This window comes from Psittacula echo (assembly GCF_963264785.1).
Source record: "Psittacula echo genome assembly, chromosome: 3".
Lineage (NCBI taxonomy): Eukaryota > Metazoa > Chordata > Aves > Psittaciformes > Psittacidae > Psittacula > Psittacula echo.
This window is the reverse complement of record NC_137736.1, coordinates 57,001,647-57,132,737: the sequence shown is the minus strand read 5'-3', so window position 1 is coordinate 57,132,737 and position 131,091 is coordinate 57,001,647. Positions and strand designations below refer to the sequence as shown.

General features: G+C 42.9%; 3 protein-coding genes across 4 annotated transcripts; all 3 read left to right on the top strand.

The window, feature by feature from the left end:
* Positions 1-10,921: 10,921 nt before the first annotated feature.
* Positions 10,922-29,480, top strand: RP2 (RP2 activator of ARL3 GTPase; the record flags this gene model as incomplete). The annotated part of the gene is made up of 5 exons (XM_080612756.1): positions 10,922-11,065; positions 19,833-20,498; positions 22,096-22,210; positions 23,911-23,996; positions 27,216-29,480. The coding sequence occupies 5 exons, from the start codon at positions 10,922-10,924 to the stop codon at positions 27,297-27,299; spliced, it is 1,095 nt and encodes a 364-aa protein (XP_080468882.1). The 3' UTR covers positions 27,300-29,480.
* Positions 29,481-38,232: 8,752 nt separating this feature from the next.
* Positions 38,233-103,407, top strand: JADE3 (jade family PHD finger 3; the record flags this gene model as incomplete). Its single annotated transcript, XM_080613196.1, has 11 exons — positions 38,233-38,278; positions 72,891-72,950; positions 74,029-74,111; positions 84,241-84,398; positions 86,255-86,445; positions 88,626-88,837; positions 91,314-91,481; positions 97,150-97,266; positions 97,734-98,207; positions 100,521-100,638; positions 102,515-103,407. Exons 2-11 carry the CDS (start codon positions 72,902-72,904, stop codon positions 103,405-103,407), a joined length of 2,463 nt encoding a protein of 820 aa, XP_080469322.1. The 5' UTR covers positions 38,233-38,278; positions 72,891-72,901.
* Positions 103,408-113,814: 10,407 nt separating this feature from the next.
* LOC308218816 (regucalcin) lies at positions 113,815-127,489 on the top strand (the record flags this gene model as incomplete). Of its 2 annotated transcripts, XM_080613218.1 has the most annotated exons (6): positions 113,815-113,977; positions 117,217-117,399; positions 118,138-118,353; positions 119,861-119,992; positions 126,443-126,597; positions 127,364-127,489. In XM_080613218.1, 6 exons carry the CDS (start codon positions 113,815-113,817, stop codon positions 127,412-127,414), a joined length of 900 nt encoding a protein of 299 aa, XP_080469344.1. In that variant the 3' UTR covers positions 127,415-127,489. The 2 variants fall into 2 exon arrangements, with proteins under 2 accessions (XP_080469344.1, XP_080469345.1); XM_080613219.1 differs by lacking the exon at positions 118,138-118,353.
* Between the last annotated feature and the right edge of the window lie 3,602 nt (positions 127,490-131,091).

Genomic DNA, 131,091 nt, shown 5'->3' with positions numbered 1-131,091 from the left:
AGTAGACAGAGACAAAGAAGGCATTCAATAACTCTGCCTTCTCTGTATCTTCTGTCACCAGGGCACCCACCCCATTCATCAGTGGGCCTACATTACCTCTGGTGTTGGTTTTATCTGCCATATATTTGAAAAAACTCTTTCTGTTGTCCTTGACCCCTCTCGCCAGATTTAATTCTAAGGAGGCCTTAGCTTTCCAAGTTGCCTTCCTACATCCTCTGACAACAGCCTTATATTCTTCCCAAGTGGCCAGCCCTTCCTTCCATGATCTGTAAACTCTCCTCTTCCATTTGAGCATACCCAGCAGTTCCTTGTCTAACCACGCAGGTCTCCTGGTCCCTTCCTTGATTTCCTACATGTCGGGATGCTTTGATCTTGAGCTTGGTAGAAGCAGTCCTTGAATGCTAGCCAACTATCTTGGGCCCCTTTACCTTCAAACAGCCTTGCCCATGGGATTTCCCCCAGCAATTGTTTGAAAAGGCCAAAGTTTGCCCTGCTGAAGTCCAGGGTTGCGATTCTGCTTGCTATTCTGTTCATGCCGCACGAGATCTGAAACTCCACCATTTCATGGTCACTACAACCGAGGCAACCCTCAACCTTTACTGCTTCAACTAGACCCTCCTTGTTAGTGAGGATGAGATCCAGCAGTGCTCCTCTCCTGGTTGGCTCACCCACCGTTTGCATCAGAAAGTTACCATCAATGCACTGGAGGAACCTCCTGGACTGTGGCTGGGTTGCTGAGTAGTCCTTCCAGCAAACATCAGGGAAGTTAAAATCCCCCACGACGACCACGTCCTGTGACTGTGAGGCCTCTCTCAGCTGCCTGTAGAAGGCCTCGTCAACTTCCTCACCCTGATCTGGTGGCCTGTAACAGACACCCACAACAGTATCGCCCCTGCCAGCCTGCCCCTTAATTCTCACCCATAGACTCTCAACCTGCTCCTCATCTGTGCCAGGACAGTACTCAGTACATTGTAGATGCTCTCTCACGTAAAGAGCAACCCCACCACCCCCCCTGGCTGGCCTGTCTTTCCTGAAAAGGACATAGCCCTCCATGAGTATATTCCAGTCATGCGAGCTGTCCCACCATGTCTCTGTAATTGCCACCAGATCATAATCTACTGACAGAACACAGGTTTCTAACTCCTCCTGCTTATTCCCCATGCTGCGTGCATTGGTGTACAGGCATTTCAGGGCGCGAGCTGAGCACACCTATTTCACCCTATGGGGATGGGAGGCCTCCCGGTCCTCATCACAGTATCACAGTATCACAGTATCACAGTATGTTAGAGATTGGAAGGGACCTCAAGAGATCATCTAGTCCAATCCCCCTGCCAGAGCAGGAACACCTAGATAAGGTTACACAGGAATGTGTCCAGGCGGGTTTTGAATGTCTCCAAAGAAGGAGACTCCACAACCTCCCTGGGCAGCCTGTTCCAGTGTTCTGTCACCCTCACTGAGAAGAAGTTTCTTCTCAAGTTTAAGTGGAACCTCTTGTGTTCCAGTTTATACCCATTACCCCTTGTCTTATCATAGTTTGCCATTGAGAAGAGCCTGGCTCCATCCTCATGACACTCCCCCTTTATATATTTATATACACTAATAAGGTCCCCCCGCAGTCTCCTCTTCTCCAAACTATAGAGACCCAGCTCCCTCAGCCTTTCCTCATAAGGGAGATGCTCCACTCCCTTAATCATCTTAGTTGCCCTGCGCTGGACTCTCTCCAGCAGGTCCCTGTCCTTCTTGAACTGAGGGGCCCAGAACTGGACACAATATTCCAGATGCGGTCTCACCAGGGCAGAGTAGAGGGGAAGGAGGACCTCTCTCGACCTACTGACCACCCCCCTTCTAATACACCCCAGGATGCCATTGGCCTTCTTGGCCACAAGGGCACAGTGTTGGCTCATGGTCATCCTGCTGTCCACTAGGACCCCCAGGTCCCTCTCCCCTACACTACTCTCTAACAGGTCGTTCCCCAACCTATACTGGAACCTGGGGTTGTTCCTGCCCAGATGCAGGACTCTACACTTTCCCTTGTTATATTTCATCAAGTTTCTCCCTGCCCAACTCTCCAGCCTGTCCAGGTCTCGCTGGATGGCAGCACAGCCTTCTGGCGTGTCAGCCACTCCTCCCAGCTTAGTGTCATCAGCAAACTTGCTGACAGTACACTCAATTCCCTCATCTAAATCATTGATGAATATATTAAATAATACTGGTCCCAATACTGACCCTTGAGGCACTCCACTAGATACAGGCCTCCAACTGGACTCCGCCCCATAGACTACAACTCTCTGGCTTCTGTCCTTCAGCCAGTTCGCAGTCCATCTCACTACCTGATCATCCAGGCCACACTTCCTCAATTTAGCTGTGAGGATGCTGTGGGAGACTGTGTCAAATGCTTTGCTGAAGTCAAGGTAGACCACATCCACTGCTCTGCCATCATCCATCCACAATGTTATTTCCTCATAAAAGGCTAGGAGGTTGGTCAAGCATGACTTCCCCTTGGTAAAGCCATGTTGACTGCCCCTCATAACCCTCTTATCCTTGACATGCCTTAAGATGGCATCAAGGATAAGGTGTTCCATCACTTTCCCAGGGATGGAGGTGAGGCTGACCGGTCTATAGTTACCCGGGTCCTCCTTCTTGCCTTTTTTGAAGACTGGAGTGACATTTGCTTTCCTCCAGTCCTCAGGCACCTCTCCCGTTTCCCAAGACTTGGTAAAGATGATGGAGAGTGGTCTAGCAATGACTTCCGCCAGTTCCCTCAACACCCGCGGGTGCATCCCATCTGGACCCATGGATTTATGGATGTCCAGATTGCTCAACTGGTCCCTAACCCATTCCTCATGGACTAAGGCAAACCGCTCCAGTGACCTGACTTCATCTGAGGTCTCAGGAGTACAGGGTTCTTCAGGACTGCCTCCAACAGAGTAGACTGACACAAAGAAGGCATTCAATAACTCTGCCATCTCAGTATCTTCTGTCACCAGGGCACCCATCCCGTTCACCAGTGGGCCAACCTTGCCTCTGGTATTAGTTTTATCAGCTATGTATTTGAAAAAGCTCTTTCTGTTGTCCTTGACCCCTCTGGCCAGATTTAATTCTAAGGAGGCCTTAGCCATCCTAGCTGCCTTCCTACATCTTCTAGCAGCAGCCTTATATTCCTCCCGAGTGGCCAGCCCCTCCTTCCATGACCTATAAACTCTGCTCTTCCACTTGAGCATACCCAGCAGTTCCTTATTCAGCCACGCAGGTCTCCTGGCCCTCTTCCTTGACTTCCTACGTGTCGGGATGCTCAGCTCTTGAGCTTGGAATAAGCAATTCTTGAATGCCAACCAACTATCTTGGGCCCCTTTACCTTCAAGCAGCCTTGCCCATGGGACTTCCCCTAGCAATTCTAGAGTGCTGCCCCACTGGTGCCAGCCCAGCTACAACCCCATCCCCCTTCAAATATAGTTTAAAGCCCTCCAAACTAGCCCTGCCAATTCCTGTCCCAGCATCCTTCTACCCCTGCAAGATAAACCTTTCCCACGTATCACTGTCTGGACTGGTGTGTTATAAAACCAGTCGTTATCAAAGAATCCAGTCTTAGTGCAATGAGTCTTCCTAACATACAAGCAAGCTTTTGAGTTTATATTCTCACAAATAATAATTACTTCTTTATTATTTTCTTTCCACCTGCTGTCTCTGCAGAGTCCCTTGCTATTTTATGTTATCAACAGTTTAACTAATTGGTTCCTCAGAGTCTTACAGTGACAGCAGTATTTCCGAAACCAGTGTCTAGAATGTTTATTGCACATTCTGCTGAAAGACAGAAAGGGAAGAAAAGGTGAAACAAATGGAATCCTGTGTTTGTTTGCTTTAACAGCAAGAGGTTTTTACAGTTAGCACTGATTATTTAAATGAGTAATTTAGATATGATTTACTGGCTCATTAAGATGCTGATGAGGTTTGATTAAAATCTTGACCTGTGTGGGGATTGTTCAGTTACAATGTAATTCCCTGAAGTTAATGTAGGCAGAATCTGCTGCAGCCCTTGATTCCACCAAGGTCCAGGTAGGTGATGTCTCCTACATTTTTGTTGGAAATCCCGCTTTTCTCACTTTTTGCCAGTCTCCCTGGGAGCACCAGGAAGCTACTGTTCTCACCCACAAGGACAATGTGCATGGCAGGTTGGCACAATAGATAAAGCCACCCCATGAAATCAATGTTAAGAGCTTGAAATTGGAAGAGGACTGTGCCACAATGTAAAATAAGACTTCAGGTGACAGACAAATTCTGATGAATTGTGCAATAGCAAATTAACATGTTGCTACCTCCAACTACCTGTTTGTGATGGTCTGCTGCAGCTGAATGAAGAGGACAGTGTCTACCCCATGCCTCAGCAATTCCTCTCCCATGCCACAGCAGCTCAAACTAATGGTGAAAGAGGGTTGATGCTATGTTAGACATTAAGCAAGGTAAAAAACCAAACAAAACTTTTATCCTTCTACAGTCAAAAAGTTATCTAGGCTCTAAAATTGGTAAGGTGATAAGAGCAAACAAACTTTACTCAGTGAGTTTTTGTCTTTCCTTTTCCTTTTTCTTTGACAGATCAAAACTTTCTAAGAGCTCACCTTCGGGACAGTGCTTCACTGGGCACCCCACGTACTAGAGACCTGGATGTACTGGAAACAAATGCTGGCAGATTATTTTGTCAACTCTAACAAGGATACAAAGGGAACTGGAGTGCCTCTTTCGAAGAAAACAAGTCCTGTAAATCTAGGGAAGAAAGTAAGAGCTGCCGGGCTATGATGCAGAAAGCCATTAAAGCTCATCTCAATTTTAACTACGTGCTTAACTCTTTGCTCTTTCTTAAATCCCACTGAAATCTGTAGTGTTTAGCAAGTGCATATATGCCTTGCTGAATCAGCACTGTAGCTTGTTATCTGAATTGTTGCACTATTAAACATAAACTGCAGAACACACTCCATAAACTTCATTGTCATTACATTGCACTTTCATTTAATATTAAACTGAAGAACCTGTCTGCCTCACCTAGAGGCTCAGGTGAAACACCAGCTTTTCTGGCAAACTGGATGTTGGGCAACACCCTGGTTGCAGCAGCTGTCTTCATATCACCAAAAAGGATCTAGGATACAGACTCTTGTGTAAGATCTATGAACCTGTAATTGCTAAATAAGAATGTGCTTTATAGACAAAAACTTAATTGTTTTGAGTAAGTGCACTCACTACGCTAGCAGCCCTTAAGCAGATTGTGATCCTCTCAGCCACAGAATTTCTTCCACAGAGATGGCTTGCAGCGAATTTCAGAATTAATCTGGGGTTTATATCATACATTATGCTGTCTATTATGCTAATATTAGGATATATACTTCAATTATACAGGATAAAATGTATTATAATCTACTTTCAAATGATTCATTCATTTGGCAAAAAATATTTAATTTATGTCCTTTTAAAATTATTGAACTATTTAGATTTTCAGGAAAGAAAAAAACCCTTCTGACATGACTTGCAGTTCTGTGTAGTGTCTTTTAAGAATCATTTTAAATAGTGTGCTCTCTGTCTGCATCTCATGTACTGCATAGAACTCCGCTCATCTTTGCCCCAAGCACCAGCAACAGAAAAAGGTGTGTGGACATGATGTAACTTCTCATAGGGAAGTTGATTTATAGTGGGAATATGTGGAAAGTCATTTCTGAACAAAGCAAATGTGAACTATTCAGTTTTACTGTTTGTGCTTTTCCTTGTCATACGGTGTAAGTCCACAGTAACTTGGGGCACAGGCACACTTATCCATTGTTCCCACTTAAATAATCCCAGTGTTAAAGCTGTAGATCACAGTTAACAGACTCTATGCTGGGAACAGCTACCAAAAAAAGCATTCCCTTGCTGACCAACAGCAAGGTTGTGTGGTTCATCAAAATTAGTGGTGACCAGGGCTAAGTTCTATGTGCAAGGAGATGCTGGAAAGCCATATATTGCTTGAAAAACAGGAGGACATTAGTCCAAAATCACCAACAGCAACACAAAATAGATTTTAATACATTTTTATCACAAAATTAGCGATATTATTTGTTCTACCTGGTCTCAAGCTCCAGACTAGCTTATGTTGGCGTTCAGTCTGGCAAAACTCTTCAGCAGTAGAGAATCTGCTAGAGACATCAAAAAAAAAAAAGGCAAGCATGATCCCAGAGTGTGTGATGAGTGCAGTGTGAAAGTGCTGTTCAATATATCTATCATCTGCCTCTGCAAAAAGGGCGTCTGTATGAGACTCAAATGCGCAGATGTCTAATTGAAATGGCTGGGGTTTACATTCGTCAGTTCCCCAACACATTTTACCACGTCTCTAGTTTATGCTGTGCCACTGCATAGGTGGTTGGGGATTTAAATAAGCAGCTGGAGACAAGTGATGCTTTCTGTAACAGTTCTGTCTTAGATGTGTACCAGAACATAGTCTCAGAGAGAGAACCCAGCAACAAAGTATCCCTCCCTTCCTTTCTGTTGAATACTATGTAGGAAAGTATGCCCCAAGAAGCTGTGAATGCCCCATCCTCAGTAGTGGTCAAGGCCCAGCTGGACCAGGCTTTGAGCAACCTGGTCTAGCAGAACATGTTCCTGCTTGTAGTAGGGTTGCTGGAACTAGATAATTTCTGAGGTCCTTTCCAACCCAAATCACCCTATGATCATTCTATGATCTGTGATCAATCTGTGAATTGCCACTGTCCAGTGTAACTTGTATCATCTGTAATTCACAATTTTGCATGAGTATAGGTGAATCTAATCTTAACTAGGAATCCTTTTCAAAGCTTTATACCCGTTCTAGATAAGTTGCCAGGATCTCGAGTTCAGGATTTATAACCATTCCTGATACAAAACATGAAATGAGCTTTTAGAGAATATTTACATTCTTCTGTCGTTTTGATTTTCATGTCTTAGAAGTGATATTTTCAAGACCTTCTCTGCAAAAAAAGGATTAAAAAACTGCTTTAAACAAGACACCCTTCAGGTTTTGTCACAAATATGTGCTTTCAAAAGCTTTAAGAGACATGCACAGAAAACAATGGATCTCATTAAGAAGAAGGTTGTGAAAGTTTGGCTTTATGTGTTTTGGCAAGCACTCAGCAGCACAGAGCAAACCGGATTCTGCCCTGGTTTAGAAGTGTAGATGCACACACAGTGAGCTCTCCCTTCTTTACACTATCTGTTCAGCACTTGAGCAGACTTCCAGGTACTGATGCTTACTTAGAACATTTCCCTCCCTGTGCTTTGGGGGATTCACAAGTGTGTCAAACAAGAGAAGAAGGAAAGGGAGTTAGGACCTTCTTCCCTGAAGGGAAGGAGGCACTACAAAGCTGTGTGGGGAAAAAAGCCAGCTCATACAGTGACACAGCTCACGCACACGCTCCGCCCAAATGCCTGAGAGAGACTTTTCTCCTGCCGGAGCAGAATCACTGCCCTCCTGGGAAAGGACAGCGGAGGTCTGAAATATATATATGCCCTTGTGAGCAGCATATGACTAGAAGGTATGGATACAGCAAGCCTCTTTCACCAAATGCTTTAGAATATAACCTTTACAATGAAAACGTTTTAATTTTCAGTTACCTAGAAACTATTGTCTGAGGATCACAAAGCTCTGTGTTAGATCGTAATTAGGTATGTTTCACAACATCCCCACGAGGTAAATCACTAATTACAGCAGTTTGTTGAAATTAAAGTAAATGGTTGGTAGTGACTACGCAATCTTGTATTATTACACTTCAGGCTATGATTGTATCAAATCTCAGAAGCCAAGAGGGTTGGGTCTGGCTGGCAGAAAAATAGAGAATGGAAGATTGAACTAGGCATTTGCAATTTTTTAAGAAGTCGTGCTTACAAATCACAAGTCATGTTAATTTGGTCTGGGATAAATATCCTGGTGCTCTGGTGCCAGGAGAAACCCTGGAGCTTGAGAAGCTGTATTGTGACAGACAGATAAATCCTACAGTCTGTCCTGATCAGCTGTAGCCATATAAAAATCCTGTATTTTTATGGGACTGATCGTTTTGCAAGACAAATATATTGGTCATGGCAGCATGGAAAAATCCCAACTCAGAAATTTGCATTTGCCCTGCATCTGGTCATTAGAAATGTACAAATTACTTTATTTTCTTGCATTGAAATACCTTTGTGATGTGTTACTGACATCAATGATGAGGTATTTCCATTGTAAAGCTGGCTACATCTCAGTAGGGGAAGAAGTCCTTTTACACACATGGACTATGATGTCTCCTGTTACTACAGATAATCCATTAATGTGAGGTAACAATGTTCTGGTAGTTTTGTGGTTTGCATAGATTAAATAACTCATATGTTAGCTTTTGACAATAATGTAACAAATGTTATTTTTATTCCTTCTACCAACAAATACTATATATTTTTTAATGGATGTACAGAAAAAGAGCCTGGTTGCCAAAAGACTGCATATATTAGATTAGCAACATTGCTAGTCTAATATAATAAATAATTGTATAGATTACACAGTGGTCTGGAAGGACTGTTAGATTTAAAGAGCATGAGCTAGAAGAGGTGAGGGTGTGTCAGACTCCCTGCAGTTGCAAACTATCTCCAACTGGCCTAACTGGACACTCCATAGAAAGAGCTGGTGCACAGAGGACTCAGTGAAAGACTAGGATCCAGTCAGCCAATGCCCAAGAAACCCAGATGAGTGGCTCATAGGGTAAATCCACCTGGTAGCTGAGAAGTAAAGCTGTACTTTGTGTTGTCAGTGGTAGTGCTGGCTGAGCTGTTGACTTGAACTGTGGCGTCAAAATCTCAGAGCAAAACCTGCCCAGGCGTAGGTTTCACAGTGCAGCTGATGGCACAAAGGGTGTCAGCCACCCCCTTCCTTAGCAACTGTTTCTGGCCAATTGGTCTTGCTTCCTCCTTTCTGCTGTCCCCAGGGCAAGCCTTCCAGCCTGCTCAACCAGCAAGGCACTTCTCTACTTCTTTTCTGGTGCTTCTCCTCTCTTCTTCCGGTTCTGCTTCTACAGCAAGAGTGTCATCCTTCATCTTATGCAAAAGGCCTCCAAAGTGGTGTAAGCGGATATGTACTGGGTGCAGGTGGCTATGTGCTGAGGGCTGCAGGTGTGGCCTCTGTGAGGAGAGGCCAGGGGTTGCCACACTGGACACAGCCACTTTCAGATAGCTCCAACAGACCCACCACAGGGCACAGCTGAGCCCCTCAGTGACACCAGTGGCACTCTCTACCAAAACATGCTTAAGATAGGGCAAAACCACTACACAGCAGTGTGAGAGAGAGGAGTGAGGGGTGAAAGTGAGGAACAACAGCGTGAACACCAAGGTCAGAGAAGAAATGGAGGGTGGAGGCGCTGGAGCAAGGGTTTCCCTGCAGCCACAGAGAGAACAACAGTGGAGCGCATATCCACACTGCAGCCCGTACAGAACCCCATGATGGAGTGGGTGGATACTTTGTGATGGAACAGCAGCGTGTGGAGAGCCCATGCTGGAGTACTTCTTGAAGGACTGCAGCCCATGGAAGGACCCTTGCTGGAGCAAAGTGTGAGGAGGAAGGAGCAGCAAAGAGGAGCAGGGACAGACTGACCACAGTTCTCATTCCCCGACTTCTCTGCACTGCTTGAGGTGTACTGGTGGGAGGTAGAGGAGCTGGAAATGCAGCGGTGAAGTTGACCCAGGGAAAGTGTTGTTTTCATTTAGGCTTTGTTTCTCACCGCCAAACTATTTTTAATTGGCAAACAATTAATTTTCCCCAAGGCAAGTCTGTTTTGCCTGTGTCAGTAAACGGTAAATGATCTCCCTGTCTTTATTTCAACCCACAAGCTGTTCCATCTTTTTTCCCCTAGTCCTGTTGAGGGGGGCAGTGATCAAGTAGATAGGTGGGCAGCTGGCCAAGGTCAACCCATCACCAGACAGCAGAGCCTCAGAGGCAGTGCTGAAGTCTTTCCCCTCTACCTCAGGAATCAAATCTGTAAAATCTTAGTGGAAATGTCTTTGAAGGGTTGGACGGTCTGATAAAAACTGTGGGGTTTTTTTTTTGTTTGTTTTTGTTTTTGTTTTTGGTTTTTTTTTTGTTTAATTTGGGGAAAGATTAACCCCAAACAAAGAAGGCCCAACTACTTGCAAAGAAAGGTGCAGAGCTGTAGGACACTGTGGATTCTCATGCTGCCACTTGCTGCTGGTGCTCCGAGACACTCACAAGAAGCCAGGGAAGCTGAATCTTCTGGTGCAGTCCCCTCGGAAGCATGAGCAAGGCAGCTATAACCCCGTGTAACACATCCAGAGGGTGAGACACCTGCATACTGGATGGGTTGCAGCTGCAGAAGATGACTTGATGGGGTGGTTGGTTTGTATTTACATGCTGCACCTGACATTTTGCTTCTGGTTGGAACTAGATGATCTTTAAGATCCCTTCCAACCCAAACCGTTCAATGGTTCTGTGACGTCCACAGAGGAACCCGCGCACGGCCTCAGCTGGCACACGGACTCCCACAGGCGCAGCCGTTTCACCCATTAGGGCTAGTGGTTCATGAGCTGTTACCGACCCCTCCGACCCGGTGCCGGGGCAGCTCGGGGCCGCTCCCGCGGGACGGGTGTGAGGACACCCTCACCGCTGCGGGAGAGCGGGAAAGCAGTCACTGAAGACCCCCGTTTCCGGCGGGCCCCTCAGCACTAAGCTACCTTCCTCCTGTCAGACACGGTCGCGGCCCGCCTGGTGTCGCTTGGGGCAGGGCGGGACGAGCCGGGGAGGGGAGTGGAAGTGTTGCTGTCGCTACGGGAGACGGCGAGAAACCGGAAGCGAGCGGGGCGGGGCAGCGAGGCGCTGCGCTGGCGCGGGCTTCCCAGCTCCCAGCCTCTCCCCGCAGGCCGGCCGGGTGGTGGCGGTGCCGGTGCCGTCGCCGTCATGGGTTGCTGCTTCTCCCGCCGTGGCAAGCCGGCCCAGGAAGGCCAGCAGCAGAAGCAGCAGCAAGAGGCGCCGGGGGGAGCCGGCCAAGACGAGGCGGCTGGAGAGAAGGCGCCGCAGTACAGCTGGGACCAGCGAGCCAAGGTATCGCGCCGGCTGTTGTTCCAGCCCTGGGCGGGGGTATCGGCTGCCGGGTTGTCGGGCAGCGCCTTCGCCCCGTTCTGCCGGCTGGGGTAGCGAAGGTGTGGGGCTGGAGCCGTGTCAGGGCCCCGGCTCCGGGGGGTGACCGCTGGACACAGGGCGGGAAGGAGGAGGCGGTTAGGAAGTTCCCTTCCCCCCGGTACTGCTGTTACGGCTCGGTCCGCGCAGTTAAGTGCGTTTGTGAAGAAATTAAAAAGTATTTAGCCTAAGGATTTTACCTCCGGTTGCGCAAGCGGAGAGGGCGGTGCGCTGGCTCCTGTGGCTCGCCTGTGCGCGCGGCGGTCCCGGTCCGGCTGAGCTGACCGCGGCGGTGTCGGCGGCTGCTGCCCCGGGGTGGGACACACACCACGGTGGTGGCCGTCAGCTTGAGCTGGGACAGGCGCTGCGGATGGTGGGCCTGTGTCTGTCGGGCAGTAGCGGTCTTTGCCGGCCTGAGGTGAAGTGCCCGCTCCTGGTGCTTCAGTGGAGGTATAGAACTTGTGCCCTGGTTGTCAGTAATGTTTATTCTTCCTGCTTGGGTTGTTGGGATCTTTTTGTTTAGGTTGTGGTTTTGGGGTATTTTTGGGTGTATATTTGTTTTTGAAAGCAATTGAAACTAGAATTACCCTATCAGCCCCTGAAGTGACAGATGAAGACAAGTCCACCCCCATGCTGTTTCCTGACCTGTTGAAGGCAGCAGGAAGATTCAAGCAGGAAAGCACTGAAGTGCTGAATTAAATGCATTTTTTACCACCCCAATTTCAAGTTTCACTTCCTCATATGACATTATAGCACTGCTAGGTCTCCCTTCCTCTCCACCTGCCTTTGAGGTGGCAGGAAGGGGAAAACAGCTGTAAACTCAATTGATGCTGTTTTAACAAACAAAATCCTCAAACCTTTAGGCCTCATTTTCAAGTATAGAAAACAAAATGCATTAACTTATTTGAATGCTTAGCTTGTTTGGTTTTTTAAACATGGCTCTAGGGTGTCCCTTAAGTCTTCCAAGTAGATTAAGACAAACTGAGATTGAGAGAGCTAGAGAGCATGCACGTGACCCTGGGGAATTGGTTCCTTGAGGATAAAGATGATTGGTCTGTGTTGGGCTTGTTGCTTTGACTTGCTAGTGGATATTTGCAGTGCAGCTCTGGATAGAGAGGAGAAGCATGGCAACCTGTTACTTCTATGGAGGCTTTTCACAAGGAGAGGGCTGTATTGAAACCCTGTCTTAGAGCAGAAGAAGAAATCTTAGTCCTGTGCAGAAGTAATTTGCTAAATGAGCATTTGAAATATTATTTTTTTTATTTTAGAGCAAATTTGTCAGCTAAAGCTTGACAGATATGAGACTTTCAACCCAATCTTCTTATATGGTGCTAACTTCTGAAACTAGGAGGAAAGTCAGGGCATAGAAACACTTGATTTAGAGAACAGCCAGCCTTGTTGCTAAGGAGGTGACCATTGTTAATGTGCTAGAAGTAGGTTCAAGCTAACAGATGAGGCTATTGAAGCACCAATAATCCATTTCGGGGGGGGTGGGGTGGGTGGGAAGCAAAGCATGTAATATAATGCATGTACAACAACTTCCTCCTTTTCTGTAAAAGACTCTTAGAAACCAGAAGAATCTGTGAGCCTCGGCTATGCTACTGAACTGGGGAGGTTGACAAATTAGCTGCTTGATTTTAGTACTCTACAGCTTAAGAACGGCTGTTTTAAGCCCATTTTCTTTTGCTCTTTTCAGCTGTATCTTGCACTGGGCTTTGGGGCATATGCTTAGAACATTAAACCAGAAAAGCAGTTCTGATGCACTTGGTCTTGGGTAAAGGAATGCTGAGCACTTAGTGTGCTAAACATGTTGATCCCAGTTTGTATTAAGTGATACTATGACAGTGTTAATGTGCTAGCTTTAAGTATTGTCTCTGATACTTTTAATAATGTATTGATGCACCGTTAGGGCTGGAAGTGGGTTTCTCATTTTAGGCTCTCCTACCCAGTGATGCAGTTCTGGTTATATAGTGCAGTCCTTCAAACCGATCTGGCAACCGCCTGCTGTTATTCTAAGCTACCCTCTGTACATTCTTAACCAGTGGGTAAGTCTTGCTACTCAGACATTCCAGCTGTCTTCTTGTAAACTAGTGACCTGCTGACACTCTCGCTGTAGTGAGACTGCTAGCTGACAGCTGTGCTGGAAAAAGCTCTGAACCTGAGTAGTTCCTCCAGTGAAACTATTTCTTCTGCTTCTGAAGTAGCTTTGCTACTGTAGTCTATTTTAATCATGTTCTGCTGGCAAAAGGTTATTAATATTGGTACTGTTTGCTAGCGTAGACCTAGCCAAAGAGTAATATGATGTTATCCTAGTCATATTATGTATAATGTAATGTATAGTCTTACGTATGTGTATGTGACTATGTATCCATATATAGTCAAACAGTCTCCAGAGAATGTTGCAACTTAGTACTTAAGGGCACCAAACCCATGCAAGTATTAGAGATTGTCCAGAAGGACCTTGACACATAACTCTTGTATAATAGTCCTGAAAATGGACCATGTGGTAGAAAACTTTAAATAGAAAATATTATAAGGTGCTGATAGTTGAAATAAAGGCAAGTATATGAATTTGAATGGCCTTTTCAGATTACTACATGACCTCATTTAAGTGAGGACAGAAGCATGTGTTTTTAAAGTATACAAAAATTAATCAAATTAAGGTTGCAGTGCAAGTCTGTTGGGATCTCTGTAATGCTTGCTGACCCTTGGGTTCAGAGAACTGAGTAAAGTTTACCTGTGGTGCAGTAGAAGAACCAAAGGATCAGACTATCTCAAACAGAAGGGAAAAGGATGAATATTCAGTTTCTCTGGGATTCTTAGTCCAGGAGACTGTGTACAGCACAGTTATTAGAGTTTGTTATTACTGCATTGCATTTTGGGGACTTCTTATGTGTTGATGTCATTAGGCTGTTGTGAGAGTCTCCTTCTGACCAAGTGTGAGAGAGGAACTTGGTGGTGCTTAGCCCTCCTCAGCCTTCAGCTAGGTTTTCACCTGGAATGTAAGATTTTACTTCTGCTCCTGGACTCCTTTTTCTTTTCCTACCTGACTACCTTCTGTGTGACAAATGTTGTTTACATGTGTGACCAGAGTGATGACTACAGCAGTAACTGAATATGGGTACATAGAGATGGGAACTGGGGGTTCATGTTTTGTTATGGCAGATATACCCACGTGCTATGACCTTTTCTGCACGAGAAGAAACACAAAAAGCTTCATGGTCTTTTTTGCTGTTGTCTCATGTTCAAAGAAATAGAATCAGGATTGCAGTGGCATTTAAAGCTTAGAGGGACTTTCCTTCCCAGTTGTTTTTTTGTTTTAGAAGGAACAAGTAAGGTTTTGTTTTTTGTCAGTTGACTTGCAACTTGACTGCTTTAGTTGATAGGAAACACGCAGCTATCATTGCTGCTTGTGGTGGCTGCATTTAAGCAGTTTTAAAACCTCAGAGGTTTAACTTTCTATATAAACCATGGTCTTTTGTTATTAACCTTATGTTTGAGGACTGTGCTAAAATAGTCTGAGCTGATGTGGGCATCGTGAACTACCTAGATCTCATTTAGGTAGCTGCTTTGTGTCTTGTTTTGGAATATAAATAAAATCACTTTTTTTTTTTTTTTCCCCTGTAACTATACGACTATTTTGTCCTTAAATCCAGAGCATCTCCCTTATGCTTCACAGTGCACCAGAACTGCTGCTGTGTTTCTCAAAATGTAGACTATCAACTGAGATAGGTCAACAGGTTCATATTAAGCAATATTTCCCATGAAGTCAGATACAGATATGCGGTAGCTTCCTTTCTTCTTCCTCTTCTATTTGCTGTATTTGGCAATGGTTTGCTGCTTGGAAAAGTATGAGTACAACCAGTTTATGCTATTGCAGGTACTCTGGAAGAGAGGGAAGATTACAAAGAGTAGAATGAAATGTGCATTCAGACTGTTGTATTGGCCACGTTTGAAGTCAAGGTGTGCAGGAGATGCTCCAAGATTAAAATCTGTGTGATAGTGACTGGAACTTGCACATGCTGTCCCTCTTTCCACCTTTTCTTGTTGCATAAGAATACAGAAATCTGCGAGAGGTGAGTAACTTCAACAGTCTCCAGAGAATGTTGCAACTCAGTACTTAAGGGCACCAAACCCACACAAGTATTGCAAGAGATCATCCAGAGGGTCTTTGACTCGCTTGAGAGGTTGGCCAGTGCCAACGTCATCAAGTTCAACCAAGCCAAGTACAAGGTCCTACACTTGGGTTGGAGCAATCCCAGGCACAGCTACAGGTTGGGCAGAGAAGAGATTCAGAGCAGCCCTGCAGAGAAGGACTTGGGGGTGTTGGTCGATGAGAAAATGAACATGAGCTGGCTTCAGTGTGCGCTCGCAGCCCAGAAAGCCAACCGTATCCTGGGCTGCATCAAGAGGAGTGTGACCAGCAGGTCGAAGGAGGTGATCCTGCCCCTCTACTCTGCTCTCGTGAGACCTCACTTGGAGTATTGTGTGCAGTTCTGGTGTCCTCAACATAAAAAGGACATGGAACTGTTGGAACAAGTCCAGAGGAGGGCCACGAGGATGATCAGGGGACTGGAGCACCTCCCGTATGAAGACAGGCTGAGAAAGTTGGGGCTGTTCAGCCTGGAGAAGAGAAGGCTGCGTGGAGACCTCAGAGCAGCCTTCCAGTATCTGAAGGGGGCCTACAAGGATGTTGGGGAGGGACTCTTCATCAGGGACTGTAGTGACAGGACAAGGGCCAATGGGTTCAAACTTTAACAGGAGAGATTTAGGTTAGATATAAAGAAGAAACTTGTTACTATGAGGGTGATGAGGCACTGGAACAGGTTATCCAAAGAAGTGGTAAATGCTCCATCTTGGCAGTGTTCAAAGCCAAGCTGACAGAGCCTTGGGCAACATGATCTAGTGTGAAGCATCCCTGCCCATGTATGTTCCTGTATGTTGGGGGAGAGAGGTTTATTTACTTCATTCAAAACAGAGTACAGGAACAGTTACTTCTCTTCAGAAGAAGAAGTTCAGAGGTACCAGAACTTACAGATTTTTTTAAATTTGACACTTAAGCATGTCATTCTAAACTCCTCTGCTCTAAAATGCCTCTGAAGCAGCAGTAGCTTGTCCTATACAGTGGCCTTTATAGAGATGTTTGAAACTTCCCATCCACCTTGCAATTTTATTTAGGCCTAGGTGAAAAACACTGGTTAGTCAGCTAACCACAGCTTACAAGCAGTTTCAGATGTGAGCGCTTGAGAGAGTAGTAGTTGAGTTTAATGGTAAGAAAAATAAATCAGCTTATTGTCAGAATCAGGAGCTCAATTTTATTTCCCTGACATGAGCTGGGTCCTGCCTTGACACAACTCTTACATCTCAGTTTGTTCACCATGCTAAGGAGTTTGCTGACTACAGGGGGATGATCGCTTCCCTAGTCCTGCTGGCTATGCTATTTCCAATGCAAGCCAGGATGCCGTTTGCCTTTTTGGTTCATGCTCACCATCTCTGAAGTCTGTACTATCATCAGCAGGTTAGTATTAAATCACTGTGTCCACCTTCCTTCCCCTGACAGTCCGCACTAACTGCTTCTTAAGCTCTGTCTTTGCAACATACCAAAAAAGCAGGCTGGAAAGACCAACACCAGCAGAAGAAAGTAACCTCTGCAGCCTCTCATAACCACAGTCAGGGCTACATAGGTTTCTCTGTCCATTCATCTGGGCAACTAATGCTGTAAAATCATAAGCATGTGTCAGGTCAGCAAAAATCTACTGTTTGATAACTCATCTATTTATCCTTTGCGTTTGGATAAAGCTTCAAAGAACTTTGTCCAAATCAACCCATCCCACCCACACAGTTGCTTTACTCTCCATCCTTCAATATATTCCTATGTCTTTTCCTCAGGCTGGTATAAGTCCAAATTATGACAGTATTTAGAGGCAACTTTCAATGTTTTCAGCTGAATTTAAAGAGTTTTTAGAGTAGATATGAGTTATGCATTAATAGATATGGGCATAGTTCAAGAGTTGAAACCTTCTAACAGAAGTGCTATGTGCAGGTTCAAGAATTACTCCAGAGGGCCCTAAACTAATCAGATATGATGACAAAAAGTAATCTCTGCTTGCACAATATTCCTCCTCCTTGACAGAAGTATTCAAGTCTCATCTTGGTTATCAGCAATGACACTGATAAATGTGTTATGAAAGGCTGAAGGACTAATTGTAAGGAGCAGGGATTTTAAAGAACAAAGAAGGGAGAGAAGTGAAGACAAATAAAAATTTGTTATGATTGCTTTAAACTCTAGGAAGCTTTGCTGCAACAAGTACAAGGTGCATTAAGCAGCTTTCCTTCCTGAAAACACTTGTCTTGCAAGAAGGTCGGAGGCCAGACATGAAGGCTGTAGGTAACGTACATTTCTTCAACCACCATTATGCAGTTTCTGGCACTAAGGCTAGAGAGCTCCCATTTGGAAGATGACTCAAAAGTACTAGACCTTCACAGTTTTTAATGGCCAAGGATCCCAACAGCTTCTTGAACTCTTTCTGGTATGGCTTCATGTCTTAACAAGACTTTTTCACTGGGTCCATCAGAAAAGGAGTTTCAGTCAGCAATGATATGCTACCACAAATATGAGAAGTTACTGCTGTACTTAATGGATTATGGTTCTCCCTTAGTCATCTCAGTCTAGCTAGCTAAGCAAACAAGAATTTGCAGAATCTTTCTAAACCACTTACAGAAAGGTCTTCTCTTTTAAATATTGTTCTCAAAAAAGTAATTCCCTGTCTGTTCTAATCACAACAGATGGTGGTTCAGCTCTGGGCTTATATACAGCTGATGACGTCCAAGAGTCAGCTGCTGACCCAGTGACACTAAAAGCTGCAGCTATAGGGTAGGCACACAGACTTAAGAGGCTTTATGTGCTATTTTTGTCAGTAGGGGAATTAACAGAAAGAAAAGAAGCAAGAAAAGTGCATTCCCAGGCCTAGACACTTCTGCATGTTCATACTTCATAGAATCACAGAATGGTTTGGGCTGGAAAGGACCTTGAAGCTCATCTAATTCCTAACCCCCTGCCGTGGGCAGGAACACCTTCCACTAGACCTGGTTGCTCAAAGCCCCATCCAACCTGGCCTTGAACACTGCCAGGGATGGGACAAAACTAATACAAATATCTTATATATGAATCAAATGTAAAACATTTCATGAGACTTAAGACCTTAGAGGGTTTGAATCCTGCTACATGGCTATCCTACTATCTGTACTATGTGGCTGTCTCCGTGATGCATACCTTATCATTTGAGCCTCATAATTTTGCTTGAAATTCTTCCAACTTTCCTGGATGTGTTCTAGTGGTATTAAGTATGATTGAGGAGAGATTTCTAGGAAGCCATCTTCATTGTCTGAATTTGCATTTTATTTGGAAGATTCATCAGCTGCAAACTTACTTTCTTGTCTGGATGTCAGGTATGTTGTATATAAAGGAGTACATTTTAGAAGTTGGTGGAGCTAGTATTTTAGCTTCCATTAGCTGTTCTGGACTAAAGCTACACAGGCTGAGCTGGTTTAGTGGATGTCTGGCACTAGTCCATCCTGGTTCATGCCTTTTTTTGGTCTCAAAATCTCATGCAAATATTTTAAATGCTGGGAAGGAGGAGTTTTTTACAAGTTTGGCTATACAGAAACTTTTGTAATACATTAACACTGATTATTGTGCAGCAAACTTTAGGGCCCTCAGGCAGAAAATCAAAAGCAGGTTTGTGAATTGGTTTTGTGCTAAACTAGTTCAGGTACTTGTATACTTCTAAGTGCTATTTTAATAAGCTTTCACAAGAGGGCAGAGTAGAATTTGCTCTGGGAATTATAGTTGTCTTGAGACTTAGGTCTATCTAGAAATGAACTTGCTCAGATTCCTTTGGTGTTATGAAAACACGGGTTGTATTATTCATGCTGTCCACCTGTATTGCAAATCATCCTGGGCACCATGTAGCTCTTCAGTCCCTGCTCCCCAAAAGAGAAAGCCACAGCCTTTCTCAAGTGTCTCTCCTTGGCAGTGGGATGGTGGAGCATGGAGGAGTAGAGGTCTCTAAACATGCACCTGCACCACCACTGCCAATATTTGCCTGTTGGTCATAGCTAAACCAATCACGTAGGTGTTGTTAGCTCAGGAATCTTTTAGTTGTTAGCACAAGATAATGCTGTGGCACAGAAAAGTGAGGTCTTTGTAGTTTGCAAAAATAATAAAGAAGATACTGCTTGAAAGCAGCAGGGTTTCCTTGCAACATCTTGAGATGTGGTAAAATATCACCAAGAAAGCTACTTGAAAAGGGAATACTGTGTATCTGTATGAATCTGCAAGTTTGTTGGCCATTTCATTTATTACAGTTATTATCTTAATACCTACATTGAAGCGGTTTAGAGGCCACAGAGAAAACTAGCTGCCCCTGCCTCCCCTGTGTGTTAGTGGACAAACTGAGTTAGCTGGGTTTCTTCCTGGAGCATCTCAGAAGTATAGTTGCAATTCTTTGTTGTGCATTCCAGTAGTTTACATAAAAGATCTCCTTCTAATCTTTCATCACTCTTCAAAGAGTTTTCTGGCAGGTTATCCTGTACAATTCAGTGCTACCTCCAATAATACAAGCATTTAGCATTATAATATTCTCTGTATGGGGAAGCTTTCATGTTTTTTTTTTTTTTCTTCCTTCTTCAGATTGACCCCAAAGATTACACATTTTCTGGACTTAAAGATGAAACTGTGGGCCGGCTGCCTGGAAAAGTAGCAGGGCAACAATTCATCATTCAGGATTGTGAGAACTGTAAGATCTACATATTTGACAATTCTGCTACAATCACTATTGATGATTGTGTAAACTGCCAAATCTTTTTAGGACCAATAAAAGGCAGTGTGTTTTTCCGTGACTGCAAAGATTGTAAATGTATAGTGGCCTGTCAACAGTTTCGCACTCGGGACTGCAGAAAGCTGGAGGTATTCTTGTGCTGTGCCACCCAGCCCATTATCGAGTCCTCTACTGGTATGAAATTTGGATGTTTCCAGTACTATTATCCTGAGCTTGCTTTACAATTTAAAGATGCTGGACTGAGTATCTTCAATAACACATGGAGCAACATCCATGACTTTACCCCTGTGTCAGGAGAAAATAACTGGGGCCTTTTGCCTGAGAATGCTGTAGTCCAAGATTATGTTCCTCTGCCCAGCTCTGAGGAGCTGAAAGCTGTCAGAATTTCTACCGATGCTACAAGGAGCATAATACCAGTAACTCGAGGGCAGAGACAGAAAAACAGCGATGAATCCTGTTTGGCCGTGTTTTTCGCTGGTGACTACACAACTGCAAATGCCAGGAAGTTAATTGATGAGGTGAGCAACCTTTGTCTTCATTCAGCTGTTTGAATTTCTAACTGAACTTGCCTCTGGACAGCCTCTGGTGCTTCCTGAAGGGAGAACACAGAGGCCCTGCTTGTCTACTAACCATACTGGTCAACTGCACTGTTTAAAACCTTAAAGCAAGGTAAGACACTGGACTGTTGTTTTATATCTGACATTCTGGGACTAGCACATCCATCATGTAATAGTTCCAGTGTACTTTTCTGTTATGGCACACACTAAAGCTGTGTTCTGAAGAAAATGCTTAGTTGATTTGACAAACTTGGCCAAGTGTAGTGAGTGATAAGCAATGCCTGTGAAAGGCAAAGAGCCAATTAACTTGTTAGCTTACTGCCCTGCAAGTCGCAGCTAATGAAACAGCCTGGCCTGAAAGTTTCACCAGTACTAACAGGGACTTAAAAAAAAAACCCCAACATGTTAAATTGTATTCCCCCTGCCACCCAGTATTGGAATTTTTCTCTGGAAGAGGCAGTGAGTGTTTGTCACAGCTGATCAGCTGTCTTCCGTTACTTAAATAGCTGGTGCTGTCTCTTCCTTTTTTTTTTTAACTTTGAGGCAGCAGCTCCAAGCTTGGCAAAATTTGGGGCTTTCCTAGGGCTAAAAGCTGGGAGTGGCTGGCTGCTTTTAGCACCCTGGAGTGCTGGGGATGACAGAGCAGAGCCAGCAACCATGAGCTACAGCTTCTGACAGAAGAGGTATCTGCAAAAGCTGCTGATCCCAGTGCTGTATGATCAACAAAACAACCAATGGAGTTCCTTCCCTTGTGTTTTAACTTCAGGGAAGGAAAGCTGTGGGGTGTTTCCATGCTTCTCCTTCCCCCCACTGCTCATTTGTTTTTTTATGGAACTGAGTTACTAACAGCTACTTGAGTGAAGGGAGATAATGATACTTATGGGTATCTGGAGAAGGAATAGCTGTAGTAAAGAGGATAATAGATGTGTTTTGTGTTAGTAGTTCTTTAGAAATTAGAGTTAAGACAACACTAAAAGCCTAGTTAGTGAAATTCTGTGGAAATCTTGCAGCTCTGTAGGTTAGTGGATGCTGTGGAAGTACAAATACAGTTGCTCCTTCTCCACATGCTTTTAGTTTTGTATCAGATTTGAAGTAAAAAGCTGCATGTGTTCCAAAGTTTGTAACTATTTTTCCAAAATGGAAAACTGCAGCAATGGATAGATGAGAGTTTGAGCTAACGCTTGACTGAACTATTGCAGGCTCATGAGAACTAACTGCTTGACTCCACATGCTGAATGCTTTTAACTTCCGCTAGTTTCAACTTGTGAGAGATTGTGAGGCAAAAAACACAACCCTGAGCCATCATATAAAACAAAACCATTTGCATTTACTCCTCTAGGTGCACTAGGCCAGAGGAGAAAATATGGATGAATGGAATGAAAATAAACAGAAATCTAGAAAAAGCAATGGTTTTTGAAAAAACCAAAAAACGGACCCTTTGCTCTGTGGCTTGATGTGTGTGTGGGGAAAATAGGTCTATTCCAGTGTAATCTGGATATTTGAGCTGAACTCTCTGCCTTAAAAGTATTTTTAACATGAATTCTTTCTCTGTTAACAGATGATTGGTAAAGGCTTTCAGCTGGTACAGACTAAAGAAGTTTCTATGAAGGCAGAGGATGCTCACAGAGTTTTCCAGCAGTGTGCATCAGAATTCATTTCACTCCTTGAAAAAGGTGAGTTTGTGTTGTTTGCTTTCCCTTTATACAGGTATCTAGCTGTCACTAGAGAGTTCTGGAGAAGAAAGAGGAATGAAGGACAAATTTGTGTTTCAAGGGTGTAGCGATTTAAGCTAGTCAGCAAGTCAGCCACACAGTTTCTGCTCCCCCACCCCCCTCCCCGGAGGGATGGGGAGGAGAATCAAAAGAATGTAACTCCCACGGATTGAGGTAAAAACAGTCCAGTAACTAAGGTATAACACAAATCACTACTGCTGCCACCAATAATGATAATGATAAGAGAAATAACAAGGGAAGAGAATACGATACCGAAAACCCGCCGAAAACGAGCCCGATTGAGCAGAGTGCCCTTCCAGGTAACTCCCAGTTACATCCCCCGGCATGACGTGCTCTGGTATGGAATACCTCTTTGGCTAGTTTGGGTCAGGTGTCCTGTCCCTGCTTCCTCCCGGCTTCCCCTCCTCCCTGGCAGAGCATGAGACTCACAAAGTCCTTGGTCAGGGTACACATCCTGACCAGCAACTGAAAACATCAGCTTTATCAGTATTATTCCCAGGTCAAAAGTCAAAACCACAGCGCTGCACCAGCTACTAAGAAGGAGAAAAAGTGACTGCTACTGCTGAACCCAGGACAAATGGCATAGTGTAAAGCCAGTTGAGATGAGTTTTGGAAGCCTCAGTGAGGTCCTAAACTAGGCAAAACTCCTGAAGGCATCAGAAACGAGCTATTCTATGTGTAATTTGTGGCTGTGCCCCCCCTCTAGTGGTGCAACTGTATAGCTCAGGAGCAGTGACAAGCAGATCTGTCGGTGGTGGTCAAAGCTCACCCTTTTAGACTATTTCTAACTTCTCACCATTGCTGCTCAATACCCAGATGTTGAGTTTTTCCGTATACATATTCAAGCAAATAGGTATAGATATGTGTAAAGCAGGCAAGTGTTAAATTCCTGGTTTAACTGGTGTACTGTCAGAATATTTCAGAAGCCTTTTTATTGATCTGACTGTAATTGTTTTTGTCTCTTCCTGCAGAAGTACTGACATCTTGCCATCTGTTATATGCTAAAGCTCAATATAAGCTCCCAAACTTAGTAGCAACGTTCAGGTTTTTCATAGTAACATAAGAGGCCTATGATGCTCATTGCAAGAACAGGCCAGAAGTTATTGTACTTATCAGATGTCAGTCTAGTTTAAAGGCTATTTTGCACCCGTGTGGGAAGAAATAACGTGTTCAAAATGAAACCAGAGAAAGGGGATCTGCAAATAGTGGGTGAGAACAATTCTAAAAATCAGGCAGTTTGCTATCTTGGGACTGAGGCAAAAATGCCTGAATGACTCAGTCCTACTCCAGATGTCAGTGAAATGGCTCACTACTTGAGCAGTATAATCTGACTCACTTCCATGATGCCCTGCACTCCTTAGTGGTTTTGTGCCATTGCTGCTGTTCAAGAAGTAAAACTGGAATTCTGCCAGAATCTCTGCAAAAATGAGCATGGAATTGCAGATATTTTGTTCTCAGATAACACTGTACTTTGAAGCTATGGTTAAGTGTTTTTAATTCTTTATCTTGCATTATGGCTGCTCAAGCAAAAGCCATAAAATATCTCTTGCAAGCTTCACAATTCCCTCCAGGTTGAAAAATCTACTGTTTCAATGCCAAGCTTAAAAGTAGTATTGATTCTAGATGAAACTATCTTCTAGGTCCAGTGGTTGCTTTGGAGTTTAATGGAGACGGTGCTGTGGAAGGATGTCAAAGCATTGTGAATGATGTTTTCAGTGGGACCAAGGTAAGCTGTTATATTGCTTTATTGGCAAAAAATGTGACAGAATGTCTGGGGTACTTCATGGAAAAGCCATAGTGCTGACATACTGCATGGTCTTTTTAGGTTTCTGAATAGTAAAACCTGAATATCCTATTTTTTTGTTGGGTTTTGTGGTTTTTTTTGTACTCCAAACTCAAGTTGATTGTCAGAGACAAGAAAAATTGCCCTTGAAAGAGAGTACTAAATCCCCATCATATCAATTGAAGAACAGAAGATTTCCACTTCAAACTGTTATTTCACATAATAGTGAAAACAAGTTCTATAAATATAGTAGGGAAAAGCCCTGCTCCAGGTCTTATGTTGAAGTCTGCTTTGTGATGTTCTAGTCTATTAAATCCTGACAAAGATAATATGATGGGATTTCATTGTTTTTCAATGTTTGCTTTTGCAGTGTAGGATATTGCAGAGTGCCTTCCTTCAAAGACACCACACCTCCTCTTTGCTTGCTGTCCCCATTTCTCTGAATGGCAATGGTTTTGAGAAAGTTTCTGGAAATTATTAGAGCACTCCTGGTAACAAGAAAGTGACAAACCCTTTGCTTTCAAGCAGCTGTTCAAAGAAGACTAGAATGTCTTTGAGACATAATGTCCATACAGCAACTTGCTGTCTTTTGGTTCCTTTGAAAGACTTACTAGGAACTAGACAGCTCAGTTTCTGGAAAAGGAGTTATCTTATAATAAGTCATCTCAAATGCAGCCAATGCTTTCACTTTTTTCATGTTTGCTGTTGCACCAGCAAAAACCTGATGTGTAGCAGGCCTTGATTTGGCTGTCAGTCTGGAGAATCCTGGAACTACATTCTGGGCAATTCTTCTGACCCAAAAGTTACCACTACAAATTTTACCATAAAATGGCCTCTCTAAAACAAGAGCTTACAGTGCTGGGGTTTTTCTTGTGTGGTTAGCATTGGGGTTTTTTTCCATACAGAACAAAGCTGATACTGAGTAGGTAACTCACTGGTTCTTTTTGATCTTTTTCTCTACTTAAAGACTGAAGTGATATTGATTATTACAACAAATAAAATTTTGTATTTTCCTTATTGGAAAGACTGTTTATAACAACACTATGTCCTCATCTGAAAACCAGAAACCTCAGCCTGTAGGCTTCATGCTGTGAAGTAAGCATTGTTCTTGGAGGTGATTGGTAGTGTTTGGGTTTGGTTTCAAGTATGAAATTACTTACTGCATCTGGGTTTAAAACTTCTGTTTACAGCCTGGTTACATAGTAAAATCTGCCTCACTTATAAAATACTTGCTGCACTGAATTAAGAAGCAGAACTTTAGTCTTCCTGAGAAGTATGTATCTTTCTTTAGATAAAATGTAACTCCAAAGCTTCTGATAAAAACTAGATTTGTGCATGGATCCCTAGATAATGGAATATTATGAGTATACATTTCTTAAAAAATGCATTTCTTCTTTGGGGCACAATCTAGAAACAATTTAAGGATTAAGAAACTTCAGACTTATTGCTACCAGAAGGTTCAGGAATGCTCTGTAAAATGGTTTCACTTCATTCTTGGCTGCCCTTATCGTGTTTGAGAGTTGTTGTAGCACTCAGAAAGAATTACAGGTATCCTTGATCAAGAAACAACAACAAAAGCTCTTAGGAAGACATGTATCCTGTAAGACTTTGCAGGAGCTTAATCTGGTTTTAAGCAGGTGGCTACATTTGCATTTGAAAAACACAGTTAAAAATTATTAATTCATCTGTTAATAACCTTAATTTCACCAGGTTTTTGTTTCTGAAATAAATCCAACTTTAGGTACTCTACTAAGGGTAGAAAAGTTCTTCAGCAATACTACCACCACAGTTTTTTGAGCTGTTTGGTAGAAACAACGTGTTACAAGGAGAACTCTATGCTCTGCACTTAAGTAGACTTCCTATTTATGTGGACTGGGTGCTTCTGCACTCTTTACCTCTGACATTCTTTCTAGTGTGACTTTTTTGGCATGCTTTCTCATATTGTTCCTCCATCTCGTCAATTATTCATAAAACACTCTGCAAAATGTAAATCACAATATCCTGGTACTGAGGGGTGCTGACACAAGGTATTTAACTGTTGTGACTATGGTACTGATTGCTGTCACACCAAACAACTGCCAAATAATTAGTAGGTATTTTCAAGTCCCTTCAAATAGAAGTCTACCATGAATTCAAGCAACAGTCTAGGAAACTACTTGGTTTGTGGTGCTCTCTTTTTTTTTTTTTTTTTTGTTTGTTTGTTTGTTTGTTTGTTTCAGTTAGAAATTTACTGGGCAACAGGATATTCATCTTAAAACACAATTTAAGTATAAACAAGTTCCAGAAATTGTCATCATTTACAGTCACATGGTGTTCTGAGCTGAAGCAGAGAAGTGGTCACTGCTGTAGCAGAGTCATCTGGAATGACCTTTAGATAAAATTCCTGCAGTCCCAGAGCATTTTGGAATAGCTCACTTGGCTGTGCCAACACTAGTGTGCTCAGATAGTGATGATTTTCTCTTGAGGTATAGAAAATATAAGATAGTAAGAACTCCAGTTTTTGATTGAGGCTGTCACTTGCATGTACAGATTGAGGAACAGCCACAACACTGTCTGTTACACTGAACTATTTGGGCATTGCCTAAGGCATATGCAGTTGATAACACTGAAAGCTTTCAAAGATGACTGTCATGGAGCTTGGACTTTCACATGTTTTGATCAATTTTGCAAAATCCAAATGTAACTGAAGTTATATAAAAACAAGTCATCATCTGATAAAGAAGCAGCCAAGTTTTTGAGGGGAATAGAGTGCAAGGGAGTCTATTGCAAACTCTTTTTGTTAAAGGAAAGCTTAATGGTAGTCTAAAGGTTTTGTATGTTTGTTTTTCCCTGCTCTCTCCTAGACAGAATTTGACTTTACCGAGCAAATTACATCTAAATAGGCACTATCTGAAGCTGTGGCCCCTGAATAATCAAGCCTGAATTTTCTAATTCTCATCATTGGAAGGCTAGGGAAACTGCAGCTAGCATGCCAGTAGGAACAGGTGACGGTAACAGAGTTTGCATGAGGGTTGAGAGAATTCTAACACTATTCTATCACACAGTGGAACCCAGCCTCTTGAGAAATGCAAATATAAAAATAACAATTACTGGCTCCAAATGAGCAACTACTTGAATGTGTTTATTAGTGATGTGTAACTATTTCCTTGTTTAATAAAACAGGTTTTTGTATCAGAGAGCAAGGCATCAGCATCTCAAGATGTAGACAATTTCTACAACTTTGCTGACATGCAGATGGGAATGTGAAGTTTAACATGAAGGTGTTCACGTACGGTTTGTCTCAGCACTTGGATGTCACTTGGCTTGAATGTTGCAGTAGTATCTGAGAAGTTTTGTCATTTGGTTTTGTATTTCTTATATACCCTTTTATAAAGCTATTGGTGGTTTTCATACTGCATTACCTGAACCTGTAAATGGCATAGCTTCCAATGTGTGTTGTGTTTGAAACTTACATTTCAACTCCAGAAACAATGGAGGTTTTCTACTAACTTTTTACAGTGATTTCTAAACTTCTGTTGACACTTGAATACTCCTTATCAACATCTAATGGTAATACACATTTGAAAAGTGCAGTGCTCATACAAATTTGATGCAGTAGTAATTGTTACCTTTAACACAGACACGTTGTTTAGAAAGTGCATTTATGTGAAACTCACTGCTCAAAGCTCCCACATGCAAATTTGTCTTCACTGGGGGCCAGGGAGGAAGCTGTAGTCGTTGACTTTTTCTGAATGCCTAGTCTGAAATGAATTCTCCTTGTAGCATGCTTTCAGAAGCAGTGTGTGACTTATAAAATGTACATCTGGCGTATTCTGCTTCATCATCTTTTTTGAGTAGTTTGCAGCAGTATTTATGCCGAGAGCTATCATAACAGTGTTGTGGTAAGTGAGCACTTGGCAGGCTCTTCTGCTTTGAGATGAATTCTGAGCATGAGTGCTCCGCTGAAGATGCTGTAAGGTCCACTCAGGGACTCGGGTGATACAACTGCCTCTGGTGTTCCTAAGCCATGTATGGTATACACATGAGGTTCCCTGAGACTTGGAGCATTAAATTTCTGGTGCTGTTGTTTGCTAGAAAGGCCATATAGCAACCAAGAGTCAGAGAAGGGGTCTGATGGCATTAAAACAACTTTTCTTTGCTAGACTCCCAGAGGAAGGGTGTTACACTCGGTAGTAATACTGAAAATTTGGCTGCAAAGTACTGCATACTGCTGTAGGGTTTATTTTGTGTTGATTCTTAAAACAGACCCGAGAAGTGCTACTAGCATTTTAGGAGATGCATTTGTTCTGTAAGGATGCTTATTGCTGTGTAGTACATATTAGAATGCAAATCTATATGATTATTAAATACATGATTGATTTATTTTTGTACATTACATCCTTACTTTCTTTTTTCTACATGTACTTAAAGTTTATGTCAAGGTTTACAAGCCCTCCGTAATACTTGAACAGTTTGCATGTGCAGACACACAAAACGGAATTTCTTAATTAAAACAGTAGTTTGCCAGTTTATGCAGCCTTTACAATCCATTGAATGGACTGGGGCTGTGTTGAGGTGCTAAAGCAATAATTTCCTTGTTATGGTCATCTGTCACAAGGGAAGATCTTGTGCATCTTAACTGAAAATGAGTTTTGACTCATTGGTTTGTGCTCAAGCTCCAGAAATGCGTGGCTAAAAGCACGTCTCTCTTAATTTTTTAGAATTAGCACATGAAAAAGTGTGTTCTCCTGAAATCTGTGATTGTCATGCCCAGGAAATGTTTTCAGCTGTTATATTACTGCTACTAGGCAAATGCTTGCCATTAGTTTAAACTATATATCAAGAGTATGTCCTTGGGACCTCTTGTTCATGTTATCATAGATGAAATAAGGAAGAATATCTCCTGAAGTCGATAAACCATTGGTATTCTGAAGATAAGAAAGATGCTCACTTCTGGGAGATGCTTTTATTTGACAAAGCAAAATGAAATCAAACAGCCACCAGAATTTGACTGGTAGCAGAAATTACCACTTACTTGCTCTTAGCCAGCCAGGATTTAATTTTCTTTATGTATGTGTGAGGAGAGGCTGTGTAAATATGTAAAAATCTTAGATCAGTCTCTAAAGTACTAGCACAACTCAACAAACACTTGCTGGAATTAATCTAGACACATACAGTAAATGTTTTTGTTTTTTTTTTTTTTTGTATGGACAAAACATTGTGTCATGTACTTCAGAACTATCATTGTGTAAGTTGTCTAAGCAGTGCATATTGGACCATCTTGGTCTCTACATTTGTACATATAATACTTCCAAACTTATATGCTGACACATGGTTATATGTATGTTCACAGTTTATTTTTTGTATCATCAACCTGCTCTGGAAACAAAATGCCGAATTGATTTTTGTGACTACTTTGGCTGAGGGGCAGGATGATTAGTTAAAGATTAATCTAGGCTAGAATCAGTGGAAAACTTTAAAAGCTAGGAAAGAGCAGGATACTCCTTTTTTAACTTTTTTTTACCTTGATAGCCTGCTTACCAATCTGAGGAGTTTTTAATAAAAAAACCCTAAATAATGAAGGACTTTCTTAATCCAATTATTTATCTTTTGATTTCAGTTTCTTGCTAACGGGTGTAACACTTCTAGCTTAAGCATCAGGTATTGTATGCATTACAGAATGATACGTGCTCCATGTAGTCTTTGTATGTCTGTTGTATAGCTTTTTATGTAATTTGTATTGCACTGTGAATGTGATTCATAATAAACATTGTACATCTAAACTCTGGATTCTGGAAGACTTCTTAAAGTTAAAAAATATTGCAAACCATAATTACATTATATTAAGTATAAAAACTGAAATCTGTGTTTAACTGGGGACTTTAAATAGATACAGCTAATTGAAAATAAGCATTAACTCTGCAGTCAGCCATCCTCCAAAAAAGGTGAATTCTTGACAGCAGGGATTTTTCCCCAACATCACTGAGCATGTGATTACCTTTACACTGCAGTTTTTCCTAATAAAATATGGAAGAAGGGATTCAGATAGCAAGTTGTAGAGAGTCAAGTAGAGAGATTCCTGGATGGAGACTGTTAAAGTGCTTCTGCCTGATCTGTGTGTGCATGGAGTTGTTTCTTTTTGGTTTGTTTTTTAACTCGTAAAAGTCTTGTGCTTTTAATCGTGCTTACCTCTTTGGGTATTGCATGCATGTGAGTGATGTGCTCACAGCAAAAAGAGATTGTGGTGGTTATACTGGTAGAACTATTCGTTTAGAACGCAGTTTCTTTGTAAATCCCATTTAGCATCTGAAAACAGGTAAAAAGTCCTGAAAACAGGTAAGCATTAAATACATTCCCAAACTCAGCTTTAAACTGGTCAGAAATAAGAATCTTCTGTCTAGAGGTGGTCTAGGGCAATTTTATCATAGAACCATTGAATAGTTTGGACTAGAAGGGGCCTTAAGACCCAGTTCTACCCCCTCTGTTATGGGGAGAGACACCTTCTGCTAGACCAGGTTGCTCAAAGCCATGTCCAACTTAGCCTTGAACACTACCAGGAGTGGGCAGCCATGGGTTCTCTGGGCAACCTGTTCCAGTGCCTCACCACCCTCACAGTAAAGAACTTCTTTATATCTAACCTAAATCTCCCCTGTTTAAGTTTGAACCCATTACCCCTTGTCCTATCACTACAGTCCTTAATGAATAGTCCCTCCCCAGCATCCTCATAGGCCCCCTCCAGATACTGGAAGGCTGCTCTGAGGTCTCCACGCAGCCTTCTCTTCTCCAGGCTGAACAGCCCCAACTTTCTCAGGCTGTCTTCATACGGGAGGTGCTCCAGTCCCCTGATCATCCTCGTGGCCCTCCTCTGGACTTGTTGCAACAGTTCCATGTCCTTTTTATGTTGAGGACACCAGAACTGCACACAACACTCCAAATGGGGTCTCTCAAGAGCATAGTCGAGGAGCAGGATCACCTCCTTTGACCTGCTGGTCATGTTCCTTTTGATGCAGCCCCAGGATACGGTTGGCTTTCTGGGCTGCAAGCACACACTGCCGGCTCATGTTAAGTTTCTCACTGACCAACACCCCCAAGTCCTTCACTGCAGAAGTTCACGTCATGAACTTGCATGAAGTGTAAATGTTTGCTAAGAATATGAAGTACTGTGTCAATATAATTTTTTTTAGTATCTTGAGTTAAATTGTGAAGCTTTAAAGAATCAAAGTTTTTGGTTTAAACTTAACTGTTATTGATCAATTTTACAGTTTAAAAATAATCTGATACCCCAACTGGATCTGAGTTGCCTAATAATCAGGGATTTTACGTAGTGTGTAAGTAATAGCAAAGCTGCTTTAAGTTTTTTCACAATTTTTACCAATTACATCCTTAAATACTAAGATGCAGAAGCTTTATATCTGTGTTCCAAATGCTAGGAAGACACCCACTTTCTTGTATCGTACTTCATAGTCATGCATAAAATGCATGGATTTAAAAGTAAGCCACATGCCGGGCTGCACTTACATAATTGGGACAGATATTTTTTTCATTCCAAAAAGCAGCCGGAAACTTTTTATTACAAAATATGTGCTTCTGTCATTCTGACTAATTGGGGCAAAAAATGAGTTTTACTGACTTAAGTGTGAGCAAGAACTCTGTTGCACAATATCCTCTCTTAAATGTTGGCTTCTGAATGTTTAGGGTTTATTCATGCAGCAGTCAGCTTTCTGTACGTATTGAAATGAGCATTGCTGATAATACAGTCTAGAAGGTATCGATTCCCCAGGCTTTTTGCCTAAAGATTTAATAAAAGCTGCTTTGAAATGACACTTTCAAGACCTAGTAGCAGCCCCGGTGCCTACATAAGTAGCTTCTAAACAGTAGGATTTTTGCAATCAACTTCCTTGTTGATTCCTTGGGACCTTTGTGCCATTTCTTTTTTAAGTAATGAATAAGCCTTCTGCATTCATAAGGATGACAAAGGTCTTTGGAGGTTTACAGGAACAGCTCTTCCAAGGCATGTTTAAACTTGACCTAAAACGTGTACATCCTAGTCTACCAGTACTAAAAGCTGTGAGTGATGCTCATAAGTAGTATCTCTAGTAGGGATGGATCTGAGTGAGATAATGCAAGCAGGCTGCAGCACTTCATTAAGCTGCATGCTGTAGGACTGCTTTCTTGCTGCAGTATATGCTGGATGGAGGCTCTGCAGTGGTCCATCCCATTCCCTGGGCCTGTGAAGCTTGCAGTATAAATTATAGCAATTTGCTGAGGATAGCCGTTTCTGGAAAATAACAACAACTTGCTGTATTGCCAGCCTGGAAGCTTTTCTTAAAACTGTCTCTCAACACAGACACCTATGTGTGGGGAAAACCTTACAAGCATCCAATCTGGTAAAAGCAGGATGTACTGGATTTGTTACTGTGTGGTTGGGAGTCACAGTCTCTCAACAGGCCAGACATTAATGTCTTGGTGTCCAGTTTGATAGAAAAATGCTTTTTACTGCTTTCATCTCTCCAGAATGCCTGGTTGCCATAAAGCTGTTGCTGTTAATATTTGTGGTCATGCAGTCTTCCTGGTGCATATGTAGTCATCGCTGGTTCTGAGTAAGAGAGAAGAAAAGGAGGGGGAAGTGAGAGGAGCTTTTGAAAATGCTCTGAAGTTTTCTGAGTACGCAAAGAAAAATGTGCAACTGCTCATTCCTTTACTTTTTCTGCAGCTAGTGATAATCCCCAGCTATGTACAATGTCATGTCTAGAGTATCTGAGTACTGTCCCAGAATGTGTTAAGCAATGTGACCAGCATCTGTCAAGTACGAGTCATCCTCTTTCCAGTTAGACAAAGCTTTAAACTTGCCAGTGTTGTCAGAGGTCTAAGAGGTCTTCCAAATACATGTGAATTTTCCTCACATCCTTCTGTTAAATCCGCTATAAAAAGTTTGCCCTTAAAGGATCAGGTAAAGTTGATATGCAGGAAATGATGGTGAGGTTAAGAGGCTCTTGGACAGTGTTTCAGTGAGTGAGTTTCTGACATTCCCAAACTGTGAAGGCTAAAAGCAATGTGCTACTACAGATTCTACCCACATGATGAGGCTAAATTTAAGGTTAGGCACCCCTGCAGTACTGGCAGCTCAAAGGACTCTGTGTCTGCACGCCAATAATGTGTATCTTTTTGCTTTACCAACTTCATTTTATCACAAGTATTGTGGTGATGAAGTCCCAGCTCATACAGTCATGTGAGAATCTCCACTTTCATTTTAGGTACCTTTTATCCTGGTCATAGTGAAGAAAACTTACAAGCACTTTTTCACTATGAAGAAAATTTTCTGGCTGTTTGAGCCATGGAACTTTTGTGTCTCAAAATTAAAAAACCGGAAACTTTTGGAGTGGTGGGGAAGGGTGGAGCAGACATTGACTTGTGATTTCTGGGCAGTGGAGAAGCAGCCTTACTTCCCCCACCTTACATGGATGCTGGGTACTGTAGGTGGGATCTTCCCCTAAACTGCATGCATGTCACCACAGAAGCAGCTAACTCTCCAGCTCTTTTAGGCAAGGTACAAAATTGGTTCCCTCGCTAATACAGGCATAAGATGCATTCTTTGATTCTTTTTTTCGTTAGGTACTTAGCTGCGTGAGTCTAAGGTACAGAGCCATAGTACCGATAGCGTTTGAAAGCTGCTGGCAGTGCTCTCCATTCTGCATTACTATCTTCGAAGGAGAAAGATAAGTCAAAGATCTCCCTAAGCACAAAACTTTGAACTTGTCAGATCCTGGGAAGTGAAGCTGGCACATTTTGCTCTATAGAAAGTAAATGCCTCACGATTGTGGAAGTACTGGTTTTTTGTCTGAATGTGCTGATCTTTTAACGAGAGGAGTCCTTAATCCCTCCCTCCCCCCTTCCCCCACCCGTTTTTCCTGAAGTTCCTCCATGAAAACCACTTCAGGCGCTTTTTTTTTTTTTTTTTTAAGGGTTCTGGAGATTAAATGGAAGGGCTGTGCGATGACCTGAGGACATCTTTTGATAGCTGCTCCAACAGGTGCTAAAGAATTGGATTCAAGTGTTAAAGACCATCTTTTGAAGCTCTGAGCACTCTTTGCTTCTATTTCGAATAGTATCAGAAACAGTTTTAGTCATGAGAGAGTTTAAAGACAACTAGCCATTCTTAGATGAGATTCTGCTTTGCATTTTTTTCCACAGATGAATTAAAGTTACTCTTCAGTGATAATCAGCTCTCTCGTTTGCAGGTGGGGGGTTGTGCTTTATGGTAATACTTCAATAGTTTTGCTCATTGTGGAAGGAAAAGAAGGGAGTTAAGCTGTTGTGTCTCTCGCTGGTAGCTGCCAGTGCTTCTCCTGATTTTAAGGACAGTGTATCAAGATTTCACCCATGGTACCTGATCTACTTTTGAAGTGAGTTTTATGCAGTTCTGCAAGTTTCAAAGAGAGTCAGTGTATCAAGCGTTGGGATCTGTAGTCAGTGTATCAAGAGTTGGGATCTGTGTATTTTAAGAGAGTCAACTAGAGTAGATGCCCATGGAAGCCCCTATGTGCAGGCTGGATATGCTGCAAAGACTTGCAAGTAAGCAGTATGAATTAATCCTCCCAGGCCTTTCCTATTCTTATTTCTTCTCCAGGATACCGTGGCATGTTTGTTTTTTTCTTTCCCAGCCTCTGATCAGAGATAGCAGATTTAGTAAAAAAAAATGTTTTTGTTCTGAAATTCACTGCAATACTTCTAGGTATTTCAATTAGAGATGCTTCTTCCCGGGCTCCAGTCCATGTTAAACTCTGTGTGACCCTGCTTCTCAGATGTTAAACATTACTTCAGTGTATCTTTCTCAATGCCCTAATAGGCACCCTTTGCGCAGCTGAATAATGACCTGGTTCAACTTGAGTATGGTATTACATGTATACATTATTTTATCCTCACCATATCTCTTATACTTCTAGTTTCCTGAGCATTCCTCCCTTGGGAAGACTTCATGTTTGCACTATATTTTATCAATGTGTTAACATCTGGCTTTGTAAATTCCTTATATTCTCTAGGTGCATAAGAGCATCTGTAGTTCATCCTTTCCCAAGAAAATGTGGAAACTGTGTTGCATATGTATTTTAAAAGCACAACAGTGTACAATCTGCTTCCTATTTATTCATTTTGCTCCATGTTGCTTCCTATAGAAATGCATCTGAATGTAAACACAATTATGTGTAAATTCTTATCAAGTGGTAAATAGTTTACCAGGAGTTACAGAGGATGAGATTTGAAAAAAAAAAAAAATAGAAATTATTTGCACATAAAAGCATTTATTGAAATTAGAAGCCTCCCAGTCTTTCTGCCGTGAGTTTTTCCGTGTCACCTATTTTTTAGCGCTAAGCCCATCATGTACAGCTGTGGATTAGAAATAGGGATTTGGATGTCATCTTGTCATCTTCTCCTGACATATGACAGACAGTGCATGAGGAGGGGAGGAGTGGTGTGTGATTCCAGGCATGGGAGATGAAGATAGCTGTGCAACACCTTTTGTGGGCTGGGCTGCATCTGCTCCTGATAAAGTCATTCACATATAAAGTAATCTGGCAGGAAACTTCTCATTGGAATGTTTCCTTCACTGATGGGAATATACATTTGTCATTGTCCTTCAGAATGACAGATACTTTAAATGCTATAAATCTCCACTAAGCAGATTTCATGGACATACAAGAATAGAAAATACAAGTGAAGGTACAGGTACTTGAAAATAGTTTCTGTTTAAATCAGTCAGGCTTCAAATTCTTTTTATGATTAAGAAACAGATCTTTTTCTATTGCACATAGACCTGGCTTTATCACTCTGAATTCTCTTAATTTTGGACTTCAAATCTCTTGTCTCATGGCTGTATTGCCTGCCCTGCTGCCTGGACCACCTGGTTTGATAGACAGGATTCCACAAATGGTGATGACTGGGGGAGTGTTCTTGCTGTTTTACTTGAGACTATGGTTTTCAGAAGCTGCTCAGAGTGGTTTCCTGGCAAGTATATATTAATGAACAGAAGGGTGATCATCGGTGCATGAAGGAAGTCATACATGTCGGCGTCGCTATTTGGTTGCAGTCTAACTATATTTGTAGAAAGCTATGCTACATATTACACACAGAAATATTAACCAGATAGACAAGAGAAAAAAGATTATTGGGTTGTTTAGGGTTGTTTTTTTTTTGCAGCACCAGCAAAAAAAGGACTTCTTTGGAAGTCTTTGGATTAGCCAGCTGTGATTTACAATCAGAAGCCTACATGGATTCAGTGAAAGCTGACTTGGACAGGTACTTGGAGAAGTGATCTGTTGCGGGCTATTGAACAGATGTGCCACACGTCCTGCTTGGGAATCTGAGTAAGAGCTATTGGAGGTTTGCAGAGTACATGAGGGAAGATCCTTATTGTGGATGCCCACTTGGACCAGGAGAAAGTCAATGTGTGTGTGGGGGGCTGTGACTTTCTACAGCAGGTGGGAGGCTGTTGAGGTAGGTGGAACATTTGGCTTGAACATTTTGCCTTTCTTGTTATCCATTTCACCTTGTCCTTTGGCTGGCATCTGGGAACACCATAGAAGTGCAGCTCAGGCATGCCAAACCATCCCTTCCACACTTGCTGCTTGTCTCTTTATTCATAGAATCATAGAATGGTTTGGGTTGGAAAGGACCTTAAAGCTCATCCAGTTCCAACTTCCTGCCATGGGCAGGGACACCTTCCACTAGATCAGGTTGCTCAAAGCCACATCCAATCTGGCCTTGAACACTGCCAGGGATGGGGCAGCCACAGCTTCTCTGGGCAACCTGTGCCAGAGCCTCACCACCCTCACCTAATATCTGATGTTAATCTCCCGTCAGTTTAAAGCCATTCTCCCTTGTCCTGTCACTACATGCGCTTGTAAAATGTCCCTCTCCAGATTTCTTGTAAGTGCTCTACAAGAATATTTTTTCTTTGTACTCCTTGTTACTATATTTTTGTTGTTTCTTCTCTATGCTTGGCCTAGGCAGGAGGGCTGTATCCCATACTTGAGACTCCAGGTTTGATTTCCTTCTCTGCTGAGTTTCCATAGTCTTTCCATGCCTCAGTTACTATGTGCACAGACCACAGGGCCGCAGCAGCTGAAGGGTGTTCTGCAGATACATCTCTTTGAGGCAGTCCTTCTGGTAAAGAAGGCAGAAGGGTTTTGCAGTGTGTTTGACGCAAGTGACACTTGGTAACAGCAGTCTGGGAACTATGTGTGGGTGTGGGGCCTAATAATGGAGGAGGTTTGCCAAATTTTTGCTGTTGCTTCCTCTATTCTAACTGATGCCCCCTACTGTGCTTTCTATCAAATATTGTTTTGATGGCGAACTCTGTCATGGGCCAAACAATTAGCACCGATAACTGGCTAAAAGCTACCCCAAGGCTTGCTTTATGATCACCATTTTACAAGTTGTGCCACTCATATAAACTGTTCTCAATTTGGTGCAGGACCTGGTGGGGATGGGTGCGTGATGCCCTGAGAAGCTGTTGGAAGGCAGGTGGGATGTGCCGGGGTGCCTGGCCACCTCAGCCCCACCACCAGTTGCCCTGCCCAAAGCTGGGTCTCGGCAGCGGGTGGCTCTGGGGCCACGGACTTCCACTTGCTGATCACCTGCGCTGGACACCTCAAAGGGAGAAGCACCGCCTGAGTGCGACAGGAGCCAACAACCGCTCTCACCGCGCCCCGGCGCGGCATAATCCCCTCAGCCCTGCCGGCCGGCCGCCCGAGGAGCTGTTACTGAGGCCTCCCCCTCGTCCTTTCCCCTCAGTCCCCTTCCCGCTCGTTCGCCGGGGTGGGGACCGACTCAGCCGGCGCAGCTGGCAGGAAGGCCCGGCAAGGGAGGGAAGGGAAGGGGAAGAGGCGGGGCCTGCAGCCCAGCAGTGTCAATAATACAATAGGGCTCTTGTGTGGCTGCCGCCGGAGGAGGAGCGGGGCCTGGCTGCAGGCAGGCAGGCGGGCGAGCGAGCGAGCCGAGCCGAGCCGAGCCGCCGGCACGCAGGGCGGGAGCCGCCGCCGGCCACGGACCCAGGCGGGCGGAGGCGATGCGCGCCGTTGCGGGACGGCGGCATCACCAGCAGCAGGAGCAGCAGCAGCAGCCGCCGCCGTCGTCGTCGTCGCGGCGGGAGCGCCAGCCCTGACGGCCGCGGCCGCCCACGCCGGCGAGCAGAGGAGGAGCGGGAGGAGGCGGCGGCGGCGCGCCGGGCCGTGCCGCGCCGGCGGCGGGAGGTGAGCGCGGCCCGGGCTGCCCGCATGGAGGCGGGGCGGGGGGCGGGCGCCGGGCCGCCGGGGCCGCCGCGCTGGGCCTGTGCGCGGGGGAGGCGCCGGGCCTGCGGCGGGCGGGAGGCGGTGGCGGCATTTGGCGCCAAGGCCGGGCAGGAGGAGGGGGAGGAGGAAGCAGCGGCGACAAGGGGGAGGCTGCGGGTCCTGCGGGTACGTGGGGCCGGGAGCGGTGGTGGAGGCCGTGCCGGGCGGGCAGCGTCCCTGAGGTGCCGTGGCGAGCCGCGCTCCCGTCCATCTGTCCGGCGTGGGCGCTGCGGCCCCAGCCGCGTCCAGAGGGAAAAGTTGCGGCTGTTCCGCCGGGCCACCGCACCGGCCCCGCGCTCGGGGGGCCGTGCCCGCAACGGGCGGCAGCGGCTGGGCGCCCCCAGCGAAGCGCCCTTTTGTTCGCCGCAGCCCGGAGAGGCGGCGACCCGGCGGTCCCCGAGCCGGCGTGGCCCTGCGGAGCGGGGCTGGGCGTGGCGGGCAGGCGGGCCGACACAGCCGAGCGGTTGTCCGCTGGTGAGCACCGCTCCGCCGGTATGTCGAGGAACTTGCTAGAACTGAGTTTGACAATGAAGCGGTAGCGCTGCCCGGCCCGCCGCTGCCAAGGTAAGTTTTGTGATGAGCAGCAGGCGCGGGTAGCGTCCAGGAGTACCGTGCACTTGTAGGGGTAGGAACGGGAAGGGCCCGGCTTCGGCTCTTCAAATACAACCTTCCTCCCTCGCACGGTGTTTGCTGGGATGTTGCCCGTCTTTCTGCAGAGGACGCACAGCGACCAGTACGGTTAGCCTCAGGGGATGTAGCAAAAGTGGCACTTGCAAGTAATTCTGTAGTGATTGATAGGAAGAATGGGGAGCAGGCACCTCAAAATACGTCTTGACAGGAAGAATAAATGCTGCTTTTTCCTGTTTTATTTAACTACACTTTATAAAGAGCATTTATACTTATTTGAGGAGTTCAGCTATTATTCACAAATTGTTATAATGAGCAGCTACGTACTTTAAAATATCACCAAATTAGTGCAGTGCTTTAAAGGAAACGGGGATGCTGAAGACAGCATCCAGTTGTGTTTAGAAATCCTGTGATTAAAATACACTAGGAGTAACTTGGAATCTATTGCACTTTTCTGTTACTATGAAAGAGCCTTTGCACTAAAACTGAAAGATTAAGAGGGTTGTATTTTGTCTTGGTGCGCACGGAATGTTTCATCTGCAGCCAACTCTTTACGTCATGTTGGTGCTTGTTGTGGGCTGTTCTGTAGAGCATCTCGAGCACACCTGCTTATCTCTGCAAAGCAAGGCTGTATCTTGGCCACAGTTAGAGCTAACATGGAAGTGTGAGAGCTGGGTGGGTTTAGAGAGGGAAAGGCCCACCTGGATGAAGGCACGATAGTGTAACTTTCAAGCCTGCCTCAGAGTTCCTTAGCCTGGATGTCGGAAGCTTTCACCTGCACATACTAAAGGGAAAAAATGCAATTTCAGTTAAGAAAGTGCCTTTTCAAATTAAAAGCAAGTTAATGCTCTTAGATTCCAAAGTTATATTGGGTTTTGCTGTTGGTTTTGGGTTTGGCTGTTTGGTTTTTTTTTAGCTGAACTTCTAACCTCTTTCCAGACTGGACATGACATGCCCTATTCTTAATGCCAAAGAGGAGCAGGACAAAAAGCTCTCTTCTCCAAAAGTTGGGCTTGAGATGCAATAGAAGTCATCAAAATAACAAGAGCTGTTTCTATTGCCTGTCTTTCACTTAATGTTTCCTCTTTCTAGGTTCATTTTGCAGAACAGGCCTCTCTTCGCCAGCAGGAAAATTTCCCCTGAGTTGGGTCAGTCAGTGCAACTGTGGGTTTGGGTTTTTTTGTTTATTTGCATTATGTAGCAGGAACCTGCGAAGATTTACTAGAGAGCTGATGCAGGAGCATCCGCAGTGGCATTTATTGGCAAGGATGTGTGTTAATTTGGGATCTCATTAAAATCCTGAAAATCCGCTGTGAATGTAAAAGGCTTGGCTAGAGGATCTCAGTGTGTTAGAATGAACCCAGATTTTTCCTTCTCCATGGTTCTGTGGACTTCCTCCCTGTGGCAGAAAATCAGGAAGTTTCCATGTGGAATTTATTGGGATACCTGAGGTTGTTGTAGACTTTTAGTTTTCAAAATACATATAGTTTTTATAGAGTTGGGTGGCTCACTTAGGACAATTTCCAAAGGCTGCTCATTTACTTGTCCAGCTCTATGTGGGTGCACCTCAGCAGGCACGCCTACATGCGGTCGCTGTAGTAGCTACCATGTGCTGAGTGCTGTAGAGCATTTATCCCAAAGAGCTTGCTGTGGCTCACCTGTGGGGTGTCTTGACTGGTGGCCTGAACTCTTGCCTGGCATGATATGATGGCAGGTGCCCAAGGCCATGGCAGAAATGGCTGGATTTGTTAGACCTGCTGGTGAGAAGTGAAGTTAAACCCAGTACAAGCTGCCTCGAGTTTGAGTTTGAAATTGATACCCCTATGTTGCTCCCTGGGGGCTATTTAGGTAGCTTATTTCAATCTTTGAAATTGTTTTCTGACCATTATGCCCCACAGGGTAAGGAGCATGGCTTGATGTCCGTATATTTTTGTTTAGCTCAGCACAACATATCTGGACTAGGAACATAGACCCATGTTTGTAGTGCAGCTTCTGTGATCCATGGATTAAAATGTTATATAAACCTCTGTTTCTGTGGTTCATCTTTCTCCTTTAGTCCCTAGAAGTCTCCTTTAGAATTGGTTTAAGGTTTTGAGGGCTCTTACCTGAATAGGTTTGGTAGTGTAATGTTATGTACACTTCAGAATATACAGAGCAATTTAGTAACAAAGAATTTGAAAGTTAATATTTTATTAAGTGTGGGGATCATTCTCTTGATATATTTTATAACAAACTTGCTGTTCTGTCTAGGTCAGTGATGTCATTGCTTCTTGCATTATAGCCAGAAATGGACTTAGTCAAAACTTGCAGTTTAATCATGCCAGCTTAATTTCTCACCACTCCCACAACTTTTGTGGGAACCATAGCTAAGGGCTCCCAGGGGCTTCTGAATTTCTGGAGAGGGGAACCCTTCCTCTGGAATCGTGTGGTATTTCTCTGAAGATTTGAAAGTGGTTATGACACTTGAGGCTTCATGTAATTTGAGACATAAGCACAATTTTTACATACTTTACTTAAAATGGAAACTAACAAGTTAATAATAGCTCTTATCGGGGGATATTTATGTAATGGAAGCCAACAGATGCTATTTGCATCTCGAAGAGCTGATGTATAAAATGTTATGTCAGGGCCCTGGCAGGTTTTGTGCTGGCGGAGGCTGGGTCAGGTGGGAGTGGGCGATGCTGGAGATCTGTAGTGCTTGATGGCACCTCTGAGAAGTGAGATAACTATATGAAATTTTGCATTTTAGCACACAGTTGATTTTAGCTTAATGCTGCTATTTAAAATAAATAAGAGTGTGAGGTGATTTATATTTATCCATGTTAAATGATCAATTACACTGTCACTTTAAAGTGACTTTTCTTTAAAATATCTTCTAGCTACAACTGCACATCTGATGTTCAGGACCCCTAAAAAGTGTGTTTATAAATACTAATTTTACTGATGCTTCAACTTACTTCAGCTGTAAGATGATATCTGGCACAGAAGTATTAGAAGTGTGATGTGACAGCCTGGGTGTTGCCTTCTGTGGAGTGATGTCTGTGTAATTACTAACCACCTCCCTGTTTCTCTAGGCTGTTCTCTCTTTCGTATTTATTTAGTTCCCAGTCACCCTTTTCTAGATGGCATCTGAACTTTTCTAGCATTTAAGATCTTGTTTCAGTGTGTAGGAGACAAGGAATTTTGGGATTAAAGCACTCTGGGACGTGTGATCTTGGGCCTAATGAAATCTCCTGCGTTTGCAGAGCTGTAATACAAGCTTTACTGGGATTTAAAGAGATGGAAGAGACCCTGAGCTGTGAGCGTGGCTGCGGAGGCTCCGCTGGCACTTGTTAAGTCACCCTGTTCAGAGGAGCAGGAGAAGGTGGGAGTATAAGCTTATGACTGCTGCTGCTATTTGTTATAACTTTCTCCTGGATTAAACACTGGGATGCTTGCTTTAGCTTGTTAAAACTTTGCTTGAAAACTTTGGAGTGCTTTCCTTCTTTAACGTACACCTGCTATGGCATTAGATTACAGAGCTGTGTTTCTTGCTTATTGAATTGAATGCTGAACATAACATATCGTGTCATTAATGCCTCCTTGTGTTTTAATTAGAGCTGTAGGGAGATGTTAAAAAACAGGTTTATACACATGCCTGACTGGTTGCTAAATTGAATATGCTTGTCATACGGTCTTGAGGGAATTATGTACTATTTTGCTAATCTGCTGTCCAGGGCTTTCCCCACGTGCACCTTCTTTATCCCTTTTTCCCCGTTAATTCTGAAAAAAAAAAATCCCAACCAAATTCTCGAACGTTTTCTGACGGTCTCTCTTAGCTGCTAAAAGCTCCTGACTGTGTGGTTGGCTTTGCTGCAGCTCTTGTTCATGTGCTAGAGAGCAGTTTTGCACCTGCTCAAGTGGTTTGATGCACAGCAAGTCCAACAGCTTCCAAGGGTGAGTGTTGTGCAGTGGTAGAGTAGATGCTGGGATGCCAAAGGGAGGGGTGGCACCCTGCTTACCAGGCTGTGCAAAGCAAAACAACTGACCAGGAGCATTTATTACACATAGTTAATTCTGCTGCGCAACTGTGTTAACGAATTGTTTTCCAACCTGTGTTTTAAATTTACAGGTAGTTCTTGTTTTGGAACATTCTGTTGGGTAGATAAGAAGTTGGAGGAAAACTTCTGGGTAGGACATGTCTGCCTGCTAAATAGCTTTTAACTGCGATAAATTGTTTATCATGTAATACTGGATGACTGCAATTCTTTAAATGGGCAAATGACATTCTGCTACAAATGTTTGACTGAAGTCTTCTGCTAAAATTATTTCGGTTGTTAGATGCAGTTTGGTTGTTAGGTTAATACACTACTAGGTTCATAACATTGGTGTTCACAGGCACTTGAAAATCATAACCAAACTGTGAGCTTTCATTCATACTACTTTAAAAAAGTGAGTATTGGTTTAACAGACTGGACAATTTTTAACTAATGCTTGCTTTAAAGAGTGTAAGATTGAGAAAGTTATTAATTTTATCCACAAATATTTAAATCTTCCCTGTGTATCAGTTATAGGAGAATAAAATGGCAGTGTTTTCGTTCTGCTGCTAGATAGAAAATACAACATCTTGAACTGCTGGATACCAAAACATAAGCAAAAACGTGTGTCCTGTCAAGGGAAGGAAAGAGTGTCCCTAGTGGGATTACTTGCAGTTTTTAATTCTCTTTGTTGTTCTGCCTTTAACTGCTTCTATTTCTTTATTATTCTTCCAGTGTTAATTTGCAAGATTTAATATCAAAGTGGCTGTAGAGAACTCACTGTTGGAAATAGTGCCATATCTCACCCAGGTTTTGACTTTAATGAAAGAAGAAAAAAGAACAACCAACAAAAAAATCCCTGAAACACTGCGTGGAGCTGAAATACAGAGCATGTTAGCATGTTAGGGATCCACACGAGAAAATGGTAGGCTCAGCAATTATCTGGTGAGGAGGTGCCTTAGCATAAGAGGTAGCAGTAATACCTCTCCCTCTTTTATTAGTACTTGCAAGGGAAGAGGACTAACAAACTTGTACTCCTTTTCCTGCTTTCATGCAAATAGGTTCTTTTCCCAGCAGGTAGCTGACTGAAATAGTGATAACGGGTGATTACTCTGCAGTGCAAAGTAAACCTTGTTGAATGCTGTTTGATAGGAAGGAGAAGAAATGCTCATTTCAAGCACAGAAATTTTTTTTTTTTTTTTTGTCAAGAACTGCTGACGGGTGGTCTGGCAAGGGAAGGGTTACCAGTTGGTCATCAGTGTTCCTGGGCTTTGCTAGTATTAACCTTGTTGGATGGAGTTTTAGCAACTCTTCAGCTTAACTCCAGAGCAGTTGTGTTCTTTTGCAAAAATCAAACTGACTGTCATTTAAGCAACTGAAAGGCAGATACTTAAACCTGATAATGAAGTTGCAGTCTTCCTTATGTTAGCAACATAAACATTCCTAGTGTAGCATAAAATGAGCAAGCTTAAAAAGTAAGTGAAGTGTTTTGTCTGACAAATTTGAACTTGCAGTTCTGCAACAGAATGTGCTAAGAGTGAGGGAGGAGCTACAAGGTTGATCTTAATACAAGGTGCTTGTTAATGAGCAGCAATATTGGAATTTTGCTGTTGGCATACATAGGAAGTAAAGTTCACTTCTGCTTAGTGGTATTGATTCTTATATGGAATTATTTATTTACTTTTTTCCCCCCTAAATAGTTTGTCTGTGTTACAGAAACGAATTTTCTGCACTGTTCTTCCTTTGGTTTGTGCTTCTTCACTTTTGATGTCCAAGAGAAAATAAAAGGTGAAAAAACCTCTGGGATGAAATAATTCCACATTTTTGTATGAGCAAAACCAATGCAGGATGGTTTTGTGTGCTCTTTGGAACTGGTATCCATCAGCTTAGGTAGCTTTGTTTTGGGTTTTGTTGCATTGGTTGGTTTTTGTTGTTGTTTTTGTTTTGTTTTTTGTTTTTTTAATTTTTATTTTTTAAAGCTGTCATACTATAACTTCCCAGTGACATTTTGTGAAAATTTTAGAAGTTTTTCTTTATTCAGGTATTTTTCAGGTGTTTAAGTCTGTTGAAGTTGGTAGCACGCATATTTTTGATCAAAATAAATTTTTATACAGCTTAGCATACAAAGGGTTTACTTGCCCTGGCAATTGGACATCATTTTGCCAGTGACTAGCAGGTTACATGCATGTATGCTCCTGCAGTTTTGATGAAGATCTGACTTTCTGTAGTCTGATCTGTGTGCTTGTACAGAAGTGAAATAGCTGTGGTACAACTGTTATCAAATATAGAGTCTCTGGCCTGAGCTGGATGAAAGAAGAGGAGGTTAAAAATTACTTAATGTGTTGGTACTTAGTGTATTCTGTCCTTCCTCTGTTACTTAACACTGAATATATGTTTCTTTGCTAGGCATGTGGTAGTTTTGTTTTTCTTCCTCTATCAATGCCAGAAAACTTAAGAAGGTGGGACATAAGTTATTAGAGAGCTTGTGCTCTTGACAGTCTTCTCAGTATCAGTCAGAGCCCCGTGACTCCCATTACGTGGATTAATCTGGCTTAAGTGCTTTCTTAGATCTTTTGTTTGGCATCTTCTGTGTACTTGTTCTAGATTTTTGGAAGCCTCTACATGTAACAGCAAACAGGGATATGCATTAATTTACATTGCTGAAGTGGAATAGCTTTTGCAGGTGCCATTTCATTCTCTTTCTAAGATTATTGAAAAGATTATTAAGATTATTCTGCTTGTTCACTTGTGCATGCTTGACTTCCATGTTTCAAACAATCCACTTCTGAGGTACCGAGAGTGTTAAGAGCTGGAAAAAACATCTAAACTAAACTAAAAAAGGGGAAGAAAAAAAAAAAAGCCCCATGTGCACACAACAACTTGAATGTGATTTATAGTTCCTACTTATCTCTCCCAGCCATGTCTCTGATGCCTTTGTAGTCTCAGGTTGGCTGTCCCCTCTTCTTTTTGCCTTGACTTCCCAGCTTTTTCCTTGTTATTGGAGAAAACAGTGTTTCTAGTGAGTGGCTCTGGATCGTCTTGGGACCCTATAAATCAGCTAGGTCAAACTCAAATTGTCTCCTGTACCAGACTCCAGATGCTATGGGCTTCCAGATTATTTGCAGTTGGCCTGAAAATATTTTAGCAGACCTTTGGGTTTGGTTTGGTTGGTTTTGGATTTTTGTTGTTGCTGTTTTGTTGGTTATGTGATTGTTTTTAAATAAGATTTGTGTAGGTTTGCTAGGCCTGATAAAGAGCCACTTTTATGTTGTCAGGTTTTTTATGTGAGGTGTTACTTTCTGTGGCTGGTACATATGTGTGGGTTTACATATGTATAAAAGCATCATCCACTGAAAAATCAAGTGGTTTTTTTTGATATTCATATAAAATAAAGTATTCATGATGTAACACTTCTCAGTGAATGGTTGTATCGATGTGATGAGTATTTTGCTTATGTATTTAACAAAAACTTCTATCCTCTTTATGCCTGTACATATGTAAGTTGTGCTTGGTTAAGCAAGTTGAATCAATGTGATTTAAAGTAAACACAGTTGCTGATGTGTGTTTTGTACTGATATTAAGTATGTTTCAAAAGCTTTTAGGTATCAAGAGGAACTGCTGGAAAAACAAGACAGTGGTAAAGCATTGGTTTAGTGGGGTAACTTTCAAAACACTGAAAAGTAACCAGGATGCAGGTGTCAAATCCTTTCTAATAATCTCTGTTATTTTTTTTATGTCAGAGTGCTTTATTTTTTCCTTTCCTTCTTGAAGTAATTTTAGGGAGTCTATATTAAGCTCATTCTATTGGGGAAACTAGTGTTTCTAGCAATTTGAAGGCGTTGCACTAATGTAGCTGTGTTACAATCATCAGGCTAAAAGGCATTAGTTCAGCCCTTGCACAAGGCCTATAGAAGCTGAGCCTGCTTCACTCCCATACCAGACTTTGGCCATAATGAAGCATCTTTAGATCTGTGACTTAGAGGTCTTGATGCCACATTAAGGTATGCTGTACTACCTCTGCCTGTTCATAGCCTCTTACAGGCTCGTAGAGATAAAATCATTCAGAATTGTGGGTTTAACTGCATGATGGCAATTCCTGAAGGAGAAAAAGCTGAGCTCCTATGTTTACTTTCTCTGTTGAGCTTTCCAGGTCTGACAGGATTATAGCAGGATTATAGAAGTTTTTGTGTTCCAGGTGAGCAGAAGTGATGCAAAACTCTCGAGGAGCAAACCTGTTAAAGCAAGTTGTCTTTTGTTTTTATTCTTCCTCCCTCTGGAGGATCATAATGGTGTTTGGCAAGTTCACAGGGGACATTTGTGCTGTTTGCATGCCTGAAGTGCAGATATACCAGTGTGCTGTGAGGGGCCTCAGAACTGGTGGAAACCTGTTCATGCAACCCATCCATACCAGTGTGAGTGGCAGTCTCTCTATGTCTAGTTTAACCCTTTGCTAAGCAATGTCAAAAGCGTGGCCTCTGCAAACCTGATAACTTTATATAGCAGAAATCTTACCTTACTAAAGTACAAGAAATCATAAAGGTCTGTGTATTTATAGACAATTTTATTAAAGGTCACATATTTATTTTTGACAGCTCTTCTGGCAGTGGGTGCTTTTAAATGAGTAGTTCTCTTGCATTGCAACTCCATCTTGCTAACTCCCACCCTTCCCCAACATACTTGCATCAGAATACTTTGAGAAGAAATAAACTCAAGTTTTGTTGCTTGGGAGTTCTGCTCACAAATTTATCAGATAAATGCTTTGCTAATTCCTGGCTCTGTTTGGGCACTGTCCTTAATTCCTGTTGATTCCACCAAGGCCAAAATTTCCTTGCTCGTTTCTTGGAGCTTATGTGTTTTGTCTGACTGAGTGGGAATGGCTTTGGGGAAGGATTTGTAGTTGACACAGGTTTCTCTTTCATGGCAGTAAAAAAACACCAACTCTTTCTGACCATTTAGGATCATCTTCAAGGAAGGAGTCATTTTTGGTTACTGCTGTGGAATTTGCAGCCACAAAGGATGAAGTTGATGAAGTCTTGTTTACTGTGTTTTCGTGTCTGCTGCTTCATTAATTGTCATTTGATTGTGCTCCAAGTCTTGTATTTTGCGGTCCAAGTGCAAAGCTTGGGTACTTTATTTATTTATGGAGTTTCTTTGCAGGGGGAAGTGACAATCTGAGTGCTAGTGTGCTATTGTGATGATCAGCTGTCTGACCAAGAAAGAACAGGGGGCCTTTCCTTGTGAAATCTCACAAATACCAATGTACTGAGTTTGATGAAGAATGTCAAAAGTACTCTAAATGATCGTGATGAGCAAGTGAAGTTAACACTGTTATTTTTCTCTTGCCTTTAGTTTCTCTGGAAACTGACTGTCATTCAGTTGAATAGACTAAATGTTTTGATAGGAGGTGAGCTGTTTGAGGGCGACTTTTCTGTGGCCACTGAGACTGCCTTCAAGGCCAGGAATGCACAGTGTATTCACTATTTGCTTAAATTCCTTGTAGCCACAGCAGTTACAGAAACTTGAAAATGCCTGTTCTGTAGTCTGTATGAACCCTTCTGTTGTACGTTGGTGAGCATTATAACTTAATATAGCCAGAAGAGGAGGCACAGTCTTTTCTTGACTACCGTCAACCAACTGACATAGCTTTCCTCATGTAATCCAGATGTAAATTATTCTGAATCTTTTGTTTAAACTCACTGATGTCAGCCATTGTGGGTGGGTTTGGTTTTGGTGGGGTTTTTTTTCCCCCTTACTTACATTGACCACAATAGGAACAGAGGCTCAGCAGGCTCATTTGGGTTATAAAAGCTGGTGGTGGCTTCAGGCATGAGCTCCTCCGGACCAGCAGCTGGTGGCCATCCTGCCTGTAAGTGGTCAGAGCTAAATGGCGCAACATAGGTAGTAAAAGTTTGTGCGGGCTGGGCTTCCCTCAGAGCAGTGGGGAATGTCTGCAGATACTTGCATGCTCCAGGTAGCAGCAGCAGAGTCCTGCGAGAGAAAGGGGCCTGGGATCTGGTAGCTGGGCTTGGAAGGTGGGGGGCATTGAGGCTAAATCTTGGTGGACAGAGAAGGGCTGAGAAGGCAAGGTGCAGAATGTGGGATGGCCTTTGCAGGTGTGGCAATCATTGAAGCCTTATGCAACGCAGAATTGAATGTCTGAAGAGTGTGTGTGAGGAGAGGAGGAAGAAAGGTCTAAGCACTGATCTGATTCCTGAAGGTATCTGTTTACAGGGCTGCAAGTCAGCAGTTGAATCTGCAAGAGGAGAGATTTCTGGCATCCTTTCCTGTTTGGTGTGTGATCTGACTGTCCTGAATGTGCTGGGCACTCTGAGTCCCGCCTTAAAAACCTTTTCATTTGCTGCATGGGGAGTTAAAACATTACGAGGTTTGTTGTTTCTTATTGTTTCAGAGGTGTAACTTGAAGGCATTGAAATGCACAGTTTGATATTACTTCAGTCTGAAGTCTAAATCTGGCCCTTCATCTTTTATGTTGTCAGTGTGTGGCGGATCCAGCAAGAAACAGTGATGTTGCTTTTAGCATTTGTGACTCTCATGTGTGTGGTGGGGTCATGGGACTTGCTGCAGAGTGTATGAGAATGGCAAGGCTGTGCCATCAGAAACATAACATCTGTTACCATACTTCAGAGGTTCTCACACTTGGTGAATAGTTTTATTTTTTATTTTAAGATCTCCGCTAAAGATATCTGTAACTGTGCACAAATATAGTTACATTAAATTATGGAAATTCTCTGTGGGAAAAGATGCTTCTAGGTCATCTAGATCATTGCTTCAGCACAGAACATGAAGTAGCTGTCAGTCAGCTCTAGAAAATGCACATAAGTGCATCTGTTTAGGACAGGATGTACAAGTCGAATGAAGTGGGTTGACAGTTAAGATCTGACTGGCCAAAATGTGATTGTGTCTAACAGTTAGACATGTTCCCTTTCCTCAAGAACTGGCTTTATTTTTGTGGTTCCAGATCCTCCTAAATAGGCTGGTTTTGCTGGTCACGGACTTAAGGCCCTGTTCTGTAGCTTCTTGTGGTAGGTAGCACTAAACTACATTTGTTACTTCTGGATTCAAGAAACATCCTGCCAGTCCCTTATACTTGTATCCCAGTTCAGGTGTTCTACTGCAGGCTTCTGCCATGTGCATTTGTGGTCTCTTTCTGCTGCAGTCCTCTGCATTGCAATGTGACTTGCCACGGGGAATATGCACTCCTTGGAGAGATGCACTCTGCAGCAGGCTTAAGTAATACATCTCAACATTTCAACCTGAAAAAGAGGAGCACAGGCCTGACCTGGTGTGTGGACTGCGGCATTACTCACTCTATATCAAAGTATTATAGAATGGTTTGGATTGGAAGGGTCCTTAAAGATGATCTAGTTCCAGCCTCCTGCCACGGGCAGGTACCACTTCCACTAGACCAGGTTGTTGAAAGTCCCTTTCAACCTGACCCTGAACACTGCCGGGGATGGGCAGCCACAGCTTCTCTGGGCAACCTTTTCCAGTGCTTCAGCATTCTCATAGTGAAGAATTTCTTTCTAATGTTTAATCTAAATCTACCTTCTTTCAGTTTGAAACCATTACCCTCTATATCCCTCAAGTCTCTAATGTAGGGAGGAGAGACATAAGAGTGGAACAGCTACTTGGAATTGCTTTGCTCTCACCAGTGTGCAGTGATATGCACATGTGCTGTGCAGTAGCTGATGTACAGTACTTGCTGCTCCACAGTAACATGTTTGCATGGCTAGGTGCTGTCGTGGGTGCAGAAAGGCCAAACAAACCACTTTGTGCAGTCCTCTTCTTTATACTTGGTCCCATTTGTTGTTGTCTTGCCCTTGGGCTGGTTTGAGGAATGCTGAGCTGGAGCACGTTGTTTTGGCAGTGTAACTACCAGGACTCTTGTCCAATCTTTGTTTAAACGTCAAAAGCTGCAGCCTCCAATCCATCCCCTGGGGATATGGACCAGCAGTTCTGTCAGCATGTTGCCTTGATGCTAAGCCTAAAGTTTTGGGTTTCAGTTCGGTGGTTTTTTGTTTTGTTGTTTTGGTTGTTTTCTTCCCCCCATTTCTTCTCCTTAAATTTATCCCATTACCTCTGATCTTTTACAGACCCATGCCTACCATGTTTCACTAAAGTTAGTATTCTACTGAACACATGAAGACTATAAACAACTTTGTGTGAACCTTAGGTTAGGTTTAAGTTAAATCCCATGTGTATGTGGGTCTCGGTAGCTTTTCCCTGTAAGGGCAGTTGTTTCAACCCCTGACTTTTTTTGCACGCATATGTTAATTATATTGTGTAACAAGTAATTTCAAGGGAGTAATAAGTTTTGAGTATTTTGCAGAGTGGCTGGCACTACACATGCACTGAATAACTGCTGTGTTGGGTCACCATTCGGGTGCCTAGGGGCCCAGGACTTCAGAGCATTTCATAAAACGGCTTGATGTTGCTTGTTAGTTGCCTTATGAAACCTATCCTTCTAGACATCCTGCTGCATTGTTTGTCTGAAATGGGGTAAGCTGCTGTGGGAAGTTGTTTTCCCAGCAAATTTGAACTGGTTGCTGGAATTACTAAGTCACTGGCTATTATTAAAGATAGGCTTGTTGGTGTGTAAAGGTGTAATGAAATACTTTTGTGACAGTGGAAGGAAGTGAAGGTGCTAGAGAGTCACAGGCTTTTATAGCTGATTTCCGCATCTCTAACCTGCTTTAAGGTGAGATGAGCTGTCTTTATATTTTTACAATAAGATTGTGAATTTGTACTGAATTACAAGCAAAAATCAAACCCTGTTTGCTATGTAAGGATTTTAGAAGACTATTCTTAAATCTTAGTGACTTTCTCTCTTCTACTGCCTCTAGGATAAGTATTGCCTGGAAGTCTCTTTAGTTAAATACTATGGCTACTGTTTTGGTATTTGGATACTTGTTCCTGTTATGATTTTTCTAGAACTATAAGGGGAAGGAATACCATTACCTTCTTGCTTCATGCTATGATTTATTTATCTGAAGGGGGCCTACAAGGATGCTGGGGAGGGACTATTCATCAGGGACTGTAGTGACAGGACAAGGGGTAACGGGTTCAAACTGAAACAGGGGAAGTTTAGATTGGATATAAGGAAGAAATTCTTTACTGTGAGGGTGGTGAGGCACTGGAATGGGTTGCCCAGGGAGGTTGTGAATGCTCCATCCTTGGCGGTGTTCAAGGCCAGGTTGGATGAGGCCTTGGGTGAAATGTTTTAGTATGGGGTGTCCCTGCCCATGGCAGGGGGGTTGGAACTAGATGATCTTAAGGTCCTTTCCAACCCTGACTATTCTATGATTCTATGATTCTGTGATTTATAATTTCAAGCTACTGGCCTTATTTCCCATGCTGTCTTGGTAGTATTAAAATCTTCATGTGCGTTTTGTAAGAGATCTGTGTATACTGGCAGTCCATGGGGAGCCACGTACATGTGTTAGGTAGCTGAGACAGTCTGTAGAGAAAATTAGGTGATAAATAATCATAATTTTCTAATACCTTTCTCACATAAACAGTTGTTACATCTGTGGGATTATTTATCGTGAAGTAGGCATGACGCATCACAAGACCAGCTTTCTAATTCAGTCATGAGAGTTTATTTGTGAGGTAAGAATTGCACAGGAGATGATGCAAGTTATCAGACAATGAATGTTACCACGATCAAGCTAAGGAAAAATGGATTAGGTGAAATGCTCATAGAAATGTTTACAGTTGCTTAGAAAATGGAAAGGAAGTTGCTAAGCCACTGTCCATCATATTTGAAAAATCATGGCAGTCAGGTGAAGTTCCCCATGACTGGAAAAAGGGAAATATAACCTCCATTTTCAAGAGGGGGCAAATGGATGACCCGGGGTATTACAGACCAGTCAGTCTCACCTCTGTGCCTGGCAGAATCTTGGAGCAGATTCTCCTGGAAGGCATGCTAAGGCACATGAAAAACAAGGTGCTTGGTGACAGCCACCATGGCTTCACTAAGAGGGAATCCTGCCTGACCAGTTTGGTGGCCTTCTATGGTGAGGCTGCGGAACCGATGGACAGGGGCAGAGCAGTTGACGTCATCTACCTGGACTTGTGCAAAGCGTTCAACACTGTCCCACATGACATCCTTGTCTCTAAATTGAAGAGACATCAATTTGATGGGTGGACCACTCGGTGGATAAAGAACTGGCTGGATGGCCACACACAGAGAGTTGTGGTCAATGGCTCGATGTCTGGGTGGAGACCAGTAACGAGTGGTGTCCCTCAGGGACCGGTGTTGGGACCGGTCTTGTTCAACATCTTTGTCGGTGACATGGACAGTGGGATTGAGTGCGCCCTCAGCAAGTTTGCCGATGACACCAAGCTGTGTGGTCCGGTTGATACGCCGGAGGGAAGGGATGCCATCCAGAGGGACCTCGACACGCTTGTGAGGTGGGCTGATGCCAACCTTATGAAGTTCAACCATGCCAAGTGCAAGGTCCTACACCTGGGTTGGGGCTATCCTAGACGCAGCTACAGGTTGGGCAGAGAAGAGATTCAGAGCAGCCCTGCAGAGAAGGACTTGGGGGTGTTGGTTGATGAGAAAATGAGCATGAGCTGGCTTCAGTGTGTGCTTGCAGCCCAGAAAGCCAACTGTATCCTGGGCTGCATCAAGAGGAGCGTGACCAGCAGGTCAAAGGAGGTGATCCTGCCCCTCTACTCTGCTCTCGTGAGACCTCACTTGGAGTATTGTGTGCAGTTCTGGTGTCCTCAACATAAAAAGGACGTGGAACTGTTGGAACAAGTCCAGAGGAGGGCCACGAGGATGATCAGGGGACTGGAGCACCTCCTGTATGAAGACAGGCTGAGAAAGTTGGGGCTGTTCAGCCTGGAGAAGAGAAGGCTGCGTGGAGACCTCGTAGCAGTCTTCCAGTATCTGAAGGGGGCCTACAAGGATGCTGGGGAGGGACTATTCTCAGGGACTGTAGTGATAGGACAAGGGGTGATGGCTTCAAACTTAAACAAGGGAAGTTTAAATAGGATATAAGAAGGAAGTTCTTTACTGTAAGGGTGGTGAGGCAGTGGAATGGGTTGCCCAGGGAAGTTGTGAATGCTCCATCCTTGGCAGTGTTCAAGGCCAGGTTGGATGAGGCCTTGGGTGGCATGGTGTAGTGTGGGGTGTCCCTGCCCATGGCAGGGGGTTGGAACTAGATGATCTTAAGGTCCTTTCCAACCCTAACTATTCTATGTTTCTGTGGTATTTGCTAGTTAGTTTGAAACAGGACAGGTGAATGTGGTGAGATTTAAGTGGTTCTAAGGCCCAGAGTTAATATTTGGCATTGATGATGTGGGTAAAGGAAAGAAGACTGCTTATTAAATACCCAGGTGAAACTGAGTGGAGCTGTATGTCCATTTGAGAAGATGCTTTGAATGTACTGTTGATATATGGAGAAGGAGTCTAGGAGGAGGGGTTGAACAGGGCTGATCAGGGGGCTGAGGGGTAGCTCTGTGATGGGAGCGTCTGGCTGTACACTGGCAGACTGGGAGTGATGAGCCCAGTAGCAGTAATTGTTCATGGCCAGGTCATGAGGCAGCAGTTGTGTTGCTAAAGCAGCCACACTGGAGTTCACACAATAGAATTATTATATGTGACTCATAAGATTGTAAATAATGGTTTTCTGTAATAAGGGAAGAGTGTTTTACGTCTACGGAAGGGTTCAGCTGGAAGACTTCACCTAGATTTGGGCATCACAACCTTGCAGTGGTTTTGTGCACCAGCATGAGAAAGGTGGTGGAGAGCAGCAACTAGAAGGATCAGAAATGTTGAAAACATGGCCTATGAGCAGAGGGTGAAAAATGGAGTTTTATTTAGTCTGGAGAAAAGACTAGGGCATACTAATTGTTGAGCATAGTGTTCAAGCATGAAATTAACTGTGTGAAGAGGAAAGGGATGATCTCTTCAGGGTCTGGTGCAAAGAGAGACTTGATTAAAGGGCTTGAGCTCTGTCAAGGGAGATGTGTGTTATAAGCTCTGGGACATGCTTTCTGGCAGTGGAAGGGGCATGCCTGGAGAGGCTGTGGAGCCTCTGCTACACACAGTCTGAGCTCTTGGTCCCATCTTGGTGCCCTTTTCCAGCACCCAGGCTAGCCTTTTCTCCTGCGCCCATCTCTCATTGAAAATGGCAGTGCAGTGTGTGGGATGGTTAAGGAGAGAAGCATGAAGCACTGTGTTCAACCAGCACAGTTCTTGTTTTGGAGGCTTGGCTGTTGGCAAGTACTATGGTAAATTACCGAGGGGATGATAGTATAACAGTAGTGATAACTGCAAAAATAGGTCTTTGTTCCAAATGGCTTTCTGTTGTTAAAAGTTGTGTTTTAAGAAATAAATCTTCCTGATGCTTTTTTCCCCTGATGATGCTTAGTTTCCAGGCAGTATTTATGAAAAGCTACCGTGCATTTCCAGGGTCTCTTTTTTTTTTTTTCTTTTCTTTTTTTTCCTGTGTCTGCATTGTCCTTTAGTTTCTCTATGCCACAGTTTCTAGTGCTGCCTTGATGCTTTTTCAGAGGCGCACAAGGAGTAGAAATTTGGGGTCTGTTGGCACAGTGAGTGCAGAGAGGAGGGCAAGTGTCTCCTGCGCGTTCATTACCCTGCTCCTGAACTTGCTGTTGATGGGGAGGTTTGGGGGGTTGGCAGCCTTCTAGGCTGCGGAGCACTCTTCTGTTTGTTCTTTTCACCTGCTAGGGAAGAGTCCCCTGCTGGTTAACTTGAGGTGATTCAGTGTTTCAGAATCAATATGTTAAGACTGGTTTTCAAAAAAAATAAAAGGAAAAAGGGGAATGGTAATTTGTGATGTCAGCTCTATCTTTCATGCTATCTTGTATATTTATATTGTTGTTGTGAAATAAATCAAGTTGGGACTGAAGATCGTGACTGTATAGTGTAAGGGTTGGAGAAAGAAAAGATTTTTAGTTCAACCTTTTGGTATTTCAGAGTTCATCGTGGCATTTAACTGAGCGAACAAATGTGTTTTTAATGAAGAGTTCAAAAATATATTAGTTTTGTGGTTCAGCGGGGAGGCGAAAGCTGTGGTTTTGTTCACACTTAAAAGTTGTAGGCTGTGTTGCATTTTAATGATGTCATTTGGGCTGCCACGACCAGGACTTTACTTGTGTTTCTATGGAAAACTTACATTAAAGGGCTTCAGTCGGGACTCTAAAAGAATCAGCCCTTAATGAAACATCTCATAAGAAGAATTTGTTCGAAGTCATGCTTGAAAATTTGATCCAGCCACTTACTCATACTTTACTTTGTATCTTCCGTTGCTCTCCCTTCCCCAGTGCATTTTGTGGGTGAGGTTCTCGGCATTTCTTAGCCGGAGGGTAGAAGCAGCGTTAGCACCAGGGTTTTGTGGCAGAGCAGCAGTGGGCTTTTAACACAAGTCCCTCTGGTCACCACCTCTCACTGTGTTGTGTGTCAGCTCAGCAAACCATGTTTCTGCTGCACACGAGCTGAGTCCCTCTGGATAGAGACTGGAGGCTCCCATCCATGCCAAGTCCCTTTTGTCTCCTGCGCGAACCCTGTGATTGCTTCAGGCCATGCATGTGGTGGTGGCAGCAGTGGCATGTATCTGCTTATCTCCAGTTAAAAACTCGACCCACATAGTGTGATTCATGTTTTGGCAACCTTGGCTGTGGTACTGCTTTGATCTACAGATCTTCTTGCATTGCTCAAAATTAATTGCTTAATGTGGGGTATAGCCAGAGACTGTCAAGGAGATGGGAAGAGGAAACTGGGTTGATATAAAAAAAAAAAAAATGCTCAAAGATAAAAAACCTAAAGACAAAAAACCAAAAGACAAAGAACTTTGCCAAAACCTCACAATTTTGTAAGGTCAGCATGCAGGAGCTATAATATATTGTGTGTTCACCCGCAATTGTAAGGAAACGTTTTCCTTTGATGCCACAGCCGAAGTTGAGCAACAATAGTTGTACTAAGTAATAGAATCTGTGCCACTCCTCAGTGGATGGGTGATGGTATCCTTTTCTTGTGCTGCATATGGGTGGAGAAGCAGAAACGTTACAGCATGGTGCTGACACTTGGGCCAGAAACTGCCTTATTTCAATTAGAAAGACATTGCCATCCCGTCCTCCCCCTTTTATTCTTCTTCTGGCAGGGTTTGCAGTTATCAGTTCTTTGGTTTTTACTTGAATTTCTGCTTTCTAATACTTTGTTCCCCAGCTCGTAGCAGTCCTGGTTTTGTTAGCTTTTTACTCTAAAGCATGGGGTGGACTGCCTGCCAGAACAGACCCTGGTCTAACTGCTGATATCTCCGAGGAGTGCTGCAACTAAGCTGTTGGGTGTAACAACTTTAATGCTTTTGCCATGTCCATTACAATAGGACACAAACCATACATGTGCATGATGCTGCAGGAGGGGAATGTGGGCAGTTGGTGGAGAGAAAAATTCCTTCTATTCCCATATTTGCTATTGCTCAAGGCTGAGAACTAGATTAAAAAGGGCGAGTAAGCAGAATCCCTGCCAGGGAAGCTGAGCTATCCAGGATTGTCAAGGAGAGGTTTGAAGGAATGTCTTGAGGAATTAAAGCAGGAGCCACAGGGAGCTTTCCCTCTATACTTACTTTTTATTTGTACCCTCCCCCTCCCCCCCATGAATTTATAAGCATGCTCAGTTCATAGAAGGCCCTCTAGAAGGAAGAAAGCATGGGTGTATTTGGAGAAAGCAGCTCCTTAAGTCAGCTGAATAAGCATGTAGCATCTACTTGAACTTTTTTGTTATTCCCCAAATAAGATAGAGAAAATGCTAACTAAAGCTCTGTTTTGTTGGTATTGGTAAAGTTGGTTCCCATTCGTGTTAAGAGGAGGGCAAAACCAACTTTGAGATTATTGTTACGAATTTACTTTTAGTTGTATTATGTGTACATATAGCTGATGTATTTCATTTTTTCATATATTAAGTGAGAATACGGAATTTAAGAATTTAGATTATGGATGTGTCATTTGCTTGAGAAAATTACAGTAAAAATATAATACACCCTTCACTTACTTGCCAAAAATTAAGCTGTAGCTCGAACATGAAATGCCTGATGTCACTCCTACTACCTAAATAGTACTCCTTTCATTTTTTTAGGAGCTTGTGATGTCATCAGCTGAAGCGAAAACATCTACCTCATGACCTGGCATGTAAGTGAAGGAGGAACTGATACTTAAAAACCCCCTAAATATGTGTGTGTTGGTGTTTACAATGTGTAAATTGAACCTATATACCTTCAACATTCAGATACTGGCTTTTAAATGAAAGCTTTGTGGATTTTAAAGGAGTATAAAGTCTTTTAAAGGAGAGGAAGTCATAAAAGAAGCTGTTAACAATGAGGTTCCAGCCTGCAGAGCTCCTTATAATAATTTGGGTTAAAATCTATCTTTCTGTATCCTGTAATGCTTGGAAGGCTGGTAGGCATAGACAGAATAATTTTATCTTACCACAATATTTACATGTGCTGCTTCTACTCCTTTTCATTCTGTGCTGCTTTTCTGGATATAAATTTTGATAGTTGTGATGAATACATCCTGTACACAGTGATACCCTTTCTAAAATTAAAAACCGGTTGTGCACAAGGTTTAGATGCTTTTACGTGCTCAGATGCTTCACAGTAAACTTCCTGCAGCTTTGTGACACTTTTATATTTTTTTTTTTTCTCCTTAAGTAAGCAAAAATATTTCAGTCCTCTGCAAAGGCATTTTCAGAGACTTTTTTGTCTGCCTGCCCTCTGCTTTTCTTTTGTGTGGCTTAAAGGATTAAAGTGCAGTCATGGCTTTGAGGGGCTGATGTCAGCAGTGAGCTGGGTATTCCTAATTAGTGCTAACACCTGTACCTCATTATGAAGCCTCGTTCAAGCTGTCCAGTGAACCGAGGTAGCCGGTCTCTGTTGCACGTCTCTAATGTGATTATAAAGCCCTCTCTTGATGCAAGTTTTATTACTTACTCAACTTTGGGATTGATGTGGAAAGGGAAGCTAAGCTGAGCCATTTGGCTGGCTACCAAAGATCATAAGGAATGGCAAAGAGAAGGAATGCAGTCATCTCAGTTTCAAGACTTGTAGTTCAAAGCTTGCTTCTGCTTAAATTAAAAAAAAAAAATAAAAAAATAAGGGGGGGGGAAGTGTTTTTTTCTAATTTTCAGTGTCAGGTACTCTGAATTTAGAGACCAGATCTACAGACTCCAGCTGAGCTCTGAATATCTGAGTGCAGTTGCTTATTGTGCATAACCCATTGATTTTCTGCAAATAGAGCTTTGGCCTTGACTACTCTTGCACCCCATCACTTTGTCTTCTAGGGGTCAATGTTTAGAGATTCCTCTCCACACAAAACCAGCATCGGCCTCTCCTCCCACCTAATTCTGTGCTGTTAGCAGGGCTATAATACAATGTGTTGTGCCATTGCAGTTGGAAAATATGACCTCAGACAGATATGACTAATAAAATTAAAGGCTCAGGTGAAACGGATCACTCTCATGTTTGGGCTTTACAGGCAAAAGTTTAAACATGGTTATTTTTCTTTAGGTAGTTTAAGTAGATTTTTTTAAGAGTTTAGCCTGTAGAATTCAGGCATACACTGGCACAGTGCTGGCTGCAGGTTTTGGGTTATTTCCCTGTGAGGGAGGAGAGAGAGTAACTTCAGATGTGTGTCTTGGAAAGGTTTTGGGTAATAAACCTGTAAGAATTCACATGAGAACGTTGTGCTAGTTATCCTGATTTGGAAAAATGGAAGTTTAGTGAAGTCTTAAGCTTCAGACATGGAATTGAAAAAAGGGATTGAAGCCTTGCAGAGTAGAAGAGAGCCTGAAAGAAAAGCCTGAATGGATAGTGCCCTAAAGTGCATGTAGGCTGTGTTTGCACAGCATGTTTATTTCTCTTTAAGAAAAGAAAAAAAGGCAGCTACTCCAACACACTGAGAGTGAGCTAATCTTATATTTAATCATTATGACCAAAATAGCTCTCTACATTGAACAGCGATTAACAAATTCTTCAGGGCAACAGCATGTCAACTGTCAGAACCCCTGGTGGTTGTGATCATCATAATCAGAATCTTGCCTGATAAACACACTCGTTTCAGTATTTACCATGTTCCTATGGACCATCTGTCTGACCTGTAGTCCAGAGAGGTCAGGTTGGGAACTGGTAGGTTAAGGAAGTAAAATCCATTGCACAGAGGTGAATTGTCATGAGCAAGTCTGGTGTCGGATGAGCTCCTTTACTGAATTAGGCCAATTACTGTCTTTGATAATGGTCAGTAGAGGACACCTAGGGAAAGAAAGCATTAGAAAGCTCATATAGACTCTGTTTCTTGTAAAATTTTGACTTTGGGATTTCCAGCAGATTGACATGGCATATTGTGTTTAATAGCCCTTGTCCTCCATTTGCCTAATTCTCTTCAATCTGTTTACTTTTAAACCTCTGCAACATCCCATAGCATTGAGTTTCTCCAAGTAATTTTGTACTAAATGACTTTTTTCTTTTAACAGCTCTCTTTCAAAGTTTGTTCCATAACTGTGTATCCCTCGTCTTCTGCGCCATGAGCAGCAGTGAGTGTCTCCGTCCTGTTTGCTGTTTCTTACCACTTATGGCAGATCTCTCCTGTTCTGCATCTTCCTTCCTCAGCTGGGAAGTCTCAGATCATTTAATCTCTTGCCCTAAGGCCATTGCATACTTCTCTTGCAGCTGTAGTTGGAGGTTCATGTTCTGCAAATAGTTTTTCTCCAGTGGTGCCTCTCCAGAAGGTACTTCCTTGCCCTTAGCCCAAATGAATGATCTAATACTGTTGCTCATCCATAAAGCTTTCTCTGCGTGGCTCAGCAGGTGCAGCAAATGAAATCAGATAGGCTTGTATTGATGCTTGCTGCTGCTGCTCTTGCACCTCTCTTGTATAGGTGCACAGCTCTCTGTGCTGTTTGTTTCTGCTACAGCTCATCTTGGAATACCCAAGGACCTGGTTTTTAAAGGCATTCTATGAATGTGTTTGTTTTCACCACCTTAATGCCTTTCAGAAGCATCCCACAGGTGCTGTGGCACGGCTGTGCATGTGTTAACTGGGAGCCATAGTTGGTGTTGGAGTAGGCAGCTCAGTGTCACTAGCAGGGTTGTTCGAAGGAGTGGATGGACCATGCCTAGGCTGCTCCTGGGTCACAGCTTCAGTGTGAACAACTGGTCACTCTTCCTGTTGCAGAGCTGAGGAGGTGGATGAGGAGTCTCAGGTGGCTTTATTCTGCCCAAGCACAGGTTAAGACATGCCTTCTCTCAATTGCAGACCCCTGATAACAAATACAGCTGCGGCCTGCCTTGTGCCCTGCAGCTGTACAGGGTAAGAGCCTGCAAAGAAGGAGACTTCTTTACAGGTTCATAAAACCTCACTGACCAACTGGAGTTGCATATACAAAACATATTGACTGTGCAGGTTTTGCATTGTGTTGTGGAGTTTTAAGAGTGACTGCTGTAAAGGTGGTTTTGTTTTGTTAAATTTTATAGTTGCACTTTTAATTGTAACCTCTCCCTCTTTCTCAGCAGCGACTTTATTACTGCTCTTGATAGCATGTGATTCAGGTGCAGCAGTTGCAGCATGTTGTGGGCTCTTACCTATGAATAAAGATGTGGTGAAACACCTCTTTGCTTTCATGGTTTGTAGGCATTTCCATTCTTTCCAGTACAAAGGTGGAGAGTGAAAGAAGTGACCTGCTTTGGAGTCAGATTCATTATCTCACGCCCCTGCAGCTTTGGAAGGTCAGTTGTGATAGTTCCTTATCCTCATAGGATGGAAAGGATAGTATTTTCCTGTACTTTCTCACTCTCCACCTATTCAAGTATAGCTGCTGTTTGTGATCCACCCTATGGGTTGGCACCTTTTTTCCTGTGCCAAAAAAAGCCACCTCCATCCACTTGCTTGGCTTTCGCACAGCTCAAGTAAGGACATGCTTTCCACAAGAGAAGGGTGGGGGTCTAGTCTTACTCATTTTAATCTTGTTTATTTAGTCTAGAGGGTGGGAAAAGGAGGGAGGAATTTGGGGTAGTGTTAATGGTCAGTTCTGATCAGTGTGTCCTCTTATCAGAAAAAAAGAAAAGTACTTCAGCTTCAGCTTGGCTCTTTGGTAGGAAATTGAACTTTGTGTGGTCTTTAGGATGCATCACTTGACTGCTTTCTCAAACAAGATGTGGCAATTTAGAAACCTTGGGCAAATACAATCATTCTTTAGTTCCCCTTTCCCAGGGTGATGTCAGCCCCAGTGAGCAAGTTTGCTGTCTGTTTTGTCATAGCTGCATTTTGTGTTACGATGGGGGGAAAAAAGAGTAATTTTTCTTTTTGCCTCTGCTCTGTACATAAAAATGGGCAAACATTGGTTGGTCACAGTATCTTTTTCATAATGTCTTCTCCCACCTCAGTTGGGTGATTTAGAGAAACCTGGAATCTTACATACATTTTTATAAATGTATTTTAAATCTGTTGGACTAAAAGAGTCCTGAACATCATTGGTGTGTTGCAGTATTACAGATTGTAGCACATAATATGAAATTAATTGACTGGCCGTTAAAATTAATTTAAATTCATTAGTTACTAAGGCAGTTTTTTTGTCTCTTTAGAAAGTTTTTCAAACTAAAAAAGTGCTTTAACAAGTCTAGTAAATCTTTGTTCATGTTGTGATGTTTTGACACAGAGAATTAAATACTGCAATCGCATATGTGTCATGTGAAATGTGAGAAAATGTAGTAGGATGTTAGTATTCAACCAATGGTCTGGAATATTCCAAGTATTATTTTGAGTTCTGGCTGTGACAGTACTTCCCCTTTAATTGTTCTTGTCCAGTGATCCCCTCGGTGCCCTTTTTCTTACTTGAGGAAAACTTCAGCATCCAGATTGTTTATTTTCAACTTGTAAATGAAAACCATTTCTTGTCCGATGAGGAAAGAAATAATCAACTTTATGTTTCCTATAGGAAAATATTTGTGTTCGTACTTTCTGTTATCCTTTGAGTAGAACATAAAGATGCAGCTTGCTGGTTTTTGCAGTCCTTCAGGCCTTGTTAGTGATATAAAACTTTGCAGCAAAGTTGTTAGCCTCTTTGAAGTATTATAACCAAGAAATGAGTCAAAACAGGTAACATATTTAATGCACTCCGCTGCTGTTGATTCTTTTATTATTTGATACTTAGGAGAAAACAAAGAGAACGGTGAAAGCTACTTACTTTATTTGCAAGTACCAGAAAAATAACTGATTATTTTAAGCAAGTATCTTGTAGGAGATGAGAACTTCTGCTTATGCTATTAATAGAAAATTTGGTTTTTGGAATCCCAGTAATGCATCCATTTCTAGATCTTTCCTTCTCTGATAATATTTCCTGCCTATGTTCCTAGCTGTGATGCTAGTTTCTTACCTGTGTTTTGTCATGAAAGCATGCATTAATACAGCTGGAGAGCAGAGAAACAGATACAAGTGGAAAACTGCTGGCAGCATCAGGCAGATAAAGCAAAGTGGCATCTTCACTTGAACTAGTGTAATACTGGTTATTGCCTAATTTTCAATTAACGAGTGACTCTTTTGTTAGTTTCTTTCATTCTCCCCTCTGGCCGTGGAGCAATTTCATCACAGTACAACAGAAGGACAACACTTGGTGACTTAGTGCATCACAGGGATTTTTATTCTGTTTGTCTCCACGTGTGCATTAGCAGGAAGGGCAGTGAGCAGTGAGGTTGTGGGATAAGCGCTTGGGAGACCTGTATGCAGCTGCCTGCTTTGCCGGAGGCTCCCTGCATGATGTATGGCTGCTCTGTGCTGCAGCTCTGAAATGTCAGAGCTTTCAGTGCTTGCTTAACATGAGCCTATCGTGAGGGTGGATATGGTAAAGACTGCAAAACACTTAGAGCCAAGGTAATGTGAATCATACCAGTTCTTAAAATAGAAAGCCCAGCTAACTGCTCTCTGAGGCTTTTCTGCTCAGTGATACTGGAGAGGCGTGTGCATGCTGCTTCTGTTCCTCGCCAGCGCTTGATGCGCCCATGACTGCAATCTCCTTGCAGATACAGTGCATGGGGCTGCCTTTGGGTGTTGAATCCCCTGGGGGAGCCCCTGGGCAGCCATCTGCTTGTTTACCTGGCTTAGCACTGGGTGCAGTAACCTGCACCAGTCAAAAACTGTCTGGTACTGGTCAGTTTTTAGTAGCAGTATGTCCACACCAGTCTCATAGCAAAGACCTTAGCTTCATCTTTGTTTAGTAAGTACATATGGGCTTGTGGGGTTTTCTTTTTTCTTTTGCCCTTTTATTATTAGATGCTGCCTCAGTGTTAATGTCAGGTACCTGTTTTCTTCTGAGGGAGCCCTGTAAAACAGACAACAAATGATTAGTAGCTGCGTCTTCCCTGCTGAAGGCTCTTGGGAGCAGATTAAGTCCTCCACGTGTGTGTACCTGAGATCGTCACTTTTCTGTGGCATATGGTGCATGCGTGTAGTTAGAGGTCTGTATGCGAGCTAGCCGCTGCCTCCTGGGGGATTCCTTCAGGAATGAATTAGCTGCCCTGGAGTTTCCAACAGCCTGACAAGAGGTGGTTTGTTTGTGTGAGACTGGCCTGAGGAAGCAGGAACTGTGATGGCTTCCCTCTGGCAGCATGGCGCTCCTCCCTCCCCTGTGGGCCTGCCCTGCCTGCCTGCCACCTGGGCCTCAGGCACTGACCTGCCGTGTGGCAGCTGAGATAATGCCTGCTGGGAACTTGTTCCTTGTTTCTTTGCATTGGGAGCTTTGTCACTCCCTTGACCATGAGGTGGGCCCAGCTGGGTCAGGCAGAAAGAGAGGACCAGCAGGGTGTTGGTATCCTGCTGAGGACGGTGGTTCCCTTTTCCTGAGGGCTGTGCCCTCATTTTAGCCTTTTTCCTGAGTGGGAGCAATGCTGGGAGATGTTTGCGGAACTGGGAGAGGTGGGTGAGGAGTGTTCACCAGGCTGCAGCCAGGCAGACACATCTCTGGTGGTGTGATCGTAGCAATGCCAGGCAGTGCCCAGCTGGTTATGGTGTCAGGGAAGGAAGTGCTGCCTTCTGATTGTTTTTTATTTTATTTTAAAAGCAGGCTTTCATTCAAACTCAGTACGGTATTTTGAGGGAAATAATTTTGTGTGTGTGTGTGTGTTAATCTCTACTGCTCTTTTAGGAAAACGGTAGCTCTGATAAAAAACAGCTGGTATGAAAACAGCTTTGCGTTCAAGAGCAGAAAGTAATTATGAGGACTGAAGCAGAGAGGAGCAGAACCACTTATGCATTGGTGTATTTGCTCGCAAAAATGGCAGTCTGATGTTGTTTATTTTTTTAAATTTATTTTGCTCAGGTTGGTACCATCTTCAGGATGCAGTGTTTAATGGGAAGAAATACTTCCATGTCAGCCTGGCCCACCTGGCTGCTCTGTGCACAGGCCAATACATGCAGCTTGCTTCAAAGACAAAAATAAAGCTGCTCGGTCACTGCTGGGTGTCAGGGAAGCACAGGGCGGAGAGTGTCATTTAATCTTTCAGGCCTCTTGGAGAGTTAATGTCGAGGTAGCGGTGGTGCTGTGTGTGTTGCTGGTGACTTGATCTTCTTAGAATGACTTTGATTTTTACCAAGCTTCTTGGTGTGAGGTGATTTAGCTGAAGGTCTCTGGTGGAAATCTGTCCCCACCTGCCCTGACGGTGGGTCTTCACATGGATGCGGCACTGGGAATTAAAAGCTGCTCTTCTGTTTTCAAGGTAGGAAAAGCAGTTGTATTGCAAGTGTGCTGTATTTTATTGTATCATCAAAGCATGTTATAAATGTGAAATAGCATCACTTACCCTTTTTTTATACTCACAAAGCAAAATGAAGGGCATTAAGTGCTTTGCAGTAGACCAAATGATGAATCTTCTTTGTAGAAGGGCACGTGAAATGATGTCAGGGTTCCCTTTTGGCCCATAATCCACCAATGAATGGGAAGGGGGGGTAGGGGGGAATTATACTTGGGATTTCTTCATCATAGTTTTATGATCTATCAACTGACTTCAGAATTTAACTATTTCAGGTGATAAATTGTGCTGGAAGATGATACTTTAGGTTCCTCTTTCTAGGTTTTAAACACACAGTATCCTTGTGGCAGGTGCTAAATTGCCTTATGTAGAAAGGTAGTGTACAAGGAAAAGAGAGCTGGAGACTAGGTAGTTGCTACTGCACTTCATACAGGCCCATGTTGTTATCCAGATTCTTGTAACGTGTACTTCCTTGCCTACTAACATTATTTCTTTAATTAATGACAAAGGAATTAACTGTCACTGATAGTGCTGTTTCTAAAAACAGGCACATTCCTTCTTTGTTGATTATTATGTTAACCAAGGCTTCGTATGAAATAGTAGCAAGAAAAGTTTTATTTTGTGGTAGGCCAAGTACAGTCTTCAGAGAATAAATCAAGATTTCATTTTGGGGGTGAGAGGAGAGTAGGATAGATGTGGTCACTTTATTAGGGTTCTTCAGTAGGGGGACATTACTAATCTTGAAATTTTCATTCTCTTTAGAATAAAATAAAGAAACAATGTATTTTTTTTTTGCTGAACTTTTCCTGTGAATTGTTTAAGCTTTCAAACCTTTTTAGTGCGGCACATACTGCCAACCCAAGTTCCGAGGTGTTTTTTCCAGTTTACATAGCCTTTTTGTGAGATTGGATAGGATATTAAAAAATAATAATAATAAACCCAAACATGACTGATCTCTCTTCCTCTAGTTATTTGAAAAGTTGTATTAACTCTACTCATATTTCATAATTTCCCTGGCAGTTGACTATGAAATTTGACCTATTTAAATGGTCTTACTGTACTACATTTCCTGGAGACCTTTCAAGATAATTTGCTTCCTAATCTAAATTTAACAGTTACATAAACCACATTTTGGAGACTTGGAAATTTCTGCCTACTGCCTCTGCCTTTTTTTGTATTTTTTTTAATTATTTTTTTTTTTAATGTAGACGAGCCATATTGGAAAGCTGTAAGTACAGATTTTTAATCTGAGATTTGCTTGTAGCTTGTCAGTTGGTTTGCATACATAGATGCTGTTTTTCTTCTTAATAAGATAAAGAAAGTAGGTTAGTTCTTTGTCACACTTGAAAGTTTCCTTAGTGCAGTGGCCAATTCCATTTTTGTCAGTCTATTTTAAAACATGAAGAAATAAAATCTCAGGTCTAGGTTATATTTGCCTTACAGCTCCTTGAATTTCTTTGTTGCCTTTTCCTTCTGTATAGGTCTTAACAGGTACTGAGTAGCGTATGGATATATTTAACCTTTCTCTGCAACAAACTGAAGCCGGGAAGAAATGACTGCTACTCCTTGGAGATACTGTTTTGTTCTGAAATCTGAGCTGGATTTAAGGATTCATTTTGTTTGCTTGTCACTGGTGTCTTGCCTAATATGCTGGGTGAATTCACACTCTCTGAGATACCTCATCCTTCTTTGTGCTAACTCTGTTACATTCTTCAGCATATAGTGCATCAGTATCAGAACAAGAGCAAAAAATTAATGGCTTATTTGGTAAATTTAGTTGTTGACTCTGACACAAACTAAAAAGGAAAAATATTTGTTGCTGTTGGTTTTGTAGGTATTTGAGTTTTTGTTTTGAATAAGGCTCTGAAATTTTGTTAACTGCTGTTTACATATGCTGCTTGACTGATTTTTTTTTTTTTTTTTTTTTTTGAGTAATGCATGCTAACTAGCTTTTTAGAAAGGGGAAGTGCCTAAGTCAGGGCAACTCAAGTTTTCCCTAGGGAGAGGAGAATGGTGGTGGAGGCAAGTGTTCTTGTTTACTTCAGCAGTGGCTGCACTGTAAATAAGCAAAAAGGAGCAAACATAATTTAGAAATCATTAATTACAAAGCATCTCCCCTAGATTTTTGGCACCGAGTGTTTCATTTTTATCAGATTCTTGCATGTGCTGGCTGATAGGTTGATTACTGTTAAATTGGGATCCATGTTCTGTTTCAGCCAGGTGAGTGCAAGGTAGTTTTTTCCTGGCTTTCAATGAAAGTGCAGTGATATGTTAGATCCAGCATCAATTTTGGCTCCAGGGCAAAATTCCCAATATGGACATCAGCCTTCCGGAAGCCAGGGAGATGCTGGCAGCATAATGTTGCTGCTTGTGGCTGAGGAGAGTGTGTTTTCTGTGGTTATTTTTAGTTGAACACCTGAACAGTTCAGGGCATTTTGACCTGCGTTTGGGTGTTTAGGTGACAGCAGGGAATGAGGCCGATTTTTCTTCTTTAAGTTGTGGGTTTTATCGTTAGTAGTTGTGAGCACATCAGGGGTATGGCCGTGGCTTGACAAGTCAGAAACGGGACAGGTGTGGAATAGGGTTCAAGTTTAGGAACTGCTCTAGTAATTTATATTAAAAATGACAGCAGAAAATGTTCCACTGCAGTAATTGCGTGGAGGGTTGAGTATCTTTTTGCTTGTGACATGGTGATTTCGTAATGTCACTTCTGTATTTTAATTTTCATTTAAAAGGTCCCTCAAGGTGGGCATCTTTAGAACTTGGATATGTTGTCGCACAAGTGATAGATCAGCTGTTAGTCCTTCTGTGGATTTAAAAAGTGGAGAGGTGGAGGGAGAAGCTTTAGATCAAGACATGTTATGTTCTTACTCTTATGATCATTTTTAAGTTAATCTGTGGTTGACTGTAATGATTGAGCACATTTCAAATCCACAGCCACAGCACCTCTACTTAAGTTTTAAGGTAGTGGAATCATTACTCAGTGACTGGGAAATAATAAGACTTTTCTTGGGGCGTTTTTGGGGAGTTGGAGCCACTTACCTAACAACAACATTTCTGTGTTGAGTTGCTTTATGCTCCTTATTTATCTTAGCTTGTACATTGGAACTACTGTAAAGTTTAAATGCTAAAACTAATTTCTCAAAATTCAGATAAAATGTTCAACGTGCACATTTGCAAAACATCTGTATGAAGAAAATTGAAGTGGAAGGAGGCTGATGGTTTTAGTTGTTTGTGGTCCAGCGTTTCCATCGTACTGCTAATGATAGCTCATCTTTTTTTTTTTTTTTTTTTCCTCTCCCTTTATAAACAGCATCTATTTGAGGCTGGTTTCTAAATGTATATTTTAAAAATTCTGTGGGAAAAAAAATTTTTATCTGTTCTAAAAGTTCACTAAATCTTCCATTTTATATGTAAAACTAAAATTGTTTATTTGACTCTCTTGGTTTGCCATTGATACTGTGAAGCAGGAAAAGGGCACTGGCAATCTCATTAGTTTATTACCTTTCTATTAAGCTTGATGCATATGTTGAAAAAAATTAATTGTGCTCCTTTATTCTAGGCATAATTTCACCATAGTTTGCAGGGGTGAAGTTAGAAAAGGGGCAGAGCTAGGATATCTGATGGATTGTACCTACTTGTGCGGGATTTTTGGTTCTGCTTGTTTGGGCTTTTGGTATGTGTGGATTGCCCTTTCTACATTTAATCCTTTCGGGGATATTTGTGTGTGCGTGTTTATTTTATTTTTTTTATTTTAACTCTTCACAGTGCATTGCAAGTGATAACACTAAATGTGATGGAAGAAGTAGGAACTTTGGCAGAGGGTTGCTTGCATCCTTGCTCTGGATAGTATCATCATCTGAAACTGAGGGACCAAACTGGAGGATGATGGACTGCTTTGCAGGGAATTGGACTGAAGCTGGGAGAGGTTGACATAAGTTTCCACGTTTTGGAGTCGGGCTTTGTATCTCCCGTCTTTCTGAACAGAGCAGCCGCTGATTCTCCTGCATTCTGCAAAGGCAGGTGAAGGAGTGAGGTGGGATCTTCACCACAAAATGGGTGTTACTTTGGGACCCCTCAGTGATGACTGGGGAAGTGGTATCATTGTTAGTGAGCCTTTTTGATGAGCTTCTTTGGGGTGGAAGTGAGCTGGAAGTTGTGTGCCAATCACAGTGTATGCAAGGGTATACAACAAAGGAGTCTCCTACCTAGTAAAACCAGAAGTGAAGTTCCCTGCAGAGGTGGTCCTGTTGAATGATGCTGAGTCTGTTGTTACTCCTGCATCATGTGGGGGTATATGGCTAATCTCGGTCACTTTAATAACCTCTCTTAGTGGATGCAGCACTCACCTGTGATTTGTTGTAGCTCTTATTGACTGTTGTGGTTAATACTGCTGAAAAAAATCGAGCAGGACTCCCAGAGTTACTACTATTTGGGGCTTTTACCCTGAGTGACTGCTTTCACTATTTCTGTCTGCTGTGACAGAGGTATAGATCTCTTGCCTCAGCTGCTGCAAATCCAGTTCTCAAATACAGCTTTTTAATTTTGTTTAATTGGTTTGGTTTTGTTTTTCCTCCTAGAAAGTTGTTTGCAGAGGTGTGCTTTCTGTTCCAAAGTTTTTGTTATACTTGCCGTTTCTGTGTAAGTTGTCTTTGAAGTAGCCCTCAGCGCTCTGCTTCTCCTAGTTGCTCAGGCAAAAATCCAGGCTTCCTGGGTGTTCTTTCTTGCAGTTCTCTGTCTTAGCCTTGTGTTTGACCCTACTTTAGTTGAATGCACATGTTGTGCTCTGCAGATAGCTGTCTTTAGTACAGAGTGAAAAGGTTTTATTGCTGCATGTTTATATAGGCTGTAAGAGATGAGAATCGCCTGCCATAAGCTTTCAGCACCTTTTAACAACTGCTCAAAAATTCATCTGAACATAAAACCAAAGCAAGCAGCAAGCATTTGAATTTCTTGCTAAGAAATGAAAGTGAGGAATACTGCTTGGCACACATAGATGTGTCTTTTCATCGACTCCCAAGGTCTTGTAATATGCCCGATGGTCTGTAAGCCAGGGCACTTTGAAATGAAAGACTGCCAGCAGAGAAGGTGTTGCCACAGGCAGAATCTGCTGCATTTTAGGGAGTGTTGTATGCTCCGGGGGGGTGGGTTTGGCTGCTTTAGCACAAGCTCTCAAATAGGCAATACCTTTTTTTTTGCTTTTGATTAAAGTCTGTGCCTTTAAACTTCGTGACTTAGCAAGATGACAGTAGTCGTCCAGCCCTCCCCTCACTACCCAGAAGTTAACCTCAAGTCTGCTGCCCCCAAAACATGCACAAAGACAAGCTCTTCTGGCTCAAGTGCCTTCTACCTGTCAAACAGCTTTTGCTAAGAGATTCATGGAAGTTCCTTCGTCTGGCTGGTGCCTGCAGAAGCCATCTGACCCTGCTAGCTGGAAGTGAAGACCTGCGGTGTTTTGGGTACTTCAGTTTTGATGCTTCTCTTCTGTTGGATGCTGGTCTTTGTATGCAGGATGGCTGCCTAGCCTGCCCCAGGCTGTTTTGAGCTGGGAAAAGGTGAATTAATGTGAAATAAATTGTTATGCAATGGCAGTTTATAGCTTAAGTGATATAAATGACACTTTTTGATGTCCTGCGCTGTTGATCACTGTCCCCGTTGGTCCTCCACCCACATTGAATACCTCACTCAGAAGTTCTGTATCTGACTGCTTGAAAACTGCACACATTGCTTCCTTTTTTGACTCCCAGTAGTGTGGGGCAATGTCTTTTTAGAACAGATAGCTCAAAAGGATTGTTTTAAACTTTTAATGATTGATTATTGCGTTTAGATTCAGTAAACTCACTCCCTTAAATGGGAGTGACAATTTCCACCAAATTAAATACTTGTGCTGCAGACAAATCAATTGCAATCAAAGTCTTGGGACAGGCTTCTCTTACCTGGAAGTCTTGTTTATCCCATGGTCTTTGGATAATCTCAAGACTCATTGTACAGTAACTACCATGGAGGGTTTATCAAATGGATGCACTTAGCTGTGTTACTGTTTTTAACTGCATGTGGTTTTGTTTAAGAAATGAAGCTGCTTATGTTTCAGGTGTGGGCAAGCCTGCATTCTAATAGTGCAGGCATTTCAGGTTCAGCTTGTCTGTAACCTACTTGTGCCCAGCTTCTGCTTTGTCTGTTTTTGCAGAATAATTTTTTACTTCTTTAATGATTTCCTCATTCAATCCATTAAAAAGATCAGAGCAATTTCCATTTACTGTTATTAACTGTAAACTGTTACTGGTTCTTATTTAACGAATGTGACATTGAATATTATAGAATAGCAAAGTCTGTTAAGAATGTTTATGGGTTTCTGTTGGCACTTCTTTAAAGCGTAACCTTTACTAAGTAGCGTCCCAGAATTTTGTTCTTGCATGTTCTCTGTGTGTGTTACATGTTGAAAAATCAGTTTCATAAAGCTTAATACCTTTTTTAATGAGACCATGGAAGTGATACCCTCCATCACTTCTCAAACTTCTGAAAACCACATTTTGTGTGAACTAAGTGATGGCCAGATGATTTAAATGGCATCAGTCATTATCTTCTGTGATTGTCCCTATTTAAAATGGACCTTTTGTTTTTCATGGATGCCTTTGATTTTTGCTGGCTTGTGTTTGTGTTGGGTTATTTTTAAGGTGAGTTGTATTTCTAAATCGTTGCCTTGCTGTGTGCATCCACCTTATTTCCTGGCCTCCACCCATCTCTCAGCTAGCGACTGCCACCATGGCAACTCTTCCTCTGGCTGAACAGATGGGACATTGAGTCTGCTCCAGGAGCAGAGCACTGCTCACGCCCTGCTGGGAATCATGCGGGTTGCAATCCTTGCTGCAGAATTCGGAGCAAGCTGTGGCCAGCAGAGGCATGCTGGTTTTGAGGGTGCTTGGTTTCACAAATCATACTGTGGTTGAAGAATTGCTTGTAGAAATAAAATATAGTGCCTTATTATATCTGTGCCTGAAAGCTCTTCAGAGGAGCTTTGTCTTTAGTGAGAGGAGCTTGGCCTCAGCCAGCACCAGGTGATTTTTCTGGTAGAATGGTTGCCATCAACTTTTCTTTTCTCCTTAGGATGCGTCAGGATGAAACGCCACAGGCATCTAAGCACCAGTGACAGTTCAGACAATGAGAGTAAGTAATACCTACTCGTTTTTCTTTGGTCTGTCACCCCCTTGCGGTTTCCTTCCATGATTTGAGGGCAAACTGTTTCACCTCTTAAAATTAAAAAAAAAAATAATTGTTTCTTGATTTCTTTTTTGCATTCTGTGGTTTTTGATGTTCTGATTCCTGTTATAGCAGGAAAATGAGGTGAATGATCCTGTAAACCTAGGGGAAGTTTTGAGTCTACTTAGAATGTGAAGAGAAACTTGAGTGTCTTTACTTTTCAGTGTTGGGGAAATAAAATCTGTAATTCAGGAGAAAAATTTACTGTTCAGGGTCCTATTTTGTAATTACTGTTTTTTAAAAAGAGTTCTGTTGTCTCTTCTTATGCAGGAGCCTCAACTTTAAAATGACTGGGGGTGGCAAGCTATTTGAGCATTGGTACACTAGAGTGTATATAAGACACAGAGTTATAATAAGTATATTGATAGTTATCTTACATTACACTGGTCCTTGATCTATTCCACTTTGGTCTGTTGTACACAACTTAAAATAGTTATATTTTAAATGTTCCTTGGCACACATTAGCCTGAGGTTGCATCTTCCCATTTTAACCATAAAAAAACCCCCTAAAACCTGTGTGACAGGGTTTTGTTTCATACAATCACCAAATGGTTTGGGTTAGAAGGGACTTTAAAGTTCATCTAGTTCCATCCCTCTGCCATAGGTGGGGACACCTTCTAGTAGGGCAGGTTGCCTTCCCCCCCCCTTTTTGTTTTTGTTTTCCAGGACTTGCAAACTCTGTCCTCAGTTTTGCTCCTTCTTCCACTTCGTTAGAAAGAAAGCAAAGTGGTCTGCGTGCTTGTTTCTGTTTACACCTGCTTGCATCAGGCAGATCAGAATGTACCCATAAACTGTGTGCTGTGGCATTACAAAGAAGGAGTGGAACAGGAGGAGCTGTAATTAAGCCTACAGACTGCCTAAGAGTTTTTTTTGCCCACGTCTTGTCAAAAATTTGTGATAATTCAGGAGATTGGAGTGCCTTGTGTCTTACTGAAAAATTAAATGAATTGAAATGAGCTATAATGGTCTTTTTTCTTTTTAACAGGCCCTTCCACTTCCTTTTCATCTTGTTCTAAATACAGGAGCAAGTCAAAAACACCAGCAAATGAACAAAAGAAACCTGCTGAGGTAAGAACCAGGGTTAAAGATTGGTTGCTGGTAATTTTTTGTCATGTAGTTTTAATGTTTCTAAGCCTTGAAATTGTGAGCTTTGAACTAGTGCCAGTGAGTTCTTTTGTCACCTGTCAAATTCTTTATGAAACTCTGTTTTCCCCACTGTGCGAGTATTATGGGAGCTCTGGTGTTTGATGTCCCAAAATGACTTTGGGCATTTGCAGACAGTATCATGTAGTTCTTTCTTCCCCTGAAATGTAGTCTTATTTTTAAATTGGAAAAGCTGAGATAGTTTTAGGACTTGAGAAAAGTGGTTCGTGTGTATGGGAAGGATACTTTCTTTCTGCTTTAGGATAAAGCAGTGGGCCACTTAGAGTGGGCAGGGTATGTATGAGGAGTGCTTACTCATCTTTTGTCACTTTATCACTTTTGGCTTTTTACCTTCAACAAAGGTGGTTTTTTTGGTGATTTCCACCCCCCCTTCCCCCCCCCACTCTGCTGTCCCCACCCTTAGGACCTCTACACCTACTGCCATTGTCACTGGATCAGTATCCACCAATTGAATAAACTGGCCAATATGCACAGTGCAGTGCTCAAATCCATCCTGTCAGCCATTCCACCAGTAGCCCTTGTGCGGGAGCATTTGTAGGCTGCCTTCTGCAGATCTGATGCTTGCTTTCTTAAGGGATAAAGTCAGATAACTGCTGCAAATGGAAGAAATTTTTCTCTTTCCCTTTACTTGCTATCGCATTCCCTCCAACTGAGTCCTTCAACATGTTAGTTATGAATGTTGATGCCTGAGGTTACTGAAAAAAAAAACCACCAAAAAACTACAAAAACTCACTTTGCTCCTCAACAATTTAAAGCTAAGATTTATTTCCCAGAAGTAATTTTCTGTACTATACCAGCAGCTTTTTACCTGCTTAGATTCTACTGTGAGAGATTGCTGTATGCACAATCCATTCTAGTTCATGCAGAGCTATTTGGCAGACATACTGCGTGCTTCTTTTCTAAATGCTGCTAACCAGAGGAGTTTGGTTTGGTAAGAGCAAGGTAAATGTTGCAGAACGTGTTCTTTCTTTAGAAGCTTAATTTTTATCACAAGTGAATTGAATAAAACTCACAGATTCTTTTCTAGAAGAGAATCTTTTAAGAAGGTTTCCATAAAAGGAAAATTTGTCATAACTGGCTACATGGTGTCTTATTTACAGCCATCAAGATGGTTAAGAAGAGTTTTCTATACTTTTTACATTTAAAATGTTGGTCTGAGGGTAATGGTTCTGTGAGAATTTTAATCTTAAAACAGCTCATGGCTACTGAGGTCTTGTAATTGTTGCTGATGTCTGCCTTGGCAATAGATTTGTTACTAGCTGAGCTAGTAGCTAGTAACTAGGGCAAATGGGAACTGAAACACGCATACCCTGCCAGTCTTGTTGTGTCAAATACACCTCAGTGCTAATCCCTTACCAGTCCCTTGTTTCTTTGCAGCCATTCAGCTTTACTTCTGTATCTCTTCTTGGTGATTGTCCTATTACAGTTTTCTTTGCATTTGTTCCATGCTGTCATTATGGTGTGTATGTACATTATAAATAATTATGAAGATTTAATCCATGTGTATAGCATACAAGTATTCTGTTTATGTAACTTCTAGGAATTAAAATGAGCAGTATTTTCAGTTCCTCCTCTTGAGATCTTCTTTGCTGCTTTCTGCCTGTTTCAACACAGAGTCTTGAACCCTTTACTGCTTGAAAATACGAAACTTTGAACAACAAAATCTGGAATATACAGTTTGAATTAAAAAGTGTATTTTGTAACATCATCTTTCCAATAATACTGACATCTTTTTATCATCTTTCATTTAAGATCCCACTCCTGGGAACAAAAGAAGGGGAAAAAAAAAAAAGAGAGAGAGAGAAATCTGAGCCCTTAGAATATGTTCTCTTCTGAAGGAGTGTCCCAAGTGTAGCATTTAAAAGAATGCTGTATTTCAAGGAGGGAGGAAATCAAGTCCTCTGGGAAAAGGGAATGAAAGGGAAGGTGACAGTAATAATCTCTACTGCTTGTATATATATACTCTTGGCTGTCCTTCCAGTTTTCCTTCTCTTTTGCTTCCTTCTGCTGGAAGCAAGCGCTTCTTGCAAACCTTTGAAAAGCACATGCTGGGAGAGTGTATTACATGAAATGCTGTTGTCTGCAAAGCCTTGAAATTGATTATTTATGCACCAAGTGGTGACAAGGGTGTAAAGCAAAGACTGAAAAGAGACCCCACCACCCACCCTTCCAAAAATCATGTTGTAATCCCACAAGTTTTTGTAGCAATAGCTGTCTAATAACTATCAGATAGAAATTTAAAATTTCGGGCTGACAGGATCCCTTTAGCAAGGGCTCTCTTTAACAAGTTGGCATTCCTCTGCTTTTGTTCACCTCTGCTTGCCAGGCAGCAGACTGTTTCTTGAGTTAGTGATGCAGAAAATCTAGAAGGTCAAAGCTATAAATAGCTGTTTGGGAATATTTTTGCTCATGGTCGTCATACATTGATTTTTCTTTCATGCCAGTAAGCCTGGCTTTCTCAATTAGATTTCATGTGAATGCATAGGATTTTTTTTCCACTTCTTTGACCGTCTTCAGCTCAGCCCAAGTACCTGGGTTCTCTTTCCAAATAGAAGCTTGGTTTGGGCACTGTGACCAACAAGCAAGTTAGTGTATCTGTAGGTTGCTTCACAGGACTTGTCTGTACATGCCATGGTCCCCTGTGGACACCTCAAAAAAAGATGAATGGCTGCAGTTGAGGAGAGCTCTGCCTTAAGCTGCCTCCCAGGTGATTCAGTATTGAGGTGGGTGCAGGATGGCCTCAGTGGAGCCATGGAGAGGTTGTCTGGTGTTTCTTCAGGGCAAAAGGGCTCTGTCAGGATGCACATGTCAGAGTTCATTCCCAGAGCCTGACTTACCCCGGGGGTTTGCATCAGTGCAAAAGAGATGTTACTGGGTCAGACCTGGGTCTGCTTACTCCATGCTCCTCCTTGGAGGAGAAGGTGAGAACAAGGCAAGCCTGTGACAATGCTTCTTCAGACCACGGTGTTTCTCTATGTAATTCCAAAGCAGGACTGTGGCTCTTTATGCTCCCCTTCTGGATTATTACGATCTATCACAAACTACTGAAATGGAGACTTAAAAATTCTGCTGATTAGCTTTAGCATTTACTTCGAATAAATAAAGTCTGTTAAGGCTACAGGTACTTCAGTAGTGTAAGTCATAACAGTTTTTCAGACCTTTCTGATGATGTTGGCTACGTGCCATTGTGGTGTTGCCCCTCAGGGATTTGAACATAGACAGGAGGGGCTTGCAGGCTGGAGCAGTAGGCTGTGTGGGAGTAGCAGGGTAGCAGGCATTTGGGTGTCTGGCTCAGCATGAAGCCTATACTTTGCAGCTTCCTGTCTCTGTGGAAGCTGCAGAAAAAAATGATGGCATTTTTGCAGGGAAAACCTATTAGCTGGACTGTCCGGAATGAATGTGGCCGTTTATTTTCCCTTAGGCTGCTGAGGTCACAAAAGAGCCTAAGAGATCTTTATAACACTCAACACTCAAGCTTCTATATGCATAAAAATATATGTATATATATTTTAGTCCCCTCTCTTTTTGAAACTGTAAAGGAGTTAAGTTAGCATTGTGCTTTTTTTTTTTAACCTTCCCATAAAAGATGGCAGTATTTTACCTTTCTTTGCGAATAGGCTTTTGAATCTCTCAGCAATAGTAGTTTTTAATCCCTCATTGCTGATAGCGACAGCTGTGTTATCATGTGAAATATGGCTTGTCTTCTACAAGTAAATGGTCTGCTTTCATTACTTGGGTATGTGAAACTTTCTTTAGTGGCATTTAACTGCCACATAAATCGTAGGTCTTGATCCTGAGGAGCACCCTGTAAGACTAGACTCTTGGCAGAAAATGGATTCTTTTTGCAGTTTGAAAGTGGTTGGTTTTGTTCTATGTATGAATAGACAACGTGGTTAAATTATATTGCTCTGCATGTGCCATGCATAATAGAAGAGGGGGCTGTTACCTTTATGCTCATGCTACCTCAGAAAATTCTGAATTAACTTGGACATCTGCGCAGGCTTCTCAAGACCTCTGGCAAACATGACTTAAGCATTTCAATGAGCTGCTTTTTAGCCTGCTTAGGTTATGATTTTTTTTAAAAAATATATATATTTTACAATACTTCTGTGTATGTCAGAGGTGCAGCCTCATTGGTTAATTTTGTGCTTTCAGATATTCTCAGGCTATTTGGTCTCTTTAGCAAGAGGTGACCTGAATGTATAAGTGCATGGAAGAGCTTGCTGACCTATTTTACCTTTGGAAGTGCATGAGCAGGTGTAAGAGTAAAGTGTGAATGGTCTGGAAACAGCAGAGCTGTTCAGTCCTGCCTGTCTATCCTTGTGATGGAAGAACTGGGAAGGAAAGCTGGGAGGGGGTGAGGGGGGTGGTGAATGAGGCCAAAAGTTAGGAAATCTGTAGCAATTAAAAGGATATGCCTTTCCATGCATCATGTAATTAGAGTGTGGAGCTCATCTGCTACAGGAAGTTGTTGAGACTGAGAATTAAACAAGATTAAAAAAGAAATGGGGCAGATGATAATGAGCACAGATTTTTCTAAATATCTGTATAAATTAATACCACTTAAAACAAATTGATTATTCGGATTAATCCCAAAATCTGAAGCTTATGTCTGATTAGCAACCAGAAGGAAACTTGACGTGTTCTTGCACATTCTTCTGGCTCATGAGATACTGTCAGAGACATGACGTTCGGTAGGGTTGATTTAGTATCCAATTTCCTGGCTTTTCCTATACATGCTTGTAAAAGAGCCTAGGAAGATTCATGGCTACTTAACAGACAAGTACAACATTTCATTTGTTTGAGTCCTGGATAATCCATAAAAATGGTTTTATGGAGTAGGGGTTCCCCATTAGGATTTGCTGCAGTGTGTGTCCAAAGTGTGTGGATGTTTTGAGAACTACAGATTTTATGCTACTCTTATTCCTGTCTGTCCCAGCTTTTTTTAACACTGAGTTTTTCAGTCCAGTCAGTATACATGCCTGGAACTGGACCTTCACTTCCATGTTAAAATTATGTTGTCTTTTTTGTCTACTTTACTACCAAAAAACTACCAACCAACCAAAAAAAAAATCTTAAAGTCTCCAGGCTCCTCTATAGTAAGTTGTCTATTCAGAAACTTCATGCCCAGATTGGAGTGTATTAATGAGAAAAATTCTACCTCTCCGTGATGAGCCTACCAAATTTTGTCCTTAAAACTTCATCCTTTATAAATGGGCAGTCTTTTGCACATGCTCTGAAACATCTATACAAGGGTTAAACTACGCTCAGATACTGCGTGGCTGTTTACATTTGTAATGGCTCATATTACAATTTGGCCTTTGTTTCATTATTTATGAGGTAATTTTAGGTGTAAATTGTTTCATAAGTGTAATAAATTTTGTTGAGGGTATTGTACTTGAGGGCTACAATAGCGAAGGAAGCTGTAATGCTTACGGGAATAAAAAAGTTACTATATCATTTCAAAGTTGAATAAAAAAAACTTATTTGACCCCAAAGATGATGAAAAATTCTTGTGTAATTTACCATTGTTTGGCGCCTGGTGTTTCCAAGTTGGCCTTTGCAATAGGTTGTAAAGGAGACCAGAAATTAAAAAAACCCAAAACTAGCTGTTTCAACTATCTCTGGTTAGAGACGGTGTTCCATGCGGTTTTCCATTCAAGATTCCTGAGAGCATGCTCTTGTGGGGGGACAGGATGAGACATAGTAGTTCTCTCTTACGGTTCTGTTTCTGAAGCAGTGAGTCTTCTGACTACCGAAACAGTGGGTACAGGGAACAGAAGCTAGGTGCGGCTGTCATGTTTGGGGCTTTGCTGGGCAATTGGGAAGTGTTAGGGCTGAAGAAATTACGTGCAATCCAGCAGAAATCCCACTTGGGTTGTAGCAGCAGAGCAGTTAACCCATAATTTACTTAACACTCTGAGGTGCGGTTCCCAGTCATGGACCTGTGACAAGCAGCTTACCCTTGGGGGTTTGTAAGTACCCAAAAGCTCAGTGTGTCAAAAGAAGAAACAACGGTTTGTTTCCCAAAATTTGTTTTCCCTTACACATTCATTTGGGCAAGACAAGGTAAATGAGCAATGGCATCAGTCGGCTTCAGTGGTAGCTTGCAGAGTGGTCTTGGAAAAGGTATTTGACTTTGTTTGTTTGTTTTCATCTTTGTTTTTTTACTGGTTTTAGGTTTGCAATGGTCATGAACAAATGGTGCCTGGCAGTCTGTGCAGATCTAATGTTTGAATTGTTCAGCGAAGATGGGGCTTGTAGAAGGCTATTGTAGTATCAAGACCCACTCTGTCTGTGGTGCTAATATTCTCCTGTAATCCTGTATAGCATTACTTATATCTGCCCTGATATCTTTAGTGGATAAGGATACCTAACACAGAATAGTGTTCTTTGTTTCACAGATTTCGTTTATTCACAGAGTGAGCACAGGAAGGTCCTGTGAGGAAGATTACATACTGAATTGTCATAGAATGCTTCCAGGAGGAGTTTGGATTTAAGTTAAAGACAGCTTTTGGTGAAGCATTTATAAATGGATTCCAAGAAGTTAATTTTCCTTGGACATAGTCTTCTAACATAATTTCCAAATAGGACTCAGAAGTCTGAAAAACAAATAAAACATATGAACCATATCTTTCCTTCCACAGCTCCATGATACCTCTGTTGCTTGGTGTGTTACTGCTGTGGGGGAGCAGAGTGTCCTTATTTGTTGAGAATTTTTGTAGAATTTAGCTTTTAAAGGCTTTGGAGACAGCAGTACATCTCTGCAGAGGTGACTAAGACGTTCTCATTGCCTCAGCAAATCCAGGCAGACTTCTACTGCAGAGCAAAAAGCTGATCTTCACCAAAGATTTGCTCTTCTAGATTTACGCCCCAGCTCTAAAGCATTAAATAATTGTTGGGAGTTTCTCCACAAAATGGTGATGATGATGGTGATGATGATGATGATGTAAGCAAAGACTTTTTTCACTAACATCATTCACTCAAAGCACTGCACCATTTTCAGCTGAAACTTAAAATTCCTGGCAGCAAAATGAAATTGCAAGGTCAGACTGAACAGCCTTGCATGGTAAGCAGGGCTAAGCCTCATCTCTTTTTTCATGCTTTCAATTGCTAAAAATACTTCTTAAAAACCCTCAGTCAGACTGTAATCTCTGTGAGCACTTAGCAGTGGTGAGGAGTATCCCATCTCTGTGTGTACATGCAAACCTGGCTCTGCTGGCTCCAGGTGGTTGTCGCTCACCTCTGCAAAACCCTTCTCTGTTGTGGTAAAGATGCACAGCACTAGCTGAGCCTACTCTTGAGGAGTGATATGTATGTCTGTATGATAGTGCTTTACTAGCCTAGACCTGGCATACTCATTTTTCAGGTTTTCTCAATATGGATTATATTGAAATAAAGTTGAAGGTTTGTGTTTTATGTGTGGTAAGAAATGGAACTGCTGTTGGGTGACTGAAAGATGACAGCCGCACTTCATGGGCTGACTATGGAAGGGAAAGTGGCTCTTGCCAAGAGAAGAGCATGTGCTGTGGAGTAGACTTGCTGTTGCTTAATGGGTACAGTTAGTAAAGGAACTGCAGTGTTTTTCAAATAAGTGTCCAGCAAGGAACAGCCACAAGGAAAAGCTTGGCTATCTAAATCCTGAAGGTGTGTGTCTGCTCTTCATTGAGTTGGCTTAGTTCATAGCCTTGAGGCTGACTGCTGAAATAAAATATACTTAATTTGTCAGAAAACTCTCTTTGAGTCTCCTGGGTGTTTTCGTTTACTTCCACAAGAAAGGAAGTACAGAGTGAGTGTTCTCATACATTGTCCTCTGAGAGTATTTTACTGTTGGAAGACCCAGCTTGGCCACACGTGAAGCAATGATGAGAGCTAGATGTTGTAATGATTCCAAGAATTTGCGGGAAATACTCAATTGTACTCATCTCCAGTATGAATAGGCAGTTCTTAGGAAGTCTTGGTCAAGTTTTGGCATCTCTTAAGGTTTCATCAGTTGTGTTTAATCTTCGACCTTCAGTGGCCAAAGTTTTAGAAAATTGAAGCAGAGAACTTAATATTGTGGTGTGGTGATGGTGTGGTCAGTACTGTACAAGAGTCAAAAAAGCAACAAAAAAGTCCATGTTCCAGCAGATTCGTACTCTAAAAATAGAGGTGGTACAGTTCACATACATAATGGATGATCAGAAGATGAATTTGCTGCTAAGCAATGTAGTTAGAATACTGATGCCTTTAATAGCATTTTTCATCTAGTATTTAAAAAAGTGGGCTTGATATGAAGCAGTCTACTTCTGTATTCTGTTAGTAGCTTAAAAGGTAGTTTATAAGGCACTTACCTCAGATGAGATTTGAGAAATATCTTTTCTGATAATTAAACTAGTCATTGCGCTTCTCATTTATTGGATTATTTTTTCCATCTGGAGTTCTTTTGGAATTGTGCCATGTTAGTGTTTCTCATAATCATGGTTCTGTACCTGTAACACAGAAAATGAAAATGCCTTTTAAAAAGCATAAATAATTTTATATTTTATTTTTGGTGTGTGCATCTACTGCTTGGAACAAATGGATGCTTGCAGCTTCAATGCTTTCACTTCTGTCATTCAGATTTTAATACAGCCCTGTTAGGTACCCGAGAACCTGGGGTTTTACACAGAAGACAACAGTTAACAGTCTGGACTGAACCAAAGCAGATTGCACATCAGTAGCAAATAAGAGAGCCTTGAGTTTGTGCTTTTGAATTCCCTTGGTCAGTTTGTTCTCCCAGCAGTCCATGTGAGATGTGCTTGTAGGACATAATGAAGTAACACCGATGTTCAGAGTCATTGGCAGCCTATTTCAATACCTGGTTTTAGCATAGAGCCTTTTTTAATGTTTTCTTGATGATTTCCAAGAACAGCTGAGAATTTTTGCAGTATGCATAACCGGTCTGGTGCTGTCAAATTGAAAAGGGTACACAAAGATACTTGGCTCTCAGATATTTTATATCTCTTCTAACTATAAAACTGAATTAATAAGAAGAGAGTTCAACCTGCCACAGCTTATTGCAGGGATATTTTCCATCTTGTTTTATTGCCCTCAGAGGATTTGATTTCTCGTTATGATAATACTGCTAATTAGTCGTGAGGTCTCCCTAACACTAAGCCATAGTCACTGTTTTGCTGATGCAGTGTAGCAGTAGAGAAGAAAAAAGAAAAAAACCCCACAAAGGATGCATATGCCCTTTATTTAAATTGTATGCATCTGTATTTGACAGACACTGCCATTCAGTAAGCTTTGAGATGACTGATAATAGTGTTTGTATGCTTGTAAAAACTTAATCCTCTTGAGCCAAAAGTTGAATGTTATGGCTGAGGTTTGTCACTGATGGGTTAGCTTTGTTTCGCAGTAGCGTGTTTCATCATCTAGGTTTGCAAAGGGTGCTGAGATTGTGTCACTGTGCCTGCGCTGCTGGGGTGCAGGCACAGAGCAGCAAAGGTCTTGTGTTTTAGCAAAGGCAGCTGTTCATCTTTGATCACGGAATTCCTGACCAGTAAATCTTCAAGTGGTTTTAAGAAATGAACAAGTGCCTATACATCAATTTTGCCATGGCAACCGTTCATAGCCCGTGATGAATATGACAGTTTAAAGTAGCTAAACTGGGTGAAAGAGAAGGATATGCTACCTTGTATCTAAGTTGGGGTAAAGCCTACAGACTGGCAAGTAAAATAAGCTGTTTGAATGTGATATGGTGAGGAATATTAAATCAGAAGCAGGCTTCCTGTCCCCTCTCCCTAGTCATCTCTAACAGCATTCTTCCATCTGATTAGCCTTCAGGCAGCAGTGTGGTTTTGAGTTAGCATAAACTTGTTGTCATACTGCACATGATACACTGAACTGCTAATCTAGGTAATGTCAAGCTTGTTTGTGTCTTGGTACTCTTTTAAAAAAATTGTCAAGGTGTATGCATTGTTTCAGTGTAGATTAAGAAAAATGCCTACTGCTTCCTTTAGTGCAGTCCTCTTTCTCAAGCCACTCTTTTCCCTGGTGTTTCTTGCAGGTGTTCCGCAAGGATCTCATTAGTGCCATGAAACTACCAGATTCTCACCATGTTAACCCTGATGAATATTATATCTTTGCGGACACGTGGAAACAAGAATGGGAGAAAGGGGTTCAAGTTCCAGCCAGTCCAGAAACTATTCCACAGCCTTCTCTCAGGTAATGACAGTCAGACGCAGATCACATACGCAAAACACAAAACAGCAACTTAGAGAAGATGCTCTCTCAAAAATAGGTTGTCTAAATGGAGTCAGCTTTTCTGTGTTGTTATATTTAAACCTCCAATGCAGCAGCCTTCAGGCATGTTCTTAAACCAAGCAAGTACCAATTTGGAAAACATTTCTGTGGCACTTCAGATCTGGTTCTGTCTCTACGCTGTTATAGCTTCTACATTGTGAATTTAAAAAGGGGATTTTTTTTCTCCTGAGTCTCACACAGTGTTATGGATTGAAAAGTTTTTTCTCATTTGAGTATGTCAAGTTTAATAAATTAAAAAGAAACCCAAGTATTACACATGTTATTTGAAAGGCTTCCATATAAAGCATGATGATACAGAGCAGGAAGCATGCAGTAGTTACTGATACCCTGTAAAGTTACTCGTTCATATAATTTTAGTTATTATTGCCAAAGCCTTAATCCTTCTGCCATCTCTTGCCAAAAACTGCTGCTTAGCATTATAGAAAATCAGTGACCTTGGTAGATAAATAATCCTAGACTAGGAAAACATAACACTAGTCCTGCAACTCTTCCTGGCAGAAACAGAGTGTGTTTCAACACAGAAATGTTGTAGCCAGCATGGTCTTTGAGACAAGGATAAGTGAATTGTCCAGTGAAAACGCTGATGCCAGCATAATTTAATTTCTACTGGGGCTATTGTCAGTACCAAGTTATTAAAAATAAATATATTGCATCTCATACCAGCAGTATTACATTAGAAGAAAAAAATTGCTATAGATTTGGCTGGACCAGAGAGAGGAAAAGCTCACAAGGGAATGAGATGAAAAAATGAGCAAGGTGAAGGGGAAGAGTGGTAGAAGAACACTGTTTGTACTAACATTGACAACCCGCGTTGTCCAGTAAGAACTATGTAGGATACTGTTTTGACTGCTGCCTGCTTCCTCTTTACTCCACTTGCCTTGTTTCCCACAGCTTTTTCTTTTTTCCTTGTCCTGTGGAAGGTTAGCTCTAGAAAGCATGCAGAGTTGCTCATGCATGGCACTGTTCTAGTCAGTATCTCCCTGGCTTCCTTTCACATGCAAGTCCTCTTTCATTGAAGTCAGGGAAAGATTGACTTTATCTAGGTAAAGTCAGTTTTTCCGTTTCCATAGGTTAGTTTACTGATCAAATGCTGAGTTTTATCTCTTAAAATAATTGAAAGATTGAAAACAGCAATATTTTTCTCCCTTGCTTCCTGGATGATTTTTAGCTGTTTATTCCCCCTTTACATTTTTGCTTGGCATCAGGATGGTTCTTACATAGCAAAAATAATGCATTTGTAATGTGGATAATTTACAAAATAAGGGTAGACTGTTTATCCCAAATGAAGAGCAAGCATTTCTACACACACACTGCAGTAGAATAAATTAAGTTTTCATGAAAAAGATGCTATTTTCAAGAAATCAGTTGGCAAGACTTCCTTCTATCGTTTAAGAAGACTATAGAAAAAATATTGTAGCAGGATTTTATGCATTATACTTTCTGTGGGTTTCAAAAAGACTTGCATCATCGCAGTAGTAGCATTTGTTAAATTCAAAATCATATGCACAGGCTTACATTTTAAGAAGGATTCTGTGTACGTAGCAAACGTTAACACATTTTGTGTGAAGAAATGACATTTACAGACTCTCATCTCCCTAGCCTGTCTATGTTTACTGGCTAGTTTAAAATCTGTGAAACACAAGGTTTCTTTGCACTTCTAGCAAATATTTCATGTCTTTCAAGGATGGGTCTTAAAAAGCTATAACCTTCTATTTCTGTTTGGTTTTTTTTTTTTTTTTTTTTGACTTTCACTCTAGGGTTGTAGCCGAAAAGGTGAAAGAAGTACTGTATACACGACCCAGGAAATACATCCACTGTTCTAGCCAAGAACCCACAGAACCAGGTTACATTAACATTTTGGAACTGGCAGAATCTGTCTGTCGCTATGACTTGGATGACATGGACATCTTTTGGCTTCAGGAGCTAAATGAGGAGCTTACAGAAATGGGTAATTTTACAACATGTTCTGATTTTAAAAGCGGCAGTTAATTTCTGCGGTTTGAGTTGTAGTTGATTGTGTGAGATCTCTTAAAGATTGCTGAATAAGAGTTGAATGGAAAGGTTAAGAAAAACAGGAGAAAGAAATGCTTAAAGTGATTACTTGCTTCATCTGTTAATGCTTTATATTTTACCTGTTATGCCGAAAAACTTCACATCCAAAATCATGTGCAACTTCTGCAGGCTGAGGCAGGAGAGGATTACCCCACACCAGATGGAGTTGATTTTAGGACTTCAAAAGTTAAAAAATTTAATGTAGTAAAAGCAGATGTTTCCATTTCTTAAACTTGAACACATTACTGCTACAAATTCAGAGTTCTGAGGAGTTGCATGCTGGGTTCTTAACAGAGTAATTAAGTTTCACACATGTTAGCTCATTTAAAATCAGCTAAGTAAACTTTTCTTTTTTCCATGCAAGTGGTGGGTATAGAAAGCTATGAGGGCGAGTGAGCTGTGGAAAATAATCTTGGAATTATTTCTGGAATAATTGACTTGTGTTGGAATAATCTGGAATAACTGACTTGTATCGGAATAGCCTGTGTGGCTGACATTCTTCCATGGGTGATTACAGGTCCTTTAGGAAGGACAGGGGGGCAAAAGAGGGAGGTATTTGGTATGTCCTGGATTTGCTGTTTACAAACGAGGAAGAACCTGTAGAGGTGTGCTAATCGATGGCAGTGTTGGCTGTAGTAGCTATGAAACTGTGGTGACTGAGATCCCGAGGGAAGTGAAGAGAGGAAGTAGCCTTGTGGTCCTGGATGTTCTCCTTATTAGGTTAACTGGTAGGTGGAATCTGGGAGGCAGCTCTGAAGTGGAAACTGTTGAAGAGAGCTAGCAGGACTTTAAGGACAGTCTCCTCCAAGCACGGGAGAGATCCATCCACACTGAGGAGAAAAAGCAGGTATGTCAGGAGATCAGCTTGTTGAAGAAGGGAACTTACGACTGAGCTCCAGTGCCAAAGGATGTATGTAAGAGGCAGAAGCAAGAACAAGCTTCCCAGACATACAGGAATGCTGTTAGCAAAGCTTTTCTGGGGGTCAGATCTCCATCCATGGAGATTTTTCAAGATCTGGCTGGTACATCTCTTGGGCAACATCCTTGTCTAGGTTCACCATTGACTGCTTGGACTATGCTGGAGCCCTCTGAAGGTCCCTTCCATCTGAACAGTTCTGCAGTTCTTTTTGTTCAGGGATTGAAAAAATATCCAAGCATTGGAGAGAACAGTTTAATAGCAGAAGATACTTTTTATCAGCAGTCATTTATCTTTTCCATCTCTCTGTTTGTTTGTGACAAGGAGTTAAAATTAGTAGCCCTATTCTTGTGCGTAGTCCAGCAGTTGAAATGTTAGCCTCTGACAGCAATGTCATGTGAATATCCCAGCCTTTGAAAGTCTGAGTAAATAGTGAACTATGAGCAGCAGCATCATTTTTGAGTGAGGATTTTGGTATTTTGAGAGGATGCAGTTCGGAGTTTTCTTGTAGCTGTGAACATTGTAGAGTTTTGTATTAAGCGTATGTCCTGAAGCTGCAAGCTGAGGGCCAGTCTCATAGCGAATACTTTCTATGTGGTTCTGCTTGCACTATGTTAATTAGTGGTAAGTGTATATAGCATGTGTAGTGTTCAAGTGAACAGAGGTAGTATGGATTGCCAATAGTATATTTATCTGCTATTTTATTAAAAAAAAAAAACCAAACAAAAACAACCCACACCAAAATAACCCCCCAAAACAACCCAACAACAAAACCCCCGAAACAGCAACAGAAAAATATTAGTGTTTCTTAGTGATGGAGGTGAAGGAAGGGTTGTATGGGAGCAGTTAGCAGTTACAGCTGTCTCTCTCTCATGCTGTTGTGTTTTTTTCAAGGTGCCAGTCTTGTGTTGTATATACAACTTAAACTTTTACTCAGGTAGTAGTTCTTAGCTTATTTATAAAATAAATTTGCAAATACCTAGTAAATCAAAAAGTTCTTCTATTTTCATTTATTTTTTAGTTTTAGTAAGAGTGATGGAAGAGGATGCTGTGTCTACTGCTGTAGTTGCTAGAAATTATCCTTCTCTCTTCCTGCATCTCAGACTCTGTCAGAGGCACCTGACTGTCCTTTAATTCCCCTTCCCTATTCTGTGTTGCAGGATGTGGGCCCCTGGATGAAAACACAATGGAGAAGACAATTGAAGTGCTGGAACGGCATTGTCATGAGAACATGAATCACGCTATTGAGACTGAAGAAGGATTGGGTATTGAATATGATGAAGATGTCATCTGTGATGTATGCCGATCCCCTGACAGTGAAGATGGGAATGACATGGTGTTTTGTGACAAGTGTAATATCTGTGTCCATCAGGTTAGTGCCTGCAGAAACGTTGATGGTGTCCTGGGATCTTAGTTGATGTTGGCAAATGTGGAATTTGAACTGGTATTAGATGTTCTTGGGACTTGCAAGTATTCTGTGACCATAAACAATTTTCCCACTATAATTAAACCTGTTTTTGAAGAGAAACAGGGCAGGAAATGCTAGCTTGCCTATTCGTGAAGAATCTAAAGATCATTTGTTTCTGAGCTGGGGTTTTTCCTCCTTGACTGACTAGTTAATTGGTCAGATGGGGGGTATCCAAATCTAGCCATTTGAAACCACATGTATGTGTGGGCATTTTAACAGACTGATCTTTTTTAGAAGGCATAAGCACCTGCAATAACTGTGCTCTCAGTCTGAGTGTTACTCACATTTATAATGTTTCAGATGTAGCCAAGACTTCACACTGACTGGGCTCAGTAAAGTGAGGCAGAGATATCCTTGTCATCAAAAAAGGAGTATGAATCCTGTAGTTTCTGTTCATCCTGTTCTGGAAGGGGCTTTTGCTATAAATTGAGAAGGGACTAAGAAGGTTTTTTTAATGTATTTTTGTACAAACTGCAAGTAATATCCAGAAAACATACCTGGCTGAAAAAGGAGCTGTCATCTTCCTGCTTGCAGTGGGCTGGCTTCCAGCCCAGCTGCTTTCCTGATCTCATTCACTGTATGTAGCTGCCGTATGAGCCTGAGTGCCAGTAATATGGCCAGTGACAGAAATAGGGCTGGCAGCTGGGCTGCCTGCTCCAGCCTCTGCTGGTGCCTGTTCAAAAGTAATGATGAATTTGCAGTAGGAGGCTTGTGGTTGCCTGCTGGCAGCTGAGCTTAATCTGGTGGCCTGCTGCCTCCAAGCTCCTGACCTGTGCTGGATCTGACTGAAACTAACTGGGGAGCATGTCTGGGCTAAGGCTAATCCTACCCACAACAACAGAATCATTTGATTTTTAATCTGGATTGGCTCTGGTTCACCAAATAGTCTCAAGTCTGTTTGTCATCGCACAGTTAGGAGGGAGGGGGGAGTGTGAGAAATTTCCTACTTCGTGGTACCCTCTCATGCTGTCTCAAACACATTGTGAAATCACTGGTTTAGTAGTCTAGGCCTTCTCTGCTTATTAGTTGGATTAAATCAGAAAATAGTTTCAGCCCATTTACAACCCCTAAATGTGATCTTAGGTGTAATGTCACTTCTGCTTTAGTAACAGAAGGGATGCTGGTAGGAAAGTGCTGCGTAAGGGAGAAAAAAAATTACTTGTAAAATTTAGATTACAGCTCCCCCTGTTGGGTTTTACAGCAGTCGCCACATCAAAATAGCTTTTAGGCTAGTGAGTCTTGCAGAATTTAATTCAGAAAAGTCCCCCTCTCTGTGAGCCTGACATAATGTGCAATGTTTTATGGTATCACCTCATATTAAATACTTAGCTCTTACAATAAGAAGGCTGGGAAGTCAAGTGTGGGAATTTTATATGAGATTTGAATATGAAAGTCTAGTTGCAGTTAATAATCCTGTTCTACAGAGTGTTTCAATGTTACTGCTCTCAGAGACAGTGTTAGGAATGGTGGGATTTCTTCTGAAAGCCACGCTTTTGACAGAACTTATATTTGGAGCAGTTGAGTGTAGTTAGGCCTTGGTGGCACCCATGGTTTTAGATCCATTCAGCTTGATGTGCGTGTATATACGTACAGCAGGATATGTCTAGGTACACATGTAGTTAGCCATCAAAAACTGCTAGGAATTTGAATTAGAAAGCAGGTTCGGTTATTCTGCTTTTTTTCCTTTTTGTTTTTAATTCTCAATCCTAGGAAAACGTAACCCCTTGGAAAATGAGAAATGTCTTAAATGCAGTACTCAGGAAATAGTCGTAAAACGCAGCACCTCATAATTTCAGTATATGCCGTAATTTTTTGTTGTGATACTATATAAATAGTTAAAGTAACAAACAGTTCACAGAACTGTAACGACAAAGGTAATTTAAGGTTGCAGGAAATGGCCTTCAGTCAAGCCACTCATATCCCATCACATCTAAATAGAATTTTATGTTACAGTGTAAAGTTAATAGCAATAGGAAATTGTGATTTTAAAGAAGCAGTTGGTGCAGAAGCTAATTTAAAGAGATGGCTACAGTTTTTGTTTTGGAAATTTAAATCTCTAAATGATTTAAAGCCAGTGGTGTTGTGCAGTCACAGTGGGTATGTTTTACACCATAAACAAATATTGCAAGCACACTTAAAAAGAAACCAGCATAAAAAGTCTTTGCTTTATAGGCTGCTTGCTTATCTCTTTGATCACTTGACTCATTTTAAGGTAAAGAAGCTAGAGAAGGATTAAGTAAAGGCCAAATGGTGCCTTTACTATTTGAAAGCTTCTTTCTGTGTGAATATTAATGCTCAGTGTGAAATCATTTCAGCACAATGATCTCAATATTTTATTTTCAGTATTCATATTATCTCAATATTTATGCTTTCCTCCAAGGCATGCTATGGAATCTTAAAAGTACCTGAAGGGAGCTGGCTGTGCCGTACCTGTGTCCTGGGAATACATCCTCAGTGCCTCCTGTGTCCCAAAAGAGGAGGTGCCATGAAAGCTACCAGGACAGGGACCAAGTGGGCACATGTGAGCTGTGCTCTCTGGATTCCAGAGGTAAACACTTAATTTCTGCCTCTTCCTTTTGTATTGTAGACTCCTCTCTCTCCTTCTCCTTCTTGTTCCTTTCTCTTGCCCTTTTCTGTTGTCATGATTTAAGGTATCTGTCTGGCTTAATGCTGGGCTTTATTCTGATGAGTCTGCACAGTCTTTGAAGACTGGGAGAGAGTCCAGCTTATGTTCCCATTAATTAATCGCTTTGTCCCCTCCATTTGCTCAGCAGTCACTTCTTGGTGTCATCATGGTATTGGAGCAACCTGCTAGAAAGAGTTACTGATGTAAGCTAGTGTTAACCACACAAATGCAGCTTTGTTGTTTTTTCTCTTCTGAATTTGTGTATTCAGTTAGGTGTATGGTTTGCATGAATACATCCTTTTTGGTTTGGTTTTGTTTGTTTTTTGTTTTTTTTAAAGAACCACCTCATTGCAGTATCTGCATAGGATATATTCAAAGATTTATAGTTAGGGTTTTTTGGTTTTGTGGTTTTTTTAACTAGATTTGGTGGGGAGATAAGTCTCTTTATCTTTTATGTCATATTTTATAAGAAAAGGCTTTTTAAATATATCTGTGTGTGAATACGTGTTAGAGTTTCATAACGAAACTTTAAATTTCTTCCTCTATTTTGAATCAAGTTTAGTGTAACAGTATAGGTCTGTAAGTTGAATGTTCATTCCTGTATAGGTGGGGTTTGTTTAATTTTGTACTTGGAATATTTCTGTTTTCTCTCTGGTAAGATCCACAAATCCATTAAGGGGTGGTTTAATATGAGGCATTAGCCAGGTCTGTTGGCACCATGACATCAGCGGGATGGATGCCTTCTTTTCTGAACCTTCTGCTCCCAAGAGCAGCCAGGACTCTTGTTGGCAAAACTGTGAGGGAGATGTTAAGATTCTAGGGGTTTTTTTGTTTTATTTTTTCTACCATAGCAACCAGATGCAGTGTGTAGTTCCTACCTCTGTCTCAGACACATACCTGCTTTTCAAGGAAGTTATCTTTGCAGTTGCACTTTTCCTTTCAGGCCCGCTTCAGTTTCTGGTACCTCTTCAACCTCTAAGAAGAGTGGAGTTGAAAAAAAAAAAAACAACAAACCAAAACCAAACGGTTTATTTCAGAGTTAATAAAATATATAAGTAAAGCAACCTTCTGACTTCTCCTCATGTGCTTAAGTGTCTTGGCTGGAAGCTCTCTTGAATTTGAGCAGACTGTTTTTCCCAAGAGGTCCTTCCTGCAGGTGATTGCCTTGATGCTCTCACCAGCAGATGCATAGCTGGCAGGTTTGGGAAGCCTGGTGGTGGCAGGGCAGGAGCCTATGCTGCCTGCTCACCTCTTCTCCCGCTGAGGGAGAGAAGCTGCTGGGGGAGACCTCGAATCCATCTGCTCCCACAGCCTTTTCACTGGCTCTAGGCCTCGGCCACCTCCTCTCCTCCACACCAGTGCCTAGTGTGTCAGGCATAGCGAGGAAATGACATCTGGCAGTAGGGGTGGGAAGTGCCTCTTGGATCCATTCTCTCTCTTGGTGTTCTGTGTTGTCACTTGTAAAACAATTCAGTCATAGGAGAAGCCGAAAAACGTTTGGGAATCTGCTGAAATGACAGATTAGTTCCTTCTGCAGAGTTCTGGCCTCACATGCTACAGGGGACAAGAAACAAGAAAACCCAGAGTTTGAAGACCTGGGGATAAGATACTTCAGGGAAGAATGTATATTCTCATATGCCTGTTTTTCTTCTGTCAAAGACAGTAGCACACTGGAACTTCCCCAAAAGAAACAGATGAATTCTAAAATCACTGCCATTTCCTCCTGTGGCCCTAACAAAATAGAGTAAGGCAGAATGCAGAGAGGAATAGGTCATAAACATGTCTGTGCCTTCTGGTAAAGGTTTCAAAGAGGGACTTCCTGAGTCAGCAGGTACAGGCTAGCATTGTTGCAGGCAATTACACCAGGTATTTTCCTTCATTAGCTCATTCAGCACTGTCTTAAAATGTTTTTCCCTCCCTTCCTGGTGAGCTAATGCTGTTGAAAGACTTTCTTGACCCTCACTTGACTGATGGGAAAAGTTGGAAGGTTTTTACTTTCCAAAGTGTACTCGTTGCGGGTTTAAAGGAGCCTACAAGAAATCTCGAGAGATGTTTTACAAGGGCATGTAGTGACAGGACAAGGGGGAATGGCTTTAAGCTGAAAGAGGTTAGATTTAGATTAGATATTAAGTTCTACACTATGAGGGTGGTGAGGCACTGGCACAGGTTGCGTGGAGAAGCTGTGGCTGCTCCATCCCTACCAGTGTTCAAGGCCAGGCTGGACGGGGCTTGGAGCAGCCTGGTCTAGTAGAAGGTGATCCTGTCCGTGGCAGGGGGTTGGAACCAGATGGTCTTTAAGGTCCCTTCCAGCCCAAACCATTCTATGATTTTATGATGCTCTTCTGCCTCTTGGTGTGTAAATGTGTAGTCTAATTCATGTTTTCTTAAAAAGCATTCTTTTTTAAAAAATGGGAACACTGAGACTGGAAAACTGTGATGAGTGTTTTGAAATTCAAGGTCCTTCTCTGCCTTAGACCACCCATTACAGTTACATCCTCCCTGAGTCAGTGTGGTGTCAGCTGAAGCAGACAGTTATTTTTTCCTTGCTACAACTGGATGTGTATCAAATTGACTATCCTTAGCAGCTGTTTGAGTGGCTGCGCTCCAGCCAGTGGTGCAGATCATTGTGCACTTGTGCAGCTGCTGGTGGCTGGTTAACAGGAGAGCAGCGGACAGGATGGTGGCAGTTGAGATGGCAGCGGATATACATAGCAGTCACACAGAAGAGACTTCAGCAGGTCCTTGTCTTCACCGTATCCCACTCTTAACACTTCTACGGAGTACAGCAGTTAAATGTAACAACTGATACAATGTGCAGAAATAACAGGAAACAGCTACATATTACAGCAGATGGATCATTTCTGCCTTGGGATAGGAGGTTTTGGAGAGTGAAAATGTTGGCCGCTCTGCTCTCTGGATCCCTTGTGAGCAGTGAAGTTAAAACAGACTTTGCCTTGACTCTTCTCTTTGAACATCAGAAGCATTCAGACAGCATGCAGCCAGTATAAATAAATCACACCTGACTCTGTAAGCTCCTCTTTGTGCTTTTACAGAATGGGGTAATATAAACAGGCAGCACTACAAGCTGAATGGACAGTATTTCCAACATAAATGTTTCCTGACCTTAAGTCCCCTCTGGGGAAGCAGCTGGGAGAGCATTAAAAGGGCAGAGAGGGACAAGGTCTGTGTCAATTCCCAGATCCTGCTGGGAAGCATGGTGGAAAGTTGGTATTACTCAGTCTCCATTAAGAAAAAAAAATCACTGAAGAATCTATTTTGTTTTTGAAAGGAATATAGACAACCTGACAAGATGATAAAATCCTTTAAATCCCGAAGTCTTGCATCCTAGTGTAGTGATAACATTTCTGTGCAGCTTGTAACCAGCTCTGGTTCAAGAAAGATCAAGTTAGGCTCACTTTGGAAGTGAAAAAGCTACATTTTATGATGTTTGAGAGTGCTAGGCATAATATTGTGGAACCATTCAAGCATTCCAGGGACAGTTTTGTCACCCACCAATTTATAGGAAGGCCACAACAGATTGTAATCTCTGTCTGATGGGGGCATCACATACAGCCTGCTTATTCTCCTTATCTGGTAAAACCTGGACCCTCTCTGAAGTATCTATCTTCCTAATAAAGACTTCTGGAAATGAATGCAGCAGGTTTACCTCAGTATATTACAGAAGATGTGGCTTCAGCTGGGGGATCAGAGTGTGAAGTACTATAATAAAACCGATAAGAAATCCTATTTGAGTCAATATATGTTATTAGTTCATGAACTGCTGATCAACTTTTTAAAATGTTGAAATAAACCAAGTAATCTCTTGCAAACCTGTGTTTTCCGCCTGCTTTAAGTGATCCTTAGAGCAATGCAATGGTACGAAGAGAGTAGCAAAATTACTCAGCTTGAGCATAGCAACTATGACTCTCTGACTTGATGAACTTAGCACTGCTATCTTTGGATAGTTCAGCCTCACCAAGGAGGTCTGCTGAAACAAATCCTTCCCTTTTCAGGGATTAAGCAGGTTTTAAAATTAATACGTGCATCAAGTGATTGCTGATGTATCTCCAGAGAGGAGCTGAGAAATTCAGCTTAGTCTGCTGGCTCTTGTGAAGTCAACTAATTATCACATGTTAAACCAATTCATATAACCTGGATTTCCCTAGGGCAGTCATATTATGGAGCTAATCTATGAAAATTATTGCGGCATAATGCTCAAGTGTTCTAGAAGAAGAAGAAGAAAAAAAATTGCTGTTCAGATCTCAGCCTTAACTGTTCTCTTAAGGAATTAGCATTATACTGGCCTCATAGTGCCATAGGGTATGACCTAGGAACCTCTCTTCTTTGAATTCTTAGATCTGACCCCTTTGAGAATAGGCCCCTGTCCCACTGTTGGAAATACAGGTCTGCTCTATTCAGGTGAATTGTTCATAAAAAACGTGGAGATCTTGCCAACTAGAATCTGCATTTTCTTTCCTGCTTCAGGCAGGTAGCTCTCCAAAGCATGAAACTGCTACATTCAAGTGTGGTGTAAGCATCAGAATCCAAGCTTTTGGAGACTGGAATTCTTGGGACAGAACAGTTCCCTCACTGAAATCTTCTGCCATGTGCCATTCTCATACTGGTCCAGTTCTGCATGTCGGTCATTCAGAGCTGGCCAGCGTTTTGTTTCTGCTCTTAGATAAATTCTGTCTGTCAGGAGTGGCTCAGAGATGCCCACACAGCTAATTTATGTCTGTTTTGGTGTCCCCTTTATGAAGGACAGTCCTTATTTCCCAGTATGGACAACAAGCAACTGAGAAATTTCCATCACAAAGGATATATGGACGTTAGTGTACCAAAGAATAGGAAAAGGTATCCTGTGCTTATCTGATTTTTTTTTTCTTTTAGTATTAATATCCATAATCTGGTCTACCGGAGACAAATGGATCATTCAGACTAAGTGAAAACTTGCACAAGAGAATATACCGTGCTTTGCAGTAAGAGAAGTTTGTTGTACTCTTTCTCAAATAATACTTGATACAACCTGTAGTGAGGAAAGTGTGTTAGAATCATTCTTGCACTGGGAGTGCTCAGAGTAGCTGCAGAACTGGGAAGTGAAGCCTTCCCTGACTGCTGACTGATAGATTTGGTTCTGCCCTAAACTGTGGGCTGACAGGAGTAGCTATTGTAGCAGAGCTGTGGATCATAAAAAAGGAACTTTTTGGGTAAGTATGAGTAAGTGTTCCTGTTTTGTTCTGAGTAGCTTGCATTTTGATACTTCGTAAGTTAGACCTGTAAAAGTAGCATAGGGGAAATAAGCATCGCTTATTGCAGTCTCTCAACTAATTCATAACAAGACGTGCTACAGGTGCATCAGATGTTTTGAAGAACCGCAATTTTTAGCCACCAGGTTAAACTAGTAGGATTCCACGGTACTGTTTTCATGTGGGATCTTTCAGGGTCCTTTGCTGAGAAGTATGAGCACACAGAGATCTCACAGTGAGATAAATGTGTGGTCATATTTCTTCATCTGGTATTAATTGAGGGCTTGTTTCTACTGCCTTGATAACTGCTTTCTATGCTGTTTTGGTTTTTTTTTCGTTTACAGGTTAGTATTGCTTGTCCAGAAAGAATGGAGCCAATCACAAAGGTGTCTCACATTCCACCAAGTCGATGGGCTCTAGTGTGTAGTTTATGCAAACTGAAAACTGGTGCTTGCATACAGGTATGTACTTGTCCTGTGGTGACTCTATGTGGTGTGTCATCTATATGAGAAGGCAATTTTGGTTTTGCATTTTGTTCTTTATGTGTTCGGAGATGCTTTATAATGCAGATGACTGTGGATAGTATGCCTACTCTTCATAGCTGTTTGCTATCAAATTAGTTCACTAGCACAGAGATTTAGGAGTGAGTCTGAGTTGCCTTCTTTTAAATAAGGCTGAGATGTATAAGGGCTGCTACAATGTGGGTCATAGATGCATAGAAAAGTTCCTCTTTTGAACATTGTTCACAAACAAGAAAATACTGAATTGGGTGATACCAGCTTCAAAGAGACCAATAGAGAATTTTTAAGAGTGCTTAGGAAATAAGTTTTGTAGGGATGGACTTTAGTTAAGATAATTCTGTCCTTTTTTCCTTTTTGGTTTGTTGCTACAGTTAGTGATGGAGGTTTTTGTTTTATTTTGTCTGTAGTGCTCCGTGAAAAGCTGCATCACTGCCTTTCATGTCACCTGTGCCTTTGAGCATAGCTTAGAGATGAAAACTATCCTGGATGACGGCGATGAGGTCAAGTTTAAGTCGTACTGTCTAAAGCACAGCAAGAACAAACAGAATTCACTACCTGACATTGATGAGCACCCTAAAAGCATGTCGGACCAGAAGCAAATAGAAAGTGAGAAAACTAGTTTGCGTGCCCAGAAACTCCGAGAGCTGGAAGAAGAGTTTTACTCGCTAGTTAAAGTGGAGGATGTTGCAGCAGAACTAGGCCTTCCTAAACTTGCTGTAGACTTCATCTACAATTACTGGAAATTAAAGCGAAAAAGTAACTTTAACAAACCATTGTTTCCTCCCAAGGAGGATGAAGAAAATGGCTTGGTGCAGCCAAAAGAAGATAGCATTCATACTCGCATGAGGATGTTCATGCATTTGAGGCAGGACCTAGAGAGGGTAAGAAATTAACTGGTACAGTTTTGGAAACCTATTTGCAAGTGAGCGAGGTCTTTGTTCATAGACTGAAGTGGGAATGGAGGGAAGCACAGGGAGATGTTTTCAAAAATTATAATAAAGAAAATAAAGCTTTCAACTCAAATCTTTCAGTATGCTGCACTGCCAGCTGCAGAGACTGTCAGGAGCAGTCCCTTCTCAGTCTAGTGACACATGCAGTTTTCAGGTGCTTAGAGATAGTGAATATAATAAAGGTAACAAATAAGTTAGATGTGATAACTGATTTAGAGATGTTGGAGAGGAGAGGGGAAGGAAAATCAAAAGAGAGAAAATAGTGTTATAAGAAAAGGGAAAACAATATTGGGGAGAGAAGAACATGAAAATACAGGGAGATAAATGTTAGAGCCAAGATTTGCCCTTGTTGGTGTAACTGTCGTCTTGAATCTAGTCATAATCAATCTTGATTTCCTTTTCCAGGACTACTTTGGCTATGGATCTTTATTTAAAAAAAAATAATTCAAACCCCATAGCATGCTTCAAATGGAGGTTTGGGATTTTGGGGTGTTTTTCTTCCAAGAGGCCATTTCAAAATTTTTCTTCTTGTTTTGGCAAGTGGTTTGTTTCCATCAAGTTTTGTTGAAATTGATATACTTATCCTGAGTGCAGGTAATTCATGGTTGGAAGCGTCTGTCTCAGTTTCTGAACTTCTTGTGCCACAAGACTGTACTCAGTTACATTGTGGGATGAATATGAATTTGGGAATCTTGGAATTTCCTTTCTGGGGAGAGAGGTTCCAGTTGTGAACAGATGAAGTTGAATGCTGGGGGAGGTATGCTTGGCAAACATCTTTCAACCAGCCCTTAAACTCTGTTCTGAAAGCTTTTTTAATTGTGTATCAAGAACTTTCAGTGTCTCTTCCTGTTCTCATTATTTTAGGTGGAAATGCTGCTATTAAATAAATAAATAAACTCAAACAAATAGTGAAAGCAGAATTACGTGGAACAGAATCACACAATGGTTTGGACTGGAAGTAACCTTTAAAGATCATCTAGTCTGACCACCTGGCCACAGCAGAGACACCTTCCACTACACCAGGTTGCTCAAAGCCCTGTCCAGCCTGGCCTTGAACACTGCGAGGGATGGGGCAGCCACAGCTTCTCTGGGCAACCTGTGCCAATGCCTCACCACCCTCATAGTGAAGAATTTCTTCCTTGTATCTAATCTAAACCTACCCTCCTTCACTTTAAAGCCATTTCCCTTTGTCCTGTCACTACATGCTCTGGTCTCTCTTTTTCTTATAATCCCCTTTCACGTAACAAAAGGCTTCCTTATTGTCCCAGGGAGAGAGCAAGGTCTCTGTGAAGCCTTCTCTTCTCCAGACTTAGTAACCCAAACTCTCAGCCTTTCTTCAGAAGAGAGGGGTTCCAGCACTGACCTTTCTTGTGGCTCTCCTGGATTCACTCCAACGTGAGTGTCTCCATGTCTGTCTTTTGCTGGGGGCCCAAAGCTGAACACAGTACTGCAGGTGGGGGTCTCACCAGAGTGGAGTGGAGGGACAGAATTACCTCCCTCAGCCTGCTGGTCATTCTTCTCTTGATGTAGCCCAGGATACAGTTGGCTTTCTGGGCTCCATGCACACATTGCCAGGTCATGTCCTATTTTTCAGCCACCAGTATCCTCATGTCCTTCTCATCCGGGCCTTTCCAGTCCCTTCATCTGCCAGCCAGTACTGATCCTGGGTATTGCCCTAACTCAGGTGCAGGACCTTGCACTTGGCTTTGTTGAACTTTGTTAGCCTGCAGTGGAGTCAAAAAATAAATTGCGAAGTGTGTCATCCAGAATGTGTGTGCTGCACAAGAAGCCAGAGTATTCTTTTAATTTTAGGGGAAAAAAAATAGTTTAGCTGTTAAAAATCATTCTATGAAACACTTTGCAGGGAAATTTTGGGAGAATCCGGTATTGCCAGCAGTAACATCTCCAGCATTGTACACAGTGGAAGCAGGTTGCAGACAAGCAGGTCTTAGAAATTGCTTACTTTTCTTTTGGCTAGAACTCTGCTCGCTGTTCTTATACATGAAAAGGTCTTCTATTGTCTTGCTGAATATATTCAAGGCATTCATTAAATTGGCAATGAAAAAGAAAAAATCCAGGATATTTTTTTTACTCTTAGTTACATATGCTCAGTAATATCCACAAGAACTTTGCCAAGGGATTTACACATAATGTTGTTTAAATTCTGTTGTTGATGCACTTTCTATAACTATGTTGGGATTTTTTTTTGTATTGCCTAGTAAGTCTCCTATTATTCCTCTGTAGGTAAGAAATCTCTGCTACATGGTAAGCAGGAGAGAGAAACTGAAGTTGTCTCACAGTAAAGTACATGAACAGGTCTTCAATTTGCAAGTCCAGCTCATTAATCAGGAAATCGCTGCAGGTAATCATACAAATATAAAATATTTACACATTCTGTCTGTATTTAAACTAAAAAATGTGTTCTCTTTATGTTCCTGCTTAGTGTTTTTAACACTGTAAATCTGCCTTTAAAATCTTTGCTCAAGTATGCAGTCAGTGAAAGTAGCAACGCACATAAGACTCTAATTTCCTAAAATATGTACTTCGATATTTCTTGATTTTATGGCTGTTTGTGGTATATTCCTATTACTTATCCATCACTGGGGCATCCAGACAGCAGAAACAACCTGGTGGCGATCTCTAGGTTTTTGCTTCCTTTGGCCTCTGGTTTTTGGTTTATGGTTATTTCCCCACAGCAAGCTCTGCACTGCTCTTTTGTCCTCCAGCTGAGAAGGTTTTTTGCTTGCTGTCATACTTGGTTCCTTCAGGCAAGAGGGAAGAGTGACTGATGGGAATTGCTGTTCTCCTGTTGCCTCGCATGCTTGATGAGCAATGCAAAGAGGCATTTCTTCAATTACCGTCTGCAGTTACTCTCCTTCCTTCAAAAAGAGTTTAAGTACTCTCATTTTTAAGAGTGAACAGTAACTGGTTAGGAATGCTGATGCACCAAACCCCACTCTGCCCTTTGTTCTTATAGTGACCCTTTTGAAATCAGGAACACAACATTTGGAAAGAAGAAGAGTATACATTACAGTGCAATTACTTTTTTAAAATTCTGTCAGGGTACATAGTACGCTTTTAATGACTTAAGAGTGAAGTCTTTGAGGTTTTTTTGATTGCTTGTCTTTTTTTTCTCTACCTCTGAAACACAGATAGGTTTCATTAGTACTGAGAAGGTGGGGTTTTTAAACTGTTTTAGATCAGACTGATACTTTGTGAAGCAGCAGTATTCTAAAGCACTTTGGTTTTCTGTAACTGCATTTACAGTGCTGGGCCTGGAGAACAGAAGGCTCTGAGGAGACCTTAGAACAGTCTTCCAGTATCTAAAAGGGGTCTACAAGAAATCTGGAGAGGGACTTTTTACAAGGGCATGCAGTGACAGGACAAGGGGAAATGGCTTTAAACTGAACGAGCAGAGATTTAGACTAGGACAAGGAAGAAATTCTTCACTATGAGGCTGGTGAGGCATTGGCACAGGTTGCCCAGAGAAGCTGTGGCTGCCCCATCCCTCGCAGTGTTCAAGGCCAGGCTGGATGGGGCTTTGAACAACCTGGTGTAGTGGAAGGTGTCCCTGCCTGTGGCAGAGGGGTTGGAGCTAGGTAATCTCTAAAGTCCTTTCCAACCCAAACCATTCTGTGATTCTGTGATTTCGTTAGAAATGTCTACTAAATTTGTTTTATGACTTTGCAAATACAAGTGCTTTTGTAATGCTTATTGGAAAAGCTTGGTAGCTGCTTTGCAATGGGTGCTGTATGCTTATAATATCGTAAAGAATAATATATTGGGGTGAAAAGACTTTTAAAGTGTAAAGAATTATATAATACAAAGCAGAGAGTTGAACCAAGTCCAAACTGGAACTCAGTTTGAAGCGTTGTTTTTTCTCCATCCAAAACTGAATACGAACCTTTTTTATAGCTTTGTTGGAACTACTTCAGTCATATCTCAAAACTGGTTCATTCACTGGCTTAAAGCCCTTTAAAAGGGCATGCTGTTGTTTTTAATGGAAATGCTAAAATGCTTACCTAAATTCTGAAATGGTGAATAATTTGGAGCAGTTTTCATTATCCCAGCTTCTCTTTAATGTCCTAAAATAATTTCACACTAATTGCTTGCAAATGCTTCGTATTGTTGAATGACCTTCTAATGGACTGTAAGACTTGTTACAGATAACAAAACAATTACTCTCTTCTAAAAAAAGCTTCTTTTTTCTTCTCTCCCCTCATGTCTTTCTGCTGTAGGCCATACCCTGACAAGTGCACTAGAGAATACACTGTTCTACCCACCTCCCAGGATCACGCTGAAGTTAAAAATGCCCAAGTCAGCACTAGGAGATTGCAAAAATAACTCGCTGAAGCCTGGCAACAGACCGCTTTCTCCTGACAACAACAGCACTGTTTACAGCAAGCGGAGCGTGCCGATGTCAAAGGAATCATTTGAGATTAAAGCAAAATCTTATGCCAGGTATCAGCATGAGAGCAGAAGTAACGGGTTGCTGGCAGGGATTGGAAAGCCTCGGGGTGAGACGAAGGATTCTGGCCCCACACAGATGCTGGAGTTTCACCGAGGCCAGCCATCCGGGAAGCCCTTAGCTCTCCAGGCTGCTTTGCACGGACAGAGTTCCATTGGGAATGGGCGGGTGCAGCAGGATAACTCAAGGCTGGCAACAAAGTCCAATGGCCTGATGGGTAGGGCTGGAGATGTGAGCCAGAGAGACAGCTCCAGCCAGACACCCTATGAACAAGAGTCTGTGCTCACGGCTCACTTGGCCAGCCAGAGCAGTTTCAGAAAGTCCACCATAGAACATTTTAGTCGGTCCTTCAAAGAGGCTACCAACAGCCTTGTGAGGACCACAGAAGATCTCCGGTGCTGTGACAAGCCAACAAGAAGACTTGCAACAAAAGACCGTTTGTGGAGCAAGCAGACGCTGGAAGGTGCTCCGTACCAGGACAATGATGGATACTGTCCTGACTTAGAGCTGAGTGACTCTGAAGCAGAAAGTGATGAAAACAAAGAGCAAGTGAGGTTAAGACGAAGTAGCTCAGAGAGAGAAAGCCCAAGTAAGGACTTTGGAAGAGATTGTCACAATAGAAACAAAAAGAACATGATTTCTCACAGTTCGGTACAAAGGTGATTAGAAGCCCCCACGGGGTAACTCAGCCTTTACATATTCCAGTGTACCAGTGCAAAGCTCAGCATCAAAAGGTTCCAGAAAATAGTCCAGGACCTACATTAGGAAGAGTTGCGATAGGGGATAGGGGAAGGGGAGAGAAATCAGTAGTTCTGTTCAACTGTGAATTGGCTTGCAGTCTCCACAAGGTTAACTCTGTTATTGCAAAGTTGTGTGGAAATGGATGTGTTCTAATTAGACGGTAACATCTGGGAGAGCACAGAGCAGTTACTCTTTGTGTAAATTCAGGGAACTGCTTCCCCCTTGCCAGTTTATGTGCCAGACAATGTGCTAGTGTTATGTCCATCTCGTGGTGGTGGACAGGTATTAAAGAAGTTCCTGTATTGCTCTAATGTGTTGCAAAAGAGTGCAGACGGAGACACGGAAACTGTATTCATGTGGCGTGTTCAGTAAGGCTTTGATCCAGCAATGCACATGCAGATGAGTTGGGAAGTTAGGCATGTGAAAAGTCCTGCTGGTTTCCCCCTGGGAACGTTTGTACTCCAATCTCTGAGCGCATGCCAGTGTGCTCTGCTGGATCAGGCCCAAAGTGACTACTAAGTGATGATCCTGTTCTTCAGGAGGCTTTGAGCTGCAGTGGTGTGTGCAGGCTCCTTGCGGAGGGTGGAAGCAGACGTCGCTTGCGCTGCCAAACTCGCTGACCTCTAGCCGTGCCCCTGTTCCCTGCTCTTGCTGAAGGTTGTGTTTCTCTTCACAATAATTTGCTTACTTTGTAAATATACAACTTCTAGTACTTCAATTTTTTTTAATCTCTGTACATAGTTGCTTGTTGTGGGGTGCACTTGTAAATATTTTACCCAGCTAACAAGTACAGATGGCTAATTTTGTGGATAGTGTTTACAAAAGTAGATGTACTACTTCAAAGAAAAATGCTATTTGACACTTACACGTAGGCAATCACCGGTGATGCCAGGTTCCTCTTGAAACTGAGATTTCATGTCCAGAGGTATTTGTACCTGGTACTTTTTTTGCAGGCTCAAATTTTCAACCCTTGTTGCCTGAATGCAGGCATAGGAGCCTTACTTCTGGCATCGAGGTCTGTAAGATTTTAGCCAGTCATCATTTGGAGTAGCCTTTTTTTTTCTTTTTGTTCTGAAAATCTATCCTGTTATTAAACTGCTTTACAACCTCTGGATCAGTTGCTGTTTCCCAAACTAACACTGTTTTGTCTGTCCTTTAAAATTAGCAGTTGTTAAGTAGTGATTAAATTTCAGCCAGGACTGGAGAAGTGAGAAAGGAAGGGAATTCTTGTCCATTTGTTTCAGTGTCAGGGGATTTTTGTTCAAATGCATACAACCTTCTTGCTTTCCAGGTGGTGTCCTGTCAATCAGCAAAGTAACTGCGCTGGTTTTCTCTGGAATATGCCACATCCTCTGTCCCCACACTGCTGGCTGAAACGGGCCATAGGCTGTATAAGGCACATCATCCACCTCCTTTCTGTTGAGGGTTTTATTTTGCCTAGAAACAAAAGGTGTTCCCCACCCAGCATGAAGGTGACTATGCAGAATCCAGACCACAACCTGGTTTTCTTCATCATCTTATTGCTTTTAGCTTGGGAAATGGCAACGACACTCTCAGATTTGTTTTAGGCTTTGAAATCTCCCTAGTTGCAATAGAACTAGCAGGTCAGGGGCTGCAGGACTTCTCAGTTGTGAAATAATAATTAAGAAGAAAGAAAGGCATACTTGGCAAGTCTGCTCTGTTTGCTTCAAGCATCTTAATTTTTATAATTTCCTTTTCCACTTCTTGATTTTATGTATATTTGTGTAATTGATCTTTCTAGAGCTGTACCTTCAAAACGATTTCTTTTGATGTAAATATGCAGTAGCATTTTAGGTTTCCACATATTTTATTTTAATGGGAAATGCTTTGTGTTCTAAGCCATGGGTCATTCAGAATAAGTAAACAAATGTTGCTCATTTGTATTCCAGTTCTGATTCTCTTAGTTCTCCTTCAATATTTATTAGTAATCCTTTCTCACTGGTCATGAAATTTTATGAAGCTTGTATTGGGAACACTGATCTAGGAGGTCAGCAAAGTGTTCCTCTTATTTTGTGGCTGGCAGCGTACGACAGAGGGGAGGGAAAATGGTGCTTCAGCAAAACTCAGCATTTCTGCTCTTCTGGGGTAATTAATTCAGTTGTTTCCAGTCTGGGCAATGGTTTTGCTAATTTTACATAATTTTAATAGATATATGAAGGAGCCCTTGGTTATGTAGTTCTCAAGTATTGTCCCCAAAGTGCATTTGCTAGTTTTTATTGTGTGTTCGGTGGCTAACTGTTTGAAGTATTACCTCTTAACCTTATTTGTCAAATTTTTTTTGTGTTTTTGCATTTTGTTTTATATATATAAATATATATATATATTCAATTTTCCAAGATGGACTCGGTCTTTTTCAGATGTCCCCTTTTTACAAGTACTTTTTCATTAAATTATGAAACTGCTAACAGTATTTTCATTTGTTGTGATTTATTTAGGGCATTATCCCCTGTGTCTGGCAGGTTGTTAAACTCATCAGTCTAAGAGTAATTCTATGTCCGGCAGGAGTAAAGTATTTCTGCAGAGCTGGCAATACTTGTAACAAGTTAAGTATCAAAGAAAACCTTTCCCCTTCAGCCTCCCAGAAAAAGAGTCACTGAACCACTAATTTGCTGTGGATAGCAAATAGCCCAAGCCTGGCATTTGCTTCTGCCTAGCTGAGCAAATGTAACAGACCGTTTGCTGCCCTGGCCTCACTCTTTATTTTCTTATGCTGTAGTGTGACTGTATTTCCCTCGTTGGACAAATTAAGTTACAGAGGAAGAGCCATAGCCAGGCCGGCTGTCTCATCCTTCTTGAATGCCCATATGCATGCACAAATACCTAACAGTCAGCTTTTGTCATACGTGTGCTGAAGACAAATCCATGCAAGCAAGTTCCTGGTTTGATGGTTTATGCTGGTTCTCCATGACCTTCAGCTGTAGTTCCCCTTGTTCCCACAGGCCGGTGCTGTGCTATACCTTGCTGGAAGAGAGGAGCTGCTCCGTTGCCAGAGTGGGGAAGAAGGCAAAACCAAGGAGGAAGACGGAGAGAAAGGAGCAGGTTGTGGCTGCACAACTGATCGAACTGCACCCCTCCTGCTCTGATCCAGTTCCATCCCTCCTGCTCTGGCTGGCTTGGTAGCTGGCAGTGTTCAGGAGTTATGAGGGATGTGCAGCCCATGTGTTGGAAGCAGCAGTGACCTTCCTGCCTGTGGTGGGTCAGTGGCTGAGCAGTTGCCCCAGGCAGGTGGGAGTGGAACTAGAAGTGGGTTGGGTGAAACGGAGCAAAAAGGCCCTTGGCTGCAAAGGAAACAGGAGACCAAAACAGGGAAAAGGCAATAAAGGTGCATACAGAAGAAAGGGGAAAAACAGCACTAGGAAGAAGCAGTGAGTGTTGGATTGTCAGCTGTTTTTCAGGACCAGGATTTCTCTTTCCCTACTAAAGGCATCTTTGCAGCAGATTCCTGCAGCAGACTTCTTTCTGTGACTTTCTGACTGGCAGCCTCCCATTCCATTTGCAAGTACAGTCTGCTTGTGGCTGTGATGTGGGAAAGACAGGGCCAAAGAAGGAAACTGGTATCCTCATTATTTTGGAAATGGCTGCTATTGGTTTGTAGAGTCTTTACAAACAAGAAAGTGTGGTTAGTTGTTGACAGTAACTTAAGCCAAGCTCTCACAAGCACTGAGAGAGGCTGTGTGGTGATTCCCAGCACCATCACTTCTGCATTTACATCTTTGTCCAAAGAGAAATGCTCCTCAGCTCTAACTTGCATATGTCACTTGTAGAATGTTTTCTTTGCACCATGAATCACAAACCATAGAAGGAGAAATTACAGATGTTTAACTACTAAATATAAGCCTGAAACCATCACCTGATTTTGATGTGGTACCTCAGTGCTGACTAAGCCCAGACACACGGGCTGTACTGCAGACACGTGATGTGCATCTGGTACCTGGGAGGGACTCGGTGTTCAAAGCCTGCCTCTGTGAGCTGCAGAGATAATCCAGCACAACCTGTCATTTTGATCATTGTGAGTTTTGATGATCCCAGTACTCTGGAAGATTTAGCACTGCAGGGAATTGACACATCTATTAGGAAGACGTGCTTTTGATGTGAATTAATGAGCAAAAGGAAGCTGCTTGCACAACCTGAGAGCTTGGCATGGAAGGGAATAATCCTGGGGAAGGGCAGAGATGTAGAACAATGTAGTGCCTCAATGTGGCTTCTTCAGGAAGAAGTGAAGACTCACAGATTTCTGGGCTCTGGTTTCATTAGAGATGCCCTGCTGCTGCTCTGACTCTTCTTCTGTGCCAGCTTCATGGCTGAACAGGATTTTGCCCCTCCTGGAGTGTATTCCTCTTGCCAGAGACCTGGGAGCCTGGGGTAACTGCTCCCAGGCTCCACTCCGAACGACATCAGCACATCTGGTGGACTCTTCCAGCACAACTGCTGGACTCTTCCAGAGGGATGTGATACAAGTGGATTAAAGTGACTGCAAGCACAGCTTTCTGAAACAAAATCTTACGTAGCAGTTGGGTAAGTTGCTTGAAAATAGCAGCTCTGCATACCTGTTTCTGTTCCTCAAGTCAACCCTGGGCAGACAACTTGGATGAGTTTGTATGAGTACCTCATTGTGTAAGGGGAAGCAGCCTCAGATAGTATTTTCCCTGCCTCTGTGTGTGCAGCTTCCAGATAATCTTTCTCTAGTAGGCTTCTTTTGGCTGGGACAACCTCATGGATCCACCTTGCCCTGCCTTTTCTCTGGGACTCTTTGTTTCAGGCTGGGCAGACCTTCCCAGCCTTCCCATTGCTTTCCCAACAGCCCTAAAGCTGGCTATTCACCTAACCTAGGCTGCCTTATCTGAGACATTGTTTTAAATCTTGCAGTAGGCTCTGGAATGACATCTTAATGGTTTCTTTTGGCCTAGCCCTTCTCAAGACATTTTTCCTGGTTTCTTTTTGTTTTTTCCACATGTGCTGCCCTCTCCGCCCTCACTTCAGGGAAAAACACTGGGCAAGGCAGGGACACAAGGCGTATTTTGACTTATTTGAGTTCTGTAACGGCTCCAGAGATGTTCTGCTAGCCAAATTGGTGGGCCAATGTCCTGAGGAAGAATTTAAAACCTAGCACAACAGCACTGTAGAAAGGAAGATGCCTTCAAGAAATCTGGTCGTCCAAAAGTCCTAGAGCTTGTGACCTACGTCAAGATGTGTCACTCTTCTTATTTTCTGTGGTCTCAGCAACCACGGGGAATCCAAGTATGGGTGCTACTACTGGAGTGGTACCTATAAAATGAAAATGTATGACATGCCATTTGAGAAAATGGCTCTGGTTATACCTTTTTGGAAGTGCAAGCACTAGTGAGGGAATGAGGTGTCAGAGCGGGGAGCAAATCATTAAACTAGCCCAACCCCTTCATCTGAAATCAGTGTCTGGCTGCATTTCTTTGGAGTTCCATCCCTCTTATCTCAGAAGCTTATCTTAGCTCAGTAGTTTGGGAACCTCTGCCCTGGCATCACTGGCATTTTAGGCTCCATTTACATCTGGTTGAATGGAGCCTGACCAAAGCACTTCCCCTCCCTAGAACTGATGGCTCAGCCATTGTTCTGTTATCTCCTCTGCAATGGAGTAGAGGCACCGCCTCACCCTTAGATTATTCCTTCTACAACAAGCCAGCCATCTCTCCTTAAGAAAGGAAGGCTTAAGGAAGCAGAGAGGCCAAAAGCTGGATGAGCCAGGTAATGTGGATATCCATAAGCAAGTTGTAGTTTATACTTGGTACAAATGGCTGATACAGAAAACAGACTTCTCTCAAACTGGTTGAAATGCTAAGTTAAGCTCAGAGCAGTCACCCCAAACCTGAAGTTGGCTTTTGATTTGGGCCTGAAGAAGGTCTGGTGTACCTGAAAAGTGCAAACCCTGAAAGCACTATTGCTAAATTAGCTCCTCGAATGAAAGATGCTGGCTCCCTTGCACAGCCTCTGCTGTGGCTGTGATTTTGCAGCTGCTGTAGCACGTATCAATGCTCTTTTTTTATCCTGAGGCAAGCAAAATGCAAATGCAGGTCACGTGGGGTATGAAGACCAGAAAAGTAAGGCATTAATGAAAGATGCCTTGGCCGTGCTCCACTGAAGAAGGCTTTCAGAAGCACCCTGCTCCCCTGCTGCTCCTGGTGATGTACAGTGAGAATGGGATTTGCCATCTTTCTTCTTAGAAAAGACTCCTCAGCCCGCAGAGCAGAGAATCTTTCTGGGGCTGTTTTAAGATGGCAGGAACTAGCACTTGAGGGTTCTCCCATGACAAAGAAGTTGGAGTGTGGTGGTGTGAGAGGTGTTTATGAAACACTTGAGAAGCTGACCGCACTGGGAAAGGCAATATGTTTGCTTATAGTACTGTGTTCTGGGGTGTGATATGCTTTTTCATGGCCACTGTATAAGAAATGAAGCTCAAAGAAGTCTGTGTAATAAACTACAATAAGTAGAGGCAACTGTTGCTGGTTCTGTGAGAGAAACTGCACTTTTAAATGCTAAATGCTTCAATATGACTCCATGGTAATTTGGTGCAGTCCTTTTTAGAAAAGATTCCCTGGCTGAGATTCTTAATCCATGCTGCATTAAGTTCTGTGACAGTGTGACAGCAACGGGTGTTGTCCTTGATGTAACATATAAATTAATCAGTGGGCACAAGTCTGCTGTTTAATGCACTCCAGAGAGGACATTTGCAGAGCAGGAATACTTAGGCAAATGCATGAATATTTAAATACAGGACCGTGATCATCCGGACTAGTAAACAGTTGAAGCATCTCAGCAGTTTGATCTCTCCTGCACCTACTTGTTGCTTACTAACAAATAAAAGCTTGATCTGGACACCCAAGTGAGTTCCAAGAACTGTGCTTAGCTGAAAACAAGTGTGTGGCAGTGCCAGCTCCTGCTTTCCAGCCAACTGATGGCAGTGACTGATCTTTTATTTCTCTCTGCTCTTGCTTGGTGTTGGGGTTTTTGATTTGGTGTGTTCTCTCCATCCCCCCAAATGCAGTATTATCTGCTGCAGAGGAGGCCTGACAGAGTCCCTTGGTGAGGTGCTGGGTCTTTAAGATAGAGACATCTGATACATGACATTTGCATTTTGTACCAGGCATGGATAAGGCCTACAGCCCTCCCACCTTTACACTGGGAGGAGGACTAACATAGGAGTAGAACAAGGTGGCTAAAGGTGAAAGAAAAAAGACAAAGAGGGCTCTAAAGATGAAGAAACGAGGATCAGATTTATAAAAGGAGAAAAGAACAACTGCAGCCTTCCAGGAACCAGAATAAACAAATCCCGGTTTATTTTTATAACCCCCGAAATCACCCAGCACCCATTCTTGCCTGCAGTCCTTACAGGTGGGGGGAATTTTTCCTGCTTTGTGGCACACTGGGCCACTCTCCAGAACTGCTCAGCATTTCCTGACTAGAGAGAAGGGTAATGGCTTGTGGCAGGCTCTGAGAGCCTGCAGGCTGGGTAAGGGCTGTGACTTCACCTTACAGGACCTCCTGCAGCATAGGTCTACTCTTACTGCTCTCATGGCTGCCATAGTAAGGTTCCCTTTTCCCTGCTCTCACAAAACAGGAGTTAAGCGTGCAATGTACCCTACCATGTGTAATAAATGCTGAGCCACCAGCCACTTCCTTTGTGCTGCGTTACTTGTTACTCAGATTTGGAGGCCACGGAATAGACATCGTGGCTGCGATGCAACAGAGGGAACGTCCTGGTGGGGAAGCCACATGGCAACACCACCTTCCACAACTGTCTTGTCTGTGCTTCTCCCATATTGAGCTTGTACTGGCAGAAGACCTCAGCTGATGCTCTCTGTGAAGGTACCCTGCCATGAATTCCTCCCTGCTCTACCTTCCAGCAAGCCTGGATTAACTGTTGCAGAAAAGACCAAGCAGGAGTACTGCCCTCTGTAACTGGAGATCCAAGTTCAAAATACTTGGTACTTTGGAAGGAGACCAGAGTTTGTGTTGTAACCCAGTGCTCACAGAAGCTGTTAATTTTTTCCCAAGGTGTGTGCCATCCCACAGCTTGTTTTGATGCCTCCAAACCATGCTGGCAAATGCCTAAGTCAGCAAGGAGCAGAGAGACTGGCGCCAGGTGGGTTGAGGGTGCGAGTATCTCCTGCTTGCTGAATTCAGTAAGCTGACCACATGTCCCAAATGCAAATGGCCTCGTAGTGTGCAAGGACAAGGGGAGAGCAGCAAATGTGGCTGAGCTTTGTAAAAACTGGTAGTTGTACTTTGCTGTACTTCGTGAATTCTCAGCATACATTCTGGGCTTTTTAGTTTACGTCTGGATCCTCTTCCCTTATTGAAAAACGTATGAAACAAAGAGAACTGTAGCACTTTTTCTCTGGATGTTCGTTTTCTGTGTTGGCAGTCACTAATAATTTGCTTGCCTTGGGTCCAGGATGATATCCTGCTGTTTGTTGTACAGCACCACAGTGGGGACAGAAAGAGGAAGTTCAGTGTGAAGCCCTGAAGTAATGCTACTCAAGTCTGACACAATAAAAGCCTAACCGCTTGGTTAATGTAGTACAGTGGTGTAGTAGTCCATTGAGGTAAGCCTGCATGAAAAACATGTTGGTAAGGCCAGGTAGCCCATAAACTTTCCAAATATACCACTAAAAGAAAAACTAAAAAACATGACCAAATGACACCTGGGCTGTGAATGCCTGCTGTATGAATAAAGGTAACCCAGTAAAAATGCTTGATGGGAGATAATTGCTAATAGGAATGTGTCTGATAAGCAACAAGTAAGATCTGTAACAGGAGCGCTGAGGGAACTGCCTGGTGTGCAGTGGAATGAAGTGCCAGCTGGAAACAAGAGTCTGGGTGGGGGGAAAGGGGGTTTGGAGCAGCCGTGTTGATCCTGGTTCAGGGGGATATGGTGGTGAGCCAGCTTGGTGCCCTCTGGGTTGCCAGAAGTCACATGGAGCAGTGAGACCGAAGTCGCTTTTGTGGCCGATCCTTGTGGCGACGACTGAATCAAGTCAAAAGGCAATCTGTTGCGATGCTAAAGAGGAGAGCTGGCATTTAGAAAACACACTTTGCTTTGTGACGGGGAGCCACAGTGGCATGGACACAGGCAGGTGAATGGAGAACTGCACGTGGAAATTTTGGTGCTAGCCATCCGTTTGTCTCCTCGTTTTGGAAGTAATTGAAGATATACAGCAAGAGGAGCAAAAGAGGGCACGACATGACACGTGGAAGGTCCTGGATCTCTGGAAATGCTGCAGGATCTGTGGAGGACGATCCGTGGTGCTGGGTGCTGGGAGCCGGGGCCAAGGTTCAGCAGACCCCTAAGCCAAGCAAGGAGAAGGCACACACAGATCAGGCCTCCGGGGAGCGGAGAAACCTGTCCACTCCGGGAAGAAGTCTCCTCTCCCTCTTTTCCTCCCTGCAGCTTTTGGAGGGTGAAGCTGGACCTCACCTCAAACCGCCCGCTCCCTGAGCCGTCCTTGCAGCACAACGCGGAAAGTACCCCGAGCGGCCCGGCCGGGCTCTGCGATATGGTGCCTCCCTCTCCCCCGGGGCAGGACTGCCCGGGAGGCCCGCCCCTGGCCGGGACACCCGAGGCCCCGCCGCCGCCCCGGCCGCTCAGTGCCGCGGAGGGCGGCCGCCTGCCCGCTATAAGAGCGGCGGCGGCTGCCCGGGGCCTTTGGCTGCGCTCCCTGAAGCAGGTAAGGCCGGCGGGGTAGGCGTGCGCGTAGCGCTTTACTGCCATTACTTCATTCTCTCGTGTGTGTGGATACACTTAGGGGTGTGTGTGGTTAAATCACACCGCCCCACGCCGCGGCAGAGGTGTGCCGGAGCAGCCCGGCGTGCAGGGGCGGGATTCCCGGCTGGCGGTCCTTCCCCGGCCGGGCCCGGGGTCCCGCCCGTTGGGATTTGTCTCTGTTTTATTACCCAAACACCCCCTTGTTTTGCGTTGTTGTTTGCAAACTCGCCGTGATGCGTTACAATCCGCTGCGCATCGCCCCGCGGGGTGCCCGGCTGGCTGCCCCGCCGGATGCAGGCGCGCTCCCGCCGCCGGGCCGGGCCGCGCCGCGCCGCGCTCCCTGCAGCGGCCGGTAGGAGAGCGCACGTTGTTGGACATGTGAAAGTCGTTCAGTAGCGCGAAGCGGGCGATCGGCGCAGGCAGCACGGATAAGCGCTGTCGTTCTGTACAGGTGAAGCCTCTCTGTGCTGGAAGCACGGCTCTGAACACTGATTTTCAGCCCCCAGAAGTGGATTTCATATGCTCTTGCTGTTGACAGAGGCGTGTAAAATGGAATGGTTTCCTCCACAGGCATGTCAGCCGTTAAGATCGAGTGCGTGGCCAGCGAGGGCTACAGGATTGGGGAGTCGCCTGTGTGGGATGAGAAGGAAAGTGCGCTCCTCTGCGTGGACATCACGGGTAGAAAGGTGTGCCGCTGGAGCTCGGTCACCAAGCAGGTGCAGGCCATCTCTGTGGGTAAGGAATGGCTCAAAAACCCTCTGATCATCACAGCAGTTGTGCCTTCTGCCTTGGTCCCCTGTCCCTGCCCAATGTGGCCAGGGTACCTGTTGGTCATGCATCTGCATTCTTCAAAAGCTGCTCAACTTCTAGAGATCTTTCCCTAAAACCTGACTTTCCTAGGCCAAGGAGGACACTGGGGCTTGTGCTGTGCACAGGCAGTGGATACTGGCCAGACCTGAGCACTCTTCTTACGATTTTGGGCTAATGTTTGATCAACTTCTCTTTCCTGAGACTTGTTCACAACAAAATCTCTTTTGTTCAAAGGATCATAAAATGGTTTGGGTTGAAAGGGACCTTAAAGATCACAGAATTCCACCTCCCTGCATGGACACTTTCCACTAGACCAGGTTCCTCAAAGCCCCATCCAACCTGGCCTTGAACACTGCCAAGTATGGGGCAGCCACAGCTTCTCTGGACAACCTGCTCCAGTATCTCACCACTTGCATAGTAAAGAACTTCTTCCTAATATCTAATCTAGATCTTACTGCTTTGTCCCAGAGATGAAGTTCCACTCTTGATATTTGTGGGGGTTTTGTTACTGAATGAGCAATGCCCATGAAGTTTTCTTTATTGGAAGAAAATATCATATGCCTGTTTAAGAAGACATTTTTATAAGGTAACAGTGTCACCACCTAGAGTCTCGATAGTTGAAGTATTTATTCAAGAAAGGAAAGAAATGTGCTAATTCTTGTAAAGAGTTGCAGATTTACTTTTCTCTGTAATAATGTAAATATTTGTCTTTCAGAAGCCAGATCCTTAAATGGTTTAAGTACTTGTATTTATTACTTTCTCATGTGCAGTAACACTTGGTGAAAATCACTTTTGCTCACTCATAAGCTGTTCGCATCATTCCCAATGAATTGATCGGGACTTACCTGCCTTTCACATTACGGTAGTTACCAATTTTAAGATGGAAGAAGGCTTGATACTAAGTTTGGAAACATTCCTTCCCAGACGTAGTTCTTCTTACCTTAGCTGAGGGGGAGTGCTTCTCCCTGCCTCCCCCTACTCAACTTGGACCTGCTGTCAAAGGTGTAATCTTTTTCGTGTGGCCTCTTTGGAGGTGTAGAAGGGGTTGTAGCTGAAGTAGTTTGGGGTTTTTTAGTACTTCCTTCTGTTTCCTCTGTTTTGCAACAAAATAGTTACAGTTAATGGCTGTGCCTTTGGGAATACCATGATTAAAAGAAAAAAAACCCAAACCCAACCAGCAAACACCCAAAGAGTATCATGTGATTTAAATAGCGGGTTGATGTCCAAAGTGGCAGCTGAGGGGGAAATTACTCATTACTGAAGTTTATAGAGAATTACAACAACCCCTCACTTAGCAGCAACTTCAAATGCGCTTTTCAGCTCCACAGGGAAAACACCACTACATGCGTGCCTGGGGTGGGGGGAAATTTATGGTCAGTTTTCTGTTTGGCATAAGATGGTGTTGCAAATAAATTGGTTCCTGTGGATGCTGCTTAACAAAGCCCTCTGGGGTGGCTGTGGATTGAGCTGTGTGCAAGGCCAATATGCCCACTTCTGCAGTGAACAGTGGGGTGGCTGTGTGCGTCTCGCTAGCCTTATACTCCCCTTTCCACTGGGGGGCTTTGTCGGGAGCTATGGGGCTGTTCTTGTGGCTGTAGGAGCACCTGTGCCTACCTCCAGGGCCAGGCAGGTAGGGATGTACAGGCTGCTATGCTTAGGGCTGCTCCCCCAGGGTGGAAGGGAGGGAGGGAGGCCCTGGGGGCTGCCTGGGTGGAAGGGTTCACCTTGGGCTATACCCCAAGGTGTTTCAATGGGAGAGCAAATGGAGAGCTGCATACCAAGGAGATGTGTTCCTATGCTCTCCCAGCAAAGCCCCTGCTGCTAGTGCAGGCAGAAAAGTGCTTTTACTGGCAATTGGAAGCGCAGCAAATGACTTCCTTTGGTGGGTGCCACAAAGGGCTGAGGGGACTCTGCCAGCCTCTCTGTGCTGGCACGGTAAGGAGAAGTGGCACCTGTTTGCCCAGTGTGGGTAAGCCCAGACCAACAGCTTCAGCAGTGTGGTCGCACACCTCTAGGTGAAGGAGTTGCTAGAGTTGAGCTTGTAATTAGGTGTGCATCTCTGGTGCTGGGGGCAAATAGCATTTGGATTGCTTGCATGGTGGTACCGCTGCTGGGGCTGCAAAGGGAAGGAGCATCCTGAGCCAAAAGCACGCATCCAGAAAGGAGCAGCTCCTCTTGGCAACAGGGATGGCTGGTGATGTTTATAAGTGTTTGTGAAGCTATTACCTAATTATACCTCTGCAAAGCTATAAATACAAGAAATGTTTTATTTTTAAATTAAAAAGTTGCCAATTAGTCCCATGTGTATTAAATACCATGCCAGACTTTATTGCCCTGTTTAATGTTGTTATTCCTTATGTTGCGCCTGATTGCAGGTTTTTACAGAAATGTTATCCACGCTTATTTTGCTGCTTTTTCACTAATTCCTTTATAATAACCTGCAATTGAGGTCTTACTGCATAATAGCTCAAATGAGCGTAAAATAACCATGGAGCATTTATTAACTTTCGGTTTTGCTTTGACTCGTGGAAAGCTCTGCCACTCCTGGGTGTGTTTCTGGTGCTGCTGGAGGCATGTCTGAACTGCACAGCAGCGTGGTGCGGAGGGGTGGCTCTCCTGTCCGGTGTGACCTGTCCCAGTGCAGAGATACTCTCTGTTTCCATGAGTTACAGCTCAATGCTGCTGCAGAGCTGATTTACTCATGAGCTGTGCTATACGAACACAGTTGCTCCAGTGCTCTTGTGGCCATTGATTTTCCCCTTGAGAAGGGGGGAGCCCAGGCAGTAAGCTGCGGTAAAAAGCTTACAGGTCTGTACCTTTTTATTGAATTATTTACTTATTTCTTAAAGCACCTCAGAACCAGGTGCTGGTAATGATTATTGCTCCTGGATGCTGTGGTAATACTCAGGTTCCTGGAGTTTGTATGTCCCAGACTGGTGATTCTCTTCATCGCAACTTTCTGTATGCATTAAGTACGCCCTCTTCACCTGGAAGAATCTATTTCTGTGCATTTAAACACCAGTTTTGTTGGTAGAAAAGTAGTTTGTTTCTCTTGCCTGTGGTCTTACTGAGTCTACCGTAACTAGACTGACATGTCTAAAGTGGGCAGAAAAAAAATGCCTCTCCATAGCACATCCCTCTTTTCCATTTCACCCTGTTTCTAGATGCTCCCGTGAGCTCCGTGGCTCTCCGGAAATCTGGGGGTTATGTCATCACCCTGGGAACAAGGTTTGCTGCTTTGAAATGGAATGAGCAGCTGGTAACCACCATTACTCACGTGGACAAGGATAAACCAAACAACCGATTCAATGATGGGAAAGTAGATCCTGCAGGGAGGTATTTTGCAGGTAAGCTGCAGGTGGTTCTTTCCTTCTGCTGCTCTGTGAGGTTTTGGTGATGAATCACCAAACAGCAGTCAGTTTTGGATGCAGCAAGTGTTGATTCATAGTTAAATGGTGGAGGTGGATTTTTTGTTGTTGCTGTCTTCAGGTAGAGTTTATCCCATTTACATGGGGATAATCCAGGTGACATCTAATCAGGGGGGCACCATCTAATCAGGGGGTGGGCCTGGATGATCTCCAGGGGAGCCCACCAGCCTCAGCCATCTCATGATCCTGTCCTCCTGTTTTGTAAAACACCATTGTGTCTATCTGCCGTGTAATTGGGTCCCCAGACTTACCTTAACTTGCTTTTCCCCAAACTCCAAACTTTTTTTCCCAGTCTCTGTTAAACAAGATGTGAAGATTTGTGGGAAGTTAAATGCTGACCACACAGTTCTTAATATTAGAATGACTGAATAAATCATTTTGCAGGAATCATGCTGCACACCGTTTCTGCCACAGTTCAACAGAAAAACAAAGGCTGTGTTTTGACATCTTCTGCTGAAAGCAAGCCCTTTTGAAACCTACCTTTCTCTTTTGCTTTTACTCAGTTTCTTCCCCAAATTTCTGAAGTCCCACACTGCTCCCTTCTACATTGTCAGTGTGGTCATTTTCATAGCAAGGGGCTGCCACCAAACCCAAACCTGCTTTCACTCTGAACTTATTTCAGTCTAAACCTGCTTTCTCTCCTTTGGCTCTGCACAGGGACGATGGCTGAGGAGATTCGTCCTGCTGTGCTGGAAAGACACCAGGGCTCTTTGTATTCCCTCCTCTCTGATCTCTCAGTGGTGAAGCACTTTGATCAGGTGGACATTTCTAACGGGCTGGACTGGTCGTTGGATCACAAAACCTTCTTTTACATTGACAGCTTGTCCTACTCAGTGGATGCCTTTGATTATGACCTCCAAACTGGAAAAATTGGTATGAATTGTTGCATTCTACAATAATTGTTTGCACCTAATGATGGGGATGTTTGTTTGAATTCTGGTTATTATGCAGAGGTGATCAGAGCTTTGGGAGTGCTTCTACAGAAACCTCTTTAGAACAAAACAACAGAAGTCATGTTAACATCCATCTGAGCCTGAGTAAGGTCAAACTAATCAGATGCTGTTGGTAATATTATAAAGTATTTAAATTGTGTGGCAGAGTTTGAGCAGTAATGTGGACTGCTGTTATTAAACACGATGCATATCTGATCTTGTATAAAAAAGGCAGTGTTTCTTGTATGGCTAGGTTTCTGTGACTCCGTGCTTCTTACTACTGGCAGCGTAGGCAAAGTATCAGAAAGCTGGTTGTCCTGAGCAGAACCTTTGCTAGCTTCTCTGGAGGTTTTTTCCACCCTGTTTTGTTTTTTTTTTTTTCAAAATACAAACTCTTACATGAAGATTCTGCAGATAGAGCCAAGGAACAGCTGGAAAGCAGCAACTCAAAACTTCTTCATTTATTTAAGACAAAACAACCCTTTAAGGGCTTCTACAAGCTTGGGCAAAAGAAAAAAATCCAGTGACTTGGACTAATAATTTGCTTTTGAGTACATGGACTGCAGTATTTTGCTTTAAAAAAAAAACCCAGTCAATTTGATATTTAGCTTTGAAACAGTGAATTTAAAATCATTCTAGGTGTAGTGTCTTGTCCCAGTGTCTCTGCTATAGCTTCCAACTGGATTTTCCTTTAGGAAACAGGGTGGTTCTTCTCTCTCTCTCACCCGCGCTCACTCACTCTCTTTCTATGGGCAGTCTGACAATCCCCAGGAGGCAAAGGAAACTCATTAGAAGTATTTCTGCATGTGAGAAACATTGAAGTTGTCAGAGCATAAAATAAACAATGTTGGGAAATTGGTTTTCATTTTCTTTAATAACAGTGGATAGAAGTCCAGGTAAGAGTTGTTTGGGTCTAGCTTGACAGTATGCCTTTGAAGTTGATGCTTTTTCTAACTCTGTGTTTATATAAACTCTCGGTTTATATATCTGAAGGTCAGCTCTGTGTTGGAACAGTGATTATTGGCACGTTCCAGCAATCTGTTTGAAAAGTCTCCAGTTTTCTGACTGGAAGTGGCCCATACCTGTAATGATCCAAACTGCTATTACAACAAGTAATTAATTTCCTGAATATATATATATATATATATAAAACATTAATTTATTCAGTTCTTCATTTAGTATTAGAAGTAGGGAGCATGAGTGCTGCACTAGAAAAGAATACCACAAAAGAAAGATTATACTTCCAATGGGAAGAAACTGATCCATAGGCTTTCACGCTGAGAAACAACTGTCTCAGGGAAACAAACAGGGCAGCAGACACAATCTGTTTCTTTCATATGAAAAAGCACAGCTTTTGAAACTCACAATATAATTAACTGCTGGGCTGCGACTGACAAAAGTTGTAATAACTGTCTCACTTAGTTTTGTTGGTTTTTTCTACCCTGCAGGCAACCGTAGGAGTATATACAAACTGGAAAAAGAGGAGAGCATTCCTGATGGGATGTGCATTGATACAGGAGGCAAACTCTGGGTTGCTTGTTATGATGGTGGGAGAGTGATTCGTCTTGATCCTGAGACAGGTAAGTCCTTGCAAAGGGTGGGCTGGAATTCTGTATGAGAGAAAAAGAGAAACACAAAGAATAAGAGGTGGGTTTTTATCCCTCACAGAAATGGTATATTAAACAGATTAATGTCCCTGCTCTCAAAAGTTAGCTTTGTAAATAAGACTGCTTTGTTCCAGCCTCTGTTGTGTTGGAAAAGGTAAAGTTGCTGAGGAGATTATTGTTATTATTTTGAATTGTTTGAGTTAGCATCCTCTTACCGCTTCCAAGCTTAAGGTCAGTGTTTACCTCATTGATAAATTATGTGGAAGAAAATTAGTGAGCCATGAAAAAGCAAAGATGACTTAAACCATTTTTTGGCTTCTTTCTTCAGCATAGCGTATTATTTTGGGCAGCCTACTGAGATTAATACAAGTCCCATGAGACACTGATACCAGCAACATTGTTTTATTGTTGAAAAAAATGAACTTTGCAATTGAGATGATAAAAAAAATGTTTAATGAATTCCACAGCATTTTACCATTCCCACAGTAATGCCTTGGGTGTGCCCATTGTCTGAGCCTGTCATTCATTGCTGCCCTCATTTGGGCTTTGGTGGTCTGCCAGGCATGATTTAGTCTGGGTCAAAAACATGTGAGCCTCCCTGATTCACTGTTTCTACCTTTTTCCTCCCTGGCCTTCACCTTCTTCCTTTTTTCACTTGTTTTACTTTTTGTCCTCCCTTTTGGAAGTATTTTCTTAAATGAAAGCTAAAGAGAATAGTGTCCATAAGCAGAAGTCAGAGAGAGACTAAGAATATTGACAGCAGAGTATATATCCCTAATGCACTCCCAGTCTCTTACTATGTTCAGAGCAGAGTCTTTAGGAGCTGGATGTGATTTGGGTGTATCAGTAGGTGCCAGTGATTTTCTCTTTCCATGTAGAACACCCAGCACCTGCAGCAAACATTAGCAAGAAGTTTCTCAGGTTAAGTGTCCATGGCAAAAAGAGCCTTCTTTGTGAATATCTCAGCTTATCTGCCCTCTCCGCAGGGACAGTACTATGTAAAATCTGCAAACTGCTGAATTCTGAGTGAATAGAAACTTTTTAGGGAGATAACCCAGGCAGGTTTGAAGAGAGCTCCATGAAAGCCTCTCTTAATGCGCAATAGCTATTAAGTGTGATTTGAATGACTGTCAGACAGTTGCAGTTACATCCACTGATAAAAAGCTATCTAAAGCATGGAGGGGTTGTCAGGTTTCACTGATAGCAAAGCTTAGACTGTGTTTTTAGGAGGATGGGTGAGGAAACTTGTTTGTTTTGCATCTTTTCTAAGACAAGGTTTTGAGGTTCAGGGTGAAGCAGCTTTTCAGGTCTAAGCTTCTTTAGCCCAGACAGCTGCTGATTTGAGATTCAGGATGTGCTACAGGGAAAGACTGTGATGACTGATACAACTGGGTTTGCAAAGGGCTGCAAAGGGATGTCTAACTTGTGTTTTGCCAAGTCTTGTCATACCTTCTGGTCATGTAGTGACCTAGTTTTATGTAGTCTTGTCTTCTTATTAGGAATTAAATATTTGACAGCTCTTCATAATGAATGCATTCTTATATCCTTTGATTGTATAGGGTCTAAAAGATTTGCTGAGTTTCTCGCTTCTAGGTACCAAGCCTAGATTAATACTTCAGGTAGATTTTAGAGCATCCAGGTGCAGATTTTCTTGTACCTCAGGAGACAATGCTCATCTCAGACCTTTGTAAAGAATATCTTCCAGGCTGTTACACTGAGACCTCTCTGCAAGTGCAGTCAGGGTATCTCCGCTTGTCTTTGGGGCTCATGCCTCTTCTACAATGCATGTTTTTTGCCTTTGAATATCCTTCGCACTCATTTTCTCCCAGACTTAGTGTCAGCCAATATCTAGGGTGGCCTCTGGAGCATTTTGTATGCAATCATGGAACCCATGTAACCATGTTATGCTTCAATTGACGGCTGACTGGTTGAGCAAGTTGGCGGGAGCCTTGTCTTGGGACTCATATTGGTCCTTGTCACTCCCAGGCAACAGACAGAACTACTTCCCTCCCAGTTTTTCTAGATATTTTGAAAAATCTGCTCTTCTCAGGAATAAAAAAAAGCAGTTAACCACACAGGCAAATGATCTCTGGCAACCTAAGTGCTCTTACAAAGTGGTTTTGATTTTTACTTTGGCCATTGTGGGTCTAAAAGTGTGCCAAATAAGCTTATTGTACAGCATCAGGAATCCCAGACTGCTCAAACTTTCCAGGCTTTTCCACCCCTGCTTACTTGCTGTTTTCTTACATTTATTTTGGGCTTAAAACAGAGCTGTAAAGTACCCAGCCCTCATCAGAGTTGCTGACGAAGCCAAGAGGATTCTGCTCATCCCTCTGTTGTATACTCTGGGTGTACTGGTGTCGTGGTTTAAGCCCAGGCCGTAAATCAGAACCACGAAGTCCACTTCCCCCCCCCACCTTTCTTCCCCCCGCTTCTGGAGGGACGGGGAGGAGAATCGAAAGAATGCAACTCCCACGGGTTGAGATAAGAACAGTTTAATAACTAAGGTATAACACAAATCACTACTGCTACCACTAATAGTAATAATGATAAAGGAAATAACAAGGAAGAGATTATACAACCGCTCACCAACTGGTACCTTGCCCCCACCCTGCCATGATCCAGCCCTTCCGGGGACTCTCAGTTCTACATCCTGGGCATGACGTGCTGTGGTATGGAATACCTCTTTGGCTAGTTTGGGTCAGGCGTCCTGTCCCTGCTTCCTCCTGGCTTCTCCTCCTCCCTGGCAGAGCATGAGACTCACAAAGTCCTTGGTCAGGGTAAACATTCTGACCCACAACTGAAAACATCAGCTTTATCAGTATTATTCCCAGGTCAAAAGTCAAAACACAGCACTGCACCAGTAGAAAAAATGACTGCTACTGCTAAACCAGGACAGTATCCACCCCTTATTCCATACCATTCATGTCATGCTCAGATCCCACATTTTCAATATACCCTCACTCTCATCTCAGTGCACTCTTATCCTCATGCACAGACCAATCCCTATAAAGCTGCTGAGTCCATTTGGTCCATGATGGTGGGCTCCATCCCTTGTAACAGTCTTTCAGAGCAGGAGAGGCCCATTGCAAAGTCTACCCCTCGATCATGAGTCCATCTCTATGTTGCATCTCTGCCCTGATGGCCTGAAGTGTCATGGGCCCATCAGGCTCAAAATAATTCACCCTCCCCTGCAGCAGTCTCTGCAACTTGTCGTCGGGGACTCCACAGAGCTGCCTTCCATCTCCGATGCTTCCAAAGCACTGGAGGGGCCCAGTGGATTAGATACTCGCCCATGCTGTCCCACACACCGTGACACTCATGACTGTCCAGCCTTGGGGAAAACCTCTCAGTCCCCCTGTATTGTCTAAACCCAGACAAGACCCAAACCTGACTCTGCTTAACTCTTGGGATCAGACAAAATGGCCGTGGGTAGAACACACTCTGTGTGTGTGCCAACATGGTGATCCCCATCACAATCAGCAGGCAGGTCCCAAGGGTACCCAGAGGCCATTCAAAACCTTCAGAACTCTCAAATGATGCTGCTGTACTTGTCACTGGGGCTGGTGTAGCTGTTGTGCTTGAAGGCTCTCTCACCACCAGCTTCTCTTTTTCCGAGTCCAGATCTTCCTCCTCTGCCTTGCTGGGAAATGCTGCGGGGTCTCCTGAATCCTCCTGGGGATCAGGCTCGCGGAGCTCGGTGGGCGGCTGCTGGGGAATGCTCTCGGCCGCCGCGGGGCTGGGCTCGGCCGTGGGGCTCGGCTCCTCCGCCGCCTCCTCCCGCTGCTCGGCAGCCGCCTCCTTCCCCTCCTCGGCAGCCGCCTCCTTCCCGGCCTCCGGCCCCGCTCCCGCCGCCGCTTGATTCCCGGGGCCGCTCTCCCGGGCCGCTTCGGCCGCCGCCGGCTCCCGGGGCCGCTCCCACTCAGCTCCCCGCAGCCTCACAAAGACGGACGCGAGGACGAGGGCCAGGACGGTGAAGAGCAGCGGGACGGCCAGGTACAAGTCCACGGCCACGTCCATCCCGCCCTGCTGCCGGAGCCCCCCCGTATTACAAGTCATTACCATCAAGTACAATGAAACAAGAACCTTAGCCCAAGGCCCACACTTGATAAACACTAACACAGCAAATACCGGCTCCAAGCAATCTACGACATACAGAAACTGTGATATCAAAAAGAACAACTTTGAGAGCCCATAAATCAGCATTGTGCCTCAGTCAGATCTGTTGTTATCTCAGCCCTTCAAGCCCCACGTTGGGCGCCAAAAAGAACTGTCGTGGTTTAAGCCCAGGCCGTAAATCAGAACCACGAAGTCCACTTCCCCCCCCCACCTTTCTTCCCCCCGCTTCTGGAGGGACAGGGAGGAGAATCGAAAGAATGCAACTCCCATGGGTTGAGATAAGAACAGTTTAATAACTAAGGTATAACACAAATCACTACTGCTACCACCAATAGTAATAATGATAAAGGAAATAACAAGGAAGAGATTATACAACCGCTCACCAACTGGTACCTTGCCCCCACCCTGCCATGATCCAGCCCTTCCGGGGACTCTCAGTTCTACATCCTGGGCATGACGTGCTGTGGTATGGAATACCTCTTTGGCTAGTTTGGGTCAGGCGTCCTGTCCCTGCTTCCTCCTGGCTTCTCCTCCTCCCTGGCAGAGCATGAGACTCACAAAGTCCTTGGTCAGGGTAAACATTCTGACCCACAACTGAAAACATCAGCTTTATCAGTATTATTCCCAGGTCAAAAGTCAAAACACAGCACTGCACCAGTAGAAAAAATGACTGCTACTGCTAAACCAGGACAACTGGTTACATCCATACTAGCAAGTAAAACGGATCAGGCAATGTCCGTTAGTCCTGCAGTATATGGCATATGATGAGGGATGTTTTACAAGGGCATGTAGTAATAGAACATGGGGGAATGACTTTAAATTAGAACAGGGTAGAATTTAGATGAGATATTAGGAAGAAATTCTTCACTATGAGAGTGGTGAGGCACTGGCACAGGTTGCCCAGAGAAGTTGCGTATGGTGTATGCTTCATCCCTGACAGTGTTCAAGGGCAGGTTGGATGGGGGTTGAAGCAACCTGGCCTAGTGGAACGTGTCCTTGCCCGTGGCAGGGAGTTGGAACTGAATGATCTTTAAGGTCCCTTCCAACCCAAACCATTCCGTGATTCTATACTGGGGCTTATTTTGGACAGCCAGGCTGTCTTCCCACACCAAAGCAGAGCCCAAACTGTCTCTGGGGAGCAGCATACCCATCTAGGTGGGCCAAAAGTGTTCCAGGACTGTACCAACGGCTTAAATGTGGCCTTGGTTTACCTGTGCTTATGACCGCTTAGTGTTGTGGTACATGTGAAGCTGTTTGGTCTGTGCTTTTGTCAGGTCGTTGCAGCGCTGCTACATCATTGCCAGGGAGAAAAGCACAGCTTGGTGGTGAGGTGGAAGGATTGATGAGCACCTCCTGGGAAATGGTGGCCCCACTCTGAAGTTGACCAAAGACTTCTCACAGGTGTTAAGTGGGCCAAACTTTCCACTTTTTCTTTTCCCTTGTAGGGTTCCTGATACCAAAGTTACTCTCCTGATATTGCAACTCACCGCTAAACAGTTACTGTAAGGGGACCAGGCCTTCACACATGCAGTTGCGGGGCAGGGAAGTTATATGTTTTGTAAGGAGAAACTATTCTATGACAGACTTCTGGTTAAGGCTGGACCAGTCCAATTACTACTGTCATTATGCTGGTAGCTGTTTGTTAGTATAATAAATGCTTAATATCATTTATGATAGCACTAGTCTCTTCCAATCTTCAGACTTGTCCCATGATCCCTATTTTATTCAAGCTTGTTTTGAAAGGCTATTGAAATTTCAGGAAAATCTTCAAGGAATTAATCTTCCTTAACTGCAGGCAGTAGAGGTGTAGCACGAGGTACGCCTCAATAGAGCTGCATGAGGTCTGTCTGTTCCAGGCTTCCTTTGTAGTTATAAGTAGAAAAGTCAGCAGCTCTAGGGCATGATTCATGTGACCTGTTGTAGGGAGGAATTATATCCCATTTCCATTGACTGCATGGGCAGCCGAGATGATGAGCTGAAATACACGTCTGTGCTGTAGCTGTTAGCATTTACCTAGGGGACAAGCTGAGATTGAGGGCAAGGAAGATCTGTTTGTAATAATTGATGCTGAAACTTGTCAAATGGTACATTGTCAAAAACAGAAAATCCACTTCTGTGGTGTACAGAAGCCTGGTTTCTCCTGTCACGGTGCTCATCAGTGTGCTGAAACGCAGCACAGGACCTGCTCCTGCCCTGGTAACTGCTTTTGTGGAACACCTGGCTCCATGCTGGTTATTCGCATAATTTGCTTAAGTTTCTTGTCCTAAGCTGACAAATGGGAGCACAATGCATTGTTTTCTTCAGGAAAAAGACTGCAGACAGTGAAACTTCCTGTTGACAAGACAACTTCCTGCTGTTTTGGAGGAAAGGATTATTCTGAAATGTATGTGACTTCTGCCAGTGATGGAATGGATAAAGAGTGGCTTTCACGGCAGCCGCAGGCTGGTGGGATTTTCAAGGTGAATGATACTTTTTCCTGTTATTTATGGAGGGCCACTTTTTCCTTCCTGCATTTTTCAGGTAGCAAACCGGTTGGAGTGGTGGGAAGCAGGAAAAGGGGTGGTCGTTAGAACTTCAGTCAAATATGTTAAGCTATTGTTTGCAGTTTTGGTTCCTGTTGCAGGACAAGGAAGTTAAATGTATTTAGAGATTTGAAATGCTTCTGGGTTTTGTAACATTGTGACATTTGTAACAATGCTGATACTGCATATTTTTTATGCTGTCACCTGTTTCTAGTTCTCCCCTTTCCAATACAGTTCGGGTTTTCTATTTATTATGGAAAGAATGTGTAAATACTCTGTGTCTCAATCAATGGCAGATAAAAGCATCTGCTTTTATTTACCTTCTAGTTAGTTATAACTGAGTTATCTCTTTACAAATTTGTCACCTTTGGATTTGTTTGAAATCTGTAAGCTGCTTTTCTCTATGTGTGTATACTGAAGGCTATATTGCAAACTGCAGAATTAAGGCTTAGTGGTATCTAGAAAGAGGCTTTTGGGGACTGGACTCTGGTCTGTGATTATTGAGCTTCACAGAAAGAGCGGAGGTTGCTCAGGTTGAAGTTCCTGGCTGTGATGAGCTGCTGTGTACAAAACACAGTAGGATGTCGAGCTGGAGGACAGAGTCCTTTTCTAAATTAGAGCATGTCTAGATGTGAAAGAAAAGCAAGTGTCTGATAGTGGTGAATTGTTGCACTGATCTTGTTTTTTCTCTCTGTTTTAATAGATAACAGGGCTAGGGGTGAAAGGAGTCCCGCCGTATCCATTTGCAGGTTAAACATACACTCTTCTGGATGGATGTAGAGGACTTGATTAAATCAGAAGACTGATTTAAGCAAGAGAAGTGGGAAGGTCTTATTCTGAACTCAAGTATTCTGGTTCAGCATCTTCTGCTTTGAAACCACAACAAAATTATAATATCAGGAAAGGATTAAAAACTACTGAAATGAACAGAATATTTTAAAACTGATCTCCCCCCTGCCCTTAAACTCTATTACTTTAAGTATCTGATGGTGCTTTTTCTGTTGTGTTAAAAAGATTCTCACCCTAATAAATTACTGCATATTGTAACTTTCTTTTATGATTAAATAATGTTTTAATATATTTTATTTTTCTTGTTTATTCTCTTGTCTCCTAGTTCCTCATAAAATATCCATTTGTGGTCTTACCACCACTTTAACAAGAACTTCATTTGTTCCATGATGTTCTCAACAACTGAAACAGTAATATCTATTACTATGCATCTACAGCTTCCTTTTCACATTACGTTTTTAAGGCCTCAGCTGTGGTTGTGTTTAAATTAACTCTGATGGGCTGGAGCCGATCATCGTCTCTTTGCAGTGCATGTCACTGTGTTGTTCATTTCGTTAAATATAAACCCAGACTTTTGGGATGAAGAACCGTATCTTTGCCCATCCTCTGAAGATCTCAGCCTGTTCTGGCTTGATCCATGATGACAGGAAGGTGTCAGGTATTCTTGGTCATTTGTGTTTAGAAGAAAACACCACCTGCACATGCCTATCACTGAACAATATTCCCTCAGAGCAAAAGGGGACTGCATGCCCAAATGACAACTGCTTCAATGTATGTGCTTGAAAGCGAAGTTTTATTATACTTTCTTCACAGCACCTGTTGCAAATGGCAAGATTATTCACTGGGTTGGTTTTTTGCTGGTAACTTCAGACCTGTATGTGCTGAAACAATTGTGATATAGCTCAGATGGTTTTTAAACTGCAGATTTTGCTGCTGTCGTGTTACACATTCCCATATTTGTGCACCTCCACCTGCAGGTGGGATAGCTATCCATCCCCCCCTGCTGTGTGTAGGTAACCCACCAAGTGACTGCCAAGAGAGCCTGTGGCTGTGCGTCTTCTCTGCAGGTAGCTCCAAGAATTGGTACATCATGGTTTTCTGCTACGTCTCCAGAAGCCTGTTGGAGTTAAGTTTCTCTCTGTGGGATCCGCTTGTGTCTGCTATGCCTCCTGAGCATCACCCCTGCACCACAGCATTACACTGAGGCTGTGGTGCTGCTTTGAATCGAGGGTTCAAACGTAACTTTGTGCAAGTCAGCATTTTTCCTCTTTAAAGCATGTAGAGGTTTGTGGCCAAGTGCAAGGTCCTACACCTGGGCTGGGGCAATGCAAAGCACAAATACAGGCTGGGTAGAGAAGGGATTCAGAGCAGCTCTGAGGAGAAGGACTTGCGGTGTTGATTGAGAAGCTCAACATGAACAGGCAATGTGCACTTGCAGCCCAGCAAGCCAACTGTATCCTGGGCTGCAGCAAAAGAAGCATGATCAGCAGGTTGACGGAGGTCTGCTGAGACCCCACCTGCAGTACTGCATCCAGCTCTGGGGCCCTCAATGTAAGAAGGATGTGGACCTGCTTGAGTGAGTCCTGAGTAGGCCATGAAGATGATCCAAGGCCTGGAGCACCTCTCCTATAAAGGGAGACAAAGTTGGGTTTGTTCAGCCTGGAGAAGAGAATTCTCTGGAGGTACTTTATAGCAGCCTTTCGGTACCTGAAGGGGAACTACAAGAAATCTGGAGAGGGACTTTTTACAAGAGCATGTAGTGACAGGAAAAGGGGGAATGGCTTTGAACTGGCAGCAGGTTTAGATTAGGTATTAAGGCACTGGAACGGGTTTCCCAGAGAAGTTATGGCTGCCCCCATCGCTGGCAATGTGTGTCTTTGTGCCTGTGAGCATGGGAGCAGGTACAATAAGCTTCTGCAGACACTTTACAAGTAAATACCACCTCCCCTCTGTAGGATCACCCGCTGGGCTTCACTACAATGGTTTCACAGGCATCACATGAGCAGGAAGAGCCAACTCTGCCAGGAGAGTTGTATTTTTAATGTTACTGAAAACACCCCAGGAGCGCGCCTCACCGCAGCCTGCAGTGCAGAGGCCTTGGCTGCTTCCCTCGCCCCAGCCCCAAGGAACCCGAACTGGTGCTGCCAGCATATTTTGACTCAAGTCCCACGATGGGGCACCGGATCAGTCCCAAATTGGAGCTGAGTGGTTGCTGGTTCCCTCAATTAGGAAGCCTTCCTGACTTGAGTTTAATCCCTTGCTTATTATTGGCGCTCACCTCTTTGATCAAAGACTTGCTCTGATTTCAATTAGGGTTGGGCAAGAGCCCACTGACAGGAAAGGCTGTACCAGGAGGAGCAGCTGCTGTGCCCTGAAGGATTTCTTCACCCTCGTGACCAAAATCTATAGTCATAGGTGAACAGTATTTATTCCCAACCAAGCTGGAGAAAACTCAAGTCATCCTCTGCTGGCAACATAGCTCTGCTGAAATAAAAGCCTGGGGAGCTCCAGTTCTTCCCATCTCAAGCACCAGGGAGGGACCAAGCTCTGCCTACAAAAAGGGCAAAGCCACGGGAAGATAAGCCTTGGCTTCACATTTGGACAACGCTGTCAAGTGGGATATTGCTGGGGTGAGTAGCTGCACCCGCGCCTGCCTGGCACGGGTTTTTAATAACTGTGTCTTCATTAACTGTGACCCTGCCTCTTGTCATCTCCAAGAGGGAGACAACGGCAGAGGATAGATAGATATCTAGGTGAAGAATGACTTTAAGACATAAGGACAATAGAATTATATGAAAAGTCTAGTTTCTAGAGTAACAAAAGCTGGGATGGACATGCAAGGGGAGTAAGCAACACGAGTGTGATTTGAGGGGCTGTGGAAAAAAGAAGGGAGTGATGGATTTACTAAATACTTGCAAAGCCATGGGAACAAATACAGAGCTATTGTCTGAGCCTGTATGCAACAGGATATATGCCTGTAGGTAACAGAAAACAAATACAATTATTTAGATACCACATTAATATATGTGGTGTGCTAATTCTTTGATACACTCTCCCCACTACACTGTGTTGATAAAAACTAGGGACCACAAAAAAAAAAGTGGTAGGAGTTGCATCAGAGGAAACCAAAGCAGCGGGAAAGGAGAGAGGAGGTCACTCCAGAAGGAAACACTGTGGTGGGGTGTCAGCCAGAAGTACAGGGTTGCACCACTGCCTTTATCATAAACCACAGAAAGGTGTGGGTTGGAAGTGACCTTAAAGCTCATCCAGTTCCAACCCCCTGCCATGGGCAGGGACACCTTCCACTAGACCAGATTGCTCAAAGCCCCATCCAACCTGGCCTTGAACACTGCCAGGGATGGGGCAGCCACAGCTTCTCTGGGCAACCTGTGTCAGTGCCTCACCACCCTCAGAGTGAAGAATTTCTTCCTAATATCTAATGTGAACCTACCATTTCTCAACTTAAAGCCGTTTCTCCTTGTCTTGTCACCACATGCCCTTGTAAAAAGTCCCTCGCCAGATTTCTTGTCGGCCCTTTTAGGTACTGGAAGACTGTTACAAGGTCTCTCCTTACGTACTCAAAGCTTGATTTGTTTAAAGAAATAAGATGCTTTTTAAAAGTTCAGATTTTATTTTTCTGCT